The 144,179-nt window shown below is 43.7% G+C and overlaps 2 protein-coding genes across 2 annotated transcripts; both read left to right on the forward strand.

Annotated features, from left to right (window-relative positions):
• Nucleotides 1-370: 370 nt before the first annotated feature.
• Nucleotides 371-37,393, forward strand: CLRN1 (clarin 1). Its single transcript, XM_032301461.1, has 3 exons — nt 371-623; nt 24,257-24,436; nt 37,128-37,393. The coding sequence occupies exons 1-3, from the start codon at nt 371-373 to the stop codon at nt 37,391-37,393; spliced, it is 699 nt and encodes a 232-aa protein (XP_032157352.1).
• Nucleotides 37,394-60,169: 22,776 nt separating this feature from the next.
• MINDY4B (MINDY family member 4B) lies at nt 60,170-96,067 on the forward strand. The gene is made up of 12 exons (XM_032343778.1): nt 60,170-60,276; nt 60,492-60,519; nt 62,145-62,312; nt 70,103-70,222; nt 70,970-71,061; nt 73,809-73,974; nt 74,746-74,811; nt 79,945-80,015; nt 81,811-81,883; nt 82,493-82,654; nt 93,449-93,629; nt 95,925-96,067. Exons 1-12 carry the CDS (start codon nt 60,170-60,172, stop codon nt 96,065-96,067), a joined length of 1,377 nt encoding a protein of 458 aa, XP_032199669.1.
• Nucleotides 96,068-144,179: the final 48,112 nt, after the last annotated feature.

The following is a 144,179-nucleotide window of genomic DNA, read 5'->3' on the forward strand; positions in this document are numbered from 1 at the left end:
GGAGAAGGGGGAGGCATTTATCAAATTACCGGAGGACTCCATCTGTTATCTTAGACCTTTGTTACCAAGTGACACAAGAGGAGATACTTAAAGGCAGTGTGAAAGAGTTTTATTTTACAGATTCTTAGTCCAAAGATTTCAAATTTGAGAGAAGCAACAGCAGGAAAGGAGAGAAGTCAAGAAGGTATGATGAAGAAGCTTCCATCCTGGCATTCTGCTGACAAGAACCACCGTGGAGGGTGAAGGTTCCTGATCGGCCGGGATCTGTCCGTTCAGCCACTGTAATAAATGCAGCCAAAAGGGCAGTCACTTCTCATCAGTCCCAAGGTCTCGTTTTTGAACCTCACGCTCACAAAAGCCATTTCTCATCATGCCAAACCAACAAAAGAAAGTCATTTTTTGCATGGCTGGGGTGTTAAGCTTTGTGTGTGCCCTTGGAGTGGTGACAGCCCTGGGGACACCGTTGTGGATCAAAGCCACCTTCCTCTGCAAAACAGGGGCTCTGCTCGTCAATGCCTCTGGGCAGGAGCTGGACAAGTTCATGGGCGAGATGCAGTACGGGCTTTTCCATGGAGAGGGTGTGAGGCAGTGCGGGCTGGGAGCAAGGCCCTTTCGGTTCTCACGTAAGTAACAATTGCATTTGAATTATTGAATACTTTAGGCATACTCTTTCAACTGTTGCAAGGGATTGTTTTTAAGAGCCTTGCCCTGTCTATAGCAGGCCTTTTAAAACAGATGGGAACTTTTTGGGTCTTTTCCGAGCAATTACCTCTTCTTAGTTTTTATTATTTTGTTTTTATTAATTATTTCACTCTGTTTTTTTTTTTTTTTTAAATGACAACATATAGTTAATGAGCTGCTATGGAATTAAACTTTGAGAGGATAAGCAATTAAGTTCTTAAATATTAATATCTATGCTAGAAATTTTGGTATCTTTTAAAAAGAAGAGGGGCGGCTTGGAGAAATAAAAGCTGTAAGAGAGGATGTTTGTTTTGCTCTTAAAAAAAAAAAACAAAAAGGATCAGTGTCATAGGCTCCTTAACCAATTCTAGCTACTTTTCTGCCTTGATCATGACTTTGTACCCTGTCTACCCTGTATTATCCCTGCTAAGACCTTTCTTGCCACTAATATTCTTTAAAAAAATTTTTTTTAACCAATTTGAATCACTTGGCTATAGAAATTTAAAATGATCTGCTATGCTAACTGGGAAAGAAATAGATGCCTATTTAGTATAGAAAATTTGCATCAAATTGATCTTCAAATCATGTAGAGAATATAAGACAGATTTTCCTGTTCGATTTTTGTGAGATGGAAGTGTTACCCACAGTATTATAACCTGTTTATCTTAAGAAGAGAACTTTTTAAAAATTACCATGTGAATAGGCAACTCATTAAATGAAAATTAATAAGAAGTCATTTGTTATATCTCTCACAACACACATTCAGAAATTATTATTATTTCAAAAGGGCTGGTTTGGAACAATCTTATGAAGAAACAGCCAGTAAATTACTGCATAAATCACTCTTCAGGAAAGGAGGTTACCAATTGAGGCATTTAAAATGAATTATTATTTTGCCTGGGTATTTTTTTTTTCTCTAGCATAGGTAGAAAGCTAAATTAATTGAATTTATTATTAACCTATGCAGTGTCTAATTAAATTTCAGCGCTGGCCTATTTATATTTCTGCGACATTCCTTGTATCTTCTTAGCAGTCATTGGACACCAGCGTTCACTCACATACGTTATTAGAGGATAAGAATTGTCACAGGGCTCCAAAAAATCCCCAAGAATTAGTCTTCAGCTTTTCAAAAAATTATCATCACTAGATTTGATGAAGTGAATACCAAGTCTTTTCACTGAATGGCTTTAGTTCATTAAGGTAATGGGCTGTTAGAGTTGCTTAGCTTTCCTTAGGGGGGAAAGAGAACAAAGCCAAATATCACATGATTTCCAACTGTATTAAAAAATAAAAAAGGAAGAAGATGAGTGAAATGATTTAACCATGAGTCATCGGCAGCTAAAGCATGAGTAAAGCTTCTCACTAACGAATTTCGACAAAAGCAGGGAACAGACAGTGAATTTTCTGAAGCCTTTGCATTTTGTACAATGAAACAGAGATAAACTTTACTCATACCCCAGGACGGGTTTCAAAACAATATGTTCTCTGAACACTTACTAGACACTAAGCATATTTCGTCTTACTTTTTCCTCACACAACTACATTCCTCAGTGTTTCAACATGCATTTTTATGGCTGTGTTCTCTGCTGGCCCCCCTCTGTGATGTGCTTGCTCTAGTCACCTGTCCCTCCCTTTGTTTTTGTGAGGACTCAGAATCAGTGGGGTTTAAAACCACACCATCATCTGGCCCAGAATTGCATTCATCTCCATGATCTGCCCCCAGCCTTGTAAAGAAAAGTTGACATCTGTCTGTTCTGGGATGACAACCTCTCTACAGACCCTTTCTCGGTGCTAGAGCTGTGAAAGCCTCATTAATTTCCATGAGAGCTGGCAAAGTAGATGTAAGCATCACTTTTTCTGCCTAAGCATAGAAGTATCTCTTTCAGCGGATCATGACAGAAAGTTGAGAAAACTGAACACTCCCAACAGAGTCCCTAAAAAGCATTATGCTCATTTACATAAACAGCTCTCTTGTGATAAAAGCTTCCTAACCAATGTGCCTTTATTATTTTTTTTAAAGATTTTTATTTATTTATTTGACAGACAGAGATCACAAGTAGGCAGAGAGGCAGGCAGAGAGAGAAGGAGGGGAAGCAGGCTCTCTGCTGAGCAGAGAGCCCGATGTGGGGCTCGATCCCAGGACCCTGAGATCATGACCTGAGCCGAAGGCAGAGGCTTTAACCCACTGAGCCACCCAGGTGCTCCCCAATGTGCCTTTAGAACACACTGCACCCTCTAAGTTTAAACTCCTGTTGCAAATTAGCTTCGTGGTCCATATCTTCCCGCTCACAATGCCATCAACCCACCAATGACGTTCTAACAGTGTGTTCTGTTAGAGAATAGACCCCTCTCTGTTAGAAGAGACCCCTCTGGTATTCTTCCTAAGAGAAAAGTATTGTCCCATTAATGTAAGGGAATGAGAGGCCCAACCCTGTTTTCTCAATAATGGCAAACTTTGGTTCTTGTCAGCAGAATGCCAGGATGGAAGCTTCTTCATCATACCTTCTTGACTTCTCTCCTTTCCTGCTGTTGCTTCTCTCAAATTTGAAATCTCTGAACTAAGAATCTGTAAAATAAAACTCTTTCACACTGCCTTTGAGTATCTCCTCTTGTGTCACTTGGTAACAAAGGTCTAATTCAAAAGCTCAGGATAATGATTTTCTGTTTCTTCCAGAGCCCAACTTATGATTAGGGCACTACTCCTTTCCCAGAACTTCCTCCTTTCTCATTTTCCCTTTAGAAAGTTTTTTTTTTTTTTTTTTTAAAGATTTTACTTCTTTGTTAGAGATAGAGTGAGAGAGAGAGAGTGTGCACAAGCAGAGGGAGCGGCAGGCAGAGGGAGAATCAGTTTCCCCTGTTGAGCAGGGAGCCTGATGTGGGACTCGATCCCAGGACCCTGGAATCATGACTTGAGCTGAAAGCAGACACTTAACCGACTGAGCCACCTAGGTATCCCCTTTAGAAAGTTATTAAGCAAATATTTGGATTTTAAGAAGCTTTCCAGTGTAGGAGGAATGGAAAAGGTACTCATGAAAGTATCAGTCACTTCTTGACCAGTTTTTATCATGTTGTGTTATCATCAGTTAATATGAATTTACATTTCAGTTCTGTGGGATTGCTAAATGCTTCTTTCCTTACGAAACTTTTCATTTAGATCAGTATTGGTCAACAGAAATACAATGTGGACCATAAATGCAACTCACATACAAAACTTCAAATGTTCTAGGAGCCATATTAGAAAAACGGAGTAAAGGAACAAAGTGAAATGAATTAAAAAAACAAAAAGATGTATTTATTTATTTATTTGACAGAGAGAGAGATCACAAGTAGCCACAGAGGCAGGCAGAGGGGGGTGGGAAGCAGGCCCCCCCCTGAGCAGAGAGCCCGATGTGGGGCTTGATCCCAGGACCCTGAGATCATGACCTGAGCTGAAGACAGAGGCTTAACCCACTGAGCCACTCAGGCACCCCAAGTGAAATGAATTTTAAGGATACTTTTCCTTAACCAAAGATATCAAGAATACTGTCATTTTAACATGTTTGTCAGTATAAGATAAGAGATATTTCAGGGCTTAGTCTTTGCAATCTTGTCTGTATTTACACTTACTGCCCATCTCAACCCAAACGAGCCACATTTCAAATGCTCCCTCGCCATTTCAGCGTGGCTAATAGCTATCACAATGGGACAGTGCCAATTTAGCTAAAGATTTACTCTGAATAAACTGGGCATTGACAGTGTCCCTATCCATATTCTAAATGAATTTTTGCTTGGTTCTGCTGTACAAATTTAATGTTATTTTTATGGACAATGCACGTGTAACTTTTAAAACCCAGACACATAGTGTAACATGAGGTTAAAGAACGGAGCAGAAAAATATTAGGCACTGTTGTCATGTTTGTTCCTATTAAACGTTCCCTGTTAACTACTCTATCTCTTTTAATTATAGCAAGAATCTTCCCTGCCAGCATGCACAGTTATGCTGGGAAAACTTCTGCCTCGTTTACTCTGACTCATTCTCGTCCATTTATGGGTCAGCGCTTCATTTTCCAGAGGTCACTAGCATTCATACCTAGCATACAATTTCATTCATTATAATGAAGGACAGTTTTCCTTTCAAGGAAACACAACTGGTGGGCTTAATTTTTCCTGATATGTCACCTGTAAAATTTTAATGATGCTGTTTAAACTCTAACTGTAGCCATCAAGAGAAAAACTCAAAAACAGTTTTGAGCTTAATGTGTGTGGGTGGGTTTCTGTTTTGGTGATTTGAAACACTGCAGAGCATCATGAAATATGAAACCCAAGAATCATATGGCATCAATCATTCCTAGATATGCTGATCTATTTATTGCCAAGATAGTTCAATGAGCTGATAAAAACATATGGAGGTGGATTTTTTTTTGGGGGGGGGGAAATAATATCTAACCAATTGTGTATCATGGCTTGCGAGTTCAGTCATCCTTTTAAAGCATTTTAATTGAGACCTTACGATTGAAAATTTGTTAGAAAGCTTAACAGAGAGTTAGTCTGTTTTTTTAAAAAAGCAGACTTTCTTTACCAGATGAGGTCCGGTCCATCACCCAAATTACAGAGAGGATGTTGAAACTACTGTGTCAGCAAGCAGGGGGCTCCTCCAACAGATTTTGGGACACAACCATTAGGACTCAGGGTCTCTGCCCCCACTCCCGAAAGTCGGCGCTGTACCTCCAGGGTCTCCTGCAAACGTGACTTCCCCATCTGCCCCAGGTGTTCTACCCCTCACCATTCTGCATAATCTGCTTCTCTTTTCTCACCCCTCCTGCCCATGGCAGAGCTGCCAAGGTCTTTATGTCCCCCTTCTGATAACACTGCCTGTCCCTCCTCCCTTCCTTAATGGACGGTCTGACGGGAGGGAAACCTATGGAGTTGACCCGGGAAGATGCCCTGGTAGGAGGAAAGGGGAAAGACAGTTGTACCATTTTTGCCTCACTTGTGTGGGCCCTCCTGCCTGTTAGCTCGGGATCCTCATATCGGATCTCACCCATTCAAACAGTCCAGCAAATAGAAACTTTGTTTTCCTTCCATTGGGGGGAATAAAAAAGTGATGGTGGGATTCGAAGATAGTAAGGGTTGAGAAGCACCAGTGTGAAGGGAAACTCTTCAACTTTTCTTGGCCAAATAATTGCTTCCTGCTTTGTCCTTCCCAGACCTTGATGTTCACTCCATTATTTCAAGTCACCTTGGATCATAAGTATTTGAGAATGTGTATTTCTTTGTAAGGAGATCCTCAGCCCTCGGAAGGCAGGGGGCTGGGTATTCCTCATCTCTACACTCCCACTAGTGAGTCACAAAGAGGTGCTTGAGAAATGTTTGGTAAACAGATATATGAGATGAGGCAGGTCTGTGTCACTCACTGGGGATTAGAATTGAAGCAAATCACGTTCATCTGTGTTCAGTTCTTCCATCTGTAAAATGGGAGATGAAACTGGATGGCTTCTAACATCTCTTCTAGTTCAGACACTTTATGAGCTATGTAATGAGAGGCTGGCTGTTCTAGACAAGGTCCTTCCAGCTTTAAAATGGCTTGACCAACTCTGTTGGTTGAAGTCTCTGCTGACAGATTCCAGCCACTCTCGTCAAAAGTGGTGAGTTTTGTGTGCCTTTACTCTTTGGTCTTCAAAGCTCATGATTTTTAAAGTATTTGGAAATATCTACCATTTATCAGGACCCAAAGGAATTTTGTTATCAAAGCAGATACTTCTCTTCCTCCCTGTCAAAACCTTTTACTATTTGTGTTGGAAACTGCAGGTTAAAGGAGGAGAAAAGGAAGAATGGAATGTTTTGGGATTCTATGGAGGTGGGTTAGCGGGAACAGCCATAAACACCCACATCATCTAATGGCGTTATTGAGAAAGCCAAAATGAAGGCCAAAATACAGTGAGAGGCTGACCTACTACTCCCTCCAATTTTTTTCTGAAACTTCTCTTTCATCCTTACTGGAAAAATTCCTCCTTCCTGCATTGATTTCCTGATAATGGCAAAGATTTAGGAATGAGCAGTATGTTTAATACTCTCAGAGTTTTCTTCATCCAAAAGGAGGAGACATCATCCTCAAATTCGTGAGAAATATTGGCCAAGAAAAGACATGTCTCCTTCCTCCTTAGCAACTACTTCCAGTTCCCTTACCAGGAAGAATCCCTCACAGAACCAGCCTCACCTATTAGAGTTTTGCACATGTGTGTGCATACACGCACACACATACACACTCAAGCACACACCTTGCACACATGCACATACACGTACACACATACACACTCAAGCACACACCTTCCTTTCCTTGAAATCACTCTCCACCCTAACAGCCATAAAGTCACTGACTGGGGCTCAGCTGAGACATGAAGCTTGGGGCTTCTGGAACTTAACCCTGATGTGTGTGAACTTCATCGACTGGTGGAGGACTCCAGATCGTTATTACAATTTGCTGCTGTGCTTTCTCTTCTAATCTCTGAGGTAACTCATCTTCCCAAAGGATGTTTAGACAACCTCCAAAGAAAAAATACTTATTTCAGCTGCCCATTTCCTGGGTGCCTAAATCATCTCCAGCCCTTATATGGGAGGTATGACGATGCTATACCTTTTGAACCAAAATGGAAACTGTAAACTCAGAGAGGTCACAAATTTCTCAAGGTCCCAGATCGAGTGGGTAGCCGACCTGAGACTGAAATTCAGACCCATAGGATATTGCCAGTTCTGTCTCCTTACCATATGCAAAAAGGACACAAAGAAATGAAGAAAATACAGAGTACTTTCAGTTTCACCAGCCAGTTAGACAATGTTAGTACTTCCCAACACCTGGAACTTGTATATCCATGTAAGGGTCCTTGGCCTTACGACTTGAATTCCTGCGCTGCCTCTTTATCTCACATTTTGGTGGCCCTGATGTCTAAACCCTAATCTTTGACCTTTGGAAGGTGAAGTCGTCAAGTCAAAGCCTGTTTAATAATCTAGGCTGAAAAAAATCTAGGTTGAGCTGGTCACATGCTTATGGCTAATCTTTGGGTTATGTCATCATATTACCTTGATGTTGATAATTTCTGCCGAGAGAGGAGATATCTGATTGCACATGTGGCTAGCTGATGTAAGCACACTGCCAGTGAAAACCTTCGTGGTAAGATCTTCAAAGTCAGTGGCTTGGACTGCGACATTATGTCATCGCAGCAAAGATCAAAACTGTAGGCTCCTTCATGGGGTGTCATGAACGGTTTCAGAACAGGCAGGGACGAAAAGAAAAGCAAGTTTCACTTTAAAATCTCGTGTTTTATGAGGAGCCAATGGGTTAGATTTAGAGTGTAAGTTAAAATCTCATTTAAAAAAAAATGAAAACTCATTTTTATCTCTGAATGAGATCAGGGGTTTCAAAAGTCAAAGACATTTTTTTTTTTTTTTTACACAAAACTTATTTAAATTAGATTAAACAAATTCGCCTTTGAATTCAATCGTGCACCAAACTACCCAGACTGGCTGGGAGCTGATACACTTTGATTCCAGGTATGATGGAGCTGACTAATAGCAAACTGTACCTGGCAGACTAATTTATGCAGGATTCGTATTTTGCTCCCTCTCAGCATGTTATAACTGTAGCAAAGCCATTCTCAGGAGTTATTACCCCAACATAATCATACCCTGTGGATTTGGAGCAGTTAAATGGGTTCTGTTGTCAGACACACATATGCACCGAAGCAGCTGTCGTCCCTCAGCTGCCATGGCTGAGTAAGGCTCGCTGGTGGGGCTTCCTCTGGAATGGGCTGAGGCAGGTAGACACACGTCAGCTGAGAGAAATTCAGGCAAGGTACTGAAAAATGGTCTTTTAAGTGGTTCTGTCTTACCATCAGGTCTCCTCCTCTGAAGTGCTGGGGTCATGGATTTCCTTCTCCCTGACCACGCAGCCATCAGGAGGAAGCCTGCCTCCATAACCTGGGTGTGAGATGATGGCGGATATTAGAGGAAGTGAATACCCTGAGCTTACGTCAGGGAATGGCTTTCCCTGGGTTTTCCTAACAACTGGCTGCCGATGGGCTGAGGGCAAAGTCAGATCAAGAGCATATCTGTAAGAAGAAAGAAATCCTCCCTCTTACTCCCTTTCAAGAAAATGAATCGCTGAGCACCAAGGGGCCAGATACAACTTCTCTTTTTACACATGTTTTATGTGGAGAAGGATGAGTGGAGAAGGAAGCAGGACCTCAGAAGCTACCAGATGGCTTTAATCTAGGAGGCAGTTGCTGCACCATTGTTGACATTGGCAGAGGCTGCCTTCTTTCTGGGAGCTTCACAGATGGGGTTACCTGCATCTTACATCTGGCTAGAGGAGGGTGAAAAGGGTTGGTGAAACCTATGCCATCAGGTCAGTGGTCCGTAACCCTGGCTGCGCTTTAGAATCACCTGGAGAGTTTCTAAAACTTTGGATGCTAAGTCTGCATCCCAGGCAAATAGAACTGGGATCTCTGGAGGTGGGGCCTGAGGATTGGAAGGTTTTAGGAGCTCCCTGGGAGAGTCCAGTAGTATCCAAGGCTGAGAATTACTGAGGTAGATGGTGGCCACGAAAGGTGGGAGCAGGTGAGGGGTCTGGCACTCTCCACATTAGGGAAGGGCAAGACCATCAGAAGGAGGGCAGCGAGGAGCAGCAGTACAGCACTGTTTCCGCACAGGTGGGAGGTTTGGGGATCCTTGTCTTCTCCTCCTTTAGCTGTGTATTTCCATAAAGGGTCTCACACTTTCCTTACACTCTCCTGGCCTCAGAGGGAATGAGAGATTGGATTGAGGAGTTTGAGTAAGAAACAGGATACGAGGCTCTCAGCCCTAGAGCCTTCCCCTCTTTCCAAGTCTGTCCAAAACCAGGTATAGGAACCTGCTCTCCACCTGGTCAGGATAAGGGAGCCAGCTCTGTCCCGGACCGGGAGGCTTTCAGCTGTCCAGCCCCACTTGTGACTGGGTGGGTGAGGCTGACTAATTCAACAGAACTTAGTGGAAAATCTAAGCCATGTTCTCCAGCACTTTCTCAGAAATAAAATTAACATTTTGGCCTTCACCTGCCTGTCTCCTATGGAAGGGCTCTGCTCCTTCCAAAGAGATTATCAAGGGACTCTTTAGAGGTTTGTCATCAGCCTAAAAATCATTTAAGATAAGTCATTACATAGAGAATGTCCAAGAAATAGCACAAGGGAAATAGAAATGAGGATGAAAACAATATATCAGGTGCTGAGGAAAGTGTGTGACAGGTACCAAATAAGTAATTAGCTATAAATCTAAAGTCCCTGGATTATTTATGGGAATAGTCGCCCACCTGGTTAGGGAGGGAATAAAGTAAAAAACTGAGCTTCAAGAGAGACAGTTTGCCTGAATTCCATGTATCTAGGACTCCTATGGGGAGCAGGGGGTGAGGGGAATCTTTGGTCTCAATGTACAGATAAGTACTCTAGCCACCTGTGAGCCAAAGAGCTCCCTCCCAGCCCCAGTGACTGATCTCAAGATTTGAAAATGCAGACACTCTCACAGCATTGGGTTCTTCTATCTCCCACTCCTCGTGGTGAAAACACAACTCCCCTGCCATTCTCATCATGTTAAAAAAAAAAAAATTTAAGCAGTTACTTCCAATGTACATAGAGCATCCACAGAAACGATTTCACTTGTGTCTCTTGAAAGTTCTGCAATATTGCCGTCACTACTCACATTTACACATAAAGGAGTCGAGGTATACAGAGGCTCACATGAGCAGTAAATGGCAAAACCAAATAAATTCCAAACTCCAAAACCTATGCTTTTTTTCAACCTGTCATACTGCTTTTCAGTTAACGTCTGGCTCTTTGTCTCTCTTCCCACCAGCTGCTCTGTCCTTGCTTTGGTGTTGCATGATAGTCTAACTACCTAATACTCTTGGTTAATGCCTCAATACAGGTTTAGATTGGATTGACTAAACTCCTGTTTAAGAACTGTAGGACTGTTAGACTGGAATCAGTATTGGCTGAAAAGGAGAACAAAGTTTCAGGATAAACACAACAGAGGAACCCAGCAGATAGAAATAAATTGTAAGGCAGCTGAAATGAAAGCCATACGTTAAGAGATAGCAAATAAAACATGGATTAATGGCAAGTAATAAAAGAACATACTTAGTTTGTAAAAACATGGTTCTTTATCTTATCCTTATTACTCTCCAATGATCTATTGAAAACAGCATGACTCTACATGTAAGACACAAATTCTTTGTAAGTTCGAGTACATGTGCCCTTACCTCCCATCCCCCAGTGGGGGGAAAAATCACTGGAGTCTATTTTGTGCCTAAACATTTTAGACTCTGCAGTTATGAAGGGAAAGAGAGGGTGCCGATCCACGAACAATGAAGAATCTGGCAAAAGGGTTTTTAACTAACTGACAATTTGTAAAGGCGCACAGGTACATCAGTCAAGAGGGACTACATTATGTTTTAATAACAAGGAGGTTCATGCCGCACGGGTGAATCAGCAAAGATTGATTTCTTGCTCACAATACATGTTCATCAGGGATCCGCTGGAGGCCCATTCCAGGATGCAGCCACCATCTGGAACATTGCCAGCTGTTAGAACAGAGGGCAAGAATCGTGGAGGCTCTCCCTCTGACATGGAAATCCTCTGACTTGACACAGACACATGCCACTTCCCCTTGTATACTTGACTGGGAAAGGTTGTTCCACAGCCTCATCTAACTTCAAAGGGGCAAGGACGTGCAAGGGAGCCCAGAATGGGGAAGAACCAGGATCGTAGATGGCTGAAGAGCACTAATTACTATCACCATTATGGTTTTTATTCTGAACGTTCTAACGAGGAGAATTGCTCTTTGTCAGGGCAAGGCACAGGGGAATTGGGAAAGAGATCTTAAGATTTAGAGTTCGAATTCACTCCATGGCATTGAAGAAGCCATTCTGAGCAACGGAATAGCATGAACCGAATTATGAAGAGCTTATTGTGGCCAGAGTACAGAGGACGTTAGAGAAAGGAGCAGAAAGGCAAGGCTAGGGAGGAAGTCAGGGATCAGAAGGGGAGAATTTGCTGTCCTGAGGCAGTGCACTTGATCTTGCAGGCAATGGGAAGCCTTACTAAGCAGGTATGGGACAAGGCAAGAGATGGATGGGAGGAAGACCAAAAGGGAGGTGAGGAGGCCAGTCAAGAGGCTCCCCCATCCCCTATTTGGTGGCCCAAGCCAGAACATTGCCAGAGGGTTGTAAAGGAGGGGAAGTATTTCCCAAATAAGCGGACGCCAAAAATCAACAGAGCTTAGTGACATGAGGTGAACCCCAGGTATCTGCAGGACAGAGAGCTGTAGCAATCACGGAGATCAATACAGAAGGAGAAAGTCTAGAGGGAAGATGAAATTCTTTTTGGTCATGTTTACAGAGGTCCATTTATAGGCCAGCAACAAGAAATGTCCATCAGCTGTGCAGTTTGGAAGTCATGGGAGCGGCCGGGAGTAAAGGTAGAGAAGAGGGAATCCCCAGATTAGAGGTGGTAGTGGGAGCTACACTGGAAGGAGAGGTCTCCCAGGAAAGGGAATCAAGTGAGAAGGGGAACAAGAGTGGGTTCTAGAAAACACCAACCCTTATGGGTTGAGGAGGAGGGACTGGCCAAGCAGGCTGAGAAGAGAGGGTCAGTGAGCTGTAGGGGAACCAGCAGAGGTCAAAGCAAGGGAGGAGAAACTTTCAAAGGGGATTAGAGTTCAGCAGTCCCAAACACTGCAGCAGTCAAATAAGAGAAAGTGAAAATAATCCTTTTTTTTTTTTAATTTCACAAGGTCAAGGGGAATCTTTTCTAAGGCAGTCCTGATAGAGTGGTGGGGAAGAGAAGTCCTTGAAGGAGCTGAGGAAGGAGCAGAAGGCCAGAACTCAGAGCAAGGCCGTGGTCAGGCTCCTAGAGGTACCCTATGGCCCAGGATATACACGTGCATGCCTCTCTCTCTCTCTCTCTCTCTCTCTCTGTGCGTGCGTGCGTGTGTGTGTGTGTGTGTGTGTGTCTGTCGGTATGTTCACAATGGGAGGGTCCAGAGTGTGATTCTATAGTGAGAAGATAAAGCAGTAGGGAGGAAAATGCTGAGGACAGACCAAAGAGGTAGGTAAAGGATTGAGAAGGGACCTTGTGAGGTAGAAAATGAGTCTGACAGCACTAGGAGAAGTCCAGACTGTGGATAAGAGGGAAAAAAATCCACTAAGAACAGAGGGAAGGCTGGGGAGAACCAAACCAAGCATGGCAATGGGGAACTGAAAGGTGAGGGTATTCCCTCGATGGCCCCCATTTCCTCTTTGAAATGGAAGAGTTCCATTCACTGGCTGTTTTCAGGCCTTCTGGAAGCCAGGCACACACACAGAGGGAAATGGAGATGAGGGTGTGATAGGTGCCTAAGAGTGGGGGAGGACTGGAATATCTGACAAGGGACAGAAAACGGAAAGACTGGAGAAGACTTTGCAGAATGGCTGGGGGTTGTGGTAAACCAGAGATCAGAGGCCCAAGTTGGAATGGGGGCACACAGACAAGGAACATAGCCCAAACGATTGCGGGAGGGCAAATTTTCTATGGAGAGCTCTCCTGGGACTGCATTTTCACTCCAAGCTATTTGCTTATGCCTTACTCAGCTGTGTTTTGTAATAGCAGACTGCAGGAATGAGGGTATGACAGCCTTTCTCTGTACACAGGGCTAGTTACACAATGTGGATTCGCTGCCCTCCCCACCCCCCAACCTCCTGTGACAGGTGCCTTCTATTCTGCTATTAGGAGAGTGACCTCAATGACTAGTTCTTTCTAGTTTTCTGTTTTTGATTAGATATCTTGTCAGAAATCTCTGCTTGCAGACTGCAGGGAAGAGAAATTGAGCTTTGAACCAGTAGTTTTATATGTGTTACAAAATATAACTCACCTTCTTTAGTTACACTGTATCAATATTCATACAGCATTCTTTTTTTTTTTTTTTAAGATTTTATTTATTTATTTGACAGAGAGAGATCACGAGTAGGCAGAGGCAAGCAGAGAGAGAGGGGGAAGCAGGCTCGCCACTGAGCAGAGAGCCCAATGCAGGGCTCGATCCCGTGACCTGAGCCGAAGGCAGAGGCTTAACCCACTGAGCCACCCAGGTACCCATACACATACAGCATTCTTTTAGAAAGCACTCTGATCCAAGTAACTCCGTTCCTGGAAGTTCATCCAGAAAAGTTAGTCCGGCTCATCATCCACCCCTATAATAAGAAAGAAGGAATGTGTTTGAAGATGTTCATTGCAGCATTAGGCAGAAGAAAGAAACAATGAAGACAACCTGACAGACAGCAGTGCCTTAGTTTGTTGGAAAATCCACAGTGTTATCTACATGAGTTAGAAGGCAACATGGAAAATGCTTATATTCTGAATGAGAAGTATAGAATATAACTTCAAAATTGCATTATTATTATAATATAGGAAATACATATTAAGATGGACAAAGATTTGAAACAAAAATAAAGAAAAATTTTGCTTTTATATTGGTAGGACTGTGGGTGACATTTTTATCTTAATTTCCATTTCATTGTTATAATGTTTTTCATTTATTTTTAAAAATTCCTCTACGAATAGTTGGACATTTGAACAGAAATATAATGAGGAACAAGTCCATCTTTTCCTAATCCTCCTGCCCTGCTAACAAAAAAGAGCTTTGTCGTGTTCAGGGTTGAGATGAATTCTTTTACAAATCCCAAACTTTAAACCCTGTTATTAAACAGCCATCAGTTTCCATGTAACAGGTTGACAATCCCCCAATATGCTGGATTAAAATTTTTCTTTAATAAAGAGATTTGAAATTCTATTCCAGTTACCAACCAGGTCTTTCAGCTTCTTAAAAAAAAAAAAGTTCCTATTATCCCTCTGGTGACTACTCTATTTTATCTCCATTGCCCCAGATTCTCTCCAAAAACTCTCTCAATCCAGTTTCTATTACTATCAGCAGCTTACATCAAGGTCAACAGTGACTGCTGGACTTAATGAACAAGTTCAGGTTCTTAACCAGAAATTCCCATCACACTTAAAGCTGCCAAACCCCTCTTTTTCTCCTCTAGCCTTGGGGTCACCAGATGGATCCTCTGCTCCTCTTCCTTCCCTTTTTGCCTTTATGGCACTAATTCCTTTAGTATAAACCACTGACTTCTACCAAGAAACCTTAGTCCTGCTGACAACAGCAGGCTCCGACCCCCATCCTGCTCCAAGCAAAGTGCATCCCTCCAACATGTATGTATCCCACAGCTACATCATGCATTCTCAGTGGCTGCCATAATCCCCCTCAGGGGGTGAAAATTGGTTCTTGGTGGGAGAGGAGAAAAAAAAGCTTATTCTTTAAAAAGCATCTTGTGTATAAAGCACAGATATAAATACAATGAAGAAATCAATACACAATATATCTGTGGTATTAAAATTTCATTGGGAAAGGGTGATTAGGAGAAGTGTCTAAAAGGACTCCTGGGGTGAGGAGCAATAATGAAAAAAAAAAAGAAATTGAACAATACTGATCTACATTGTACTAGGCATTCTTAGGTGCTAGGAATACAGCAGTGAATGAATCAGACCAACAAACAAGTCACGAGACAAACAGGTTAAAATATAGACTTGGTCAGGTGGTAATAATTGCTAAGGAGAAAAGGAAAAGCAAGCAAAAGGACTGGTAGAAGAGGTGACCGGGCAGGGGGTGACAACTTTAAATAAGGTGGTTAAAGAAGGCCTTCCTGACCAAGTGTCATTTACGTCAAGCTGTGGAGGTGAGGGAGCAAGTCATAAGGATACCAGGGGACCAATATTTGCAAAGGCCCTGAGGTAGAAACACTCCAGGCGTGACTGAAGTACAGTAATGAGGCCAACGGTCAGAGCACACTGCTCAAGGAAATAGGTAGCAGAGGAAGTTAGAGAACTGGCAAGGAGTCCAACCCACATAGGTCCATTGTAATGAGTTGGCTTATACTCTGAGTAAGAGTAGAACCCACTGAAATGGTTTAAGCAGGGGATTGACATAAACAAATTCATTTATTAAAGATGCCTCTGGGGGCACCTGGGTGGCTCAGTGGGTGAAAGCCTTTGCCTTCGGCTCAGTCATGATCCCAGAGTCCTGGAATTGAGCCCTGCATCGGGCTCTCTGCTCAGCAGGGAGCCTGCTTCCCTTCCTCTCTCTCTCTGCCAGCCTCTCTGCCTACTTGTGATCTCTGTCTGTCAAATAAATAAATAAAATATTAAAAAAAAAAAAGATGCCTCTGGCTGCTGGGCTGAGAGTAGACTGTAAGAAGTGGGGGTGAGGGGAGCCTGGGTGGCTCATTGGGTTAAAGCCTCTGCCTTCGTCTCAGGTCATGATCCCAGGGTTCTGGGATTGAGCCCCGCATCGGGCTCTCTGCTTCTCAGGGAGCCTGCTTCCTCCTCTTTCTCTGCCTGCCTCTCTGTCTGCTTGTGATCTCTGTCTGTCAAATAAATAAAATCTAAAAAAAAAAAAAAAAAAAAAAGAAGTGGGGGTGAAAGCCGAGAGACCAGCCAGGACGCCCTTGCTGTCATGTGAGTAACAGATGATGATGGCTCAGACTGCGATGGAACAGTGGAGATGGAGAAGTGTTTGGATTCTGAAGGGTGTGCCAACAGGTTTTCCTGATGGATTCAACAGGAAACGAGAGAGTAAGAATCAAGGATGGTGCCGAGGAAGAATAGAGCTGCCAGCAACTGAGGCGAAGAAGGCTGAAGGCAGCAAGTGTGAGGAAGGGAAGACTATGGGTGCCGTTTGGGACACAATGAGATGCCTATTGAATACCCCAGTCAAGATGTTCAGGAGGAAGTTGAGGGCTTACAAGTGTGGGACTGAAGGCGAAATCCAGGCTGGAGATACTGCTTTGTTAAGTGTTTCTAGTAAAAGCCATGCTACCGGATAGGACCCAAAGAAGTGAGTGAAGAGCGAGAGGAGGTACAAGAACGGAGTCATGTCCTAGAGAATGCCAAAGGGGAGGATGAACCAACAAAGCAGATCAAGATAGCAGCCAGTGAGGTAGCAGAAGCCGGAGACTGTCCTGTGGGGGAACCCGGCGAAGGAAGCATTTCCAGGGAAGAGGCAGTGAGCCATTGTGCCAAATGGAGGAGCTCAGGTAAGATGGGGACAAAGACTGACTGTTGGGTTTGGCCGCCTGAAGCTCTTCGGTGCCTTGGGAAAGGTAGTTATCGGAGCAAGTGGGTTCAAGAAAGTGGGGAGAGGGAGGAGACACTGAGAATACAGCCAGCTCCTGGAGGGGTTTTGCTCTAAGGGAAAATGGAAAAAAAAGAAGTAATAGCGGGAGGGCTTAAGTGAGATTTACTTTTTTAAAGATTTTATGTATCTATTTATATTTAGAGAGAGAACCCTGGTGAACTGGAGGAAGAACAGAGGGAGAGGGACAAATAGACTTTGTGCTGAGCAGAGAGCCGGAGGGAGGGCTCGATCTCATCACTCTGAGATCGTGACATGAGCCAAAATCAAGAATTGGAGGTTGAACCCCCTGAGCCACCCAGGTGCCCTGATATTTTTTTTTAAGATGAGAAAATGACAGCATGTTATTTGTGTGCTGATGAGACTGATGCAAAGAAAGGGGGGAATGGACGTGGCAGAGAGAACCCCTCAGCAGTGTCTCTGAGGAGATGAGAAGGGACAGCCATGAACAACAGTGGAGCTGGCCACCGAAGGGGCACACCACAGAGAATTTTACTGAGCACCTACACTGTGCTAAGTACTCCAGTATGCTGAGGTCATGGAGTCCTCACACATTTGAGAGAAAGGTAGAATTCCCTTTTCAGAAAAGGAAATGCAGGTTTAGGGAGTTCACCAACTTCGAAAAGGAGCTGAAGTGTGAATCTCCTCTGATCTCAAAAGCCTGGCCCCTTCCCAGGCTTCCCCAAGGAGCACCTTCATTCTACAGAGAGAAACAGGGACCCTTTGACTGGCTCCAGGTCACACGGTGGACTAGAACCCAGCGCCGGGCTCCTGGCCCCATACTCCCTTTCTTCTCTCTTACGGAGCCCGTCCTCCTTCATGCCAAATGGTCACCTGGGCTGAGGCTCTTATTCATGTCCAGAAGGGCCTCCTCAGTTCAGACCTTAGCCTCCCCCTCTTTTTTGGCTTTAGTCAGATTTATAGAGGTATAATTACATGCAATAAAATTCACCTTTTTTTTGAGTGTACAGTCTACACATTTTGACTAATACATAAAGGCATGTAAATACCACCACAGTCAAGATATAGAACACTTCCATCACCCTCAAAATTTCCCCTTTGTCCCTTTTGTGATCCATCTCCTCCCTCACTGCCAACATGGGACAAAAACTGATGTTTTCTGTCATTTTGTCCTTTCCAGAATGCCATATGTACAGAATCCTACAACATGCAACCTTTTGAGTGTAGTTCATTTCAGTTAGCATAATGCGTTTCAGATCCATTCAAGTTACTGTATGTACCAATGCTCTGTTCCTTTTGATTACTGAAAAGTATGTTATCTTATGGATGGGCCAAAGCTTGTTTATACATTCACCAGTTGATGGATATTTAAGATGTCTCTAATTTTTGGCAAATACGAATAAAGCCACTGTAAACATTTGTGGACATATGTTTTTAATTCTCCTAGGTAAATATCTAGAAATGGAGTTGCTGGGTCACATGTTAAGTCTTTTTAAAGTACTGAAAGTTAAGTTTTAAGGTTAAGTTTTTTAAAGCACTGAAAGAATTGAATATCTATGTGCAAAAGTAAAAACTAACCTTGGCCATAGACAAAAAAATAACTCAAAATAGATCACAGACTGTAATGTGATCCTAAAACTAAAAAATGTCTAGAAGAAAAACGGGCAAATATTATTTGTGACCTTGCATGAGGCAAAGACTTCTTAGATTTGACATCTAAAACATGATACATAAAAGAAAAACAATTGATAAACTAGAATTCATAAAAATAAGAACTGCTTTTCAAAAGGCACTGATAAGAGAATGAACAGACAAGCCACATACTTGGAGAAAATGTTTGTGAATTACTTATCTGATACAGAGCTCATATCCAGCATGCATAAAGAATTCTCAGAACTCAATAATAATAAGAAACAATCCAATAAAAAATGCACAAAGATATCAACACTCTTCACCAAAAAAGATATATAGAAAGCAAATAAACTCACAAAATGATGCTCACTATCATTAGTCATTTGGAAAATGCCAAGCAAAATTAAAATGAGGTAAACTACACACCTATTTAAATGATTACAATTTTAAAAAGCTGCCAAGTGCAAGAATGCAGAAAGATTGGGACTCATACACGGTTGGTGGGAGGATGAAATAGCACAGTCACTCTGGAAAACAATTGCCAGTTTCTTACAAGCTACACGTGCCGGAGCTGGGGGTGGGGTGAGGGGGCAGGTGGGTGGCAAAGGGAAACCAGAAGTTTCTGGAACAGTGAAATTGTTCTATTTATTGATTGAGGTGGTGATTGCATAACTGAGTGTCAGAATTCACAGAAATAGCCACTAAAAAGAGAGAGTTTTTTTCTTACTGTGTTTATTTTACTTTAATCTTAAAAATGGGAGGAGGAAGAGGAGTAAAAGGCAAAGGCAGCAATCCCCTGTGTGATTAGGCAATTTAACTTCTCTGGGCTTCAGGGCTTCTTTTTTTAATCTATACATTGACGATAAAATAGTCCCTTCTTTATATTGTCATAAGAATTAAAAAATTCAAATCTCTCATTTATGTTTCAATTTATGTTGTAAAAATATAAAGACTTTAGTTTCTCATTTATGTAATATAGGTAAAGACCTGGAACCTAGCAAATACTATATAATTTTTGGCTGTTATTTTCAGTCCTATTATATTTCTCAGGTATTGCTCTTTGAGGAAGTTTGGTGATGAAAGAGCAGAGAAAAGAAAGGCACTCGGGCTGGGGTGGTCTGAGGACGGGGAGAGTGAGATACATGGACTCATGCACAGAGCGGACGAAATCCGTGAGAAGAGAACGAAAGACAAGGAGTCATTCCGAACGCACTGGACCAATCCTGTCCTACGAACATGGCATCGGCAGGCAGCTGATGTCCCCTTCACTTGTCAACAGCTAATTAAGTAATTTCTGGAGGCCAGAAGTGACTTGCTGGATTTAATGACAGTCCTGCCACAGCTCAAAATGTTCAAATCCTTTCCCTGTGTTATAATCCCACACCTAAAAGAACAGAAAGACCAAACCAACCTACATCTCGATACACCATATCCAATACGATGAAAGTGACACTTCCCTGTATTTATATGAACGGTCTGTTCTCAGCTTCAGCCAAGCAAAAGTCACAGGAACGTTGGTTGGAAAATGGAAGGGTTGTTACCAGAGTTCTGGCTGGTCATGACAGACTCAGAGCATTTTCACCAAAAACAGAAACCCCGAGAAAGCGTAAGTAACTGTATATCTCACAAGGATTAGTGTCCTGCTGGGTCACTTTCTCAACACAGTGGAAATTGTAAGAGACTTCCTAAGAATTAGAATGCTCCATGTGACAATTTGTTTTAGCTCCTAGCTTTTCTTTCTAGGAGGCAAATCTGTGCAACTTCTTTCTGTCTTTGTTTCGCTGGTCACCAGCCTTGATTTTCAGACGGGCTCCCCCTAGCTACCCTATCAGGGACGCAGAGGTTGCCACTTTTAACAGGTGGGGAGATAGACCATGCGGGGTTTTTTGATAACTGCTAGTAGAAACCAAATCGACAGTTGATGGAGCTAAGAATAGCAAGTTGGATCCATGGTACATCTCAGCAGCTGGGAGCTCAGGTGGGCAGAGCATCATGGAACAAGACTAGCTGCTTCACTCTGTGCCCCCAGAACCCTGGGGGGTGGGGGAGGGGACAGCAGAGACTTACCACCCTAGAGTATGAACATCCACATTGCCACTCTGCCATTCCTCCCAGTAGCTGAGGAATTTCCTTATTTTACCTCTCAACCTACCCATCCACATCATTTCTAATTGATAAGGACTTTAAAAAGTACAACCACAAAAAAGAAATAAATAAAAATCTAAAGTACAACCACAATACCATTAACATAACTGACGAAATCAGTAATAGTTATGTAATACCATCGAATACCCAGTCCATGTTCAATTTTCTCTGGTTATCTCAAAAATGACTTTCATAAAGCATCTGTTCAAATCACAAACAGTATCCATACATTGCATCTAGTATTAAGTCTCTGAAGCCTCCTTTAATCTAGAAGGCACAGGAGTTTTCAGTCTTCATTTATCCATTTATTATTATTGTTTTTTAGGTATTTATGTATTCATTGACTAGAGATTGCTTAAGATAGAGAAAAAATAAAAAAGACAGAGAAAAAATAAAAATAGAGAAAGATACAGATAGAGATAAAGATAGAGAAAAATAAGATAGAGCTAGAGATAAAATCTCTATAGAGAAAAAAAAAAGATAGAGATAGAGAAAAAATAAAAACCTAAAGGTACATAATGAAATACCTTCAGTCTCCTTCTCCAGAAGCACTGTTATAAGTTTTGTGTGTAGCCTTCTAGAAATCTCTGCCTGGATAAGCATGCTTGTCCCTGAGGCTGCTCTAGCATGCTGGTTTAGAGAATGGACAGGAGTTCAAATCTCCGCCACTTATTAAGTACAAATCTTGGGTGTGTGAGCCCCAGTTTTTCCTGTTAGTAGGTGAGTTGTTGAGAGAATAAAATCAGGTGAGTACTTATTATTTGTTATTACATACATTCCCCTTCGGCTTGTCCCTGAATGCATATTTCTATTTGTTTGGGTGTTTGTTTGTTTGTTTCCACCTAACATATTTTGATGATCATTCCATACCTGTTCTTATAGATTCATGTCATTGTTTGGAACATTTTCTTCCCTTGGCTTCTTTGCTATCCCATCCATGGACTTGTTCCTAACTCACAAGCTCTCTTTCTCAGGCTTCTGGGCCGGTTTCTCTTCTCTCCTGTGCAAGTCAGTGTGGCGGAGCCTCAGGGTCCTCTCCTCTAGTTACAGTTTCTCCACAGGTGATAGCCATTCCTCTGGCTTTACATACCAGGATGAGGTCCCGGAGGCCCTTAGGTCATGAAATTTAAGGAGACATTTACTCCTGGGCTTGTGCTAGAGGGGGTTGACCCCAGAGAGTGACTGTCCCTTTAAATTTCATGCCCTAGGCACCTTGCTTGCCTCACCCTGGTAACACTTCCCTAAAGACCTCCACCTTCTCCCTGGCCTCTGGATACATAAATCCTATTTGGAACCTCTATTTGCATATCTTAGGTGAAACTTAAACTAAAATATCTAAAACAGGGGCACCTGGGTGGCTCAGTTGGTCAAGCAACTGCCTTTCGGCTCAGGTCATGATCCCAGAGGCCTAGGACTGAGTCCCGCACAGGGCTCCCTGCTCAAAGGGGAGTGTGCTTCCCCCTCTGACCTCTCCCCTCATGCTCTCTCTCTCACATTCTCTTTCTCCGAAATAAGTAAATAAAAAAAAAATTTTTTTTTAATCTTAAAAAAAGAAATCTGAAACAGAACCTCACTTCCCACTCCCATGCCCAGACTCACACCTTCCACTTGTCTGTGTCAGTATAACACCACCACTTATTTGGTTGTTTATCCTTGATTCCCTTCTTTCAACAGGTCCTATCTTCTATCTCCAAGATAGATTCCAAATCTGATAACTGCCCACCACCTCTACTGCTGCACCTTAGGTCCACCCCCGTCTCTTGCCACTGTGAACACCCCGTTCCTCTGGGTCTCCCTGGGTTCCTCTGGGTCTCCCTGCTTCCACAGCTGCCCTCCTCCCTGGCCCCCTCCCCCTTTATTCCTGCTAATCAGCGGCCAGAGTGATCTTTTCACATCACGAAGGAGACTGTGTCCCTCTTACTTGAAACTCCCGTGCAGCTTCCCGGTGAATTTAGAATGAAAAGCCAACTCCTTACCGAGGTCAGCTGACCAGTACCCAGTGGGTGCAGCAGTCTGATTCCAGTCTCCCAACGGCACTTCCCTTCCTCTCACTCACCAGCCTCATCTGAGTGCTGCTGCCGCAGCGGGGTTCCTTTCCGCAGGAATGCTCTTCCCCAGGTATTTGGGTATTTATACAGCGGCTTCCTTCCTGGCATTCAGGTACCAGCTCAGGTGTTAACTGCTGACCACCCTTATCCACTCACTCAATCACTCAAAATTCCATTGCCCTGTTTCATTTCTGCATAGCGGCAGCATTTTGTGACAGTGTCTTAGCGTTACCATTGCATTATAACCCCCCAAAGGTCAGGGGCTTGAAAGAAAAAGGTCTACATTCACCTGCCTAGGTCTTGTTTGGGCTGCAGTTAAATAGCAGCTGGGGTTGAAGTCGCCCAGAGGCTTTCCCGGGCTGGACGTCCAAGACTCTTCCCTCCCATGTCTGCTGCTACTCTGGGTGGCCTTTCTCTCCAGCAGAGTAACTTGGACTTCCTGAATGACCGCTCAAGCCATCAAGAGAAAAGACGTAGGAACCGCTGATCTTCTCAGAGGCTAGCCTGGGACTGGCATGCTGTAGTTCTAGGGCCATATTCAGTTGGACAAAACAGTCACAAATCAGCCCAGGTTCAAGGGGATTGAGGAATAAATTCCTCTAAAGGGGAAGCGCCATGTGTGTAGAAGGAAATAATTGATGGTGGCCATCTTTGTAGATAAGCTATGAAATTTGCCTGTTTAATTCTTGTCTGTTTACTCCCATTAGGTTATAATCTCCACGAGACAACAGGGACCTTGTCTCTCTTGTTTTATGGCTCTATTTCCAGCACCTAGAACAATGCCTGGCACATACTAGGTGCTCAGTAAATAAGTTAAGAAGCACTTGATAAATGTTTGGGAAACTAAACTTCCCCAGATTGGTCTTGCCAGATTTATTGATGCTAAGAATACTGATGCCTCACCAGATAAGAGAGACCCTACATTTATAAAGTATTTCATTTCCTCTGCAAACAAGAAAAACTTGTCCTGAACACAAAATCTAGAAATAGATTTGGCATGTTTTCTAAATGGAAAATATTTCTTGTATCACCAGAAATTATTTTCCCACAGCTTGTGCGACATCAAAATATTGAAGTTCACTGAAAATACCTCATTTTTTCATCTTGGTGTGGACTAGAAACAATTTTTTTCTTTTTTGGAGCAAAGGAAACAGAAATGCTTCCTGATGTTCAAACTCCCCCAGATATCCTCAAACTGAAAATGTCATTTCAAGACAGATTTAAAAAAAAAAAAAAGCTACTGTGAAATGTTATTAAAAGTTTGGTCATCAATATGTACAGTTTTTGGTTATAAAGACACCACTTGTTTAGTTAAGTAATTACATATGACCCAGGGCAGAAAAAATTCCCCCAAATCTCCTCCTTGTTGGTCTTTACTGGTGAGTTCTATAAAATAATCCTGTGTTTAAACCTTTTTCTAAATTCCTTGTAAATTAATAAGTGAGAATGAATTCATCTGAAGGATTTTAGTGATTTTTGAAGTTAAAAAGAAGGATTTGATTTTTGAAATTGCATTTGCAGACTACCTCTAATGAAATTTCTTCTAACCTTTGTTTTATCTTTAGTTTTCCCAGATTTGATCCAAGCCATCCCTGTGAGCATCCACGTCAATGTCATCCTCTTCTCCACGATCCTGGTCGTTCTGACCATGGTAGGAACAGCCTTCTTCATGTACAATGCTTTTGGCAAGCCCTTTGAAACCCTGCATGGTCCACTAGGGTTGTATCTTTTGAGCTTCATTTCAGGTGAGTACAAAATTCTTTTTTTTTTTTTTTTAAGATTTTATTTATTTATTTGACAGAGAGAGATCACAAGTAGGCAGAGAGGGAGGCAGAGAGAGAGGGGGAAGCAGGCTTCCTGCCAAGCATAGAGCTCGATGTGGGGCTCAATCCCAGGACCCTGAGATCATGACCTGAGCTGAAGGCAGAGGCTTAACCCACTGAATCACCCAGGTGCCCCTGAGTACAAAATTCCACTTCTGCTTCAAAGCACTTCTATTCTGACACACAGAAAAATGTGCCTTCCAAGGTGTCAAAAGACAGGTCTACCTAAATGTGAAGTGACTGTACATAGACGCAGATGTCCATTGTAGCATTCTATCTGATCGCCAAAATGGAGAGAAGCATGATTATCCAACAATAGGGAATTCTAGATCTGCATCATGATATTTTATATGCATAAATGCTGGCATTAAATTGTATCTTTGAAGATGTCATCAAAAGGATGCATGCTTGTATCAAAAAATTAAGTGACTAAAACAGTGTATATGATTTTATCAATATAAATAAAATCATAAGATTTTATGAACTGAATTTGATTATGTGTAAGTAGAGACAGCGTATATAAATATTTGGATTGTACATATTCTCTTTCTAGCCTCCATATAGATACGCACACACAAACACACACACAGAGTCCCATTCTGTTCATAGTAATTACCACTGAGTAGTGAAATTATAGGTGATTTTCACTTTTTCTTATGCTTTTTAGTATTTCCGAATGTTCAGTAACATGCATTTATTTATTTATAATCAGGAAAATAAGTAAAAGTCACCCACAAAAAGTAAAGACCAGTGTTCCGCCCACATGAGTTGTCCTATTCAGGCCCACAGGTATTTTGTGTAGCCTAATGATAGGTGTAGCTGAGAAAAAATAAACTCTGAGCTCAGAAACCAGTTCATCAGTAAACACATCCCACTCAAAAACTAAGGCTGATGGAAAAGAATAGAAACCCCGGATATTGCCACAGGGTGCTTAGGATATATTTACCAGGAGAAGAGAAACACGAGAAAATCAAGACTATACCTGTAACTTGCATGTAGCCATTCTTCTATCGGAGGTCTCTAATTTCATCCCATTTTAAACTTGCAAAAAGACTTAGTACTTTGTCATATTCCCAGGAAGCATCGGCCTTTCTCTTAAGGATTTCATGAGGAGATGAGAGAGATTACAAATCACACCAGCAAACAGCAGATTGAAAAGTCCTATTAGTCTGTTTCCTTCTCCTCTGACATTGCATTTTGGCTGCCCCCGGGTGCCAGGCCCTGCTGTGTCTGGCCCCTGCTCCCTCCGCCTAGCACAGATCAATGCCAGCCACAAGCTTGCATGTCTCCCTCTCCAGAAAACAGAGTCCTGGGTCAACAGGGGCTCCCTCAGCTCATAGGGCAGTCCGGCCTTCATCCATTTGGACTTGGGCACACTTCTTGGCTTCTTCCCTTATCCACTTCTTGCCCATCTAGTAATTCACTTCACCAAAGCGGTTCTCTCTCGAGTGGGGTTTCTGCTACCATTCTCTCTCACGTCTCTCACCAGCGGATAGCACAGTTTTCAATCGTGCAGAAATGGGGACCCCAGGAGGGCAGACTAAGTCTTTTTCTTCTGTGTATCTCCAGCGAGAGCATCCACCATGAGGCTCTACGTGCAGTAAACAATTCAGTATATGTTGGCGGATCTGAAAAAGCAAACCCAGAAGGAGATGTCGGGTGGGCACTTAGTACAGGTTAGAGAAGTCAGAATTTCAATGGGCTGCGGGGAGCAGAGCCGGCCCACAGGGCTGGTAGGACAGGAGCCGGGGCGGGGTGGATGAACTCTGTAAAGGAAGGCTGAGGGCTTCGGAATTAGGGCAGAGGAGCAAGAGCACGGGTACAGGGGGTGGACAGACAGACCAAGAGAGCGATTCAGTACCGTGGATGGGTCCAGGTGAGAAGCGGATGCTGGCATTACCTCCTGCTCCCTCAACATACCAAACCAAACCGGTAGATCTGGGGGAGTGTGCTATTTTAGTGAAGGCCATTAAATCAATCAGAGGCCAGCCAGAAAACAGGGAATACGCACGATTTTGATCACGGGAATACAATGATCAGCAGTGGTTCTCAAAGTGGGGTTCCCCAGACTGGCAGCATTTGCCGCACCTGGAAACTTGATAGAAAAGCAAATTCTCCGGTCCCTCCCCAGACCTGCTACTGGCATCAAACACTTGGGGTGGGGGGGAGCAATGCGTTCAACAAGTCTTTAGGTGATTCCGAAGCAAGCTCAGGTGCGAGAACCAGGGCTGTCAGGAACTGATGAAACAGGTGTTAGACGACTGGCGACACGGAATGGAGACCCTAAGGTAACTCGGAGACTGTCATCTCAGAAAGCAGCTGCCGTTCCCAGGGTTTATGGAACTCAGGGAAGAGTTTGGAGTTACCAGAACTTAGCTGCTTGAGAGAGGCTGGGGCGCTGGGTGTCAGACCTTTGAGGAGATGACGCTGTCGAGTGACACCAGAGGTGGCTCTGGGGGAGTAGGAAGGGTTTGGAAAGCCTCCCTGCCCCCCACACCACCAGTGCTGTATCCTGCTTCCCCCACATTCCCCACTGCCCCCCCAGTGCTGTACTGACAGAACAGAACGGGAAGCAGCTGACAAGGCAGAACCAGAGTCAGGGCAGTCTTGACCCAGCATCACAAAGCAGAGGGAAAAAAGCGCGGTTCGAAGGCGAAATACAACAGCTTATTAACTGGCACAACCATCTCGCACTCCAGCTTCTGAATGAAATTCAGAAGAGCAGCCCATTTGGAAGACAAATTATTTGACAGTTCTAACGGACGACCGAACTAACGGTATTTGAAAGGCAAGATGACTCAGAGAATGCAGAATCTAATCCAAGTCCCAGATCTTATCTCGGCCCTTGGCCAAATCTAATGCAACGAAAACCTGAGCACGGAAATATATGCGGGAACACACAGACCCTGTGCTTACATTATATCTTATTTATCTTTGAACTTGTTGCAAAAGCAGGTCCTCAATAAAGGTTTGTGGATGAGGGAAAGAAGAGAAGAGGAGTAAGGAAAAGAAGGAGCTAGCTCTAGGTCTGTCTTGCAGAAGAAAAAAGCCTACTGTTTGCACCCTATCTGCTTTTTCACGACCAAATCCTTATTTTTTAAGCGCCAAAAATCCCAGTAACTTTTTAAGAACTGTGCAGGACAGCAAAGCATGTTTAAGGGTAAAAAAGACTGATGGTTGGTGACCTTTGGGGTAAGCAGATCACTCTTGAATCACAGACTACCTCCTCTGGTTCGGTCCACATACAATAACCAGAAGGTCCTGGCATTTTGGAAATGTTTATCTCAAGTTGTAACATTCATGGAGATCCCAGCTCTATATCCTAACTGTGGACGGATGGGGACTTACAGCCTCATCCCAAACCTTGTAACTCTGAGCCAACAGATTTACGCCCAAAGAAAGCAGAGCCTGTATGAGGAAGTCCTTTTGTTCCCACATGAGTCACACTCCACTGGAGACCCCCTTACAGGCCTACAGTGGGGGAAGGGGGAGGGGCAGTTCTCTTCCACCAAGTGTCCTCCCCCGTTTCGCTGTCCAGGTGGCCTTCCTCACAATCCGCAGGGAAAACCCCTTCTACCTTAGACCTCTATTCTCTTCTTCTCTCACGCACCCCTGGGTTCCCCAAGATTCCCCCTTTCTTTGTGCTGATATCATTCGGGTCTACTGCCCACCCCCTTGGTGATGGGGACCTAAGGTTTGACATCCTGAGGCAAGAAGATGGGGGAGAAGGAAAAGGAAGGTGTCTTCCTTCCACAAGCCCGGAGTAACAGTGCTCTGAGCATCCTTTTCTGTGTTCCCCTGTGCATGCCAGATCCCGGAGACAAAGAGGGAAAAGGAATACACCTGTGGATAAGGCCACCATAGGTTTCATTCGCCACAACTGGCTTGAGCTATGGCCTGATAATCTGTTGCCTTCCTGGACCAGATGTTGGGGCCACTTCTCACAGCTTCCAAATTCGGTCCATCACATTCCTCAGCCTTCTTTGTGCTGCATTTCTGTCCACTGTCATTGTTCACGAGACACACGCAACCCAATCCATTTGCTCTTTCTCATCTTGTCGATTATTAACTAGATTTGAGAAATCTTTCCCCAAGTTAGGATTTCAGTAATACTGTTATGGTCCCCCTTACTTCATTTTGGGCAGTGATTCTCTTTCTGGCCTATACACTAAAATCCTTTGAAAAACTTGCTAAAAATGCTGACACCAGGCCCTGTGCTACGTTAATTAAATTGGAGTCTCTGGGGGTGGAGTCTCGGTATAGGTGTTCTTTTTTTTTTTTTTTTAAGATTTTACTTATTTATTTACTTATTTGACTGGTGGTGGGAGAGCAGGAACAAAAGCAGGAGGAGTAGGAGAGGGAAAGCAGGCTTCCCACTGAGCAGGGAGCCCAGTGTGGGACTAAATCCCAGGACTCTGGGATCATGACCTAAGCCGAAGGCAGACGCTTAACCACCTGAGCCACCCAGGTGAACCTACAGGTGTTTTTGTAAGCTCTCTTGGTAATTCTAATGTGTGACAGTGTTGAGAACCGCGGATTGAGATGCATACATTTCCCTTATTCAACAAACCCTGACTGACAGCCCGCTATGTGCCCACCATGATCATAGGCACCAGTGCTAAATGCTATTACCCATCAGGCACACAGTCCTTCCTGCATGGAATCAGTCTGGTGGGAGAAGCAAACAAAAGCATACCTAAAAAAAAAAACAAAACCAAAACAAAACAAAAAACATACCTAAGTAATTAATGAAGACAATCATTCCAATAAGGGTGATAAACGTTAGAATAGAGAATGAAGGGAAAGGGGAGATGGGGGCTTTGATGCAGTGGTCACCAAGTAGTTCCAAGGATACAAAGGAGCTGAGGACCCCCAGAGACTTACCCAAGGAGAGGAGAAAGCACAAGTGAACAGTCTAGGGAAAGAGGTCAGCTTGCCATAGGAACTGAAAGAAAGCCCATGTGCCTGGAGTAGGTAATGTGGGAGAAATGGCCAAGAACAAAAAAATCATTTGCAAGACCTGTTGATGCCAGTTAATGTCAGACTCAGACCTCAAAAGCCATGGTAAATCTTTTAGAATTGATTCTAATTGCACTGAGAAGCTTGTGAAAGATTTTAAGAAGACGTCGGAGAGCTGATTTACCTTTTAAGAAATGTCTGGCGAAAGACTAGGCTATTGCCTTGGACATGGAGAGCGATGAATGGATTCTAAAAACATTTTGAGAGTAAATCCAAAACGTTTTGCAGGTGGCTTAAGCAAGTAGACAGTGGTGGCATTAACTAAGATGAATAAGACAAGGGGAGGAACAGACTTGGAGTTTGGGGCAAGGAAGAGCTGGGAGGAGGAGCTTGGCACTGAAAATCAATGTTCTATTTGTGGTATGTCAAGTTTAAGATCCTAAGAAGTATCCGAGTAGAGATGGCGAGTAGCCAGTGGGATATATGAGTCTGGAGCTCGGAGAAGAGGTCTAGACAAAAGACATAAATTTAGGAGTTGTCAGGATATAGATATTATTTAAAGCAATGGAAATGGATGAGATCATCTACATGAGAGAGAATGTAGATAGAGAAAAACTGCGTGAGACCAATCCCTAAAGAACACTGATGAAGAGGAAGGAAGAGGGGTCAGCAAAGGCACTGACTAGGTGTGTCCAGAAAGGAGGAAGGAAAACCAAGAGGCCATGTTGTTCCTGAGGCTATCAGACTGGGATATTTCAAGAGTATGGCTGAATGGTGAGCTTTTTGAAAGCATAAAAGGGAGAGGTAATGAGAAGGGAAAGCAGAATGGGTCAAACAGGGGGAAAACACTTCCCCCAAGGTTTATAATACAACAGGAGAGAGAGAGATGTACACAAATTAAGAAGGTAGAGAAAGAGAGGGCCCTGGAGAAGAAGCAGCTGAGCACAGAAGATCCTTCGTTTCACATCAGAGCTCTGACGTATGAATATCTGCCTTTCTATATTCCATTCTATTCCATTATTTCTATATTCCATTCAGAAGTTTCCCAATTGATGGCGAGGTCCCAGATCTGCCAGGAAAAGGGAGCAGGCTAGGTAGAGGACTTGCCATGGATCAATCACAGAACATCCTAGATAGTTCAGTAAATACTCCCTGAAAATGATATGAAAGGTATTGACTCGAGCCTTTTAGAGGTGATAAAAACCTCCCAAATGCTGACTTAATGCAAATTGTATTTACTGTGTCTTCCCTTAAATAGAGCGTCATGTTATGAGTTATACCAAGCAAGATGAACAAATACAACGACTGCTTTCCTTTAAAAGGGGGACTTTTCTGGGGCACCTGGGTGGTGCAGTCAGTTAAGCAACTGCTCTTGATTTCGGTTCAGATCATGATCTCAGGGTCACGAGATCGAGCCGTCTGTTAGGCTCCACGCTCAGCGCAAAGTCTGCCTAAGATTCTCTCTCCATCTCCCTCTGCTCTTCCCCCTGCTCTTTCTCTCTCTCTCCAATAAATAAATAAATCTTTAAAAAATAAATAAATAAAAGGGGAATGTTCCTAATATGGGCCTAATTCTTATTATTCTAGCTGTGGCATAGAACATAAATAAACACAGTCACACATGAAACACATGAGAAAATAAAGAGCAGGACAGAAATAGAAGAAGGCTTGCATTATATATCAGCTTTAGTACACCTAGTATCCCAGCCTTTGTACTAGGTCTAGGGCATATTATTCTGCAACCGGTGGTCACTGGCTACCTGGTCTTGACTTCCATCCTTACCAAGGAGCACCTACCCAAAGTCCAAGAAGCAGATACAGGGATGTCCAGGTATCGGAGCCACTGAACCTGAGGAAGGACAGGATTGGTGGTAGGAGACGTCAGCAATAAAAACAGACTGCTAGTATCTCAGCATAGACTTTAGAAAGGCGGCCACAGAAGGAGAGAAGTAATACTAGCCGGCCTGTGATGGCAAAGGACTAGAGCTCCTGTTCGGAGGTGCAGGGGGCAGCAGGATAACAAGAGGACAGTGCTCCGGGTTACTCATGTTGAGGGAGCCAGAAAAGAGCCATCCAACTCCACATCCAACATGTGCCCCGTACCGGGCCATGACCCGGGGAGGGGAGATGCTCAATCTTGTTCCATCACAATAGCAAACAGGCTCCTATCCTATTCAGAACATGCACACGTGTCTTCCTTTCTGTTTGATCTAGAACGAAAGCCAAGACTTCCAAACTCCCCCTGTTGGTCCCCCCAACTCCCCTCTGCCCACCACAGCCCCACACACGACTCACCTCTCACTCCTCTCTGCCCGGCTCCCTGCCTCTCTCTCGGCCCAGACCCCCTGGGGCCTCTGCACAGGCTGTTCCCTCACCCCAAAAGGCTATTCCCCTCAGTTAGCTACTTTCTCAGTCCCTGACTTCGTTTAAGAGGCCTAAAATATCACCCTGTCCCTGAGGCCTCCCCTGCCCACCCCCTTATTCTCCTTGAAGCAGACCATGCTCTGATAAGCACTAGCGTGCCCTTGCTGGCCTCGTTGTGTGTTGCCACTTTTCCACTGTCCTCACCACTAGCAGTGCCCCGCGGACAGGGATTTTTGTGGGGGCATCCGGGGCTCTACCCCAGTGCCTGCAGCGATGCACTAGGCATGAAATAAGTATTTGTTTGATAAATGACTAAAGCAGAATCAGCTCTGTGCCTTTCCTGGCAACCAAGGGTAGTCTTTTCTGAAAGGCAATTCAGGTTCGAGAAAGACTGCTGTTTTTAGGTCATTTCTTCTCCACACCAATCCCACTCTCACCAATGTGACATTTGTAAAACGTGAGTCGGAGGTGGGCTCTTTCACTCCCCAGGAGAACGCGAAGAGAGGACCCGGCTCTTCGGAAACGTGTGACCAGATTGCTCCCCATCACGACCTCAAAATCTACTCTTAGGTATTTGCTTGCTTTCCTTGTCCCTCTGCCCCTCTTCTAGATGGCAGCCATTGGTCTCCATACCACTGGCAGCCAGAACTCCTTTTATTTGTGGAAGAAATTATTGCTGGAGACCTCACCTTTGCTGGCTGGCTCTCTACCGAGATTGCATGATTTCACAGAAAATTAGCACCTACACCTGCAAAGCTGTGGCTTTCCCGCCCCCATTTATCATCTTTCAAGACTCCTTAAAGAAGGAAATTATCAATTTATCATTCTGTGGAGGAAATGGAATGCCTCTAATATTTGTCATCTATAAGAGAGTTTAAAGATGACGTGCTAGCTTTCTGGAAAGGTTGGCCATTACTTTAAATGGAACTGAAATTCTAATTTATTATTTCCCAAAATACAATCTTGGTGATAATAGGAGAATGTATGAAAGCTCTTTTTTTTTTTTTTTTTTTTTAACCCTGAGCACATATTGTCACTGAAACCCCAGGTCCCCTGGTCCCCCACAGATCCTGGCAGGACGTTCCGACCCCTAAAGGCATAGTCAGCTTCAGGGTCAGCCATGGATGAAGAGGCAGCTTTCCCGTTGGCTGTGCCCTTTGCTCTGTATATCGCAAGGGCTGGAGGAGAGAGGCATCCAATTCTGCAGTCCCCGACAGCTGCCAGAGGACGGTCATGAGTGTGCAGTGTCTAGCACATTACAAATGTTTGTTAATTGACTGGTAATTCATTGTGTGACAGCCGTATAACTCAGCTATCCTTTTCAGTCAGGGATTAACTCAGTAATCAGTCATTAAAGGGGGAAAAATATTACAGTTCCAGCCAGATGGCAGGGCAATCAAACACATAAAGGAAAATGGCTGGTCTTTCAGTGAGAGGCAAGGCAGCAAAACCTGGGTCCTGTGCCTGGTTATGTTCCAAATTCTAGCTGGAGCAAGTTTTGGCAGGCTTTCCTACATCTCGTGTGCTCTAACCTTTCTGATAAGCAGGAGTGATGTTGGTCAGACGAACGAGGGAGGCATCAGTCCCAGTGACCCCCCGCTGAGTTTGGACTCCTCAGATGCCTGGATGACCGGGAGAAGGAAGCAGGAAGCATGCAGACCTTATCCGAACGTTTGAGAGGCCTTGAGCAAAAGTGTTAATGACAGCCCACCTACCCCATGTCCAAACATTTTAAAGTTATAAGCAAATAAACTATTCAGTGAGACATGTTTTATCCTCCTGCTTTGACAAACATCTCTCCATAAGGGCCTGGAAGGCCAGATTCACATTTAGAATTTTGGACCTCAATGTAGTGATGGAGGACAACGGGCCGCTGTCTGTCACCTCCCTCCTCTTGCTTGGTTCCACTGCACTACCCTGTAATGGGCCTCAGGATACCCTGAGTATCCAAACAGTGCCCTCGGAATAGCTGTTCCTTGGGCATCCTCAGGCCTCGGGGCTCTGCATCATCAGCCACAAAATCTGTCCAAGGAAGATGAGATGCTCATGCAGTCCTGGGAATGTGCTCAAAGCTGTTTGGGGAGGGAATTCCCAGGTCCCGAGGGTATGGTCTAGAACATGGGTCAAAGGCAGAAGACGGGCTCATCCCATTGACTTCAAGGATTCCTCTCCTTATGAGAAAGGATCTTTCTAGAAGAAAGAGAGCGAGTAATACCCTCCAATTGTGGGAGCCAAGGCAGGGGCCCCCTTGCTGGGAACTGAAGGGCATATTAGACAAGTGCCAAGCCCTATTTCCAGCATCACTCCCATCCCCTCCATGAGAAGTGTGTAGTAGCCAGGCCACAAAGAGAAGATAAACTTCATGAGTATTCTTTGGTCCATAAATTGTAGTTATTCTTGGTCCCACATGTCTTTTAGAGCCATGGACAGAGGGAAGCAAAAATACCCTGATGTCACGGTGAGTCGTTTCCCTTTGCTTCTCTTCAGAGTCATGAGGGGGGCAGAAACTCAAGCTAGGTAGCTCTGCTCCACCTTTGAAATGACAAGGGTGACCTCATGGTCCACTCCAGAATCCAGTGCAGAATCCTGGACCATCCTCTCAACTACTGGACCATGCACTCTGTTCTGGGAGCTCGCACGCTTGGGCGATTTGCCGTGGAGAAAGGCCGTGAGTCTGAAGATACCCCACGCAACCTTTACTTTAGGAATTTGAAATACAGTCTCACTATGATGCTGTCTCCTTAACAAAGTAGTACCTTTAAAATATTTAACAACTTGAAAAGGAAACTGAGCTTGAATTTTCCTTTCAAGCACTAAGGAAATACAGTGTTTCGCTTCTGTCTGAAATTCACCATCTCCTCAGACAAAGAAGGTTCTTCCAGTAAAAGCAATGGCATTTTCTCCACAATTTTCAAATAAAAGATAAAGAGAAAACAGCATTGCAGCCTTTTTGTTGGATCTAACAAGAAAGGAATAATACGGTTTTGCCAGGGGAGAACTCTGGTTTTAAGTTCAGAATACAAAAATAGGCTGACCAATTTTACAAAGGAATATTCTCGACTGCTGCTCTAAGGCTGGTGAGAAGTGAAGTTTCAAGAAATCGAGATCATTTGATTATTCAGGGGGTATATATGGTGATCAAGCTGATGGGCCAGTCCTCTGTGAAATTCTAAAATAGAAAAAATGTGATTTCTCTTTCTCTGCTCATCCCACCCCTCACCCTTTACCCTCATACGATCCATTCTCTTCCTCAACCCCAACCCAAACCTGGCCTTTGGGAAAAGAATGGAGGACATCATTTGCATTATAGCTCCTCATGTCCAGACAACTCTCCCCACATAGTCCAGCCTCCCTTCACTCAGCTGACTTTTCCTGTAGCTGCTTCCAAAGAACCTTCCATGATGCTGCCCACCCTCTCAGTAACAGCCATCTATCCCTCCCCAGCTCTTACACTCAGTGCAACGGGTTTGTAATTGTCTTACCCTGTCCGACTATACTCTCTGTTAGAGGAGAAATCATATGTGTTTTCTTTAATGCTGAAATCTCCACCACTGTCCCGGTGCTTGGCACATAACAAGTCAAATAGAATAAATGAATGAGTGAATTAATGAATGGGAACTCAAGCCACTATGTTGCTGCTCCCAGAGTGTTTGAATTAACTGTAATTGAAGAGCGAGGAGCACTTACCCCTCCTAAAGGAGTCATAAACCTAATGGGAGAGTGTTTGGAGGAACAAGGCACAGTGATGCATTCTTTTGGGTGGCCTATCTGGTATAGTCAGGTTTCTTTGGTGTGTGGTGGGGCAAGGTAAGGGAATATGGTAAGAACTTGCAAGATGAGAGGAAAACCTAAAATTCATAGGAAGAGCTACTATTAGTAAACATTTATATGTGTCAATTTTAATGACAAATGCTAATTGGGCACCACATTTATTATCCACATTTGATACATGAGAAAATGGAGACTTGGAGATTCAAATTGTCTAATTTCACAGAATAAGAGGAAGAATCAGGGTCTGAATCCAAACTGGTTTGACCTAAGTCAGAAGGGCATCTCAGCAAGTCTCATATTAAGTGAAACCCCAAGGTGCTGGCGTGGGAAGCAGGACTAGCCATGGAAGTCCCTGGCATCCTGGGCTACCCACTGTGCTCCTAATCTGGTCGCCTGCTTCTGCCCCCTGTGCCATCTGCCCATCTGGGGGTCTCCCATTCTGCATCCTCAGTGGGAGAGGACCTATCAGAATTTCCAGGCAGCACTCAGTATGAAGAGCCCCTCCCTGAAGAGAGCTCACCCCAGACTTCAGCTGCACCAGTTAAGATTAGATTAGGCTACCAATGAGTGGTAAGTGAGGCAGAAATAACAACAGTGGACTAAACAAAATAGGGAATTATTTTTCTTTCACATAAAAACCTAGAATTTGAAGTCCACGGTTGGTCTGAAAGCTCCAGGTGTCTGGGATCCAGACTCTGCCTTTCTTGTTTTTCTATAGCATATGGCTTGCATTTCTGAGGCCACCTGCTCCAAAATACTGCTGGAGCTCCAGCCATTGCACCCATATTTCAGCTACCGGAGGGAGGAGGGGGAAAAGAAAGAGCTGATACACGCAGACTTCAAGGAAACATTCTCGCTCCTACAACCCACCTCTCCTCAACCAAAAATGTAGCCTTTATTCAAGGCAGCCACATGCCCAGGTAAAAATCCTGAGTTCTGTTAGGAACATGGAGAACAAATACGGTTTGCCTCAATACCTTATCTACGGCTCCTTTTGCCCAGAGACTCCTGTGTGCAGCTATGGCCAGGTGGGAGCTGGTGAAGAGAGGAAGGCAAGCTGCCCTTCTGAAGGAAGCCCTAGGCTCTTTCACGACAGGGCTGTATGACTGACATTTGTTCTCTGTGGCCTGTGAAGTATAGATAAATTTGTTCTCTTGAAGCCACATCACGGCAGTGGCTGTTTTGTAGCCTCATTCCACCACTGTGCTCTTAAGGTCCCCAGCAATGCAGTCTTTCTCATCATCAGAAAAGAACATCTCCCAGCCTTGGTGAGATCAGCTAGGCTCTCCCCTTCCCCCTCCCACCAAGTCTTCATGCAGAGACATAACTCGGGCCCTACCACCCACCAGTTGGAGAATCAGGCTCATGATTACCAATTTGAAATGATGCATTTTTTGCAGAAGAATGCAAATGAGGATGATGGTAAAGGCTTTCTTTAGTTTGCACACTGACCCCCTTCCCTGTCCCTTACAATCAGGAAATATTTGTGCCAACACGTTGTTTGTTCCTTCTGTTGCAGGATCCTGTGGCTGTCTTGTCATGATACTGTTTGCCTCTGAAGTGAAAATCCACCACCTCTCAGAAAAAATAGCAAATTATAAAGAGGGGACTTATGCCTACAAAACGCAAAGTGAAAAATACACCACTTCGTTCTGGGTTGTTTTCATTTGCTTTTTTGTTCACTTTTTGAATGGGCTCCTAATACGACTTGCTGGATTTCAGTTTCCTTTTGCAAAATCCAAAGGCACAGAGACAACTAATGTAGCTGCAGATCTAATGTACTGAAAGGCAAATTCTTCTGTAATCTTCCAAGTAAGGGAGGAGACTGGTTTTGGTCACTTGGAAATGGTTAATTTTGTCCATCTTTTTAGATGCACCAATTAAAGCACCCAAACCCTCCACGGCAGTGTTTACAAGTAATATACTAAGGGTACAGCCTGGAAAGGAAGGGGAGAAAAAGGAAGGTTGTTTTACCTGGTGGGAACTGGGTTCTTTTTTTTTTTTTTTTTTTAAGATTGTATTTATTTATTTATTTGGGAGAGAGAAAGAGAAAGCATGAGCGGCTGCTTGTAAGTGCAGGGAAGGGGGAGGGACAATGGAAGAGAGAATCTCAAACAGATTCCCCGCTACTGAGGACCCTGAGATCAGGACCTGAGCCGGTACTCAACTGACTGAGCCACCCAGGTGAACTGGGTTCTTTAGGCAATTGACTAAAATGGACCATTGTTACCCTCTGCATATCAAATGCAAAATGCCTGCTCCATCGGGGAGGAATCAAAAGGCATGAGGAATATATTTTTATACAAACAAATACTATTTCTGATATATCCACACATTTGTTGCCAGAGATACCAGGAAACAGAGCTGGAATCACTTTCCTAAAATGACAGTGCATTAAACGAGCATTGATAAAAAGTACCAACATACTTTTTTAAAGTTTGTTCAAAGCACAATCTTATTATCCATTCCTGTTGGTCAAAATTGGCAGAACTCTAAAGGGAAAAAAAAAAAAAGGAAACACAGTACTTTCGACAGACATAATTGCTGGGACCATGAAGGAATCATGAAAAATGATTCTTGCTAGTAAACAATACAAAATGACTCATTGGGGCCGTTGTTTCTAACTTTAGTGTCTTTAAGCACTAATTTCCAATTATGAAAATTGCATTACATTCTGGGATCATGATGGTATCATTGGTAACATTGCATCTTAGTTTTTGATCTGTCACAAAGCATGACCCAAGTCCGTTTTCATTTTCCTGAATTATCCATGAAATTCATCTGCAGCTGACCAAAGCCCACAACTGAGCCTGAAACAGACTCTCGTTCTATCCCCCAGAGAGCGACAGAAGACACCACCAGTCCCCTCACCACAGCCACTGTGTACTTAGGCCCTATTCGAGAGGTCCTGAAAGTGCTCATTAAAAACAAAAAACAAAAAACAAAAAAAACACTATTCCCCTTTTGGAACAATTTATTAGAAACAAACGACTATTTGTATCCCTGGTGAGTAAATTGCTCTGATGGTGATCTGTGCCCACAGGCTGACATCAGAACACAAAGTTAGTTTCCAGATGCCTGTCCCTATGCCTTCATTCAGGAAATATACCTGGAGAAGTTTTTAAAAATATTTATTTATTTATTTATTTTTAGCGGGGGAAGGGGCCAGACAGAATCTCAAGCAGACTCTGTCTGTACTCAGTGCAGAGCCTGATGTAGGGCTCGATCTCTAGAGCCTGAGATCTTGACCTGAGCTGAAAGCAGGAGTTAGATGCATAACCGACTGAGCTATGCAGGCGCCCCATACCTGGAGAGTTTCTAGAAGACCCATAGGTCAGTCTAGTGATGAAGGGGATGATTATTTTAGCGCAGGCCAGTGGAGCCGTGCTGGAAGGCTTCATGCAACAGTTAAACACAGAAACATTGGGGCTGGGAGCAGGCAGGAAGGCACAAGGACCTTCCCCGAAGTGGGTAATTGGCCTGAGATCCCGGAAGGCCAGGTCCCCGCATTCTCATTTGACCTCCCTCTCTTCTCAAAGGTTTGAAAAACTTCTAACACCAAGCTTTCTTCTTTAGGAAACAAGTCCCTGGTTGTTCTCTGTTCTGCACAAGAAGAAAACTCGGAGCAGCGGCTGAAAATCTAATGAGAACCTAATAGGCAAACTAACAATAGTCCCTGGGCGGGAAGTAGAGGCAGGGCTGCCGATCCCTGAAATTGTGCCACACACAGAAATAAAACAGGATACAATCTGGGTCCTCAGAAGAGTGCACTCACGTTGTCTCCCTCTCTTGTCTCAGATGAAATGTGTGGTCACAGTGGCCTGCGTAACCTTTAGAAGAGCGAGCTGGACAGGACTTCTTTTGTGGTTCTGTGAGGATCAAAGACGCCAGGGAATGATGCTCATTATGCGGTGTCCGACCTCTTTCCCCAGGTGGCAGCCAGCAGGCTCACATTCTCTCGGGGACGCGGGGCCCCCTGCTGGCTTCGGGGCTGCAAACACAGCTCCGAGGCTAGGCCAGTTGGGGCTCCTTCCCACGTGTGTGCAGACACCCCCACTCAGAGAGTAGCAGCACTTATCACACTGGGGGAAAGGATGGTAAGGGGCTAGGAAATCCCAAGTCCTTCAGAGTACACCCTGCACTGACCAGGCAAGACATGTGCATTGCCGTGGGGGGAAGCTTCCAGATTATGTGCAGACAGGTGGGGCTGCAAGGAGGAGGAGGGCCCCTCACCTCTGTGCACTTTGCAGTCCACCAGACGCCTTTCAGGGCAGCGGCTCTAAGTCACTTTGCAAGCATTCAAGGCTGATCAGTTCATTATACAATCTTAGGGCACCTCTCTCCCCTCTCTCTGCCCATTTTTTGGGACAGGCTGGGTGGGATGAGGAGCTTCCCTCTCCCAACCCTGGTAGAGGGAGGCTGGGTTTGCCTTGGTAGCCATGGGGTATACCAGCTTCAAGGCAAGCATGACTCACCATTAAGGTGGACATTGGTTGAGACCATTTACTGATGGAAACCTGACCAAGAGGAAAGGGAGAGACTCTGAGGGGTAGAGGGAACAGGGAGCTTTAACCTCTCACTCAGTTGTTCTCAACCTCTTCCCTTCCAGTTAAATCCAGTACAGGTAAAAACATGGTTGTTCTAGAAATGTTTCTTCAAGACCAGCCCCAAGCCATCTGCCCTGTTTTTCTAAGTGATTGCTGTTCCTGATCCCTTCTCTTTAGAGATTTAGAGCCCGCACTGTCCGGGTGCTCGGTGTTTGATCTGGGGGCACTCCAGTTTGGAACCCTTTTCAATGTGACAGTCATTCCTGGTTCAGGGCTGTTGGGTTGTTCAGCAGATAAGCCCTCTCCTCTAAGGAACAAGGGACAAAGCCATGTAGGTCAGTTTAGAGAAACAGGCACCTGCTCCTTCAAACTAGAGAGAGAAAGCCTGGGCAGGCATGGCGCCCTGACTTTTGGGATGAAATTCCCCCTCAGGAAACACCTTGAGATAAAATGCTCATAAAAATGCTGCTGTAAATTTAATAAATTTATACTCTGATTTATAGACATTATGACCCTTCCCTCCCCCAACATGCCACTTCCCCTGAGAGAACCAGATACACCTCCAGTGACTCACTCATAGCTGCTGGGCCTATTAAGAAAGTCTGAATGAGTCTGAGGCTGTGTGGGGGATGCCCCAAGTCCGAAATCTCCAGCGTGTTTCCTGCAGGGCCTAAAGGACAGCATCAGACAATGATTGTAGAGACGCTGCGGGAATAACTGTGTTGTTGTGAAAACCAGCCAACAATTAAAAGGCAAGTGTCTTAAAGGATTATGTTTCTTTGTTAGAATCTTGATGTGAGGGGTTTGGATCTGCTCTCAGAGTAAACAGAATGGTAGATGTGACCTCCCCTGAGGGCCATGAATCTAATCCTGGAGGAAAGGAAGACCTGGGGGCTCCCACTAGCTTCTGCCCCCTCTGTCCTCCATTTGGCTTGGTCAGCCGGTGCTTGAAGTGCTGGCCTGGGCCCCTCAAGTAGTTTGAGCGCACGCCCTACAGAAACATGCAGTCAGGGTGCTCACCGCAGCTCCCTCTGCACCTGCTTCTCCCTGGGTTCCCATTTGCCAGGGGCTGTACCTCAGCAAAAAAGCTTATGGTATCTAATACCCAGGTATGGATTCCAGGATGCCACAGCTCACCGATTTGCACTTACATTACTATCCTTACAGTTAGCCAAGTATAATGAAGGATGGTGTGTGTTGCACATCCCAGGCCAGAAACCCCAAGAGAAGCTGGTGCGTGCACTTGTTTCCTGCCCCAGAGTGGCTCTCTTCGTCCCACTTCTCTGTGTGTCCCTGTCCTCCAGGAAGCTGTGGCTGGTGGCCACATTATCCACCATCCACTGAAATGCAGACCAGAGAGTGAACCCTCTGCCTAAATCTCTAAAGAGGAAATGAACACTTTGCTTATGCTGATAACCTGATATAGGATTCTTTTCTAATGACAATTAATAAACCCTTTTTCATCTAGTCAAAACCATTTTATCTTGCATCTACAATGGATCTAGCCATCTATAAGGCACTGGGGATTGTGGGGAGGAAATGTAAAAAGAATGAGAAAAAAACATGTGAAAAGATCTTTTGTTGAGGTCAGAGAAGAATAACCTTCAAGACTCTCCACCCTTATTTTATTTTTAAGGCTTTAATTTATTATTAAAGACAGAGTTTTTAAGTGTGCCAGTAAAAAACTCAAGCTAATCCAGGGACATTCCTTGACTACATTAATCACCAAAATATCAACAACTATCCTAGAGTTTCAATTTTCACAAAATGGTAAAGAACTGTCTATCTAATTGAAGAATGCCAAATAAAATTCTTCAATGTGCCTAAAAGAATGGGGAAGGCAGTTCCACCTCCATGAAGGTTAGTCAGGCAGCCATTTTCCCCTCCACACTACCACTTCCCCTCATTCTCTTCTTCCTGAGGGGTCAGGGTACTTGGAAGAGGGATATTTTTCTACAGTCTGGGTCAGACAAAGCCTTAGTGAAGTCTCGGGGCCCAGAAGAGTGTCCCTCCTACAGGTCTGTTGGTGGGGGACCTGCTCCCCGTTGTCATCTTGGGCTTCACCTGGACGGCAATAAGGATGACAACTGCCCACAATTCAGTTTCCCCGATGCTCTCTGGTGCTGGAAGAAGATGGTACTTGCTCCAGCACACATTCTAGGTTTAACCTAGCAGTACCTCCTCTGCCCCTCTCACCCATCCCCAACCCTAGGAATTTTCTAGCCAGTCTGAAGGCAAAAGCAAACATATTCCACAGGAATGTCTCAGACTCCGTTTCACACCTACACTAGTGACTATGGAATCAAACATCAATTTTTAAGTTCACCAGTCATCCCCTTTTCCCAAAGCTTATGCATTGGACTGGGCAGAGGATTCTGGAGCACAGGTGAAGAAATGAAGTGAGCACAGGGGAGCAGAAAAACACGGTGGAGAGAAACAATGAACTATCCCTCCACACACATCAGCATAAACTGGAAGCTCTTTGCTCCAGATATGTCTTTTTTTATTAGCACACTTCACAGCTGACCCCCCCCCCATATACTTGCTATTTCCTTTCTCAAATACATAAATATAAAATATATTTATGCCATACCACGAATCCTCTCTTCTTTACATCAAAGGAGAGAAAACTTTCCTATTTTCCTTAGTATCTTAATCAGGGAGCATTTAATATGAGAAACAAAAACCCACTTAAAACACCTTAAGCAAGAGAGTGAGAGCCCCTCAGGGCCCACTCCCTCAAGCAGAAGTCCACCTGCGCTCCCCACAGGGGAAGTGCGAGAGGGAGGGGTCACAGCTGCCGGGAGCCTGCGCGTGTACGCATGCGTGTGCTGTGTCGGGGGCGTTCTAGCGGGAGAGTACGTGAATTTGGCAGGTACCCCAAAACTACCCACCATGGTTGGTTATGTGATTTTGCATCCTCCGTAGTAATCTTTACTCCTTGGAGTCTTTTCGTCTTGTTTCTTGCTTTACGCCTGACCATCAATCCTAACCCATTTTACTGTGTTCCAAAATCAGAGAGAGGACCCTGAAAGAAAGGCATGGAGACGCAGTTTAACTTTTTTCTGTATCTCATTCGCAGACATCCCAGTCGACTGAACAGCAGTTCCTTAAAAAAAAAAAAAAAAAAAAAAAAAAGGAAAGAAAGAAAGAAAAAAATAAAAAAAAGCACTTGTGATTTTTACTGACTAGGCAAAGCAGTTTCATTTCTAGATTTATTCATGCTACTCCAACATGACCAACTGTTTGCCTCCTTCCTCTGGTCTCCCCTCACTTCACAGACGCCTATGGCCAAGCCTCCACGTACAGAAGGAGCTGGGGTGCAAAGCAGTCTGTGCCGAGATTGTTCTGATTATGTTTACCAACACACATTTCTCGGCAAGAAGCTAACGTCAAGCCTTCTTATCTCCCTCCTGCCTTGCTTCCAGCTATTCTGTGAATCACATTAAAGTTCTTTATCTCGTGAAACACATGCGAGATCGATGGCCACACCTTTCCCGTGTGTTTAATATCCACTGAACAAAGCTGCAGGGACTGACTTACCATGGGCATCCTGGCCCCTAGCTCTGCCTGGAGATGCAGTCGGAACTCATAAAGACAGCTGCCCAATGCAAGGTGACAGCTCTGCAGTCTCATCCGTGTGGCGTTTCGCTTGTTAAAGTAGTTCTGTAGCTCAGCCACAGAGTAGCCCGTTTTTTGGAAGATTCTTAGAGAAATGTCCTTCTGGTCTGAATACTAGAATTCATTGTGCCTCTGCCAATGAGCGGTGGCTTTTTATTTGTTTCAGTGGTACCATCAGCCACCATAGGTTTGTCACTAGAAAGCCGGAAGCCACATTTGTGGCTCACTTGTTGCTGTGTCTAGCATTTCAAGCATGGATGCTCTAGCCTCGTAACTAGCCTTATTTCTGTTGGGTTTTGGGTTTCAATGATTTTTAAATTTTCTAAAGTTATTTACTTACCTCTTCTACTTCCATTTCAAGCTTGGTGAATTGTATACTACTTTAGAAGTTGCAAGGTGCCACACAAATTTTACAAATCCAAGACTATCCATCATCCTAGGACTATGAGGCCATTAAGGAGAGACATAAATAAAATATAAACTCATCCCAGGGGCAGCTAGTGGCTCAGTTGGATGAGTGACCAACTCTTGATTTTTGGCTCAGGTCATGATCTGAGGGTCATAAGATCAAGCCTCTGGTCAGGCTTTGCCCTGGGTGTGGAGCCTGCTTGGGATTTCTCTCTCCTTTTCCCTCTGCCCTTCCCCCCACCCACTGGCACACATTTATGTGCAGACACTCTCTCCTCTCTCTCTCTCTCTCCAAAATAAATAAATAAATAAATAAATAAAAATATATATGTATATAAAACCCCATCTTCAACATGCTTTCACTTTAAATCAGTTCTGTGTTGTCCCCTGCTGAATCCCTGGCCCTTAGAACAACAACCCCTGACATGTTTTAAACACTTGATAAATATTTGTTGAATGACTATGGTCAATTTTCAACCCTTCTTTTTGTTCCAGAAAAAGCTGACTGCCTCTTCTTCTTCCTTTTTTTTTTTTTTTTTTTTTTTTAAGATTTATTTATTTATTTGAGGGAGAGGGAGAGAGAGAGTCTCGAGCAGATTCCACACTCAGCACAGAGCTCGATGCAGGGCTCTGTCTCATGACCCTGAGATCATGACCTGAGTGGAAACCAAGAGTTCAAAGCTTAATTGACTGTGCCACCCAGGAACCCCAAGCTGACTGCTTTTAATCTTTGTTGGAGTCCCTAAACTGAGTCCACTCCCCACCGTCTTGCACGTACCCCTTCTGGGTTTCCATCTAACCATAAATCTACCAGGACCCACAAGCCTTCATTTTGAAGGGAGTGATGTTTTTGAGACATGAGGTCTATTCGACTGCCACGTCTTCCCAATCTTTTGCCAGCAACTGCCCACAACACACGAGAGAAGATGTTGTCTATTCTAAGGAATGAGTCAGATGATTTATGAGATAATGATTAAACTTTAGCCATAGATCCTATTGGAAAGAGAAGCACAGGACATAGTCCCTGTTCTTAGAACTTAAATCAGTTTTCAAAAATCACAGATACAATGGTGCTGCTTAGATACAGATCATTTTCTCCAGAAGTGAATTCAAGTTGAGCCAGCTTGTTGAGGGTGGAGAGAAACTTGGTTTAAGCCCAAACTCCTGCTCTCACCAGTCCCGTGAGACTGGATCCCACCTAACTTTTCCTGACCTTTGTGTGCTTATCTGAAACTAATTTAAGGGTCTGCAGACTTCCCAGTAGATGAACATAAATATAATCACACTGGATTTCATTTCCAAATTTTGATGGCTCTTAATAGCCCCCGGCCAAATAAAGAACCAAGGCATTGCTTTCCGCCCTGTCTCCCACAGCCCTCCTATTTCATTCTGGGAGTGTCTAAGTTCTGTTTCCTCAGGAACAAGTCTGTCCACACCAAGGCAGCTCACAGCCTCCTCGCCTCCCAGGCCTCAGTGAGGAGATTATTTTGCCAAAGCAAAGGGATTGTTCCGTGAAGGCTACCCGGCCACCCTAAGGATCCAGAATGCACTGAGGTCTGTGACGGAGTCGGGGTGGGGATGGAGAAGAGCCCCTCCTCCACTCTGTTGCCCATGTTGTCATCTGCTTTCCCAACCAGCCTTGTTTGCGTCTGGGATGTCACCTATCTTCCAAGAAATCGCAAACCCAGACCCACACGCTGAGCATGACACAAGTGCTTGCCGTCTCTCCTGTCACAAGACCCTTTTCTCTCCTCTCCAGATACCCAGCTACAAAATTATCTTCTCCAACCCAAAAGGAGAAGCCTCATGGTGTATCAGCTCCTGTCAATGTCATATCAATGCATCCAGAAGGATCCCTAACTCACATTCTGTAGAGTCACAATTCAGTCCACGGCTGGATTACTCATGACATGAATGAGGATCTCTAGGATCCCTCACGGCTAAAACAGCCAACGACTTGAAGGAATCCAGCTCTTCTTGAGGGCACAGAACTGCCAGGACGGGCGACACCTCCTTGCAAGCATAGACTTCAGTGGCATGAGGGTGACAGAGCATCCTAGGGCTGGCCGTAGCCCAGTGGTCCCACATCGTGGGCATTTGGGAGTCTTCTGTGTGAGGTTCCTCCATGCAGACCAGAAAGACAAGAAGGTGGACAGTCAGTATTTAAGGCCATCAGTATCCCTTGCTCATCTGATCTTTGAGGTTTCTTCTCCCCCTTGTTTTTCTTCTCCTTCATATTAGTACTACTTTCCATTTTTCTTAAAAAGGCTCCCTAGGGAAATTGAGAGATTCTGGGGAGGGCACCTCCAAATCTACCCCTTGCTCAGAAAGGTTAAAGTTGTGTCTTTAGCACCTTGTGAACTGTAACTGTTCCAGAGTCCAAGTCAAATTAATCACTGCCTTTAGCTGAGGATTCTTCCAGCCGCTGAAGGGAGGGAGGATTGCACTGGTTTAACAAGCTGAGGTAACAGCCCGAGAAGGCATGTACAGTGCTGATTAGATCTATCTGGCGGCGGCAGGGTGGAGAGTGCTGGGAGTCCATGGGAGGTCAGCTGCCTAGAGGTGACATGGAGGAAGCAAGCACAGACTCCAGGGAACGGCCGTGTGGGCTGGCAGTCCCACCATTTCTGACGAGAAATGGTACAGTTGGACTTACACTACCGAAGGGTAGTATAAGTACCTACTAAGGCCTGTGGAGGAGGGATTGAAACAGAGACTGGTCAACCAAGAACATTTACAGAAACTCATCCAGGAGAAGAGAGGCTGCCTCAGGCAGTGGAGGGATGCAGAAATGTTTATGAGGCAAAGTAAATTGGGGTTCAGTGATTGGTCACATGTGAGGAGTGAGGTTGTCTTTGCCGTACTCAAGAGTTGATCTCAGTCTCTTTCCCTTACTGCAATAACTTGAATAAAATCTCTCCTGTCATTTTTAACAAGTGTCTGATGAAAGGGTGTTCCATTGTACCACCGGTGAGCCACCCAAATGTCAGGAGGTGGGTGAGGATCGGATCGAAAGGACGGAACGCAAGACTGGAGCCTCAGAGGCAGGGCCCACAGGTCAGAGAGGCCCTCTGGGAGTAGCCACAACAGGAGGTCTAGATGCTTGAGAGGGGCTTCAGAGGGAAGCAGAAATCTCCCAGGAAACACATGAGGAGGCAGGTCTTCCAAAACCAGGTAGCTAAGCCTGCCTCTGGTGATCACGCAGTGCGGCGTGAAAGTGTGCCCGTATGGGGACACACTCATGTGCTTGAGCACACAAGCAATCCCAGCAGCCACCTGTGCAGTCCAATCTCAAGTAGAGGAAAGATCTGCCCTTTTTCCAGGAAGTCCACCTCACTCTTTCCTGATACATCAAATCCCTTTACTGGAGAAAAGTATGTTTTTTAATGTAATTACAATTAAGGATAACGTGGTCACTGGAGGGGAGGTAGATATCCAAAAACTCACATGTTTTCAGTGTCGATGATTGCCGTTGGAGTCTTTTCTAATGGCTAATTTTGATGGTAAAAAGCATGGCAGCAGGAAGAAACCGTAATGTACCTTTCAAAAGGGCACAGATTTATTTTTTTTTTAAAGATTTTATTTATTTATTTGTCATAGAGAGAGAAGCGAGAGCAAGCACAGGCAGACAGAGTGGCAGGCAGAGGCAGAGGGAGAAGCAGGGTCCCCGCCAAGCAAGGAGCCCGATGTGGGACTTGATCCCAGGACGCTGGGATCATGACCTGAGCCGAAGGCAGCCGCTTAACCAACTGAGCCACCCAGGCGTCCCAAAAGGGCACAGATTTTTAAGATGAGGGCACGAAGTGTTAAATTTTGCCAAATTTCGCTAAAATTTAATTGCTTAGCTCAAGGTTCTTGTCAGAGAAACTCCTCTAACAAATATCAGCCAAGAAAATGTATTGAAGAAATAAGGTATATCACAGAATACAAAGACTTGATGACTTCCAGGACTCAGAGAAGACTCTAGGACCCCACAGATTTAAAAAGTACCTGCAGACCTTTGCCACTAAGAGGACTCCATCATGATCAGCTGACCCTTGAGGCCAAAGTCATGTTTCCAAAAACAAATGATCAAGCCAATTTGGGACAAGATTCTAGGTTGGAATCATCCAGTTATGACTGGGATGTGGTCCCGTGCAGACAGTCGGCTCCTAGGGGCTTCCTCTGCGAGGTTAGCATGATCACATTCAGGAACAGTACAGAGCGCCAGGGTTCCCTCCACACATTACTTAATAGTAATGTGGCTTTTTCTTTCAAAAGCCCTGTCACTTCCTTCTGACTCTTCACATCCTCACTTATCACATAAGGTAGGCTAAGCAAGGGCTCTTTCCTTTGAGGCAGTGATGCTTTCTTCCATGTGAAGATGAGCCGTATAAAGCTTAGCTGACCTGCCCCAGGTTACATACAGGCTAAATGAAGGCAGAAGGACTACAAACCCATGCATCTTGAACTACAAAACCAAATATGTGATGGCGGGTGTGGGTGTAGGAGGGGCCAGGTGACTGCATGGACAGGAATGCAGGCACAATAGGTGAGTGGGTGTCTGGATCAGAACCACCAGACCTGAAGGAATGTGGTCACATGGGTTCCCACACCAAGCTGTTTACAAGAAGGTAAGGAAAAGGGGAGGAGGGGTCAGAATACTGATGGAGGAGAGGGAAAGCAAAAAAAAATAAACTCAGATAAAGAGGGAGACTCCTAGAGTTTGTGTACAAACATAATGTAAACATAAATATATACATCCTCGTGTCTCAACAGTTACTCTCTCCTTACTGTGTACTTAAAATATTCCCAAGACAATGAATGGTTGCCCAGCTAAGGATTACACTTCTAACCTCTCTTCCAATTAGTAGCCACACAATTCTGACCTGTGGAAGAGAAGCAGAAGTGACATGTGCAAATTCTGTGTCATGCCCTTAAACATGTCCTTTAGCTTCTTTTCCCCTCTCCTGCACTCTGGAATGCAGAGTTAATGGCAGGAAGTGAGGCAGCCATGCTGGACTATGAGATGAAAGCCAAGCATGAGGATGGCAGGGCCACAAAATTGAGATGTCTGTGTCCTAAAGCCCTGATGCCAGATGATTAAAAAGCCACTATACTAATCACTGGAAACCCAGATATATTTTCAAGTCCAAGCAATAGTTTTATGACAGTTATAGTGAAGAAATAATAAATTTCCATGTATCATGCACAGTATCATAGTAGGCACCCAACAAATGGTAAATGTTTCCATGATTGATGCACATGCTAAAAACTAAAAAAAAAAGTTGACTTGACTGGAGAATTAGGGATAATTTTTATGTCTTCTTTATTTATCTACTTTAAACTTTCAAATGATGTTTAATCAATAAAAATTTTATTAATAAAATGTATTCTATCAATTGAAATTTTTAAATGCTAGGAACTTTTAACACAACCATTTTTCCCCAAGGAATTTCTTTTTCTCATAGGAAAACTTGTTTCTAAGTATTTCTATTATAAACACATCTACAATGGCTGTAATTATACACTTTTGGCAGTTGTGTGAAATTTTTCATGGACCAAATTCCTTTTAAGTACAAATTTTTAATCACTGGTTATGAACATGAAGTATTTTCAACTTTCATTATGGAAAGCTTCAAATATGTCTATGATTAGAGAAAGTAATATAAGATACCCTTCTGAACCTATTACACATTTTCAGCTACCACGTCCTGACCAATTTTTTTTTTTTTAATCTATACATCACCCACTTTCAACCCTCCCCAACTGGTTTATTTTGAGGCAAATTTCAGACATCACATCACTTCATTTTAGTATGGACCTCAAAATAAGGACTTAAAAAAAAACCAAAAAACACGATCACTGTACCATTATGACACCTAAAAAATGATCAATAATTCTTAATGATTATCAAACATACAGTGCTTAAATTTCCCTAATTATCTCATACTTTTTTTTTTTTGCAGGATCCAAATAAATTCTATGGATTGCAATCAGTCAATGTCTTTAATGTATCCGTTACAAGGACTTTGATGGAAAAGCCCAGTGACCTTCTAGTTTGTTGAAGCCACTACTATTCGGATTCTCTGTTACAGCTGGGACATCCTAACACTCCATCTCTTTACTAGGTCTGCAGATCCTCCATCTGGAACCACTACCTGTCCCCAATCTGAGGGCAAACCTGTGGCTCATGACCCTGGTCCCCATGCCTAAGCTGACCCAGCATGCGGACAGGACCAGAGTCTAGCACCCCATCTCATCTTGGGCCCAGACATGTCTGTTTTTTTCAGGCCACCTGAGGGTAGCAAGTAGGACTCATGGAAAGTACCAGATTTCCTGTAAGAACAGCTCAGGCGTGGTTCACCTGAAGCCTGGAATTTCTTTCCAGGTGGGAGGGAGTTGTGCAAAGAATCAGTCAATTTGTAAAAGGAGTTACAGGGACCTATGAGACAATCTAGCTCAGGGATCAGCAAACTTTTTCTGTAAAGAGCCAGATAGTAATTCTTTTAGGCTTTGCAGGCCTTAACAGCCTCTGTTGCAACCATTCCACTCTGCTAGAGTGTGAAAGCAATCACAGGGGACAAGTAAACCAATGAGTGCAGCTGTGCTCTGATAAAACTTTATTTGTGGATGTAAATTTGAAAATCATGATTTTCATGACATACTATTATATATTATTGCATGTTACATCTTATAACTATACATTGTTTATAGTATACTATGATGTAGTATGATAGTCTGTGTCCTGAAATATTATTATTCTTTTCATTTGTTTTCAACCATTGAAAAATGTGAAAACCATTCTCAGCTTACAAGCCATACCGAAACAGACAGCAGACCAGATTTGTTGGCCTATGGGCCATAATCCGCCAACCCCAGATCCAGCCAACTTTCTCATATCTTTTACTGAGAATTAAACTTAAGACCAGAGAAATGAATTAATTTGCCCTAAGTCACACAGCATGCTGATGACAGAGGCCAAATCAGAATCCAAGCCTTCATCTCTCAAAATGCCCAAAAGAGTTGAATAATTTGCAAGAACAGTCTACTTAAGAACCATTGGAAAAGGCCAAAGACAGAGAGCCTGAGCTTATATTCAATGCCATATGGATACGTAATGACAACAGAAAGCCTGACTGCAGGGCCGTCTCCTAGTAACCACAGCTTCTCTGATGAAAGATTGCTCTGACTTGTTATTTATAACTTATTTCCCAATAGGGAGGGTGAGTGATTTGTTTATATTTAGTTACAAGGGCCAAGGAAATCCTGATCTACCATCTTCGGATAGACACAAACCTTATAGCCACAGCTGCCAGGAGATGGGTGAAAGCAAAGAAAACTGCAATGCACAGTGTTGTCCCCGTTACCAACAACAAGGGTCACATATAGCAATTACTGACTGCCTGACACAAATAACAGATGGTGTGAGGGGAAACGGGGAGGGAAGGGAAGCATTCCTATTTATACTCTACGGAGGCAGTCATTATGAAAAACCTTTCTGCACCTTGTTCATTACTTGGAGCATCTGTTAATTTTGCCTGGATTTTGATGTTGTTAGCATTACTTTGCTTCTGGTTCCTAGAATTACATTCCTGAGAATGAATTCTGCTGTCTCTGAAGGGGCTTTCTTGGTTCCATAGAAAACTGAGTAATCTGAAGTCCAATGAGAGGGTACAAAGTATTACAAAACCACAAACAGCCTGTAAATGAAGAAGGCTCATGGGCCTGAGTCAAGAGATTCCAGGTGGAGTTAGGTAGAATGGACAAATGAGGCCCAGATCAGGGAAGGTAAGCACTGAAGGGGTTATCGGGCAATTATATAGTGTGGTCCAATGTCTTATTTTACCTTCTCAGCCCCAGAGAGTGTGAGTGACTTGCATATGATCACACAGCAGATTCAGTGAACTCATATCTCATTCCTCACTGCCCCATGACCTTTCTGACACATGAGCAGCCTCTAAAACAAGATAAAAAATATTTCAGGGCAGGCAGATGTAAAACACCAACAAGATAAATCAATACAGAACCTCTACTTCCCTCTGTCCACAAATATCAAGAGACAATTATGTGTCATTCCACAATCAGAGGCAAGAAATGAAAAGCTCTATTCGTTAAAGAATGAGGAAGACAAGCCCTAAAACAATAACTCATCTCATCTGTGTGATGTTTTTCAGTTAACAGAGCGGTCTCATCCCCCTGAGTTTTGTAACAACCCTAATCAGGTGGTCAGAAGTACCAAAATTGGCAGCAATTGTCCCTAAAAGTAGCTAAAAGTCATTGAACACTTGCTATGTGGCACTGTTTTAAATGCTTCTTAGGTATTAAGGAATCCTCATAGTGAATCAATAAGATGGTTAATATTATTATGCCCATTTTACAAAAGTAGAAACTGAGGCACATAGGTGAAATGACTGACCCAAGATAACTGCCAGCATGTACCTGTGGTGGATATACCCCAGGGTGATTCCCCCACCCCCGACAAATATAATGTCCTCCCCTTGAGTGTTGGTGGGACCTGTGACTTGCTTATCAACAGAATATGGGATTTTAAAAAGCCATTACATAATGATATAGGAGTCAATTCTCCAAGAAGACATGACAGTTCTTAATGTGTAAGCACCTAACAACAGAGTGTCAAACTATACAAAGGAAAAACTAATAGAACTGCAAGGAGAAATAGATGAATCCACTATCATAGTTGGAAACTTCAACACCTCGCTCTCGGAAATGGAAAGATCTAGCAGGCATAAAAATCAGTGAGTACATAGTTGAACTCAACAACACCATCAATTAACTGGATATAATTAACCTATATAGACTGCTTCATCCAATATGGAACACTCACCAAGATAGACCACATTCTGGGCAATAAAACACACCTGGCCAGTTAACTGGTTGACCTCTTACAGTTGTTTTAAAACTTAACAAATTTAGAAGAATAAAAATTATATAATGTCTGTTCGCAGACTACAATAGAATTAAACTAGAAACCAGTATCAGAAAGATAACTGGAAAATCCCCAAATACGTAGAGATTAAACAGCTTTAAATAACATATGGATCAAAGAAAAAAATCTCAAGAGAAGTAAAAAATATTTTGAGCAAAATGAAAATGAAACACAACCTACCAAAACCTGTGGATGCGGCAAAAGCAATGTTTGGAGGGAAATCTATAGCTTTGAATGTATATATTAGAAAAGAAGAAAGATCCAAAATCAGTAGTCTAAGTTTCCACTTTAGGAAATTTAGGAAGAGCAAATTAAATCCAAAGTAAGGAGAAGAAAATAAATAAAAATTAGAGCAACTGAAAATAGGAAACCAATAGGAAAAAACAATAAATGAAACCAAAAGCTGGTTCTTTGAAAAGATCAATGCAAGCACTAAGTCTCTATCCTTAGGGCACCTGGGTGGCACAGTCAGTTAAACATGGTTAGACTCTTGGTTTTGGTTCAGGTTGTGGCCTCAGGGTCTGGAGATCAAGCCCTGCTCATCTCAGGCTTTGAACTCAGCATAGTCTGCTTAAGACTCCCTTCCATGGCGTCTAGGTCGCTTAGTCACTTAGTTGGTTAAGTGCCTACCTTTGGCCCAGGTCATGGTCCCAGAGTCCTGGGATCAAGCCTGGAATCAGGCTCCCTGCTCAGTGGAGAGCCTACTTCTCCCTCTCCCACTCGCCCTGCTTGTGCTCTCTCTCTGTGTCAAATAAGTAAATTAAATCTTAGGGGGAAAAAAAAAAAGACTCTTCCTCACTCTCCCTCTGCCCCTAGCCACCCCCTCGCTAAAATAAATAAATGAATCTTAAAAAAAAAAACAAACAAACAAAAAAAACAGTACGCGTTTAGCCAGGCAAAGAAAGAGAGCGGACACAATGGCTAATATCAGAAATAAAAGAGAGGACATTACCACAGATTCCACGGACATTAAGAGGATGATAAAGGAAAACTATGAACAACCCTATGCTCACAAATTTGATAACCTAGATGAAATGGACCAATTCCTTGAAAGATACAATCTGCCAAAACCCACAAGAAGAAAGAGACAATCTAAAAAGCCAACAGAATATGGCAAAGGTGAGGGGATATCGCTCCCATGATTATGCTACCTTATCCAGCGAAGGTGAAGGGCTTTTTCAGGTGTAATCAATGTCCCTAATCAGTTTGGACTTTGAGCTAATCAAAAGGGAGATTATTCCGGGTGGGCCTAACCTGATCAAGTGAATTGTTAATAAGGGAGCTGGGGCTTTCCCCACGATGAGAAGGACTAGAAGCTGCAGAAACCTTTTCTGTTAGTCTTGAAGACACTAGTCCTATAATTGCAAGGAAGAGGATTCTACCAACAACTATGTGAGCTCGGGAGAGGACCCTGAACCTTGAGGGGAGCTGAAGGGCTGGCTAACACCTTGACTGCAGTTTTGTGAGACCCTGAGGAGAGAACCTACTTAAAGCCATGGCTGGGCTCCTGATGCATAGAAACTCTGAAAGAGTACAAAGGGACGTTGCTTTAATCTGCTAAATCTGTCCTAATCTGTTTGTCAGTAATAGATAACTGATAGAGTAAAGGAGTAAAAACTCCTGCCCAAGTAACCTGACTTATGCTTAAAAAGCTGGGTGCCCAGTTGTTTTTGACACTAAGTGAGAAGTTCCCCTGGGCCCTACCCCCACCATCCTGTTCTCCGATTCTCCGACTAGGTGAACTAGTCGTCCCACAATTAATTCAGTTCTGGCACTAACTATCTAGAGTTAGAATCCATGGGTTGAAGGGCTCAGTTCCACAAGACTGTTTCCACTTCAGACTCCAGTCACAAGTATCAGATCATTCTGACCAACTGGCTAGAATCGAGGCTTCTCACACCCCCCTCGTTGGATCAGTAATTTGCTAGAACAACTCACAGGACTCAGGAAGCACTTTCCTTATATCAACTAGTTTATTATAAAGAATATAAAAGAATATCTAGGTGAAGAGGTACATGGGTGGGGGGGTCCAGAAGGTCTCAAGTGCAGGAATCTCTGTCCTCAGTGGAGTTGGGATGTGTCACCCTCCTGACCTCCAGATGGTTAGGGGCTTTATGGAGGTTTCATTACACAGGTATGATTGATCAAATCATTGGCTATTGGTGATCAATTGCTCTCTGGCCCATATCTCCTTCCTGTAGGTGAGGGGCTGGCGCTGAAAGTCACCGAGGTCCCATCACTCTTTGTCACTCCGGAAATTCCAAGGATTTTTAAGAGCTCTGTTCCAGTGTGGAGGCCGAGAAAAAATCAAGGCCATCCCACCTCAGGTTTAGCCTTAGCATAAGTACAGCCATCTTAGCTCCGCAGCCACCTCAGACCCCTGTCTTCACCCAAGGGCTGAACTTTCCCCCACCCTGCTTTAGTAAACCCCACCCTGCTTTGTTCCAGAGACACCCCCAACCCTGCTTTGGTTCCAGGAAACCCCACCCTGCTTTAGTAACGGGAACCCATAAACACCCCTGCCTTAACTAAGCTTGGGTTCCAAGTCCCTACTCCGCTGTGTCGGGTATACTTGGGCCCATGCTTAAGCTTGTCAAATAAACCCTCATGTGATTGCATTGGTGTTGGCTCCTTGGTGGTCTCTCAGACACGAAAACTCGGGCATAACACCAGTAACCAGGGACAACAACCAAATATGTATTTCCCATTATACCACACTGGCCTTTAAGGTCTTCCAGATGAGGACTGGGCCCAACATGAGTGACTAAGTGACAAACCAAAGCCCACGTGGACTGAGGGACTGGTTGAGACCAACATCTGCATTTTCTCACTTTAGGACTTGGACTTCTGGATCCATGAGGCTCATGATGTGACTCTCAAAATACATAAAGCCATGAAAAGATAAAATGTTTTACAGGAGAGTTTTTAACATACAGGAGGCAAGAAAACATTGGTTAAAGATTAGGAATTTTCACATAAGTCATATTCATTATGATTTTATGAATTAAGCCAAAGAGCCACAGCAAATGAAGTTCAGAGAGACTAACTTTTCCAAGGTTACCAAGTCACTGGGAAGGCCCTGGCATTTGACACTGGGCCTAACACCCTCTTTCTCCTCCTCATCTCATCACCCGAGAACAAAAAGAGAAGATATCAGCCATCTTCTAGTTTCCAGGGGATTGGCAGAATTCTTTCAGTAAGGAATGTCATCAGGAAATTTCCATCTCCACAGAAAGTATATCTAAAGAAAATGAATGATAATCAAAGCACAAAGGATTTAACTTAATCCTAAGGAAGAGCTCTCCAAGGGTAAGGTTAATTAAACACTAACGAGATTCTGTTTTTAAAAAAAAGTCAGAAGTTTCTAAAATTTTACTTCTGAATATCTATTTATGAAGCATCATCATAAGAGAACAGCAACGAGAAAGGTTGGGGATCATTTTGCAAGCTAGTCAAAATGCTTGTAAGCCCAAGGTTTTCAAATTTGACTCTAATGCTGATTGAGTAAAGGATTGTAAAGATCAGTCATAGCTTTCTGGGAAACTACAGCAAATGTTAACCACATTGCATTTTTATATACTAATTTCCAAGTTTGGAATAGATCCTAGCTTTTCTCATGAAATCGCTGGCATTATTTTTCAAATTTATCAACAAAGAAAGCAAAAGGATTAAGACACAGGTTTCTGCACTTAGTACACTTCCTTCGTGGGTGAATGATTTCAGACCCTCTACCATCACCCACTGCCCCCACTACATGGCCATAAAATCTTCCCCCTCCCTCACTGTCCCTGTTCTGTTCTTGCTCTTGCCTTGAGCTGCTGCAGACCTACTACTGCCCAAGACTCCATAATCAGCCCCAATCCTTTGCCTCAGCAGGGACGGCCTGGGAGCAAGAGCTTTAGGCGACTTCACATGCTATGAGGTAGGAGCAAGAGCCTAAGAATGTAAAAAAGGAAAATCCCCAATTCCACATATTTCTCCTGCCCTGTTCTTCCGACCTGGCCCAGGATCCCCCATGCCATCTTTCCTTTCTATCCCACTTCTTACACTCAGGCCTCCTGCTCTGAGTCTTGACAAAATGGCCTAAAAGGCGACATGGTTTCCTCTGGATATGGCTGAATCACATTCTGGACTCTTGGTATATTCCAAAGGCCAGGCCTTTCCATCTATAGAGCCCTTATCAATATCCAACCGAAAAGGGAGAGAATGGTAAGGAAATAAAGGCAGTGCTTTATTTAAAAGAGCGAACCATGAATTCCAATTAGAGAGTGAAAGGAGTAAGAGGGCTGCTGTTGGCTGCTCACCAACAGTGAAGAAAGTTTGAAATATGTATCAGAAATCTTTGAAATGACCATATCGTTGGATTCAGGCATTCCACTTCAGGGGATCAAACAACGGGAAGATAAGTCTGGTCTAAACAAGTGGAGTGGCATACTGTTCTCAGAGATTAGAAGTCTTCATATGGTAAAAATACGAAAGTATCCCCACTTCACAGATGAATAAACTGAGGCACAGAGAGGTTAAATAACTTGTCCAAAAGCCATACAGTTCCAAGAGATGAAGCCACGCTTCAAAACTGAGCCGTCTGGGCCCAAAGGCCACCTTGTTACCCAGTCGGCTTTCCTGCCTATGTCTTGGGCACCCATAGCCCGCTGAGCCTGTGTACACAGCATTTTCCTCTCTCTGTGTGTCTGTTTCCACCACTAGAGAGAGCAGGAACCTCATCTTACTCACCATGGCTCTTCCAAGTGCCTCGGATACAGGAAATACTCAAAATGTGTTTATTAAACCCAACAGAACAGTTTACTGGTTAAGTTGTCTGTTCACTGGGATTTATGCTTCTACCTTTATAGAATTGTTTCAAAAGAAGGACAGAGACACAAATAACAAAAACAAACAAACAAAAAAACCGCAGATTTAATGATTCTTAAGGAAAGGGCTTTCTTATGATCTCATTGATATGTGACATTTAAGAAACAAGGCAGAGACTCATAGGGGAAGAGAGGAAAAAATGAAACAAGATGAAAGAAGAGAAGGAGACAAACCATAAGAGACTCTGAATCATAGGAAACAACCTGAGGGTTGCTGGCGGGGAGGGGGTGGAGGAAGCGGGTAACTGGGTGATGGACTTTGGGGAAGACGTGTAGTAATGAGCACTGGGTATTATATAAAGCTGATGAATCACAGACCTGTACCCCTGAAACCCAATAATACATTATATGTTAATTAATTGAATTTAAATTTAAGCAAAAAAGATAAAGAAAAAGGTTTTCTTAGCTCTTCTCCTTTCTTGGTTTGGAGTTGTTAAACAATTTAAATGGCAGATGCAGAACTTATTTTTTAACATGACTTTCTAAATAGCAAAATCCAAGACATTTCTCATCATTATATTATTTAAGAGCAAGGATCACATAATTTTTTTTCCTATACTGGGAGTGCCCAGTAGATATTAAATACTATAAAATTATAAAAGGGGACAATAAGGCTTTAAAAAAGAGGATTTATGGTTAAAGAAGGAAGATAAGAAAGGAATTATTTGTGCCCGTTACGTTTACAATAAAAATATGATCCGATGGAGGTTTGTGAATATGTGAAGCTTGTGAATATGAAATGGTTTTATAACCACCAGAAGTTCATTTAAGAAACTGAAGGTAGAGAAATCCAAAGCAAAACCATGGACACCTAAATCGACCTGTGGTCTATCTAGTGACTTGCTGTGTTTCAGGGTCTCTGCCGTATTACATAAAACCAATCCCCTCAGTCCCAACCACACTAGTCATAGTAAATCCAGGTCGCCTCTTTGCCTTGACTTCTCAGCATTCTCAGAATTTTACAGAACTCTTGATCAGAAATGTTCAAAGAGAAAAATGACCTCTTTAGGGTCAATTCTGATATTCAACCAAATCCGAAGAGATAAGAAAACTTTTACTGGTAGTCAGTATTTGTTTTTGTTAAATACTATTGTATTACTCAAGGCTTTCCACAGAGAGAGAGAGAGAGAGAGATCTTTACTGTAAGGAACTGACTTATGTGATTGTGAAGAAGAACAAGTCTGAAATGTGCAGAGCACTTCCCTTGCAGGGAGACTCAGAGAAGAGTGAACACTGTACTCTTGAATATGAAGACCGACTAGAGGCAGAGTCCTTCTTCCTTGGGAGACTTGAGTCTCTTTCCTTAAGGCCATCAGGATTTGTTGAGGTCCAACCACATTTTGGAGTATAACCCACTTTCCTTAAAACCTACCATTTAAATGTTAATCACATCCAAAAAACCAAAAAACAAAAAACCCTTCCCAGCAACATTGGGATTGGTGTTTGACCAAAAACCGGTTTCTGGAACCTCACAAGAAGACACATAAAATTAACCATTACAGCAATGAATATTCTTTATTATGCCAGCTATTGTGGCTACATTTCCTTCAGCCAATAGGACATGACATAATTTGGGGCCTCTCCCTGAAACAAAATCAAATCAGTCCTTCAAATTGTGTGCAAGATTTCTGTGTACTAAACTCTGTGTCAGACATCTGTTGGCCAGTGTCTTCCTTGGCCTCCATATGATCCAACAGTAGTTGACACAGTTTTTAGATATCAACAGGATGGTGTTTACCCCTGCCCCTGCCCCCTTTTGGCTAAGTCTTTCTGTACCACAAACATTTCCACAGAGGCATGACAGCTTAAAGTACTATCACATTCCACCGGGATGGTATCCTTCGTCAATTAAATTATCTCAATTGTTCTGATACAGAGAAGTAATTGCAATCCTTTGTTTATAAATCTGCATCTTGGATTAAACATTCATGATATCTATACAGGGAACAATAATACACAAAGTATTCCACCTCTGATGAAAGTTGAGTCATGATCTGATAGCAGGGGCTTACATTGAGCCCAGAGCAGCGACGGTGTGGTGTGGTGTCCTCTCCTTGGTCACAAGTCGGGGCGGCCCTCCAGCTGGCCCAGCCCACAGAGCCAGCGTCTCGCTTCCCCACCACCCGACCTCTCTCTCCCAACCTAACAACTCCCTTCTTAATTTTCCCATCTTCCCCAAAGGACTATGCAAGTCTTGGACCAGGAGCAATGCTCCTGGGAGCTGGATTTGGAAGAGATAACCAGGAAAATTTCATTTCTTGACAAATGGCGGCAAATCTTTAGTTGTCACAGGTATGATGTGCTTGTTTTCTCGTTTCTCTAGAACCAGAGGGATTTCAGGTGTTTTATGCTCACTACATGAGAAGTCCCCATTATAGGCTGACATTTAAGATGCTTTAGGAATAACCATTTGTGGAGAGAGTCTTTGCTAGCAAGATTGGGTTTGAGGGGGTTTGAGGGTTGGATAGAGTAAGTCATTTACTTGATGTTTTCTCTTTCATTTATAGGTTGGGAACCAATAACACAACTCTTCAGGTAATTACTTTTCTCGAAGCCGATGTGTTTTCTTCTAGTTTCTTCTTCCAACAATCACATTAATGGCATAATCTGCATTTATTCTATGCACATAATGTTACTGAGGCACCCAGCATTTAACGTGTGAACACATAAAACTAGAAAGCTCGTTGAAATCTTGTCTTGTACTTTCCTTTTTCATAAAAATCTCTTCCTACTTTTAAGTACTTTTCATCATTAAGAGCGCCATATGGTTATTATTTTAGAAAAAAGTAATATTAGAATCTAAGGTTCTTACACTTGTGAAATAACACTAGATTCTGACATCCAAGTGTTTCAGTGTTGCTGAAGAAAAGTAATTTTGAAAGTCGCTATCATCTTTATTCAGCTTTTGAAAAACTGTTTTCCTTCATCATTTTCAAATAAGGCAAAGGTGACTGAATTCAGGTGTTACTAGGTATTTTAAAATCTGTTATACGATAGAAGATGAAAGATTTTTTTTATCTCCTGTAACCTGGAAAGGTTACAAGGTAACGAACTTGGTATTTCAGATATTAATTCAATCTCTGAACAAACACAGCGCACAATAGGAAGGGGATTTTCCTGGCACCAATATATGATATGATCAAACAACTGAATTATTAATATTTTAACTGTAACGCTAAAGCAACTACCTCCAAGTAACCTGTCATCAGAAGCCTTATTTGTGCTAAAACTTTCGTAACCCTAGTCTAAATTAGAATCAGGGAGATAATGCTTCCATTTTAGTCCTGGAAGTATTAAGTGGAAATAGCTACCATTTGGGTGACTAGAATATTCAAAAGATAAAACAATCTTTGAAAGGAAAAATAAATAAATAAATGTCAAGTTACGCTTTATACAAGGAGAGGGAAACCCATCACTACAAATGCAAAGATTTTCCATTTGATTTACAGAATGTGTCATATCCCAACAGCCGTCTGCAATTTGGATGCTGTGTTTCTGAGATAAGAAAGCATCTTAGCCTCTAGGAATCCAGAAAAGAAGGCCGTTTCCTTCATGTTTCAGCTACCGATAGGGCAGATTTGTTTCACAACATTATTGAAAGTAGACCTGATGCTAACATATTTAAACGCCACAAGAATCAGTCAAGAAAAGCTAAAAATATTTTCTTTCCCTTAAAGGTAGGAGATGGATTTTTTAAAGAAAAAAAAAATTATAACTCACTTATTAGGGAGCAGGAATCCAAGAGAATTAAAAGGAGGTAATCTAACCTTATTAGTGGTAAGTGAACAACATGGGGAGGACCTTCCAGTATAGACTGGAAGGATTCATTGTTTATAAATTGTTGTCTTCTCAAAACAAGAGACAGTGACATTTACATTCTTCTCTAAACATAATTTCAAGTCAATGTCTTGATAGCATTAATTATGTTTCCATAGTTACATTTAACCTCTCCCAGTCACGTAGAACTTACGAGAAACCCCTTTGACACAGACAGAAGGGTTTTTCTGCCTCTTTTACTGCTATTTATCACTATTTTCTGATGTCTGTAAAAGGGAGACAGTATTTTCTGAACACCGCTATTTCAGAGAGAAAGAGAGAAGAGGGGAAAAGTACATCACCAGCTCTGTTTGGTTTGTTTTTGGTGGTGGTATTTTACACAGAATCACGAAGGCATCCACCCACCTGCTGATGAAACTGAAGCTGAAACGGCAATACCTCAGCCCAAAGGACAAGGATATTGGCCATCAAGTAGCCTTTGTTCTATTCCCAAACTCCCTATCATCTCTTCAAAATCAGGCGGCTTTCCCATCTCCCTAGCAATGGCCACGGTAAGTATAGCTTGTCAATTAAACATGAAAGGAAACGTAATCTTCTCCAAACAACAAGGCTGGGGAATCTTATCTGCTGTCATGGGAGAGTATTATCGAAGATAAGACTACAGACGGTGGTTATTGGTAAAAGGAGACTATAATTAAAATGACTTATTTATGCTATTTTTCAAGGACGTCGGTGATGTTACAATCTTTCCCTCCCAAACTCAGAGAGTGTCTCTATTCACTTCCTTGGTCTGCCAATTAACTTTGAGGGAGTGAGGGAGTTAAGTTCAAATAAATCATTATATAAGGTAAGATAGGGCAGGTGACGAGTGCTGCCAACAACTGCGCAGGAAGCCGAGTCGCTGGGTGAGGCAGGCTCTGTCCTCGCTGGCAGGGTCAGGGAGAGGTGGGGCACCTGGGCCGGGCCTGGTCCTCTTTCTCTCTGAAATAGCGGTGTTCAAGGAGCTGATCTCAGGAAATGTTTTCTGGGGCTGCCAACGAGCCGGCAGATGTGAAAAAAACCTGACACTGAGGTTATTCAAGTGGATCTGGAAGCTCCTGGTCCCGGGGACCATTTGCTCAATTCCACACTTGATGGGTGGAGGCAGAGGGCTGAGGCAGAGACCCAGCTAACAGGTGAACTAGCAGTATCTCATTGGATCAAACAGGCCAGGGCTGGAGTCTACACCTTGGCAATGGTCCGAAGGCCCAACTGTCAAGGTCAAAGAGGCATGATTGGGAACTGGGGAGGTAAGCCCTGGGTCAAGCCAGGGGGAAAGGAACAGCTAGAGTGAGGGATCCCTTCGACTGGATTGCCTCCAAGATAGTTCTCTCAACCATAGTGAGACTCAGGACAATTTCTTCTCCGGACCTTCACCCTGACCCTTGAACTTGCATGCTGTATCCTAAAGCCTCGGGCAGAGACTTTTCCTACAGGCCCTAAAAAAAAAGAACTGGAAGAAGCACTTCTTCCTGAGGACATCCTGCCCTATACCTGAGCAAGCTGCAGAAAGCACCCAGGATGATGAGCCTGGTCACCTGGTTACCTGGGCAAAAACTAGTAACACTTGTTGGTTGTAGGAGGCCTGCCATGTACATACAGTTCCACAGCCCGTGCACTGCACACAGGGTCCCAGCTGAGAGGGATGAATGGGGCTTGGAACCTCTGCTGGGCAAACCACACAGTCTCCACCTGCTTTTTGAGTTGGCCCTGACTGCAGTATTTCCAACCCTGGATACAGCCTTTCCTTATGGTCCTCAGATACGATATCATCACGTGTAAGGACCAAGCCCCCACAGTCCTTTTCATCATGCATACCCTCACTGGCTTCACGGAGCAACTCTCTTTCCTGTCATAGTTACAGTACAAACGGACTGGGAGGCCCACCGTTCTTTCTCATTATCAAAAACCTTTCTGCCTTAATCCACCTTCCCTCTGCTGTTCGAAGACCAGATGTCACAGGAAGATAGATCAGCCAGGCCCTCATGAGATGCTGCACCTGCTTATGGACCTCACAGCCCCAGATGGTGCCTTAGCTCGTGTCTTACGTATCTAGTGAGTGGCTCGCCTTTCAGGGAATGAAGACAGGCAATGAACGTGGGATCCTGTCCAAATCTCCAGTGTTAGTGATCGTTTGGCTTATGCTGTGCCATAGAACCAGAAGTTAGAGCACCTAACTGTATTTTACCAGAAAAGATAATGTTTTTGACAAACCATCTTTAATTAGAATGTCTTCCTGGCTCTGTAATGAATTTCTATGGGGACCATCATTTTTGAATTTACAAGCATCTGGAAATTAGACTACCTTTTCTATGAAAAAAGAGAAAGACCAGGGATCTATATCAGTATTGGCCCGTATATGCTTACAGAAATTCCAGAAGCCTTCAAAGAATGTAACAGTGGAGGGAAAGAGTGGGGCAGGAGACGCAGGTGGGAGGGAATCTTCTCTCAGTGTACCTTTTTGTACACTCTGAATTTGGAACCATGTGAACGTGTAATCTATTTTTAAAAACACACATAGAAATTTTAAAAACGGAAAAAAAAAAAGGATTCGCAGATGTTTCCAAAGTCTTCTAGTCTCTCTTTATATTGTGGAAGCAAGAGAGGCTGAGTCTGAATTCCCCCACTTATCTACCAAACACAAACATGGTGTGATTGCACACCTCCCCCATGACTTTTCCAAGGCAATACTCCCGCTTTCGGAAAAGCCTGGGGGACAAAAGAATCAGACCACTCTAGCCTGAACCGGAGTTGATGGAGTGTTAAGGAGGTCCCAGAAGTGGAGATAATTGATTTTTCTCTTGAAAAAAAAATTTTTTTTGGACGTATTCCCATTATGTGGGCCAGATGATAGTGTGTCCTTTAAATAGCAATAGCATTAATTAAACACACCCTGGGATTTTGAGATGCTGAGTCTTGGGATTCTGAATACGTGTGTTCTAGGGAGGTGGTTTGGAAGCTTGACCAATTCTAATCGACGTTTCGGCGGTGCAGCCTCCTGGCAAATTATCAGAGCTATTGAATCCTAATACTCACTGGAGAGTGCCTTTTGTTGTCATTCTCTCTCTTTTCCCTTCCCTGTTTGGGGTGGGGGTGCCTGGGACTTCCTGACTTTAGCACACACTCTTTGCTGGGAATCTGCTAAGAAAGGAGTGGAGGTGAACCTTCTCTCTCCCCAGCTCTCCTGTTTCTCACCTTTTGTTGACCCATTTCCAACACGACAGCTTTCTTCCTTCCCCCAACCAAACACCTCACAGTGCATGAGGTGTAATGACTGATGGCCAAGGCAGCCGGCCCAGGTAGGATTACAGAGAACATGAGCATCCTTCCTTGTGCTCTCCTGCCAGCACCTCCCTGCCCCTCCCCCCAACACTGCTTCGCTCCAGGGCACTTTCCCATCCTCCTCCACAACCAGGCCCTTCTCCAGAACCCAGCCTGGGAGACGTTCTTGTAGCCTCTTTTGTCAGCAGCCAATAAACCAACCCCTGCTGTGTTTGCAATACCACCCAGCACAATCATATTAAAAATGTAACACTGGGAGATCAACATATTCTGGTGGAGACCCAGACAAATGAAGCTTCCATGGAGGATAACAGGCAAGGGGGTGGCTTTTTGGAAGTGAGAAGCACAGCCTGGTACCCCAGCATAAAGTCTGGTCAATAGATGAAACTCAGGGGATGTTTGCTTGATTAATTCACTGCTCTGGACAATTTCCCACAGAGGCATCTCAGTATGGGGCAGCGATTATCAACTGTGTGCCCCTCAGGTGCCCTCTCTACCCTTCTCCACCCTGCTTTCTGCCAAAACTGACCTGGAGGAACTCCATCAACAGGGCTCCCTCCTCCTCTGGCTTCCTACTTAGTTTGACCAATGGGAGCCCCCTGGAGGGAGCCTGAAGGGAGGAAAGGGAGAGAGAAACCAGGCACTGTGTAGCCCGCTGACTCCCTCTTCTCTTGTGGCAGTTCTCGCCCCGGGACTTTCTCCTTCCTGGTTCAGGTCACTCTCCCCAGCCCCCAACACTCTTCAGGTCTAGGGCAGATAGTGCTGCTCGTGGTAGGACACTGCGTTAGTTACTGTGCTTTCCCCACACGCAGCCCACATCTTTGTAGACAGTTCCTGTCTTCAACTTTCCTCAAGTTAATTACCCTGACTTAAGCATGCCATCTGTTCCCTGCTGGGATTCTTACTGGTACAAGTCGGAAGGCTTGCACTGGGGTCCCGGAGTTGCCATTTACAAAATACCTGACCTTGGGCACATACATAGCGGCTGTGTACCCCAAACTTTTTAATTGTAGAATGGAAGAGCCAAATTAGATTTAAAAAAAAAAAATTCAGCAAATGCTTATTGTGAACCTGTTATGTACCAGCCTCTGCACCAGATGCTGAGGGGTCCATGTTGGACGTGATCAAGCCAAGAGTCTACTCTACCACTCTGTTTGACAGGCTAGGAGAAAGATGTTTCTTAGGACTCACTAATTCTAAAATCTCTGATTCCATGATGAGCTGGTAGTTTCTAAGGCAAGAACAGATTTAGAAAAGAAGCTTCAAAAAGAGTTATTTTAACTCACGTTGGGGGCAGAGGCCAGTGTGGACATGCTCCCATCTGCATGGTCAAGGTTGCCGCAGGGAAAATCTAAGCCCAGGGACCAGAATCAAGGCAGTCAAGGCAAGGAAATTAAATGTATTGGGAAGAATGATCAGGACCTCTGTGTTTTTCTGCGTGTGTGTATGTGTGAACGTGTATACGTGTGTGAGTATGTATGTGTGAGTGTGTGTGTGAGTGTGCGAGATAATGATCCTCATCATTATCCTGATCACAGCAGTCAGGAGAGAAAGGTACTCATTACAAATCCTTGAAAACTCACAAAGTGAAAAGAGAGAAACTGTAAACCGTGCTTGATTGTGTTAAATAGTAACGATCACTAGAGTCATTTATTAGGACTGTTTGCCATTTGTGTCTACTTACCAGGCACACAATGACATAAGCCTGTCATTGAATACACCAGGTTAATCTTGTGATAAGTTAGATTTGCTATGAAGGGAAATGTTATAGAGGTAAGATGAGTCACCTTTACTGTGACGAGGGCCAGTGGGTCTGGCCTGAGCGGCCCACGGCTCCTCTGTTCGAGGCCTGCCCGAGTTGTATCTGGACAGGCACACTCGCCACGCTGGAAGTCGTACCCAGCAACAGAAACAGGGTTTGGTTTGGTTTAGTTTGCAGAGTTTTAGTAATTGAATTTGAGTTCTAAGCCTTCTTAGTGCCAACAGTCTTCATCTCCCACATTTATCCACGGCTTCCCCTCTCCTCCTCCTGCCAGGCTCGGCTCTTTTCTCATCTGTGAGGGAACTTTCTTCCCTACAGCGTCCCGGTGGAGACAGGCTGTGTGTTCACAGAGAGAGTAACACCCTGCATTTACTCAGCACTCACGGTGGTTCCTAAAGCCTTTGTCCATACTTCTTCCTTTTCAATAATAGTCATAATGTGAATTGAGCAAGGATTATCTGCATTTCAGGATAAGCAAAGAAAATCTTAGCAAGGATGGGCAGTCTGTCCAAGTGCACATGGTCAGTGAGCGGCGGAAATGGGCTCTCAAGCCTGGAGTTGGGAGGGCTCAGTCTTTCTTCTGTCTGGGATGCCCTGATGTCAGGGAAGAACTTGGATTCATTTTCAGTCCTCTCCTGGGGATGTCCTGGGTGGTGGCCCATTGACCATGGGGCACACTGAGTCTGTGTTTTCCAAGAGCAGCCTCTATGCAATTTGGCTCCTTCTCCTTGATTTGCTGTTGCCCTGAGACACCAGGGCAATAGCACTTTTCTTCAAGTGCACTCCTGGGCCCTTGCTCACCCCAAAATGCACCTGCCTCTGCTTCTTTGTAGAGATGGTCTTTTCTTTTGATGGTGGGAGCAGTGACAGCCAGGAAATAAACTCCAGCTCCAGAACCAGATCATGGTCCAACAAGGGAAAAACCATTCCTCTCCTGCATCCGGCCTCTTAGAAACCATCGGGCTCTGGACCTAATGGTTGCCTGTTCTTTTTGTCCACACTCTTCAGCTGGCTGTGAATGTGTGAATGTGATACTCAAGGCTTCCAGGATCCACCCTGTGGTACTTTCCAGTCTCAACTTGCATAGACTTCCTGCCCCATGGTTCTGGAACACACACATATGTGCATACACATGCACACTTCACAACGTCTCCTCTCCCTGGATGTTCTGGGTACTCTACGTGTGTGTGTGAGTGTGTGTGTGTGTATGCGTGTGTATTTGCCGAGCTTCTCCACCTAGCCTCCCCTCCATTATAGGCAATAGGCCACTGTGTGGTCTGTACTAAAGTGTGCGATATGTGCCTCTGCTGGAGCATGAGTGCTTTTAAGGATGTGTCATTAAGTAGCACATTAAATAGACTGAGTCACCTTGTGGGAAAATTAGCTCCTTCTTCACTCTGGGAGACCCCGGAGAAAGACTCTGTAAGGGGTACACATGTTGACACCTCTTTAACACTTCCAACTTCCTTTTTTAATTAAAAAGAATGTGAGGTCAGGCATTTCATAGGCAATGGTTTCTAGCCTAAGTCAATAACATTGTTTTTTTTCCATTATTTTTTTCTATATGGCAAATGATTTTGATTCCCAGTTAAAGATGTGATATGAAGTGTCCTTATTCAATAGATATTTTTCAAGGTATAAAAGAGTAGGTCAGGCTAATTAAAGATATCAATTTAATAATGATTGTCAACCAAAAAGAAGAGCAATCATAGGATGATACCCACTCAAAGCCGGGAAGGCAGAGTAGTGATGTTGGAATGGACTCAAAGCCCAGCTGTTTCTACCAGCTGGGAGACTTAGTCAAATACTTCTCGGTGAAAGGGGGAATAATAAGAGTACTTACCTCAAAGAATTAAACAAACATAATGAACATAAAGCACTCAGGCCAGTGCCTGGTGCATAGAAAATGCTCAATAAATGCTAGATGCCATTTGCTGGCCCAGTTCAAATACTACCTCTTCCAGGAAGCCTTCTTGAGTGCTCCTGTCAGAAGTTCTCCTTCTTCTGTTCTCTCAAGCTACTTTGTACCTACAGAACTTTACACATTCTATCTTGTATATAGTTGTGGGATATTGGACTTTTTACATATCTATATCCCACATAGGACCAATCACATGCTAAATAACTAACATGGCCCAGATTATGAATGCATTCCCTTTTTTTTCATGTGTTTGGCTTATAAAAGCTTATTTTTTTCTGGAAAGCTCTAGAAGACCCTCTCCAATCTCAACATGCTATAGAGTGTCCAGGAAAACCTTAAAGATTTTGGGGCACAAGAACAAAGAATGCTTGCTTAGTATCATTTATTTATTTATTTATTTATTTTAAAGATTTTATTTATTTGTCAGAGAGAGAGAGAGCGAGAGCGAGCACAGGCAGACAGAGCGGCAGGCAGAGTCAGAGGGAGAAGCAGGCTCCCTGCGGGGCAAGGAGCCCGATGTGGGACTCGATCCCAGGACGCTGGGATCATGACCTGAGCGGAAGGCACCTGCTTCACCGAGCCACCCAGGCATCCCGCTTAGTATCATTTAAATCAATATTGCACTCAGGCTAGAAACACGGAGTCCTGTCTGTTTCTTGTTTCTAGAGCACCCGAGCCACCCAGGCATCCCGCTTAGTATCATTTAAATCAATATTGCACTCAGGCTAGAAACACGGAGTCCTGTCTGTTTCTTGTTTCTAGAGCAATTGAGAAAGACTCCAAGATGGGAGAGGTAGGGGCTGCAGAGTCAAGGCTATAGATAGGGACAAGAGGCACAGAGGCAGAGCAGCAGCCCATGGTGGACTGCAAGTCATGAAGGAGAGATGGCTGGCAATGGAGGGTGAGACAGACGGGGACAACAAGGTACAAAGTTGACACACTGAACCTTCAGGATGAAAGAGTCTAGGGGTGCCTGGGTGGCTCAGTCAGTTAAGTGGCCCCATAATCTCAGGGTCCTGGGATTGAGCCCCACATTGCACTCCCCGCCCAGCAGGGAGTCTGCTTTTCCCTCTCCCTCGGCTCCTCTCCCACTGTTCTCTCTCTCTCAAGTAAATAAATAAACTCTTTAAAAAAAAAATAGTCTAAGGGAACCTGGTGTGACCCTTTTGCACAAGACTGTACAGTTAAGACAGGGAATAAGATAAAACGTAAACCAGCATGTAGGAAAGGGACAGGCCTACCTCCACAGGTTTACCACCTTACTTAAGGCTGTTTGATAAGCAATGTGTCTAAGAAGAATTATCTTTGTTTGAATCCTTTATTTCCCCTCTCCTCAGAAGTTACGGCAGACCATCTTTGGAAATGCCATGCAAGTCTTCAGCTATGACTGGAAAAAGGCCTATTTCCGTTTCCATGATCCTTTTTCTGACCTGGCTTTTGCTTTGGAAGTAGGAAAGGTAATAATAGGCAAAAATTTTTAAATATTCTAATTCCATATTCCCTATCCATATGTCCTTCTATTCTCATCCATAAGAATATATGTTTTCATTATAATCATTTGTAGAAGCGTGTTTCATATAATTTAAAATTTAACCTTAAATGATAAGAGGCTGTTTAAAATTATAGCTCAGTGTCAGGATATAGCAAAGTCTCAACCTCCTTCCCTCCATGCCTCGCCCCGATACACCCTGCCCTCCCCAATTCTAGTTTTCCTGGCTCTTCTCTCCAAGTTCTATGTATCCCTGAGGATGTGAAGGCAGGAGATCCAGGAGCTCTTTCCTGGCTTGTTTAAAATCTCAGTAATTCATGTCCTCAATTACCAGTCACACAGAATTTCAAGGACTAGCCAAAAATTCCTGACATCCTCCAAGTATAAAAGCTGGATAGGAAGCGGGAGCATGGCAGAGGTAGGGTGGAGGAGGACCCACGTTCCCAGGTGCCAGTCTACAGGGTTCCACAAAGAAGGTGGTTGTTGCAGATTCTGGTCCAGCCATGGCATTTGACCAGAGCCCGCGTACATAGTACGGTGTCCCTTCGCTCAGCTGAGGGATGCTATATACCAGGAGGAAAAGGGCTGCAAGGAATAGATGGCATCCATTTCCAAGAGTTCTCCTTTGTCATGTTGGTCCCATGGGGTTCCAGCACAATTGTAAAGCCCTGCTCCCAACCCTCACATGCCTCACTATTCATCTTCCCCGTTTCAGGGAGGTGCCCGAAGCATTCAGATGGCTGTACAAGGATCCATCATCAAACACTTGTTGTTTACCGGGAAGGAAAAAGACTGTAACCTTCACAGGTAAGGGGCCTAGAACCACTTGAGAGAATTAACCATCTCATGAGAACCTTTGTGTGCCAAATAGTCACTAGGGAAAATTCCCTGGGTGGCCTCAGGAAGGGAACTTATCTCACGAAACCAAAATGGCTCTGGTTCTCCCAGAGGGACTGGATTTGGTGGCTAGGGAGGACTCTCCTGGAGCCACTCTCAATGGCTGCCAGGATAATGCTGACAGTTCTTATGCTCCGTGGCAGATCCTCTTGTCAAGTAAAGCGGTGCACCTGGTCTCAGGTGGGCTTACTTGACAATATTTGATGTGGGAAACCCCAAACTAACAATTTCAAGGAGGAACAAAAGGGCTGCTTTCTTAAAAACCCTGATAAATGAAGGATTAATTCTCCTATTTCACCAGGCTGGCAAAGTACAGTTTTTGGTAGTTGCCTATTTAAGAAAATCAGTTCAAATGGTTTTACTTAGAAGTCAACAAACCTCATCATGTGCAAAGCTCTATGCTTGATATTAGAAAAAATATAAATAAGTAAAAGGTATATATCCACCCTCAGCAGGATAAGTTATCCCTCAAAACAGGAACTAAATGTATAATTTTTCTAAGATCATGAAATGCAGTTTCCTGACAGAGCAAGAGGTGGAAATTCTTTATACAAGTGATTTGTGAAGGGAATGTCCTGTTGGAAAGGAAAAAAGTTCTTTTACCCTTCTAGCTTCTTTGGCTGGTCTAATAATTAACCTGACATTAGAGAGATTAACAGGATAAAAACAAAAAGAAGTTTAATAATATGTATATATCCTGTATACCTAGGAGAAACCCAAGAAAATTGAGTAACCAAAGGCATCACCTTAAATACCAAAGGCATAGCCAAAGGCATCGCCTTAAATACCATCTTTAGTGAAAGACCAAAGAAAGTGTTGGGGGTGGGGATTCTGTTATGAGAGGTTACCAGGAAAAGCACAGTAAACAAGGGTAAAATTGTTTTGTAGATTTACATCTGTGCATTCTCTACTGATAGGAGTTTCTAAAGATTTAGAGCCATCCCCCTCCTCCAGTGAGGGAAACACCCTTAAAAATGGAGGTTTCCCTTAAAATGTCTTTTACAAAAAGCTAGCTTCTGAGTTTCAGAACTTCCCTTGAGTCTGTAGTTTGTTTTTGTTTTTAAATAACCAGTTGAAAATAATCAGTATGCCAAAGAGGCAAATGTTGGAGTGGCAAGAATCGCTCCCCTTTGGCCCTCAGGAGCTGCAGGAGGGAAGCAGGAAAGGGAAGAAGCAGAAGAATGTGGTCTGCAGCGATATCCAGCCTCAGTCTGATCCCATGTGAGCTCTGCAACCTCAGCTGCCCCATCTTCAAAGAAGGAAGTGGGGCCTTTGTGCTTCCCACCTGGCCATTGGCTTTGACCCATGCCTCGAAAGGCAGGCCAAACTCGTAATCACTCCCGGCAAGGTGACTCAAGCTCTTCAGAGAAAGTTGAAAAGTAGGAGCCATGAGTAGCAGTCCCTCAAAGCAGCTGGGGAAGTTGTCTACCAACTAAGTAAAAGGGACCTCAAGGAATCTAGATGAAACACAACACACTTGCTACACACATAAAGCACTTAGCACAGGACCTGGTGTGCAGAAAATATTAACTATGTGGTAACGAGGAACCGTCTCATAGACCTGCCCCGCGAAGACTTCCTGAACCTTCTTGCTCAGAAGTCCTGTCTCCTTCTCCTGCACGGTCAAAGCACTTTGTTTTATTCTCATCCACTTCCTCAGACTAGAGTTTTGGAGTATGAAACTCCTTGGAACTCGATTCTGTATCATCACAGGGCTAGAAGAATGATAGATACCATGGTTGAGTTCATTCGTGAACCCCTATCTGTGTGTTTCTCTAACAGTTGTCTGTGTTAAACATTTAGAAAGCCAGCCTAGTAAAGGTCTACCACATAAAGACTGGCTCCCATTTCCCCGGGAAATGCTGACAGCCTGGGATAGCTCCCTAGACTATCGTGGTGAAGAGCAGGGAGTATGAGCAAGGCCGCCTGATTTCAGGTCACTGCTCTACCACTTTAAGGGTGAAAGACCAAGGGCCAATCATTCAACCTCTTTTTCTTTCTTCTCCTCTAAAATGCAAGGAACAGTAGTAACTACTTCACAAGGTTGAAGTGTGGATGAAATGAGGTGACATGTGTGAAACCCTTAGAATAATGCTGGGGGGAGTGAGTGGCAGGTGAGCCTAAGCTACAAGTCAGTGAGGGTGACATAAGGTGAGTCTCCAGTGAGTCGTGGGCAGGACAGATAAGAATAGCCCATTAAAGGTGCATCAGGGCACGCAAAGGCACGGAGGTGGAATGTAGGAAGTATGTTCAGGGTACTGGTCCTGTGGGACAGGGGGTTTGCAAAATAACGCTGGGGAAGTAACACTGCAAGGATTGTTTAGGGTCACCCTTGCAAAGGGACCGTTATTGGGGTTAGAAGTTTGGCTCAGTCTCTGCTGGAGTTCAGGGGAGGGGACATCGGTGGGGACTGAAGTGGGGTGATGACTCACAGGGCAGCACTGGCTAAGATCATGAAGAGAAATACTATGTGAGGATGCCAGTTCCCGTGATAGAGTAAAAACAGGTCCTCCGTAACATTCTCACGGGGTAGGTTGAGGAAGGAACCAAACAGACCCACCTGGGGTTCAGAAGGGGACTTCAAGGTGGAGACACCTCACATTAGTCTTGGTGACTGTTCATGCTCCTGTTTTCCCACCCAAATTCCTGTGCTGTAGTTTATGTGCAGTAAGCAAACGGGAGCAGGACCAGGGCCTGGCTATAGCACTGGCTGGCATCCTGTGGATGACGGGAGCTGCTGAGAAGGCCACCGTCTGTCTTGTCACCGAGGACACTTATGTCCTCTCGACTCCTGACTACTCGGGAGATGATTTCACAGAGCGGGTAAGTGCACCCCCGCCCTTTCTGCCAAATAAAGGGCTAGTGAAGCCTAAGAGGGTACTGGATTCAACATGGAAATGAAGACGAGGTCTCATCCATGCTCCTCGAAGAGTCCAATGTGGTCAAAGGCATCTTCCAAAGGAGGTAGGGACCAAGGAAGGGGTGTAAGTGATTCAGGCAGCCTTAGGAGAGAATCCTGCTGTGAATTTTTCCTTCCAGAATTCACCACGATCAAAAATATCCCATGCCTGGGGCACTCTGGTGGCTCAGTGATTTAAAGCCTCTGCCTTTGGCTTAGGTCACGATCTGACGGTCCTGGGATTGAGCCCCGCACAGGCTCTCTGCTCAGCGGGGATCCTGCTTCCTCCCCTCTCTCTCTGCCTGCCTCTCAGCCTACTTACGATCTCTGTCAAATAAATAAATAAAATCTTAAAAAAAAAAAAAAATCCCATGCCTGAAATTATAGACGGCATTTCCGTAACCACTATCTTAAACTTTGCTGAGTTCTACCTATGAGGAAAAAAATATGTTTATGGTCTTATGGCTCAAGATATCATATTGGTTTAAAACTTAGGAATGGAAAAGTAAGGCCAGGCCATCCACTCTCACTATGTCTGTTTTACATGGCCTTGTATCAGATAATATGGCTAGTTTTAGCCGTGTGACTCTGCAATGAAACAAAAAGCTCCCTTGAGGAAATAACAGTAAGTTGACATCGTATGGATGTAGCTTTCATCTTCCTTTTCATTTTTATCTTCTATTCCTGATTTATAGCTCCAGCTGTTTGAACTTTCAGAGAAAGAAGCCACTGAGAGATTCATCTATGATCATTTACAATGTGTAAGTGCTTAAGTGTTGAGATAATTCCTTTATGTTGAACTGATCTTACAGGAATCTTCTTTCTTTTCCAAAGTGTATTTCTAATGATGCTTATTAAGAAAACCAGGTCATTTTGAAAGCTAAGAAAGGGCTGAATGAGAGAAAGAGAAGCCCGCCTCTCCCTCCCACAGCCTAAAAAGAGGCCAGCTCACACACAGGCCACTCACAATTGCCTCTTTGTCCCTGACTAATCAAACCCAGAGAATAATACTATAGAGGGCATATGCCAAGATTTCTTTTGTGGAAAGAGAATATGTCAAAGCAGTCTTGCCTCATCTAATGGATAAAACATAAAAACGTTCAACAACTAAGGCCCTAGTCTAAGGTACCAAAATGACCATTCACAGTGACTCCAAGGAAAGGACTTCTGGTCTGAGAGACGTGGCCCCGTTTCAACTGTTCTACTAGCACCTTCCACACAGTGTCCTTCTGGTGGCCATGGCTCTTGCCCACTTCCCAGAATGGGACAGTGCTAATCTAAGGTGCTCTTTTAAGATTCCTTTGCAGGGAAAGGAATGAATGCTGCATATCTAAAGAATCAGAACCCTAAGGGGTAAAAGAGGACAGTTAGCAGGGTTACCATGAAGCCATGCAAGTATGGATTATACAGAAGGGGGAAATGTGTTCCATGAAACTCATCGCTCTGTTCCTTCCGAAGGCAATAAAGGCAGAAAGCTCCAGCATGAGTTCTCAGCCACACATTGGCCCTATGATCTTTTTATTTTTTAAAGATTTTTTTTTTTTTTTTTTTTTTGACAGACAGAAATCACAGGTAGGCAGAGAGGCAGGCAGAGAGAGAGGAAAGGAAGCAGGCTCCTTGCTGAGCAGAGAGCCCGATGTGGGGCTCCATCCCCGGACCCCGGGATCATGACCTGAGCCGAAGGCAGAGGCTTTAACCCACTGAGCCACCCAGGTGCCCCTGGCCCTACGATCTTGATTAGACTGGTTACCTGAGGCCTACCTCCCCCGCCATCTCATAGGTCTGTGTGGCCGGCAGAAGAACGTCCCCCTCCCCCACCCTGCACAAAGATGTCCATACCCTACCCCTTGGAACCTTCAGAGAAAAGGGGGATTAAGGTGGCTAATCAGATGACTTAATTTTTTCATTTTTTAAAATTTATGTTATCTAAGTGTAGGTGACATTCCACGTTATATTAGCTTCAGGTGCACAACACTGTGATTCAACAACTCCGGGCCATGATCCAATGCTTTAAAATAGGATGGGTTCTCTGGATTACCCAGGTGGGCCCGAGGTAATCACAAAGGCCCTGAAATACGGAAGAAGACAGACTCAGAAGTCCAAGGGTGTGATGAGAGAGCAGCGTCACCTGCCCTTGCTGCCTTTGAAGCTGCAAATGGGGGATGGGGGCACAGGGCCACCAGAAGCTGTAAGAGACACGGAAACAGATTCTCTCCCTGAGCCCCTAGCAGGCCTGCTGACATCTCGATTTTGGCTCAGTTAGACCCATTTTGGACTGTTGACCTCCAGAACTGTAAGACAGTAAGTTTGTATTATATTTTATTAAGTGTTTAATTTTAATTCTAGCCTAGTTAACATACAGTGTTATTGGAGTTTCAAAAATTTGTATTATTTAAACTACTAAATTTACTAAATTTAAACTACTAAATTTATTGTGGCAGCCTCAATATAAAAACTAAGAAACCCACATGATAGATGATAGATTTTTAATATCTGACATGGAATATTAAGTTAGAAGCCGGCTTAGGGACTCTGTTGTGGGCAGGAGAGGTTTGACGGGGTGACTCAGAGAGAGAGGACCATGTAAGAAAGGAGCCTTCCAGCAAAGAGAGGCAAGCCCTTTCCTCTTTGTCTTCTGTGTGCTGCACTCAGGCCTGGGGTAGTCTGATTCACTTGGAAGGGCCCCCACATCCGCAAGGGCTTCCTCAGTGCAGCCAGAGTGGAGAATCAGAGGGTCGGAGCTGTGCACACTAAAGACTGAGAGTCAAGCTGGGATCAGCAATACGGACCCAAAGCAGGGGCAGACCGCGTGGCATGAGTGAGTATGGCACAGCAGGGCTTCCCGGGTCAGACAGACCCGTGCTGACTGTCACCACAGCCTCCCTGGGGCAGCGTTGGCTTCATGCCTGATGCTTCTTTCAAGGGCATCCCCAACCAGGGACTGCCCATTACAATGAACCCCGACCCTAGACCATTACCAAAGCCCATTCAAGATGCACCAGTCCCATGTCCCATTTTTGCGTCCCACCTTGAGACAGAAATCTCAAGATGGAGCTCTGAGAGCTATGTGTGGATAGCAAGACCTATCTGACTTTCATTCCCCTGAAATTCAAGACCTGAATTTCATCCCCCAAGAAGATATGGGCAAGTCTTAACCCCCTGTGCTTGTGGAGGTGATCTTATTTGGAAAGGAGGTCTTTGCAAATCAAGTGACGAAGGAGGCATGTTGAATTAGGCTCAGCTCTACTCCAGGGACTGGTATCATTTTTTTTTTTTCCTTTTTTAAGATTTTATTTATTTGACACAGAGAGAGAGAAATCTCAAGTAGGCAGAGAGGCAGGCAGTTGGGGGGCGGGGGGAGGAAGCAGGCTCCCTGCCAAGCAGAAAGCCTGACGTGGGGCTGGATCCCAGGACCCTGGGATCATGACCTGAGCTGAAGGCAGAGGCTTTAACCCACTGAGCCACCCAGGTGTCCCAAGGTATCTTTAGAAGAAGAAAAGGGCAATGTGGACACAGACGCAGACATGCAGGGAGAGCACCATGGGATAAAGCAGGCGGACAGACGGGAGTGATGCAGCCGACAAGTCATCACATTCCACCAGAAACTCCAAGATGCCAGGAAGGATCCTTCCCTATGGCCCTCAGCGAGAGCGTGGCCGTGCTCTGACACCTTGATTTCAGATGTCCAGCTTCCGTAACTGTGCCAGAACAAATTCCTATTATTTTAAGCCCTTCAGATTTCTGGCAATTTGTTACAGCAGTCCTAGGAAATGAATATACCCATCATATGCGATTGGCAGCAGTAGCCCACACCGTGTTGTATTTTTAAAAATTTGACTTAGCAACTGTCAAAAACAATCGGGAAATTCCACATAAAAAAACAGATTTTTTAGCTTTTCCCCCCAAATCAGAAAATCTGGCTGCATTAGCCCTATCTTCTAGCATGTCCTCAAATTAGCTGACATGGGGGCCTGACTCCCCTGGACAAGTTGTGAGAAACTTGTTGATGCCACTTGCCAGGTCAAAGGACTTTGCAGATGTGATTAAGTTGAAGACTTTTTTTTTTTAAAGATTTTATTTATTTATTTGACAGAGATCACAAGTAGGCAGAGAGGCAGGCAGAGAGAGGGGGGCGGGGAAGCAGGCTCCCCGCCGAGCAGAGATGCGGGACTCGATCCCAGGACTCCGGGACCATGACCCAAGCTGAAGGCAGAGGCCCCAACCCAGTGAGGCACCCAGGTGCCCCTAAGTTGAAGATCTTAAAATAGGGGGATTATCCTGAATTTTCCTGGTGGGCCCAATTAATAAGAAGAGGCTTATAGGGAAAGTAGATGTCAGGAGAAAGAAATAGGTGTGAGGGGAGAAGCAGAGAGAGAAGAGGGATACCATCTTTGGTCACAATGTGGGATCATGAGCCATGGATAAGGACAGCTTCTAGAAACTGGAAAAAGGGGGGCGCCTGGGTGGCTCAGTTGCTTAAGCCTCTGCCTTCAGCATAGGTTGTGAGCCTGGAGTCCTTGAATTGGGCCTGGCGTCACTCGCTGCTTACCGGGGAATCTCCTTCTCCCTCTCAGGTTCTCTTTCTCTCTCTCTCAAATAGATAAATAAAAATCTAAAAAAAAGGAGAAGAAGAAGAAGAAGCTGGAAAAGGAAGTGAACAGCATGGCCCATAAAGCCTGCAGAAGAAACACAGGCTGGCCAGCAGTTTGCATCAAACTCAAGAAGTGACACTCATGTTGAACTTTCCAGACTATGAGACCATAAGACAATGAATTTGGGTTGTTTTGCGTCACCAAGTCTGTGGTGATTTGTTACGGCAGTAATAGGAAGTAATAGGAAACTGATAGGCCAGCATCCCGGTTTGCCTCAGGGCCCACCTTCCCCCATTTCTCTCACACTCTGCAGGACACCCATTTGGGTTCCTGTCTGGCTCCTATGGCACTGGAATTTGTTTCGCCTGAGGGTCCTGCCTCTGCCAGTTCACAGAGCGTGAAGGGGACAAATTAATCCATAAAAGGGAAAGCACCTGCATTTTAGTGGAAGCCTTCCTGATACAGTGCCTTTAAAGGAGAGATTTTAACCCTGGGAACCTTGAAAGGCAGCCAAGGCGCTAGTTTTCAGCAGGCAGAGAATTGACATAAAGCTAAGGCCTACTACCTGAATGTGGCTTGGGCAATTTGGATTTGATCCTGGAGATCACGGGGCACCTTTGGAAACTCGTGAGCAGAAAAAATAACCTGGGCCAGAGAAGAGACAGGGGAGGAGTGCCTTAAAGAGGGACGGATACTAATTTTGCTTGGTTCTTGCATGTTCCAAGCACGAAGGCGGATACTGTGCAAGATGCCATTTAACTTTTGCAACAAATCTGTACTTTATCTGCAATTGTAGATGAGGAGAGTGAAACTCAAGCATGTCAGTAACTGGGAGTGAGAGTAGAACTGTTTTGAACCTAGATCTGTGTAACTCCAGATCTAGGAGTTACAGATCTATTTCTATAAAGCATCTCTGCTCCCCTGAGGCAACGAGGAGGGAGGGATGCCCCCACCAGGGAGAGGCTGGGACGGGCGCCAGCCAAGAGCACACAGAAGGCCTGGGCTAAGGATGGACACCGGAAACATGGAGAGGAAGTATACACTACACCTGAGCCAGAATTCAAAGACAGCCACGTGACAGATACGGAGGAAAGAAAAAGAGGTCAAAAAGCAAGAGAACAACAGTGCCTGAAATGCGGCAGGATGCGTTTGAGAGTAAAGACGACCCAGGGAAACTGTCCTATTAGCAGCTTTTCTAGCTTCTTGGGTATAAATCCTTGAATACATGACTAGAGATAGACATAGGTGCATTGCTTTTAGCCAAACATGCTTTTTTTTTTTCTTTTTGTCCCCCCCAAACAGTTCAAAGGGGAAGGAAGCCATGGTGTCATCTTGTTTCTTTATAGCCTCATCTTCTCCAGAACATTTGAAAGGTAAATTCAATGAATATCTGCACAGGCACTTCCTATTGCTCTGCGATCACGGAAGGGGTGTCCTCTCGCATTGGAAAATATTTTTATGCCCTGTTGGAAACATGAGTACAGTTTTTTTCTAGTCGATGCTCTTCTGTTGCTTCACCCTTTTCTATAGTCGGTTTGGCCATAATAGCGAGTGAGTAGATATCATCAGGAAGGTTTGATTCTGCTTTTCCAGGACAGTGGTGGCTTCCTTCTTCTGGTGGTCATAAAGACGGACAGATAACTCCAAAACATATTTGCATAATTGTCATGATAAAACTGTTTTATGATTTATAGACACAAGAAAATTCACAGATATTTATTTTGTCTCTGTGATATGCAAAGCCCTGTTCTTGGCACCATGGGAAATAACAAATAAAAGAGATGGCCTGACCTGCAGGATCGGCTCTGGGAAAAACAGGACGTATATACACAGAGATACTGAGCGTGGCACAGGTGGTAATTCATGTACCAAATGAGGCGTAAAGACAAGGAGTCGTAGGGGTTTCTAGAGGAGGAAGGGTCCCCAGCTGACAGACTTCTTAGAAGAAGTGGACTTCCTTCCGGGCTCTGAAAGGAAGGTAACCTCTTGAGAGTCAAAGAGAGATAGAGAGCCTCCTGGGAGGAAGAGTTACAAGCCTGAAAGCAGCATTCCGAACACTTGCCTTTTGCACAATGTCATCATATTTTTGTGGTCTGTATTATTATTTGCTTAACAGCTTACTTTAAATCATATATTTAGATATTAACTTCTTCCTAAACATCCATATCCTTTTATTTATTTATTTATTTATTTTTTTGACACAGAGAGAGAGATCACAAGGAGACACAGAGGCAGGCAGAGGGGGGTGGGGTGGGGGGGGGAAGCAGGCTCCCTGCTGAGCAGAGAGCCCAATGCAGGGCTCCATCCCAGGATCCTGAGATCATGACCTGAACCGAAGGTAGAGGCTTAACCCACTGAGCCACCCAGGCCCCCCCATATCCTTTTAATCATGTATTTGCTGTACAAAAGAAAAATGTATTAAGCACATTACTATATATATTTTTTCATATATATATATTTTTTTCATTTATTTTTTAAATCACGCCACACTTTGGGTAATGCTGCCCTGAATTATATCTGATGTCACCAAGGCACCCATGGTGCTTGACTGAAGTTTTCAGTTCCATTCACAGAAGCATATGACCTCCAGTCCTGTGAATAGGTTCCTTCAAGAACACATGACAGCTCACACGCCAGTACTCAGCACCTCTCCCGAGAGACCTGGAGCCCCATTCCACCCTGGCTTCACACGGTCCAGGGTAGGACCGCCACCCCTGCTCCCCGGTGATACAGTCAGGAAATGGGCTTCACCCCCAAACTGGTATTTTTCACTTGAACAGTCTGTTCAACTCAGTCTTGGGCCAGCACCCTCTGGAGTGGTCATGTGTCACTGTCCTAAGCCAAGCGTGCCTTGTCACTCAGAGCAAACAGTTTCTCCTGCGTCCAGCACACACACGTATGAATCTGTCACTTCAGCCTTCTCCCTTACCCCTCATCAGCAGCTTCCCCCAGCAGCATCCCTAGCTTTTCCCTATCACCTCTGCAGCCTCCATCCCAGAGGCTTTTCTAGTGAGCGACGAGAAGGTGCGAGGTACACGGGAGGGACAGTGACCAGGCAAACTCACTCAACCGCTGCTCTGTGCTGGGAGGTGGAGGAAGGAGAGGCTGCAGGTTGCTGCTGCAGTCGTTGTCTCTGACCGAAGGCTGATGGCGTCTTGCATTCTGCAGGCTTCAGAAGGACCTGGATGCTTCCACCACTCATCTGCTACAACCAAGTGCTGGGAGTTTCCTGTGCAGGCAGGTAGGTTGGGAGGCTTTGCCTTTCTATTGTAGAATCTGAAATAGGCTTCTTCCCCCCCACCCCCAATTAAGCATATTCTCTCCTGAAGTGATGAGTAATCGAGTTATCGTTGAAAGACTAAGAAGATGCTCCCCTGACTTTGTTACCAGAGTCTACCTTCCAATTTCCACCATGGTCTTCCCAGTTTACCTCTGAGAGCCCCACATCCCTGAGATTCTACAGACCTGTTAGAAAATACCTTGACAAAGCCCACCAGGAATCCCTAGTAATGGAAAGAAAAGTACTGTAACAACAGCTTCATGTACTGCTTCTTAAATCACAACTAGGGAAAGCAGAGTCCAAAAGTAATGGAAAGGGAAGGAGAGCAAAGAGATCTGAGTGGGGCACGTGAGGTTCTCTGGGGTATGGCTGAAGGAACAAAGTCACTCGAGTTCTGCTTAAACCCTACCAAATGTCCGTGACCTGCTTTTCCTTAATTAGATATTATGTCATTTCATTCTTTTAAGGAAAACTGGTAAAATTTTTTAGTGATTATTAAAAGAAAAAAGAAATTCAGTCCTTCTGTCGTCGCTACCTAAAATGTAAACATTTGCGAACTATATCATCTAGGCAGTTTTGAACATGATTCTGACCGGAAGAGCCAGCCCAAATGTCTTCAATGGCTATCAGAGGGGAGAGTCGCAGGAAATATTACATGGAGTCCTGACCCGAAGTGAGGTCGGGTATTTGCGGTGGTGTAAGGATGTCTCAGAGGATGATAGACTTTCTCAGGTGAGTGTGTTTGGGTTCTCAAGTACACGACCAGAGTGTCAATGTTTGGGTATTTTTTTCAGTCTCTATATGAAGGCAATGAAAATCTGGGCTAACATTTTCCTTTACTATATTCCTGCCTACCTCCCACCCACCACATACACACATACAAACAGAGAGACTTTCAGAGTTTCCATGTAAATATCCAAGTCTACTGTGCTTGCTTCATATTTTATCGTATGCATTTTTATCGAGAGTCCAGGTAATATAAGTAACAGGCAAATAACTTTTTTGGAAAAAAGTATGTGAAATATACAGATGAAAGGCAAACCTCCTCCATCCCCGCCCAGCTACAGGCCTCCTTCTCAGAAATCAATATTCTCAGCAGCCCATGGGTGTCTTCCCAAATCTTTGTTTATGCAAATAAATACATATTTTCTATCCCTTGCTTAAAGTTTAAAAAAAAAAAAAAATCACTGGGGAAGAAAGCCTTCTGCCCCACTCCCTCTTAAATTCTTCTCAAAAAGATTTCCAGCCCAGGAGATTTACAACCTGTAACAAGCAGAAAGTAGAATGTGCCATTGAAAAAAGTAATCAGAGAATTAAGTAAGATGTGATTCCGCAGAAACAAACAGGAGAGAGGGTGAGAAAGCAAACTGACCCACCCCAAACTGCAAATCTAAGATGCTTCTGTGATATTTTCACAAAGATCTCCATCCTAAAACCCAGGGAAGGCAAGGTGGGTTCCGTGAAAAGCCATGCTTCTCTGGAGTGGCCAGGAAATTAGCTGGGATGTAATTCAATAGGAACTACCCCTCCCCCCAAGCCCTTCACCTGCCCCCCCAACCCCCCACCTCTCCCAGCCACCAGCACCAAAAGAGAGCCTTGCTGCTCAGTGCCTGTTCTGTCCTTCACCCTCCCAGTTCAGCTCAAAATCCTTTTCGTTGCACGAGACTTCAGGCTTTAAAAGATCCCTTTACACCCAGAGCTTCACTTGTCTCCCCTCCTGCTGCTGGCTTCAGCCGCGATGCCTTATTCATGAAAACCGCATCCTGTTATACCTGCAAACCATGTAGCTGAGGGCACAGAGAAGTAGAGCTTGACCACAGCAGAATTAAGTACATTTTGCATACAAGCATATTCAGAGTTTGCTTATTATTCCTTGACTTTGGAATCCAGGCCCCTCACAGAAAAAACAAGAAGCAATAGAGAAGCTACCAGCTAAAAAAATGAACCCATTCCCATCACCCAGAAGGGTCAATCCTTGCAGCAATGCTTCCTTTTCTTTTTCTTTCGTATATAAATATATCCTACGTTTACTCTATGGAAACCCGATTTCTATCATTTAACACAGATATCTGTATGTGCCAACGAATGTACGTCCTTCGTCACATTCAAAGGATGCCAAGAGTTCCACGGCACAGGTGGGAAAGACCATACTGGGAATATACCCGGGACAGAGAAGGGATTTGTTACTGCTATAAAATTCCCAATCACTTGGTTTTAGATAATCTGGGAACTCATCTTAGGATTTGATAGATCTAGAATAAACAGGAAAACTAAGCCACAAAGAAGAGAACTCTAGACTTCACTTTACCTATTTCTCTCTCTCTTTTTTTTTTTCAACCACACACGGTCACTTGGCAGTCACGGTCAAGCACTCCTCACCTCTCCCAGCCCAGTAACAGGCCAAGACTTAGTTTGGAGAAAAATGGCCGGACACGGGAGGGGCAAGTTTCAAGGAGCAGGGGTCACAAAGGCAACAGTTGTAATTTGACTCCTTTGTCTATGATTATTACAAAGCTCTTTCACACGATTTCACTCTATTCTCATTATAAACTACTGAGATTTAAAGCAGCGTTTCTCGAATTTCAGTCATCGGCACAGGTAATTCACGGCTTTGTCACAGCTCCACACCTGCTGCACGCTCTGCTATTATTTGATTATTATTTTTCTTTAAATCAACTCACTTTAAAAATTTGAATATAACCATTTCTGCAGCAGTAATACAAGCCACAGACTCGACATGCTCATTATTTTTTCCCCCCTAATGCTTCAAAGAAGTAAATATACAGATTTTGTTTAAAGCTTACCCCTGGGCTACTGGCTTCCTGCCACAGGCCACCAAATGGCACTTGCGCCCTGCTTTGGAAACCCAGAAAATAAGTGAGGGGGTACCTACCGTAACATGCAGGGAGCGGCCCTGACCTGAAAACCTGGAGGTTCTGCCCTGCTGCCCCTCATGGGGTGTGACTTGGGCCGGGCACTCACCCTCTCTACAGTGGTTTCCTCAGGCTCGTGTCCTGTTCTGCAACACGCGACAGATGTGAAGAGCAAACTAGATCATGAATGCCAAAGCTTGTTGGAAAGCAGAGTGACCTGGACACATATAAGCTTATAATGGATGATAAAGGCCATGTTCATTGATCTTCTCCTAATTGTGAGGCTCTGTGTCCAGATACAAAGATGAGTCACACATGGGCCAGTACTTGCACACACACTGACCGTCCGGGGAAGGCTCTAGGCAGTAAATGATGGAGAACAGCGCTCTGTACTGGCTGCGCACTGAAATCACCTGGAGAGTTTGGTTTTCTAATCATTTTATATTTTAGAGCAGTTTTTTTCCTCAATAGAATTAAGTGTAAGGTACAGAGATTTCCCATAGATTCCCTGCCCCCACACATGCATAGCCTCCCCCATTATCAACATCCCCCGCCGGAATTGACATGTTTGTCACGTTGGTGAGCCTATGGTGACACATCGTGATTATCCAACATCCACAGTTTACATTACCATCTCGGTGTTGTGTACCGTATGGATTCAGACAAATGTGTAATGACATGTGTCCACCATTACAGCATGATACAGAGTAGTTGCACTGGCCTAAAATCCTCCATGCTCTCCTCATCCCTCTCTCCCCCCATCCGAAGCAACAACTCATTTTTCTACCATCATCTATGGTTCTACCTTTTCCAGAATGTCACATGGTGTAACGATAGAGTACGTAGCCTTTTCAGACTGGCTTCTTTCACTTAGTAATATATAAGTTCAAGGTTCTTCACTGTCTTTTCACAGCTCAATTGCTCATTTCTTTAGAGTGCTGAATAATATTTCATTACCTAAGTAATACTCCATAGATGTACCAAGGTGTATTTTTCCATTCACCTACAAAAGACATCTGTGTGCAGGTTTTTATGTGGACGTAGGGTTTTACCATTTTTAGACAGATACCAGGGATCATGACTGCTGGATATATGACAAAAGCGTTCAGGGTTTTTTTGGTTTTGTTTTGTTTTTTAATTTTCTTTCTTTCTTTCTTTTTAAGATTTTATTTATTTATCTGACACAGAGAGAGAGATCACAAGTAGGCAGAGAGGCAGGTGGGGGCAGCGAGGGTGGAAGCAGGCTCCCTGCTGAGCAGAGAGCCCGATACAGGGCTCAAACCCAGGACCCTGAGATCATGACCTGAGCCAAAGGTAGAGGCTTAACCCACTGAGCCACCCAGGCACCCCGAGTGTTTAGTTTCATAAGAAACCGCCCAGCTGTCTTCCATGGTGGCTGTTCATTCTTGCCTTCCCACCAGCACCGAGTGAGGCTTCTTCACTGCACATCTTCACCACCATTTGGTGTTGTCAGTGTTCTGGATTTTGGCCATTCTCAGAGGGGTATCATGGTATCTCATTGCTGTTTTCATTCTCATTTCCTGGATAATATGGGATGTGGAACATCTTTGCATATGCTCAATTGCAATCTGTATATTTCGTTTTACGAGAGGTCTGTTTAAAGTCATTGGCCCACTTTGAGAGCTTTTAAAACTACCAATGCCCAGGTTATCCCCCAGAACACCATCAGCTTCATGTGTGAAGGACCAGAGTGGGCACACAGGGCCCCACACTCAGAAGACCCTGCCCTCAGTTTAATGCTCTCTTGTCATCCCTTTAAATTCTTACTAATTTTTGAATGAGGGTCTCCATGTTTTCATTTTGCACTGGACTACAATTGCATAGCCAGTCCTAGCCAATGACCCTATTGCATTTGGTCTAGAGAGTATCTGAGCATTAGGATTTTAAAGCCCACAAGAGATTCTTATGGGCAGCCAGGTTTAGAAACTTCTGTTCTAGATCAGGACTGCTCAACCTCAGCGCGACTGACATTTCAGACTGGAGAATGTGCTTGTAGTGGGAGCTCTCCTGTGCATTGTGAAGTGTCTGGCAGAATTCCTGGCCCCCACGCCCTAGATGCCTCTAGCTCCGCCCCTCAATGTGTCAACCAACAATGTCTTCAGACCCTACCAAACATTCTCTGGGGGGACAGAATTGCCTTGGCCAAGCTAATGCTTTAAAGGAAGGGCAAAAACTCTCCTTAGACCTAACTGATTAAATCCACATATGCAGAATTGGAAAACTAGCTATTGAAACTAACATCACAGGAACGACTATTTTCTTTCAAGCGGTGACAGCCTTCTGCTCCTGTAAACACCTGCAAGGCTTTAGGGACCAGTCTCCAGCCTTATCTTAAATTAAAATTAAGTAGGTGTCTGCTAAAGAGCTACTAAGTGGCTCTGAGAAAAGGGACCATGTCAAAGGAGATGCCACAGAAAGGGAGAGAGAGAGAGCGAGAGACTGAGAGAAAGAGAGTGCATGCCTCAAAGAGTCAAGAATTCACAGAGATCCAGCACTACCATTTTCTCCGGAGCACATTTCTTTCTACACAAGTCAGCTCAGCCCAGTAGAGCTGCTAAATCATGCTTCACAGAAAATTACCTGCAGAGCCCAAAGTACCCTCCAGTAATAAAGCGGATGTTTGTCAGGACCTTAAAGTAAGCCAAAAGGCCAAGGCATGAGGTAACAAGTAAGAGCTTTCCTACTGAGAAAGTGATTAATGTGGCAAAATGGACCAGACAACAGGACCAATGTGTAAATGCTCGCTCATAAATCGGAAGTAGGGCACAGCATGGAAACTGCTCGCGTTCACTTTAAAATCTACATAGAAGTCATATCTACAATGCTCCTGTCCTTTCAGAAAGGGACTCATGTGACTTTTCAGCCTTCCTTCTTGGACGCTGTGTTCCCTCTCCAGGGAGACTCCTATGAGTCCTGCCCTCAGTGAAAATTGCCTGCAATTGTACACTAATGGCTTAAAACCCCGAGGATGTTTATTATGTTGTCTCTGTCATGCACTTGGAGTTTGGTTTCAGAACAAATGTATTAAAGAGCAAATGCTGGCTGGTGGCTAGTTTTCTTACTTGAACTGCTGAGCTATATGAATATAATAGACCCGCTTTATGAATAAATAGACATATATACATGTATACATATAAAGCTTTATTGGAAGGGGCTTTTTTATTCTTTCTCTATCTGCTCATTATTTGGGGATAAAAAGCAATCCATTACTCATCTATATTACTCAAATAATCATATCTATAATTGTGTTTTTTATATATATAATTTTAGATATATTTTTCACTATTCCTGGAGATGGTGATTAAGGAAGTCTATATGAAGCTTATTTGTTCATTGTAGTGCTAACAGCCTCTTGTACAGAGCACACCCTGTGTGCTAGGCTTTCTCTGAGCCATTCATTCTCAAGGATTCCTTATTTCATCTAATCCCTGCTTCCACTCAAAGGTGGAAGTGTTAGTTTCAGTCCAGTGTCTGTGGTTTGACCATTGATTTTAGACCTGAGAAAACCCAGACAGAGCAAGGTGTGGGTACTTGCCCTTGGTCCCCAGTAAGGTGTCAGAGTCAGGGTTAGGATGCCTGCTCCACCCACATCAGAACCCAGGCTCTGTCCACCGGGCCGTGCTGTCTGTCATTACCATCTTTCTTGTCTTCTAGTAAAGTCATCAATACAAAATGCCAGTTTTGGGATTATACTCTATCATGAATGCTTTTATAATCTATCATATCTACATATAGATATAGATTTGTATCATGTCATCTATAATCTGTTGTAAGTACACTGATGTTAGATTCTAACATACACTTATTTATTTATTTATTTTTAAAGATTCTATTTATTTATTTGAGAGAGCGAGCGAACAAGCATGAGTGGGGCTGACGGGGAAGGCAGAGGGAGAAGGAGAAGCAGGTTCCTCACTGAACAAGGAGCCCAATGTGGGACTCGATCCCAGGACCCTGGGATCATGACCTGTGCCGAATGCAGATGCTGAAACCACTCAGCCACTCAGGCACCCCTCTAATATTTATTTATTTATTTATTTATTTATTTATTTATTTAAAAGATTTTATTTATTTATTTGATAGAGAGAGATCACAAATAGGCAGAGAGGCAGGCAGAGAGAGAGAGAGAGGAGGAAGCAGGCTCCCTGCCGAGCAGAGAGCCTGATGCGGGACTCGATCCCAGGACCCTGAGATCATGACCTGAGCCGAAGACAGCGGCTTAACCCACTGAGCCACCCAGGCGCCCCTCTAATATTTATTTTTTAAAAAGATTTATTTATTTTTATTTGAGAGAGAGAGAGAGAACACTTGTGTGGGTAGGGGAGGGGCAGAAGGAAGGAGAATCCTCCATCAGATTCCCCACCAAACTCAGAGCCCAAAGCGGGACTTGATCCCAACACCCTGAGATCGTGACCCAGGCCAGAATCAAGAGTTGGATGCTCAAGCAACTGCAGGCACCCTAGACTCTAACATTTAGATGGTGGCAATACCATGGTTAGGTTTTGGAAAGCATGACTCCAGAAGCTAGAAATTTATACATTGACTTCTGGTGAAAACCCTTGTGAGTTGGAGGTGACTATGAATAACACGTACTTGGGGCACACCCTCTGAAATGTATCTGCCCCCCTTCACCTGCTGGTTTGTTAGACCGTGTCTGTCAGGTATACTACCGAAGGACACACTTGGTAGTACTGAGAGGCGCTAACAGAAGATGCACGTGACTTCAATGTATCTGAAGCCTCATATTTCAGAGTATTCTATCGTAGAACTGAAATACCTTACATAGCAGAAGTCTGCTCAGAAAGACCTAGATGGGGTTCCAGAACAGTGCTCTCTGTATCACTGGATCGAAGACCCCCATGGTCAAACCCCTTCCTTTTTGCTCTGAGCAGGGTAACTCCTCCGCCCAGGACTCCTGAATGTGCCAAACGGGTACTTAGGGGCTGTATGGATATATAGCGGCTCCTGCCTGGGGTGAGGCTGCAAATTGGAAGATTACATGTATCCACTGATAATAAAATCGAATATAAGAAAGGTTTCAGAATTCAAAAAAAAACCCAACATGCTAAAAGATCCTGCTGTCCAGGTGAAATCCATCTTATGATGCTACATCTGTCTTCCTAAAGTAAATCTCTTCTTACTCTGGGATAAAATTGCAGAGACTGCAAAAACACACGTCTTTCAATCGCAATGTCACAGCCCAGTGGGTGAGATTTAAAAAAAAAAAAAAAATGGAGTTCTCATTAGATACCACGGCAAGCCCCCCAGAGCCCACCAGACTGACAGTTCCCGCGGAACACAGCCAGCTACCCACAAGCTGAGGCACTATTTTGAAGCCTCCCGTCACTTTTCTATTTGAAGGTACAGGTTTGAGTGTGAGGTTCCAATACCTAAGTGAGAACATAAAGCAGTTTGAGTCTAACACCATCTGGAAAGCCTTAGGAGGTTCACATTATCTTCACACCTGCCATGGAGAAGAAAAATCAACTCTGATTTTTAGAAGGGACTGAAGTCATTTAGGTCTTGCTGAAACGACTCCCCCGGCAGCCCTGGCAGAGCACACCACCATCCCGGCCACACCCTCTTCCCTCTTTAAATTCCCTTGCAAGAGACTAGTAGGAAGAAATCCAACCAGAAAAGTACCCTGTGAAGCTCCGCCCACGGCGCTCCAGCCGGCAACCCCTGCCCCCCCTCCCCCAGTTGCTTAGGTAGCACCTGGGCCAACAAGACAACATACCTGCAAACTCGTCCAGGGGAGTTACAGCCACTCTGTGCTCCAGGTGCAGAGAGGAGAGCCAGACCCTCCACAGTCACGCATTCGAATTGTCACCAGGAATCAGGGAAGAAAGCACAAATCTCCAACACCTTTCTTCCACTCCCATTACCAAACTGGGCCCTTGGGACTTGCAATATTAAGCTCATTATGCAAACATTCTAAGAGCCATTGTTCTAGATGGCCAAAAAAAAAAAAAAAAAAAAAAGAATTACATGGATTCAATCCTTGCCCTGTGGTGTTTAGAATTTGTCCATCCTTCGTCCTGTACTTATAGTTTTACACTGGCTGTATCCTCTAAGGATACATGTCATGAGAGGCTTGATTGCTGCATGGAACACTGGCCTTATTACACAATGAGTGAACTTAAGGAGAAAGGTATTTTATTTATAGCACTACTGTATCACCAGTTAATTTCCTTCTTTACCATGGCAACACAAGGCGACACACACAAATTCTGCATTGGCGGAATTTCACCAATAAAACATATTTAGAATGTGGCTTTTGGGGGTGGAGGTTAGCTGATGCACTGTCTACCCAAAAGCGATACAAAGTCTTCACTAGAAGTTCCAGTCAAATACATGATGGGGTCTACTAGGAAAAGAAGGGGAGATAACGTTTGGTGGCATTTAAGTGGGAGGGGCTTCATTTTATTTTTTTCGGGCTCACTTTAAACCAGGTGTGTTCTCAGCTATAATCTTACGGCTTGCCTCTTAGAGTTAATAGCCAAACTACCCTGGCAGTCAGGAATGCCGTTTTCTTTTCTACTAGAATCTCTGAAGGCAGGCGAGGCTCTGCCTGCCCAGTGTGCAGTTTCTGTATGGTTACTTTGGGTGTGGGAGATTGTTGTATTATAACTGCTACATCTTCCTCCTACTCTAATAAAATCTTGAGTAGCTTTGGGTTCAGAAGAGGAAACTACTGCATTGTTGCCGAAAGTAACAACAGTGTGGTGTCAGCACCTCCTAGAGAATTACCCAAGTGCCTGCTGAATTTTGCCTACATTATAAAAACTCCGAGAAACAATATCTTACATGTCTGTGTTCTATTACATCCACCCAGATGTAATTTACAGGGAACTTCATTGGTGGGAAATCAGCCCAAATTCAATTCTTTTGGGTTGCAAAAGAAGTGACATTTTCTTGCAAACGGCCCTAAATTTCCTCATTAGCTTATTTAAGTTTTCAAACTTTAATAATTCCATGTCCTGCAGATCTTATTTTGGTTACATCTAACCTGAGTACACAAGGTGCCGAAGCAAAAAGGCATAAAAAAGAAAGTGCTTGTTTTATAACTAATGAATGGTTACAATGTTATTTGGAACTTGTGGGTGGATTCTTGGAATGTAAACACATTCGTTGGCTTCCATGGCACGTCCTCTGTGTTTTATTTCCAACGTAGCTGGTGGGCGACTTGCCCATTTGGTATGTGAGATGCTCATATTATACTCAGTGCAGAGGGGCTAGTTCTCGTGTGAGTAGATAAGCAAATCCTGCAACCATTATGAACATGTCCAAATTAAGGCGCTAGGCTTGGACTGCTTTTTTAAACTACTAACTAAAACAGAGTTTATGTCTTTCAAATACAGCGATATGTTTTTCCTATGGTAGCTGAAAAGCGAAAATCTTAAAGACAAAAGCATTTCCGAGTCACCCCCTCACCCACAACTGAAGAATTTAAAGCAAAACGAAGAGATTTGAATAGAACTATTGAGAAATCCAAATGTCAAGTTATTAGCCTTTAATACGTGGGTTTATGAAATGTGATAATTTTTCAAAGCTGGATTTTCCATAAAACAGAATTTGTTCCTGAACATACAGGACAACTCTAAAAAGGACTGAACGGAGAAAAGAAGCAGAATTGGACCCTTCGGCTACAGGCAGACACGCCAAGGCTGAGGGTCCAACAGCTCTCCCTGGTATCACGTGAAAATGTTGTTGTTGTTGTTGCCTGTGTAGTTCATAATTATGTCTTCACATAGAAAAAAGTAGTTTTTAACATTAACAAGTTTTGAAGACAACCTTTTAAGAAATATGTGCTTTCTTGTCTCTTTAAACAAAATGGTCGCTATCACACATGGAAATGCACTTTAATATCAGGTTCTCGGGGCTACAGAAGGTGCCTCTCAGAGTGGTACTCTTGTCCGTCTAATTCACTAGCTATGAGAATCCAAGGCTGAGTGGATAGTTGCCTGCAAAAGCTAGATAAACTAGTTAAAGGTGCAAATTTAATATTATTATTGTAATGCTAACCTAGGATGCTCAGCTCTTGGTACATCTTCACATCTGATGTGCGTGTTAACATGAAGGTATGCGTGTCTATGTATGAATGTTATATGTATGTCTGTGTTTTCCCCTCACTTCCTGGAAGCTCTTTCCTCCATTCAAAATATTCTCCATGTCTATATTCTAAATATTCTCTAAATATTCTAAATGGCATTTCCAGAAGTCTGACCACCTGCTGAATGAAGTACTGTCCTATCTTGGGCACATGAGTAAATATACCAGTCAATAATGAAGACAAGTTGAAGTTCTCTTATTCCAGCCCTAAACTTATGTCTTAGTTGATCTATTATTCTTTACTTAACTTCCAAGCCCAACTTCAGACGTGGGGTGCCTCCATGTCCCCCATGGGGCCGTGCCCACTCTGCAGCATCCCGGTGACACCACAGCACTCATGCATGTAAACTCGCTCACCACAAAGCCTTCGCTTCAGATCTCACGGCACGCAGAGTGCCCCGCACACTTGCACCTGCAACGAGAAGCCTCTGAGCTGCTTTTTGATTACGATGACGAATCAGCATCTGCCTTGATGCAGCCAAATCTGTATGTTCATCTACATTTCCCCCTTCCCTTCCAGGTGGGCAGCATGCTGAAGACCCCCAAATTACCTATTTGGCTGTGCAACATCAATGGAAACCCCGGTGTTCTTTTCAGCACAAACAAGCAGCTCTTATCAGACTGGAGAGTGGAGCGTCGCTTTGATCTGTACCTGTACGGTGGCCGGCCCTCCCAGAAGAAGCCCGTGCATCTCACAGTAGGTGAGCATTTCAGACTCCAAGTGCTGAGCCTCTTAGGGCGCTCAGAAAGACGCGGTGCCGGTGTTTTGCCGCTGTGTGGGTGTCCACGCTCGCCTTGCAGGAAGACGCTTGGGCTTGAGTTCTGAAATGAAACCCACATACCAGTCCCATGGGTCTAAACCCAAGGAGGGCACCCGGGGCAGTCTGCAGCTGCCCTAAATAAGAGTGGCGGGTTTAGATGTAGCACAGGGGAACAAACAACTTCTAGGTGGGAGAAACAACAAAAGAGAATGAATCCCATCCGCAAAAAAACCCTCTCCAGGACTTTTTCCTTGGGAGCACGGGGCTCGTAATGCCTGAGGGGAAGCACTGGAAGAATGGATGGACCGGGGCAGAGGGTGTTCCAATCGGTCAGTTCCATCCTACAACTGATCAGATGATCATCCAGTGACATAACTCAGCAAACTGAGAGTGCATTTCTCTTCAGATATTTGAGGGCCTGCTAAGGGCCAGGCACTGAGCTAGACGCTGCGAAAGCCATAATAACAAGGCATAGTCCCAGCAAAATGTAAGAGGTTCTGGTCCACTGGGAGAAGCAGACAGCCATACAGGTCATTTTATTTCAGTTACGACCATATTCATTTAAACCCATAAGGAAAAAAGGCTAAACTTCAACTGTCTCTAAACTTGGAATGTCTTTAAGCACTGGCCTTTTGGACAAGGGAATAAACACGATGAGACCAGGCATCTGTCGTGGGTATCTTGGTCCTACTGGTGCAGGCTCGATGTTTGACTTGGCCTTTAGCATCACAGGCCTGGTGTTCAACAACTTTTCATGATAATGACTGAATCTGGAAAATTATCTTAATGACTGTTTTATCTGTGCAAGTCCTAATTCTTCTTTAATTATGGAAGATAGATATTAGCCCATTTAATTTAGGAGGACATTGACAATATGTTCCTTAAAATATTGTTCCTACTTTACTCTCTTCTTTGAGGAAAGCATCATTTTAAAAAATATTTTATTTATTTATTTATTATTTATTTGAGATAGAGAAAGAGAGCTTGCATGCACATGCTCAAGCATGGGGGGAGGAGCAGAGGGAGAAGGAGAGAGAGAATCCCAAGAGACTCCGAACTTAACACAGAGCCCCATGTGGAGTTCGATCCCGAGACCCTGATATCATGGCCTCAGCCAAAACTGAGTTGGATGGTTAATGAACTGAGCCACCCAGGTGCCCCAGAAAGCATGTTTGTATTAACTCACAGGCATTGCAAGAATTCTATTCTGGGCACTGTACTGGAAGCTGTACACATAATCCCAGTAAATTCTCCCAGCAATCATATGAGGTAGATACTATGATATCTATTTTCACAAAGAAGACACTGAGGTAGCCAATAAACAGTTGCTAATTGAATAAATGAGGCTGAGAGATGTTAAGTACATTCTCAAATGGCATACGAGACAAAGGTGGTTCTCTCTCTCTCTCTCTCTCTCTTTTTAAAAAGATTTTATTTATTTGAAAGAGACAGAGAGAGAACACAAGCAAGATGAGGGGCAGAGGTAAAAGCAGATGCCCCCTGAGTAGGGAGCCCAATGCGGGGTTTGATCCCACGACTCCAGGATCATGATCTGAGCTGAAGGCAGATGCTTAACCAACTGAGTCACCCAGGTACCCTAAGACAAAGCTGGTTCTTGAACCCTGTTCTTGAGCACTTCACTAAACTACCTCACCCTTCACACAAAAATGTAAATGTACTCTTAGATGCATTGAGAAGTGATGAGCTCTCCTTCCTCCTGGCTTTCCTGATAACTTCCTTAGCCTACGCTTGGCTCTATGTGTTACATCATGGTGCTGGAATGTGCATCACATGATATACCAATATTCATGTTTCAAAAAATACACATGCTACCACAGACTTGTTCTGTATAGGGCATTTCTATATACCACCTACTGGAATCCCCCTCTGCTTAACCAATTCTAGGAACACAGTTCACTGAGCCCAATTCCTGCCCACCCATCGTGTTTTTCTTCCTTCCTGGCTTCCTCTGGAATGGTGTATACAGGCAAGGGCCTAAATGCTGGCCGTTTGGAGTGCCTGGGCGGCTCAGTTAGGCGTCTGACTTTGACTCAGGTTCTGATACCAGGGTCCTGAGATAAAGCCCCAGGTAGGCTCCCTGCGCAGCAGGGAGCCTGTTTCTCCCTCTCCCTCTGCCCCTCCCCCAGCTCTCTCTCGCTCATTCTCTCTCTCTCTCTCTCTCAAACAAATAAATAAAATATTTTTTTAAAAAAATGCTGGTTGTTCCTCACTCAGATACTCACTCCCATCACTGGGAAAGGAACCAACATGAAGATGAACATGTACCAGGAAGACGGTTTTCTCCAGTGGAGATGGCAATCAGAACCAAGTGGAGAGAAGCCACCATCAACTGGCATGGAACCGTTCCCTTCCTCTAAAGAGAGAGCCAGGATGTGCAGCGATTTCTGAAGTTGAGTTGCTTGGCACAAAGCCTCATATGGGGGTAGACTCTTTACTTCTACATTCCTCATTCATGAACCCCAATGAAAAACTCCACTTTTTTCTTTTTGCACCCCCCCCTCCTTTATTTTGGTCTTTGCGTAGCCCTCTGCTGCTGTTATCGGTGCTGCTGAAGAAACATAAGCCCTTCCAGCAGGGGCCGCAAAGTGTATCCCTTCCTTTTATTCAATAGAGCAAAAGAAGTGTCTTTCTTTTTTGAAGTGTCTTTCTTGACTGTTATTTTCGATCAGTCTTTTCTTGGTGTGATTCTCCCTGAGGATGATGGACGCAGGCAGCTAGCTTTCATTTGGGGATGAAGTCATCAGTGATGCATCATCAGATTTTTAGTTATGGCAAGAACTCAAGCTTTCTCAAAGACTTCCCGGTATGGAGAGCATTCTTTTCCAAGGTTACATTTCACATGTCCGCATTAGCAGGTTCTGGTCATTAAAATAGTAAATGGGCTTCTTTGGGCTTGGGGCAGGGACTATTCCTGGTAGCGTGGCAGCGAAAGTCATTGGCTTATGGGTTCAAGTCAAGGTGAGCACATAGGAGGAGACATTCCTTCTACCAGTGCTATGTTTGTTTCTTGTCTTTATAAGCTGAATATAAATACATAGACAAACAGATAAACTGAGAAAGAAGTTTTATTCCTAGGTAAAATAAAATTATATATAAAAATAGATTCTCTTCTTACGTCATTGTTTAAAGGGAAACAATCCTTTTTAGAATGTAAATCTTTCCCAGTCCTATTGAATGCCTACACTTTTTCTGAAGAAATACACAGAGTAAGACACCTATTCTTTCTTTTAAAAGTACATGGAAACCATTTAGACCTTTTTCCAAACCCACTCCACTGGTCTGCCAACTCTCAGACTTAGGTCTCTGTATTCACAAGCCAAAGGTTAGATTGCGAAGAACACCTTTTCCAAGCCCATTGCCCAAATTAATTTGTGAAATGCATTTTCATTTGGCTCAAAGAATAATGTTTTAACTTAAGGAGCATGGAGAAAATGAAACTTCAAGGTGAATAATAAACTATGTCAAAAAAGAAAGCCAAGTTGGCTTGGATTGCTGATTACGGTATCTTTATTACTTTGATGTTCTGATGAGGGATGTGAAAGCCATTGGATAAATACGCAGATCCTCCTGGACCCTTGTTTTATTTGGTATTAGTTTTAGCAATATGGTGCTTTTCCTGAGGTGCAGGCCTGGTTTTTGTTTTATGGATACCGAGTCATTTCTAACCAAATGTGCCTGTTGAAGTGGACCGCTGGTAAGTGTAGGGACAATGACAGACAACAGCACGTGCTTCAGGGAGGACGTTCCCAGCCACGATTAAGAGATTTCATTCAAAATGTCTCAAACAATAAGGACGTGCTTTTCCAACAAGAATGGTCCAACAAGGGATCCATGACTCTCTTAGGTCAATCGTGATTCATTTCCTGGGGCTGAGAGCAGGACACTTGTTACCAGAACAAAATTGGGGCTCTGCAGAAGGAAGAAGGTTGAGATGACTGTTGTGTCGACAACTGGTCTGTCATCCTGACAAAAGGCATTTTTAATTGGCCTCATTTCTGAGTCTATTTTTGGTCCCTACCCTATTTTTCCTTTGAATTTCTAATTTATTTATAATTTGTGTTACTTTGCCATATTTTATGTGTTGTGTAACTTGTCTTAAATTACTCCTGGAACAAATCTATAAATAAGTAAAATAATAGAGGAAAGATTAAGAACCTATGTTTTATATATAAAGGTATAATAATTTTGATATATATAAAAGTATTAATCACTTTTCATGTCAATGTTGGAAAATGAGTTTTTATTTTGTCTTATTAGCAGGGCAGCCAGTAATTTTTTTTGAAAGGTGGAAACATGTTATTTAAAAGCTAAAAATGTCCTGGGATATCAGATCACCTTTGAACTTTCTGTGTTTTGAGAAAAATGACTTCAATTGTCCTGTCAGCTGCTGCTTCTTTTTCTTCTTCTTCTTCTTTTTAATTTTAGGTATATTTATTTATTTTAAAGAGAGAGGGAGAAAGAGCACAAGGTGGGGGCCAGAGGGAGAGAGAGAGCCTCTCAAGTAGACACCCTGCTGAGCTTGGAACCCAGCGCAGGGCTGGATCTCACAACCCTGAGATCATAGCCTGAGCCAAAACCAAACTTAACCGACTGCACCACCCAGGTGCGCCATGTCCTGTCAGCTTCTTAATTAGTCCGGAAAAAGTTATTTGCTTGAATACAGAAGTGGGTAATTTTTCTGAATAGTTATGTAAACTAACTGTATCCATAGTGGGACAATGTCCTTGAGGAGATGGTAAATACTTTGTTCTCCTCAGTATTGACTAGGACTCTATGTCCCTCAAAATTATTGTCTGTTCCTAGAGAAGACGCGCGAGTGACTTTTGTGAGTACATGTTCACCACAGTGGCAAGACAAGGTGGGAGCTGGCCGGGGGCGGGCAGCTGAGAGTCCCTTCCCCCACACTGACAGGGTTTGGCATTGGGTTCACCAGCTATGTGCAACCTGCAGTCATACCCGGACCTGATTTTATTTACAAATAAGTAACACAAACTGTTGACTGTTGTAATTGCCTTTTCAGGGCCTTGGAGACACAACCATTCGTTCATTCACTCAGGGAACTTTTCTAATGTTCCCTATGTGCCAGGCGCTCTGCTGGGTGCTGGAGAAATATGGTGAGCACAGTCAGCCGTGGGCCCTCCTCTCTCACAGAGCTTAGGCTCTTCTGAGGAGATGGCATTAATCGGAGCACCACTTTAATGAATATAAACTTGAAAACTGAGATAAGTGGTCAGAGGGAAGGGATTTCTGATGCACAGTATCTTAGAATAAAGGCCTGGAAGTCCAGGAAAAGGTTTCTCTGCAAACAGATGGTTAAGCTGAGGTAGGAAGCTAAGTAGAAAAACCAGGAGGGTCATGGAGGGATGAGCAGGGGCAGAGCCCTGCAGTGACAGTGCTTAGGGACCAGAGAAGCCAGTGGGGCTGAGGTGCAGGGGGCAAGGTGGAGAGTGGCTGGGAAGCAGCTTGTGGTGGGGGGAGGGAAGGACTGACCACAGGACAACCTTGGAAGGTTTTAAGTGACCTGGTAAGATTTGCATTTTGAAAAAAAATGCCTCGGTGTGGATAATGGGCTATAGAGAGCCTGGAGGGGATGTAGAGACAAGTTAGAAGACTATAGCTGTGGTACAGGGAAGAGATGGCCAGAAAAAACAGTGGCAATAAAAGCAGACCAAAGTGGGCCACTGGGGAGCTACCTATCGGTAAAACAGACAAGACCAAGACATTGGCTAGGGAGGGAAGACTCAAGGGTAGGGGGAGGGAGGACTCAAGCATGACTTCCAAGTTTCTGATTTGAAAACAGGTGGAAGTTTGGGCCTCCAGAGAATTTGGAATCACTAAAAGAATGGCAGATGTGGAAAGGAGGAAATCCCAGATTCAGTCTTGGATGGAATATTCACATGAAGAGGAGGAACAATGGACTAGAAAGGGGGACCTGGCACTCAGAGGAGAGGCTTGGACCAGAGAACTACATCTGGGAGTCTTGATGGGAAGGAGCATGAGGGTCTGGAATAAATGTGCCTAAAGAAGAGTAGGAAACAAGAAGAGGGCTGGGGCTCCAACTGAGCCCTGAGGAATTCCAGGGTCAGCAGTCAAGTCAGGTGTGATGAGCCTGGAAAAGAGGCAGAGAAGGAGCAGACAGGTACAAGAGGCATCCAGCTGGTGATACCTAAATAAAAGGTATTTTCAATCAATGACTCTTGATATTAAAGTCAACCAGAGGGGATCAAGTCTGAATAAATCCGGACAGTTATTTTTAGGATAGCAGTTCAACTTTAATTCTGTAGAATGTAATCATACCCAATCTCCTTCCCAGAAGGACTTAGAATGGCTGACAACTGGTGAGTCTCTTGGAGAACTTTGTGTCTTCTTTCTGTTACTGAAGCTCATGAGAAAACTTCTCACTACTGTCCACAAGGTGGTGCTATGAGAGGGACTTTTTTTAATCCCATGATCAAATCTAATTATCAAGTGAATGTGGGTGATTCAGTCACACACACAAAAACCTAGTAAATAATTATAAAATTGATGTAAGGGTTATTCAATCTTTGTGATACTTGGAACTGGTATCTCTAAGCATGGTGAGTGGAAGTATTCTAACCTAGGAGTCTTCCTTTCTCTCCTGCTCCATTGGGGGCAGCAAGAACTATAAATGTTAACTTCAAAATAGCCCCACATGCACCACCCACTTCCTGGCGTGGGCACCCCCTGGCTCTCTGCTGGACTATTACAATAGCCACCCAAGTGTTCCCCTTACTTCTCTCTTATGCCCTTCCGGTCCTTTTTCAACACAGCAACCAGTCCTCTTTCTAATACTGGAATCTGACCATATTATAACAATTCATATTGCTATGTTATGAATTCATTTTCATGTAATGAGAACAAAATACCAAAATCTTAACATGATCTACAAGAGCCTGTTGGATTCAGCTCCTGGTTCATCTCATGCCACTTTCTTTCTCATCACCGTACTCCACCTAAGCCACACTCACCCCCACTTCAGGGGCGTTGCCTCTACTGTTCCCTCTGCCCACAACAATCTTCACTTTTGCTCTTCAGAGCTCTGCTGGAAACCACTTCTTCAGAGGTTCCTTCTCTGATGTCACCCTCCTTCCAATAGCTCCCCTAGTTCATTTCTCTTAGCATCCTACTCTTTATACCATTTGCCACGATTTACAATGACGTGCTTATTTATAAGCTTATATGTTAAATGCCCAGCTGCCCCTAGACCAGTGGTTCTTAAGCTTTTTGGTCTCAGTACACTTCTATGCTTTTATAAATTATCAGTGACCCCCGCAAAGAGCTTCTGTTTATCTGAGTAGTATCAATTAATACTTGTCTTATTAGAAATAAAAACTAAAAGTTATCTAAATATTAATTCATTTAAGATAGCAGTGGTGAAACTTATCACATATTAACCCAAGACAGTATTTTATGAAAAACAACTATATTTTCCAAAGAAAAAAAATAATGAAAAGGGTGTCATTATTTTACATTTCTGTAAATCTGTCTAATGGCCAACTTAATAGAAGATAGTTATATTCTCACATTTGTCTCTGCATTTAATTTGTTGTGATATGTTTTTAGATTAAAATGCATGAAGAAAATCTGTCTCTATATAGATATATAACAGGAAAAGGAAGGAGAAATGTAACAGCTTGTGGCTATTCTTCTTTGATACTACACCAAAACTCTACAAGTGGTCATGTTTTAAACATTAGGTACAGTGTAGAAACTGGATTCATATCAATGAATTCTTCAAATGCTGTTACATCAAAATCCATTCATTTATATTGTACCATAAGTGGATATTTCCCATGTATTTGTCATTTGGAAAATATTGGTTTGTAGGGGCACCCAAGTGGCTCAGTCAGTTGTGCCTCCGACTCTTGATTTCAGGTCATGATCTCAAGATCATAAGACTGAGCCCGACCTTGAGCTCCATGTTCAACAGGGAGTCTACTTGGGATTCTGTCTCTCCACCTGCATGAGCATTCACTTGCTCACTCTCTCTCTCTCAAATAAATAAATATATCGTTTTTAAAAAGATAAAGTACTGGTTTGTTGAATTGCATATATCCTTAAATAATATTATATAATACAAATCCAAAAATCACATTAGTTACTAATGAAATACTTGTACATGAAAAAACACTGATGGAGCTCACAAACATAATGATGAAGGAAAAAAAAAAACCAAACAGGAAATAGCCCGTTCTATAAGGATCCATTTATATATAGTTCAAAAACAGATAAAACTGATCTGTGGTGATAAAGGTCAGGAGAGTACGTACCTTTGGGGGGCAGTGACTAAAGAGCAGTAAGGAGTTTAGTGGGGAAGTAATAAATGTTATTTCTAAGTCTGGGTGCTGGCTACACAGTTGCATTCATTTGCAAAATTTTTTCAAAAATATGCACTTAAAATTAGGCTCTTTTCTGTATATGTTATAGTTAATAAAAAGATTTTTCCAAAGAAGATATTTGAGGATAGACATATAGATCAATGGAATGGAGTTATGAACCTAGAAATGAACCCTAAATTTTATAGTGTTGATTTTTTACAAAGAGGCCAAGACAATTCAATGGGGGAAAGAATGGTCTTTTCAACAAACACTGGGACAGCTTGTTATCGACATGGAATAAATGCTTTTGGACCCCAACCGTACACCATATGCAAAAATTTAACTCAAAGTGGGCCATAGATTTAAGTGTAAAGACTAAAAATATACCACTTTAGAAGAAAGCATAGGAAGAAATCCTTGTGATTTTGTTTTAGGTAGTGATATCTTAGATGCAATACCAAAAACATAAGCAACAAAAGACAAGATTGATAAATTGGACTTTCTCATTAAAACTTTTGTACTCCAAAGGACAACCATCATGGAAAGGCAATCCATAGACTGGGAGAAAATATTTACAAATCATGTGTCTGATAAGAGTCTTGTATCCAGAATATATAAAGAACTTGCATAATTCACTAATAAGACAGCCCAGTTTTAAACACACAAGTGATTTGAATAGACATTTTTCTAAAGAAGATCTACAAATGACTTAATAGGCACACAAAATGATTTTCAACATTATTAGCTATTAGAGTAATGAGATACCACTTTACACTCACTGGGATGGTTATAATAAAAAAGACAAGTGTTGCTGAGTATACTAAGAAGTTAGAACACTCATTCCTGGTGGAAATATAAAATAGTGCAGCCACATTAGAAAACAGTTTGGCAGTTCCTCAAAATGTTAAATACAAAGTTACCCTATTACCTAGCAATTCGATTTCCAGGTATGTAACTCCAGAAAAACAAAAACATATGTCCACATAAAAAATTTGCACACATCTACTTATGTCAGCATGATTTATAATAGTCAAAAAAGTAGAAACAACTCAAAGGTCCATCACCTGATAAATGAATAAACAAAAAATCATATATTGCTACAATGGAATATTACTCAGCCATAAAAACGAACAGACAACTATATCATAGTTGACTATTACATAGGTGAATTTCAAAAGATTATGCTAAGGGAAAGAAGTTAGTCACAAAAGACCACTTATTGTATGCTTCCATTTATATAAAGTGACCAGAACAGTCAAATCTATAGAGGCATAAAGTAGATTAATGGTTGCCTAAGGTGGGGGGTAGGGGAAGGAGGAGAAGTGTGCAGGTGGGGAGTGGGGGTGGGCAGTGGCTGCTAACGGGTACTAGGTTCCTTTGGGGGGATGAAGAAGTGTTCTAAAATGAGATTATGGTGATGGTTACACACTCTCTACATATAATAAAGAACATTTAAACAGGTAAACTTTATGGAATATAAATTATATATCATTATGGTTATTATAAAAAATAGCTATTTATAAGGGGTACCAAAACCATTCCTGTGAAAGGGACCATAGTAAAATAATAAGGATCTGACAGGTCTGCAGAGACAAAACATCTCTGCCTCTAACCAGCATGTTTTGAGAGGCGTAACTGTTTCTGGGGTTGGGAAGTGGTAAAGGTTTCCTCACCATCCCCCACCCCCAAAATAACCATCACAGCTCCCTACAAAGACACTGGCATTTGATTTGTTTCATACCCTGAACTCAGTCTCTTCCCCAACCCAATTAAGTCCTTTGACCTTGAATTATCTTTTCTTTTGCATGTGATTAAAACCCCACAAGAGGGAGACAGCTGGCCCCTTCCTCTCCCTCGGGGGCTCCCAGGGACACCCAAGTTCACCGCACTGTAGGAGTTAATCAGACTTGACCAGGCAGAAAGACAGGGGAGCCCTAATGGGCAAAACAAAAGTGGCAGGTGAGCAACCTGCCTGGCTGCTACTTAAAAGTAAGACAGATGCACTAACTAAGCAATTTAAAACCACGGGGCGAGGGTGGGGGTGGGGGGAAGAGGTGTGCAGATGAGCTGGCAAAGTGAACCCAACCCTCACCGTGACTGGACATAGCTGCCGTCGGTTCATGCAGGCAATGCCAAGCTCACGACGAGGTGTGTGCGCACGTGTACACAGAGTCCCAAATCTGGTTCAGAATAACATCATCCATAAGAGACTCCAGAACCCGAATTTAATAAATTTAATCAAAATGCAGAACATTGTTACCTGCACAAGGCTGTAATCACGGCTCAAAGTTAGTTACAGCTGCCTGAAGCTACCGGCATGTAAAATGAAAAGTCAATTTGAAATTTCGTCCACAGAATGAGATTTGTTATTTTGAAACAGGCATGGTACAGCACAGAAAACACTTTGCTCCTTATCATGGTCTGGGTCACTTTGCCCTGCACACTCAGGTTGAGGCTGCGAGCATATGGAAAAAAATGAAATCGTTATCCAAGAATTTAACCAATCCCAGGACGTCAAGTATGATGGATCTCCTTGTTCTGCCCTCAGCATGGTACCCCTTTCCAGGACCCACCAAGGAAATGTACGTTCCAACCAACAGGCCACATCTGGGTTGTTTTTTTCCTAGCTTCTTCTCCCCAGAAATCATCAGAGAGCTTCTGGACAGTTTTGTTTACATAGAGTCTGTTACTAAGCAAACAACTCTTAAAATCATAAAATCCAGTCCCTTCCATTTTGCTCTGCGTCTTTTCACAAACTTGCCTGTGAGTCATCTTTTGGCCTGAGAGAAATAGATTTAATCAGTCCTTCGGTGTCGATGGAAAGGTATCTTTTGGTTATCTACTCAAACAGCTCCCATTTTTTATGAGAAAGGATAGAGAACAAAGCAGGGGTGATGCTGATGGGCGTGGGGAGGGGGGAAGAAGGGAGGGAGAACCACAATAAGAGGGAGGACAGAAGGACCCTCCAGGGTACCTCAGGACAGACTGATAAGGGGCAAGCTTCCCAGAGAAGACAGAAAACAGTACAGCCTAGTAACTGTACACATTTTATAGTAAAGCTGTAACAGATACCCGTTCAGTCAGAATAGCTGACTCCTTGTGTTAAATCTGGCTTGTCGTTTTGTTTCAGAAGGAAATGGTATTCCTGCTCCAAGCTTCAGTTTTCTCATTTTTTTTTTTTTAAGATTTTATTTATCCATTTGACACACAGAGAGAGAGATCACAAGCAGGCAAAGAGGGAGGGGGAAGCAGGCTCCCCGCTGAGCAGAGAGCCTGACTCGGGGCTCGATCCCAGGACCCTTAGATCATGACCCAAGCCGAAGGCAAAGGCTCAACACACTGAGCCACCCAGGCACCCCTCAGTTTTCTCATTTTGAAATAACTACAACCCACAAACTACTTCCAAAAGTATTAGGAAGACAGGAATTCCATGAACAACTTTAGGCTCCTTCAGACTGTAGTGAAACAAGGAATGAAAAAAAATGACTCAAACTTTAGTGAACTTTAATAGGTAAGAACTGGGGATATATTTTTAAACACAATGTGTCTACAACATTTTAAGGATGTAGTACTAAGGAATATAGGTAATGTTTCCTTAATCTTCAAATCATATTCCTAGTTGTTCAAAATAGTTGTTGTTGGGGCACGTGATTGGCTCAACTGGTTAAGCGTTTGCCTTCGGCGGCTCAGATCATGATCTCAGGGTCCTGGGATCGAGTCCCATATCGGGCTCCCTGCTCCTCAAGGAGTCTGCATCTCCCTCCCCCACCACCCCTCTACCCCTTCTTGTGTTCTGTTTCCCTCTCTCTCAAATAAATAAAATCTTCAGAAAAAATTCCAGGGACACCTGGGTGGCTCAGTTGGTTGGACGACTGCCTTCGGCTCAGGTCATGATCCTGGAGTCCCGGGATCGAGTTCCGCATCGGACTCCCAGCTCCATGGGGAGTCTGCTTCTCCCTCTGACCTTCTCCTCACTCATGCTCTCTTTCACTGTCTCTCTCTCAAGTAAATAAATAAATAAAATATTTTTTAAAAAAAATTCCATAGGGCAGAATTATTTAAGATTTTATCTTATTTTGGGGTGCCTGAGTGGCTCAGTGGGTTAAAGCCTCTGCCTTCGGCTCAGGTCATGATCCCAGGGTCCTGGGATCAAGCCCCGCATCGTGCTCTCTGCTCAGCGGGGAGCCTGCTTCCTCCTCTCTCTCTGCCTGCCTCTCTGTCTACTTGTGATCTCTGAGTGTCAAATAAATAAGTAAAATCTTTAAAAAAAAAAAAAAAGATTTTATCTTATTTTTTTTTTAAGTAATCTCTACACCAAGCATGGGGCTCAAACTCACAACCCCGAGATCGAGAGTCACATGTCTCACTGACTGAGTCAGCCAGGCACCCCCAGAAAACAGAATTTAATGCAAGATGGCAGGGAGGTTCAGACTTATACAAGGCCACTATCCACATTGACTGAAGCAGTCTTTCCCCCAGTGCTCCCTCCTGAACCTGAACATTCTGTCACCCGCCCACCCCACCTTCCCCTGAGCCCTACAGCATCCTGGGAACCTCTCATTCCTTTCAGCAACCTGGCACAAGGCAGCACCCGCTGTGACCTTTCTCCTCGGTCAAACCCCAAGAGCCCTCTGCTACCACAGAAGAGGTTCACAGGCAGAAGTCTCACCCTCCCACCACCAGCTATCACACATGCTTCTTTGGTATTTGATTTAAATCCCCACTTGGGAATAGCTTCAGTGTCTAATATTGTACTGGAAATGCTGTTTACATAGCAAGAGAGAGAAACACATGACAAATTTCTAGACTGACCCACCTCCGTCACTTGATGTTTTAGGTCATAATCAAAATAATCTTTTAAAAATTGCATTTAAATAGTGTTGTAGCAGCTATTGGTGTGGATTGAAGTTGGATTTAGTAGGTGTTTTCCAGGTGAGGAAAGAGCTTCAGAGAAGGTAAGCAAGCTGTTCGAAGTCTTATGGTGATTAAATTGCAAGGCCACGGCTCGAAGCTGGGGCTTCTGATTTTGTCTGGGGCTCTTCCCCTCTTTGTTCCACTGACACCTGTGTACGCTGCCTTAATGGGAGAGAGGAGGCTTGGTTGGGGAGAGGAAGGGAGGTCAAATGCTTTTTCTAAGGGACCTCGGGCCCAGGAGACTGGCCATGCTCCCGGACCTCCGAGTTGGGAGTCTTGAGGGGCAAGGGAGGAGGTGACATCAAAGCTGAGCGCTGCTCTGACATCTCTGGAAACCCAGACCGTGCCCTTCCGGAGTCTGTGGCAGGGTATCGGAGTTTCGCAGCCTTTCTGTGAGACTCAGGACATCTCTGCTTCCTCATGAATGCTATCCCCGCAGGCCATTGGTCCTTGTTTGTGCCACATTCATTCACTCATTCACTCCCTCCCTCCCTCATTCATTCAGTCCCTCATTCATTCACTCACTCACTCATTCATCGTCTGCCCTTCTTCCCTAGGATGTAAACTCCACGAGCATGGGAATTTTTGTCTCTTTTGTTCACTGATAAATCTCAGCACTTAATACAGTGCCTGGCATATTGTAAGCTCAGAATAAAAATATGTTGAATAAAAACACAGAACCTACCAGCCGTCCCCTATTTTGACTAAATTATATCTCACCAGCACACATGTTGAAGGCCATAGGCAAAAAAATCCCCAGAAGACAAAAGAAACGTGATGGGAAGAAGCTACCCTAGAAGGGGGCGCTCTCTGTGCCAGGGGCTGGGGGTCTGGGGGGGCAGACTGTAGCTTAGCACTAATGGTCATTTTTCAAAATAACCACTGAAAAGTGGGGACCCGCTGATTATAGTATAACTTAACATTTCTCTGTTTGTTTGTTTGTTTTTCCAATCCCTAGATACTCTTTTGAGGCAAAACTCGCAAGTTTGATATTAAAACAAATGTATATAATAATTTACAAGTTGAGATCCCTAAAGGAAACTGATGTCACTGGATACTGATTACAATCTCTGGCCCTAGTGCTTAACAAGAGGCCTTTCATTGAAATATCACACAGCTTTAAACAACATATGAATCCTGAGTCTTCACGGTCTAGGGATGGAGTCCAGAGCTGCCTACACAGCAGACTTGGCTTCTCAATGTCCCATTTTCCCCAGCAGTTGTAAAGGAAGGTGGGAAGGAAGGAGAGAAGGACAAAGGGAGGGAGACAGGACAGAGGTCACGGCGCTGGTTAGCAAGGAGGTGCTTTAAGTGTGGGCATGACGTGTTTTAACCTAGTAACTAAAGACACAAAAAATAAACCTGATTCTTTAAGGGATTTGATAAGTACAGAAAACCTGGGTACCTGGAGCTTTATTTTCATCATGTTTAGAGATTATACTGTCTGGTTTAGTCCCCGTTTTTAAGTATATAATAGAGTGTACTTTATTTATTTACTTACTTGGAAAATGCCTCCAGCAGTTCTCTCGTAGCAGAAACAAGAGGTGTCCTCAGAGCAGACGTCTGTCTTGCTGGTCACTGGAAGCAGTGGAGTCCTGGAGGTAGCTGCACTCCCAAGGGCAGAGGGAGCTGATGGTGGGCATCTGGTCTCAGCTCCAAGGCCAGTGGCATCACTGAGTAGGTTGAAATTGACCATCTTAAGAGTATTTACATCACACAAACTGGCAAACAAAAAAATTGGCAAAAAAAATTTTTTTTCAGAGATCCAGTGGTTTAACATTTGTCAATGTGTCACTGCTTGAGAGGTCCTTAGGTCCTTTTAATAATAGAAACACAGGGTGGTGACCCTCCATGGTCCTAAAGAAAGGGTGTAACTGCTCTCTATCCTCTGCAGAGCTTAATGAAGGCTCCCCCACCCCTGTAAGACCAGAGGGCTGTGCGGACACAAAGATCATATTTATAAAGTGTCCAAACTCCTCTGGGTGAGAAGGAACTGTGATGCCCCACCTTGCTTATTGAAATTCAAGTTAGGGGCATTGGTTAGGAGAATCATGGTGTGATCCCAAGCAAGCCCCAGTATTGGCAGAAGCTGACAAAGGGCACGATATAAAATTACCTTGAGGGAAGGGGCTAGTTGAGATTTGGTCCAGACTCAACACAAAGGCCTTGAGGGTTTGGTGGGAGACCATAGATTCTCCAACTGTGGTATTCCTCAGCTGTTTCATGCTTTGAAAACCCATGACTGTGAACTTGAAGCTAACATGTGAATCACCTCCACAACACTTTCAAGAGCACCCGAGTCTTCTGTCCCAGAGCACAGAATTGGCTGGTGTTCGAGAACAAGACTGTCACGCATTGAGTGACAGAGGAACGTCACAGTTTTGGTGCTACTGACGCCTGGCATCTGCAAGCAGGATTAAACCACTCTATCCAAGGAAGTTCTTGAAGCTTTTCAACAAAAAGTGGTGGTTGGTGGGGGTGGGGGGGCGCTCCGATAGGACAGAATTCAAGAGGAAGAGACCCGGCTTCATGCTAATGAGGCAGTATGGGTACTCGGGCAATCACATGGTAAGCAGAGAACATTTTATATGTATATACAGAGGGAAATATATTCAAGTAGGAAGAATGATTATTATGAGATTGCTGACAATTATGAGATATGACAATTATTGCTGATGATTTTCTTCTTTACACTTGACTTTCTACAGTTACGGAAGAAAAGTGAAACCTAAGCTCACATATTTCGTTACTGTATCAAAAACATTCATGTTCCCCCTATGGCAAGAAGTTGCTCCCAGACCCATAAGGTTGCCTTTTTAGGATTAATGAGGGAATCACCCTCTGGTTTAGACCATTCCAGGATCCACTCCACTCAAAACACAAGGGAGAATGGCAACACTGGGGCTCAGCTGGGGGCTGACAGTAGGGCTTAGAAAGGTAATGGGCTGTCACCAGCCCCAGCAGGACAGAGAAGAGAAGTACAGTTACAGCCAAGATCCAGACTCCTAGACCCAGGCAACACCATGAAGGTCACCTATCCCATCTGCTGCCAGCAAGTGCCTGGCCCTGTATTAAGTGAGGGGAGACTGTGGCTATCTTTTATCCTTTTTCTTAAATTTCTTTCATGTCATGTTCTTGTATTTAAAAAAAAAAAAAAGGCAAAAGCAAGATTGGCCAATAGGTAATAGGATTTCCTCTGAGTGTCATTTAAAGTGGCAGCTCTAGAGTCAAGATGAGACTTTTGTGTTGCTTTCCTCTGCTGAATCTCTGAGGGAAAGTTTTTTGTGGGTCTGAGGTGGGGAAGGGGGATCGTTCTCCTAAGATCAACTTGACTCAAAAGAAACGTCTCCAGCTCCCTTAGGACCCCGGGGTGCCTGACATCTGCCCCTCCCCCTCCTGACCTGTCTCCCCCATGCTGATGACAAGCTCCTCCGTGACAGAGGCAAGGGCAGGAACCACTCAACCACAGACTTTAATAACTTTCTCTCTACATGCTAACATGGGATCAATGAGATCTAAATTGAAATGTGTGGTTGAATGGCTTTCTGAAAATGTCCCGAGCCTCCAAGTCTTTGCAGGAGTTAAAATCTCCTTCAGGGAAAGGAGGAAAGCACTTGTGTGGCTGGCTCCTAAGCACCTTACCCTTTTCACAGATAACAAAGAAGGGAATGGGTTTATGTCGTTGACGGAATGGGAAATAGAACATAGAGGAACAAGGCGTTCTCCAGAAAGCACAGTCTGAAAAGCAAAGGCTTCTGTATTCCTCCTTCATTAAGGGGGGCAAGTTGGTGGGGCAGGAGTGAGGGATGAGGGGTGGGGGTAAAGTAAGGAAGGAGGGAGAGCCACGTGAGGATGCAAGCCGTGGAGTGCATCTGACTGCTCAACCTCACTCCAACGACCCTCCGTGAGGTCATTTAAAGTGCACCTCAGGTTCATTCACCTGGGAGAGAAATGTAGAAAAATTACCCATCACTTCTCAGCTCAGGTTGAAGACCCTGCACTTTCGGCTGTGCGAGTGTGGGCACCAAGTGGGCTTCCACAACTTCCCATGTCTCAACGTTAACAAGGAAGTCCCCAAACAGAAGGCAAGAGGTCTGAGGTGCAGGCGTGAGGCTGGGTGCTGTCATACGGCAAATGTGTGAAGTGGACGGGAGTCCACGCAGAGCGGGCCACCGCTGCAGCCGCTGGACCCGGAGACATGGGCTTGCCTTGAGCTGGCTAACTCCTACGTGTGTTTTAAGAATCACATCAGATCCTCCTTCTCCTCCAGGAAGCCCTTCTCTGACAGGCCTCTCCTCCATCACTCTGCCAAACTGATTCACTTAATAATACATACACTGACAGATTATCCTAGCCAGGAAATGCTTCATTTAAAGGTTTTAGATTCTCAAAAATAAAGGACTATTAAGTAAACTAAAAATTCAACAATCCACATGTTGATTTAACTCAACACAGCATAAATACATACCTAAGATACAATGGTTTTAAAATTCTTGTTCACCATGGCAGAAACTGATAGTTATTCCCAGATATCCGTTCCCCTTCTTTTCTGGGAACATAGCAAGACTAATAGTTTTTACTACTGGCCTCCCAGAATACATTTCTCAGGCTCGCTGGCAGCAAGGGATCACCATGTTTCACTCAGTTCTGACCAATGGAATGTGAGCAGAAGAGAGTAGTAAAAATGCCAGGTTGGGTCCTTAAAAGGAAAGAGGGAGTGATCCCCTTATTCTTTTCTTTCTTTGCACTGGTTTGAAAGAGGACGAACCTGGTGGTGGAGGTTCACCTAGGCCTGCATGGATACTGTGAGCAGCTCCTTTGGGATGGGAGAAGAAAAAGATAGAAGGAGCCTGGGACCCTTCACCCTGGTACCACGATCCCAGTCCTGAAAGCTTACATCCAGACTCTTCTGTGAGAAAGATGCCCATATCATGTTTTCATTGCCTACAAGAAAAAATTGTATTGACTGTCTTACCATGTACTTAGGATTGCCTAAGTTTGAGGAGCTCAGAGTAGGGATATGGAAATAAGAGATGTCATCCCAATTTAAAGGAGGTGTTAGCCTAGTGAGAAGGGAGGCTATAAAAAACATTACACACACACACGCACACACACACACGCACAGTGTGACAAGAGCTGCAGGTGTTGTGGGAGGTCACGTACAGGGCTTCCTGAAAGAGGTGGTTTCCGTAAGGACTTCTAAATAACATAAAGGAGATGACAAGCTCTGAGGAAGGAAGGGAACAGCACAAACAGAGACAGCAAGGCCAGAGAGAGCTTGGTGCTGTCCAGGAAGATGGCAGTGGGTCCGAGCACTTAGGGGGATGGGGTCTGTGGTGAGTTCAAATTCTACTGTAGCACCTATTAGCTACATGACCTTAGGTGAATTACTGAACCTCTGTGTGTCTGCCTCCTGGAGCCGCCATCAGGGTTAAATGAGATAACTCATGTAAAAATCCTTAGCGCAATGTTTGACTCATGGTGTGGAACAGGCCCAGCAAACAGTAGCTTAAAAAAAAAAAAGAAAAATGTACTTTGGTATGACTGGAACCCAGAGGACAAAATGAAGAACGGTCAGAGAGGAGGCTAGAGGGGTAGTTTGTGACCAGACCATTAAAGCATCTGGATTTCATCCTGTATCCAAGGGTTTTTAAGTAGGAGGCTGGGCTGGTCAGATAGCTTTCTGCCTTTGAGGCTCAATTTGACGGCAGAGTGACACATAGGTCAGAACAGGTCAGGCCTTCCTTCTAAGTGAATCTCAACTTTGCACAAAGGAAAGCATTATTCCCCACAGTGCACCCCCTAGACAAACATTTTTATGAACTGTAGATGGTGAAAACGGGCAGCCTGAGTTGTAAAGACAGATTACCCACCCAGTAATGACAATTCACAACCCGGTCTGAAGGGGGCTCACTGCCTTGTCTCTGCTTAAAAGGAAAGCTTATTATTGCTTTAGCCATTGTTATTCTGTAACAGCCTAAATTTCCACCACCTGTCTTGCTAAGAAACATATCCATGGTCAGACGACCAAGAATATCATTTTCCACCTGAACGGGATTAAGCCATTACAGAAGGCTCCCTCATGTTCAAGGGTAAATTCACAGAAGCTCTTCCTAAGATGAAACCTGACTTACTTAGGAGTCTGATTTTTCCATGCAAGCAAATGAGAAAGATACTCAGGACTTGCGCATTGTTTACATCCTTCGGAAGACCCAAGTGGATTGAGCAGAGCCCCGGGAGCAGAGAGCTCCTGTTGGGGGAATTCCCTGAACTGTCTCTACCCAGTGTTGGGTTACCCAGACCCTGTTGTGTCATAATTTTCCTCTCTTCAGAAATGGTGAATACTAATAAAATCATGACTCTTCCTTAGAGAAAGCATACCAGATAAGGATCTGTACACTTTCCTGTAACATATCTGCATATCTGTGCTAGGGGAGAAGAAAGAACACATGCAAATCCTGGCTGGAAGGTGGGGGGAGTGGTTTCTTCCCTAGATGAAATCCCCATGAATCAAGATTTAATAGGCTTTCCCATGGGTAGGGAGTACCAGCAAACTCACCAAAATCCTGAAAGCTTCCCAGGGAAGGCCCTAAATACCACTTCCATTTTCTAGAAGGGGAATAAGGTAAGTCTTGGGGAACCTCGGCTCCACAGGCCACCCTCTGGTCTTTGGACGATGCATTTCCTACATAGTGTAAATCAGTGATCAGGCCCTAAAGAAGGCGGCAATGATGTGAAATACACAGGTTGATGTGAAATACACGGGGAGGCACACACAGCCTGGGAATCCTCAGCCTCTGGAAGGGCACATTCATCCTTTGTAGGTTCACTCCTGTTCTCCCAGCCCCCTCATATCTGAAACTCTCGCTTTTTTCTACAAGAATTCACAGTTAGTCTCTGAATGACTAGAGACTAGGTCTTGTCTCCCCATTAGCAGGGGCAGTCTCCTGTTGTGTCGCATGCATGGCTAACGTCCCATTATGGCTGCTCCATTACTTGGCTTTAATTATTCTAAATTAGTGTTTTCCCATGGCACACCAAGAAGGGAGGAGCAAAACCTCTTCTCACTCTTCGCGTGTCTCATCTATTCCTCACCCTCCAAACATTCCAGACACAGGTGGCACAGCTACCCAGGACTCTAATTGCCTTTGACAAAACAAAGCATTGGCAGTGTGACCTTTCATAGGTGGCGAACAAAGAAAATGACACAAATTCGGTTGCTTCCAACATCCCTTTGTCACAGGCTTACCAAACCCTTCAATGATTTCTGCATTTGAAAGCAGAAATTGTTCATTCACCAATTGGGGGAAGCTTCAAGATTATTGTTATAGTTCTTCAATGTCAGCTACTAGAACAGGAAAGTGCCCAGAATATGCATATGGAGATTCATCCCTCTTCCAAGTTATCTCAGAGGAGTTCGTGATTTATTATACGTTGCCACTGTATTGAAGTTAATTATGTACATGTATTATTTCTTCTACTAGACTGGAAAGGCTGGGAGGGCAGAGATAACATCTATTGCTTCTTTACTTTCAGAAACAAGCTGAAAAATATAATCATGCATACAGAAATTCACACACACATAGCCCACACACAAGTGCACAAACACATGTGCACTATGTACCTCAAGGCCCAGCACAGTGCCTTTCCTATTACATTCTTCAACTATTAAAAACAAACAAAAATGAGCTCAAAGACTTAATGACAAAAGCAAGATGTCAGATTGCCAATGCTGGTTGTTCCTAATATCATCAAACACGGATACATGGAGATCTACGCATCAAAACGAGATCGTTAGAAAACACCAAAGTGTTAACAACACTTCTTCTGAGTGGTAGAATTTTTTTGTTTTCATTCACAAAATGTCCAAGGTGTTGTGTTGTGTTTTGTGGGTTTGTGTGTGTGTATGTGTGTAAAGAATACCTTTTATTTTTGTAATCAGAAAAATTTCATTTTAAAAATATTTCTGTTACAAACGTCATATATGTAAAGTGTTAACTGGATCCGTGTATGATTTTCAAGATGCAGAAGGCGTGTAGGTCTGCAGCACAGGCATATGAGCTTAAAGGAGAAAGAAGAATCAGATGAAAATACATTCCATTCCGTGGCTCCCTGAGACTCCAAATTTTGCTGCTTTCTTAACATGACCAGATAGACTATATGAGGAAGCCCTCCCTTCACCAACTCCTACAATCAACAGAAAGTTACAAAAGCCCCAAACTGCAGAGGATTCTGGGTTCCTACTGACAGAAGCCTAGCATCCTGATACTGGTCATGTGATGAGACGGGAAGATAAATCTAAAGTAAGGACCCCCAGGGGCCAGAGCCGATGGATCCTCTGTTGATTACAGAAAACCACCTAGCAGCTGAGCTGCATGAAGGCCCCCTTCCCTGCCAGGCTCCAGGCTTTGGCGAGCCTGGGGCTAGACAGAAGGCCCCCTGCTGCCCTCTGGCCCCTTGGTACAGGGCACAAAGTGCCACCCCAGCCAGAGATCACCGTGGCAGCGGCCAAAGACGCAGGACATCTATCTGGAAATGCGAGAGCCCACGCCAAGCTGTAGGTGAGCAGTCTTCATCCGAGTGTGCAAGCCTTTGCAGGGAAACAAAGACTTGTCCAGAGGCACAGAGCAGGCACATATCGGTTTAAGGCCCCTGATTTCCAGGCCCTGGACTGGCTTATCTACTCTGCGAACACCTATCCACCAAGGAAAGGGGGCTGCGTTCACAGTTCTCTCCCACGCTACACCTCGCCCAACCCACATAGAGTGGTTGTGTTGCCCCGGGGTATAAAAACCCTGGAAGATTGATATCAAAGGGATGTCTTTTTAATGAATTGGATAGGAACCTATAACCCATCCCATCTCTCTCTGTTTTGTACATCATTCTAGTAAAGGTGATGCTTATCCTGAAATAAACCGGGCTGGTGCTGGGTGCTCTAAATTCAGAACAGAGAAAGCCAGCGGAGCAAGGATTCTGTTCAATGTAACTGTAATTTTCAAGTTGAGCTGGGTATTTTGGCTTGTGTTAAGATGCTACAAATTAAAATACAGGTATCCCCCACTTTTCCAAAAGCTCGAACTACACAGCTTCACTTTTATGGAAGGTCCCCATTAGTACCTGTGTTCGCTAAAAAGAAATTTGAAGAGGATTTTCACTTCTACGATAAAAGGCAGTAAGCTAAAAATCATGTTCAGTGTTTGTTCAGTCGAAGCAGTCTCAGTAGCAGTGTGCACCCCAGGCAGCGGGAGTGGCCCCATCAAGCTCCTTCCTGGGACCTACACTCGGCATCTCAGCATCAAGCCACCATAGCTCTGAACTGCATCTCTGGACATCTGTGTTTTATCTCAATTGATTTTGTGCATCCATCAGCAAGGTGTCTCCTAAGCTATTAGAAAAGCCCGAGCACTTATTTTGGGGGTTTGGGTATGCTCAAAAATTTTTTCACATAAATTAATGGTAATCAGTCTTCAACTCATGCCATTTCAGCTTAGGAAAGGCTTCACTGGAATGCTCTACTTTCCGATGGGGGTGGGGGGAATCTATATCTGGTAAAGTGGATGGGAGATAATAATTTTTACTTAACAAGCCTCTGTCTTTTTTAAGTTTGATTTTATGTTTATTTTGAGAGAGAGAGTGGGGGGTGGCAGGTAGAGGAGAGAATCTCAAGCAGACCCCCCCACTGAGCGCAGAGCCTGACATGGGACTCAACCTCAGAACCCTGAGATCAAGACCTGCACTGAAATCAGAAGTCCCACGCTTAAACAACTGAGCCACCCAGGCACCTGAACTTGTTTTAATTTTAAAATATTTAAATTCTTATTATGGAAATTCCCAAACAGATTCAAAAATAGAGAGCACAGCATAACAAACCCTCAGGCACCCATCACCCAGCTTCAACAATAACCAGCATCTTGCCAAACTTTTCTCACCTGTTTCCCTGCACTCAGTACACAGAGGCATGCACACGCACTTTTTTGTTAGTGTGGGAGAAATATTGTGAAACAAATACCATACCTTATATATCATCTTACCTATAATGATTTCTGTACACAGCTCAACAGATACATCTTTCTATGCCTTTCTATAAATAGACTCATAATGTCATTATCTCACCAACAAAAGTAGGGATTCCTTCATCTCTAGTATATATCCAGGTCATATTTAAATTTTCCTAATTGTCTCAAAAATATCTTTTTTTCCTACTTGGTTTGTTGGAATTGGCATCCAAACAAAATCCACAAAGTGTATTTGCATTAAATCTCATCTAACCTATGACAATTTCCCTTTCCTGTTTTTTCCCCTGTCATTTACTTATTGAAAGAAAGGCACCATTCATCCTATGGAATTTCTTTCATATTTATAGCTACATTGTGTTCCCTCGTGAGCATGTGCCAGAGTTAATCAACCAGTCCCTACATTTGTTGACGTGCATTCTTACCATTTACACTTGTAGTTTAACGCTGCAATGAAGGATCTTTGTGTGTTTGTGTGTGTGCGTAATTTCTTATTTTTGCCAGTGAATCTTTAAAATGGATTTCTAGAAGGAGGAGAACAAGGATAGTAGGTAACGGTATATGGAATATCACCAGATCTTGTCAAATCCCCTCCATAGGGGTTGTAACCACTTCACATTCCCCGCAGCAATGAAAAAGAATTTGTTTCCCCAGAGACCTGTCAGCAGAGCTGTCCAACATTTGATTTTTTGCAGTTTTACCTCTCAGGAGAGCGGTTATTATTATTTTTTTTTCTTGTCTCTCTGCTTTGTTTTTAGCTATGTATCTCAAGGGGTGACCACTCTCCCACATCAGTAGCACTTGGCATGTGTATCCTCTTAATTCATCATAGCCGCTGTGAAGCTGGCATCCCTCTCTCTTCCCTGAACCCCAGTTCTGAATCTCAGGACCCCTTCTCATCACCTGCTGAGCCCCAGGACCCAGCCTCTCCCCTCTCCAAGATTTTCACATCCCTCAGGTTTTACTTGTATCTCCATTTTTGTTTTGAATGAAGCAAAAAACTTTTTTTCTTAAGATTATAGGCAATTTGCAATTCTTTTTCTGTGGACTCTTTGTATCTCTTGTCCTTCCCCCCACCCCTCTTTTAAACGAGCCTATTTTCAAGGAATGAATCATCTCAGGGAGAATTTCATGAAAGCAAAGCAAAGAGATCATCAATTGGAACTTCTGGATGCTAAAAATAACTTTTCCTCATGTATTTAAACACAAGCAAATATTTTCTGCTATTCTCAATACTCATCCCTAGAACATGTCATTAGCGGGAAAGAAAAGCAACTGTGAGCAGCCAAAGTGGTGAGGTTTAGTGGTGCTTATTCTTTTTAATATATCAAGAATATTTTCTAGCTTAGTCAGGTTTTGAAGACCCACTGGAATTAACCTTTAGATAACATTTTCTTCTCTTTTTTTTAAGATTGATTGATTTTAGAAAGAGCGTGCAGGGGGGGCGGGCGGAGGGAGAGAAAGCCTTAAGCAGACTCTGTGCCAAGGATGGAGTCCCATGTGGGGCTCGATCTCACCACCCTGGGATCAGACCTGAGCTGAAACCAAGAGTTGAAGGCCTAACCAACTGTGCCACCCAGGCACTCCAAGATAACAATATACACTGAATCTAAGAAAATGTTAACAGTCCAGTTAAAACGTATTTTATTATATACCATGAAATGTTTAATTGGCGTAAAATTTCATTTCTTTCTCTCTCTTTTTTTTTTTAAAGATTTATTTATTTCAGAGAGAAATAAATGCAGTAGGGAGGGGTAGAGGGTAGAGGAGGAGGGAGAGAGAAACCCAAGCAGACTCCGTGCTCAGCATTGAGCTACTTGGGGTCGGGGGGCCTCACCCCATGACCCTGAGATCAGAACTGAGCTGAAACCAAGAGTTGGATATTTAACTGACTGCTCTTCCCATAGGTACCTACCCATTAATCTAATCTACCCATTAGATTTTTGTAACTGGGCATGAGCTATCCTTCCTACCTTTCACGTACCAGTTGTCTTTAGCAAATTCCTTGGTTAGTCATGGTTCCTTGCCAAGTGGGGTGGGTAAGTCAGTTCTATCAGGTCCTGGTGATTTAAACAATAACCTCCCTGCTTTCATTATTTAGCGCACAAGTTATTGCTCAGCGGTTGTCATAATACTTCTCAAAATACGCCGAGTTCAACGAATGGAATGCCGTTGCTCTCGCAAGACTCCTTCCTCTCCCATCCACTTATATACGTGAATGAATGTTCTCACTTCTTATACTGATAAAAATAAAACTGGGAAATAATTGATGATAAACCTTGTCTCATTCTAGAACTAAACAATATTCATCCAGATACATGAATTAATTTTTAAAATCATATTGTTTATTTCTAAGACAAGTTTAATTTTTCTTTAGTACATGTTTATCAAAATTTATAATACATTTATATTATTTTGATTATTTTATTAGCTCCACACTAAAAAATGACTGTAATGATAACCCAATCTAAATAATGATTTTTAACATTTAGGGCCTTAAGGTAATAAGAAATAAAATGAATCATAAAACTTTTATCTACATACATAAATTTGTTGCAGAAAATACAACAGAGCAATCAATATAAGACTTTAAAGCATAAAAATACGTTAGAATAAAAATTTGTAGGGTAAGTGGAATGGAAATACAAGTTCAAGGAGAAAAAGTAAAGAAATAAAATGTCTTGCTTTAAATATTACAGAAGAGCTTCTATAGGAAAGAGAAGCTTGTTCGTGTGTTTTTAAAATAAAGATACTGAGGGGGCACCTGGATGGCTCAGTCATTAGGCGGTTGCCTTCAGCTCAAGCATGATCCCAGGGTCCTGGGATCAAGACCCGCATTGGGCTCCCTGCTCAGCAGGAAGCCTGCTTCTCCCTCTCCCACTCCCTCTGTTTGTATTCTCTCTCTTGCTGTCTCTTTTTCTGTTAAATAAAATAAGGAGACTGAGGAGACGCCTGAGTCGCTCAGTATGTTAAGCATCTGACCCTTGACCCTTGATTTCAGCTCAGTTCACTACCTCAGGGTTGCAAGATCGAGCCTTGCATTGGGCTCCATGCTGTGCATAGAGCCTGCTTAAGATTTTCTCTACCTAGGGGCGCCTGGGTGGCTGAGTGGGTTAAGCATCTGCTTTCAGCTCAGGACATGATCTAAGTGTCCTGGGATTGAGCCCCACATTGGGCTCTCTGCTCAGCAGGGAGCCTGCTCCCCCGCCCCCTCTGCCTGCCTCTCTGCCTACTTGTGATCTGTCAAATAAATAGATAAAATCTTAAAAAAAAAAGAAAAAGAAAAAGAAAAAGATTTTTCTCTCTCTTCTTTTCCTTCTCCCTTCCTTCTCTTCCTAAAAAAATAAAAACAAAATAAGGATAGTGGGCATCAAATCATTGTAGTATTTAGATTCCATTGGAGAGATTTAGAACATCAATATATCACTTTTAATTACAATTAATAATTACTACACACTCCAAATTCTACCCTTTGCTATTATGTAAATCTATTAATGAAAAATTTTAGATGTCAGCTTCCAAGTGTTCAATGGGTACAGATTTTTAAAGAAGTTTGCTTGGGTGTATCTAAGCAAAAAATAACAATAATATTGGTGAACACTTTCTGAGCCATTATTATTTACCAGACACTAGACTAAGCTTTCTCCTTTAATAGTCTGGTGGCAACTGTATGAAATAAGTATAATTATTCTCATTTTATAGAAGAGGAAACTAAGGCAAGAGAGGTATTGTGTCTTCTGTATTGTGCTTTAAAATAGTAGAACATACCGTGTGCTATAAATATGTGTGTTACTTTAGGCTGCACCCTTGTGACCGTCATGTCCTAATCAGGAATATACACGCCAGGGGTGGTTTGCTGGCATTTAATCAAAAGGCCCCGCTCCAGAGGGGGCTACTATAAGCTTCTCAGCTATTTTTATCTCTCACCAGCACTTGAAGTTTTTTCATTAGCATAATGGACGATAGCATGAGTTTCCACTAGTAAATTTAACAGTTTGCTCAACATGTATGGATAACTAAAATAAAGAATCTACTCGCGTGAGTGGCCAGCAAGAACCTTAACCCTCATCAACGACCCCTACAGCTGATCAAGTCCTGCCCCCACCTACTGATTCCAGGGAGGTCCTGGGTGCCTGACTCCCATCAAAAAGGTTCACAGAATCCTGCCTCTAGACCAGAGCTCCATTGGTCTCAGATGCAATTCAGATCCCTCGCTTAGGAGGGATCAAGAGCTGGGATTCCATCAAGCTTGCTGAGCAGGGAGTGTATGTGATGCACCCCGACTTGCTAGAGAACACCTACATGGAGCAACAAGTCAGCTCGAGACCTCTTTTCCTGGCAACTCAGCAGTGACGTTGCAGTGGTTCATGTCACATGGTCCCCGCCACCCCAAATATCGAAGAGGATCCCACGTCTACCAAGAGTAGTTTGTGCTTTGCCCACCTGGGTTTGGTATATTGATGTGAAAAGGTGAAGTGATGCTCGTGCACCTCATAATGTCAAACTAGGATTGGAAGCTGGGGTTGCCAGCCCCTAAAACCCGTCCTCCTCACAAGGCTGCTCTGGGGCCTCCTGAGGCATTCATTCACTCCACGGGAGACAAGAATGAGAGTCGCGGGGGGGTAATAGGGAGTCCGGGAGTTAGCTGGGTGATCATCTTCAAATGCCTCCTTGTAGGCAAGTGTGAGGTCCTGCTGGGGTGCCCTTCAGAAAGAACGGGCGTTTAAGAAGTGTTCATTGATCACCATTAAATTGGGAATCCTTTTCTCCATTTCTGCCAGAAGTGGGCCCAATCTCTGCAGCCACGTTGACAACCACACAGACCTGTGGGAAATGTGGGTCTGGAGGGTGGACCCTGCGGATGCCACGAACCTGAGTCAAGCATAGATGGTTGCTATGACTTAGTCTTCTTACCATTCTTCATTCCCTCACTGGAGTCCCAGCCCTGACGTGAAGAAACCTAACCGGGGTGCAGAGGATCATGATCTTGCTAGTCACACAAACACGAAATGGTTGTGGAGTTTTCATCTCTGAACCCCAAATGCCAAGTGTTAACTTTTCTTTCCCCACTGGGTACCATGATATTCTGGGCAGAGCTGACTTTCTGGTTTTCTGAAGTTACTAAAAAGCCCAGGCAGCTAATACCTCCCCATCTTACATTTGAGGTCAAGCTCTTCCCTTCCAAATAACTCACCAGGCTGTGGCGCCAGGGGTTGGTGTGGGGAGACAGGTGGCCTGTGCTCGCTCCTGCTCCCCCACAGACATCCCTGATGGGAGATGCACATTCTTACTCACTTCATCGGATCCCTTAACTCCCACCTCAGGGCAGCCCAGCCCCTGACAACTCTGCACAGAGAGTCTCTTGCTTCTCAGGTCCCTCTTCCCTGGTGGGCAGCTCTCTGGACCCCCTGGGAACTCTCACATCCTCCTCTAACCACCCCCCACCCCCACCATCCCTCTCTAATTCTCTTTTGCCCTTCTTGGGTAGGCAGAGGGCAGTTCAACACGTCCAGTGCCAAAGTCGACGTCTAATCAAGGACCTTCGACAGTATGGGCTGAATAATGGCTGCCTAGATGTCCACGTCCTATTTCATGGAACCTGTGAATATGTTACTGTACATGGTGAAAGAGACTTGGCAGATGTTAAATTAAGGATCTTGAGGTAGAGTTTATCCTGGATGATTCAGGTAAACCAATGTAATCACACTGGTTCTAATGAGAAAGTCAAAGTTAGGAAAAGGCCTTCTGAAGATGGAACCAAGGTAGAAGAAATGTAGCCCTGCCTATGCCTTGACTTAACTCAGTGAGATTGGCTCAGACTTCCAGAGCCATACAAGAATATCCTTGTGTTGTTTTAATCTACTAAATATATAGTAATTTATTAGAGAAATATAAAAGAACTAATACAATGACCATCCCCCTTTCCTGAAGGATCCACATGTTTATGAGAGACGCCTTTGGGATAGCCACAACCACTCCCACACACAAAGTGAGGGTTCCAACAGCTTGGAACACTTGGCTTTCTCCACCATGCCCCCTCTCCTAATTCCTGCCAACTGTCCGTGGCCAATGTGGACGGAGAGGAGCAGTGTGGTGATGGCTAGGGTCAGCCAGTGACTGACCCTAATTTTTACTGGTTCCTTGGCATCTTTCTGTGCAGAATGTGGGGAATATAGGGTTCCTAGGTCTTCAGCTTCAGCCCTGGCCACCAGTCAAAGACAAGACATCACTAAGACAAAGAAAAGTCCTGCACCGTACCTTGTTACTTTGGGGGTCTGATCCTGAGGCAGTGGGAGGCCATAGCATTCTTCTCTGAGAAATCTGGTGTTCTAGGGGACTAGATCCCATTCCCCTCATTCTTGTATCCTGGTATCTTTTGTAGGAATTTAGAACCCTTGTTTATGAGAAAATATTGAAAGGTCGGTTACAGTGTAACATGCTAAGCCATTCCTTTGTGCTCAGATTCTAAAGGATCAACAATAAAGCCTGGTTTCCTTTCATGCTTCTGGTACCTTGCTTCACCTCACATCCAGCCCACAGCAATTAAATCCAGAAATTAAAATCCAGATCACTCAAAGCTATGCAGTGCTTGAGCTCAATGAGTTTCATCCTGCCACTAAAGAGCTTTGCTAGGTCTTCTCCTTCACCCTTGCCCCCTTCTGACTGGTCTATCACTTAGGGTGAATCAGACTACAGGTAATAATAAAATTGCCAAACAGTGGCTTCTCTCCATTGAGGTACATCCACCACTCTGGTCTGAATGTCTCTTCTCAAATTCATATGTTGAATTCCTAGTGCCCAGTATGACAGTATGAGGTGGTAGAGTCTTTAGGGTGCATTGGTGGAGCCCTCATGAATGGGATTAGTGCCCATATAAAAGAAGCTAAGAGACTTCCATTCCCCCTTCTACCATGTGGGGATACAAGGAGAAGCCTGTGATCTGGAAGGGGCCCTCCCCTGCTCATGGCAGCACCCTGATCTCGGTGCTGAAGATGGAGCACCGATCTTCGCCTCCTGAACTGTGAGAAATAAATGTCTGCGTTTATCAGCTACTCGGTCTGTGATACCCTGTGGTCGCAGCCTGAACGAACCATTACATCCACATAATGGAAGATTACATCTCTGATAAATGGAATAAGGACGCTAAATGATGAAATGGAAACATCTCTGGGACATAATGTTAGGTGAGAAGCCAGCCGTACATAGTGTTGCCATTTGTGTAGGAAAGTGGAAATGCACATTTTTGCTAATATTTGCCTTAAAAACTCTGAAAGACTCCCAAAGCAGTGTTTATAGTTGCCTGTCAAAGAAGAGGGGAGGATGAGGACAGTATGGTTACGGACAGGATGAGGATGAGACTTCTCAATGTGTAATCTTAGATTATTTACATTTTGAACCTGATGAACATGCTATCAATTTTTCTTTTCTTTTAAAACATTTGGTTATTAGGGTGTTCCTATTTGGAGGATCTATGTGAAGGGTATATGGGAATTTTTTTGTACTATTTTTTGCAACTTTTTTTGTAAGTAAAATTATTTCAAAAGGAAGAGTTTTAAAATCTTAGAGATAGTGCTAGAAGAGTAACAAAAAGACCTAAAAACGAACTTGAATAGGATCCATGCAGTTGCCAACAGAGGAAACAGTCTGAAAGAGAAGGGTATGGGGGGGGTGCGGTGGATAGGACGGGGTGGTAGAAAGTCAAGTGATGAGAGCGAACCAAGGAAGGGCTAATTAAGAAGAAAAGCTGGCACTCTAGACTCCTTCCCAAGGGTTGCATTGCCATCTTCCTGGATGTTTACAAAGACTCCACTCCTACAGGTGAATGAGTGGTTCCTGACAGCCGCCCAGGACAACCTCCCTTCAAGCTTCGCTTTCCTGCTAGATGCTTTTCCTCTCTCTCTCTGCCCCCAAACTGGGTGCAGGGGCACTGGCTGAGAAGGAAAGGCTGGAGTGTTTGCGGCAGGATTTGATTTGTACCTTTTGGCTGGAAGCTCATCATATAGACTGCAGCAGCTGGCAGGATTCACATACTTCCCACGCAGGAAGGTCACGCAGATTAAATCCTCTCCTTGTAGGTCAACAAAAACAAAGGCGTCTACTGCAGGACATGTGTTTACCAACCTGGGTTCCTGGACACCAGAGGCCTGGGAGTCTGGCTACAGCTGTGCCTGGGAGAAGCCCCTCAGGGAAGCTTATTGAGGGAAGCCTGAGAACAGCTCCCCCAAGGTAGGGCTGATCCCAACATTCCCACAACTTCGGCGTGCACAGAGATTGCTGTACCCCAGGTCCCACCCTAAGAGAGTCTAAGGGAGTCCCCAGAAGTGTGACTGTGAACACAGTGCCAGCATCCAGACAGAAGGAACCAAAAGTACAAAACGTGTTCCCTGTCCTGACACCATGTATTCCTCTTTCTTTAGCTCTCACACTCAAAGTGATCACCTTGTTTTAGTTTGGGGTTGTTTTTTCCAAAGTAAACTTGTTAAGGTTATATTTCTTTTCTTCTTTAATGATGGAGTGGCAAAGGTGGAAATCATAGGCAGGATCTTTAGAGACTATGTAAGTTCTATACCAAGTAGTAATCATTCACATTTGTAATATAATGCTATTTTGCACCACTGTTAAACACTAAGTGCTCTGCATAGTTAAGCTTATTTAATCATAACAACCATTTAAAATGCTTTTCTCCCCAAAGCAGACGGAAAAGATGAGGTTTAAAGTGTTTAAATCATTGACCAATGCCACTCAGTCACGTATGTCATCAAATCTAAGATGCCACTATTATTTAAGTACTGATAAGAAAGAAAAAGAATGCTACCAATTAAACTATGACGTGCCCTCAATTACAAGACACTTCCTGAGTCAGAGAGGTTGTGTGGAGGAGGACAGGACTCCAGATTCTGCATGCAGGAGTGAGGGGTTAGAGTCATTATTGAATTGCTTCCTCAGAACAATCCTGAAGAAAGCAGAGATAATTATCTCCATTTTCAGATGAAGAAATAGGTTCAGAGTAGGAAAGCAACTTACCCAAAGTCACACAGCTTATAACTCAAAGAGAACGGCTCACTCCTACTTTAGGATTTCCTTTGCTATATCACACAGCTTCCATATACCCCCAAGAAATGCCCTATTAGTTAATTATCAATGGAATTTTCTGAACAAGGATAGAGGATGTGCAGGAGAAGATCTCTTATGTTTACAACCCTGGCCACATTATCTTGCCAGCTGCTTTGGTTGTGAGTGAAATGCTGCCCTTTATTCAATTTAATTCAAGCAACAATTATGGAGCACACGCCATGTGCCAGTGGTCACTCTGCCAGGCAGGAGATTGGGGCTGCTTTAGGTTGCAAGCCTTACTATGAAAACTTTCAAACATAGAGAAACACTGAAAGAATCATACAGTGAACTCTCATATACCCTCCATCTACGTTGCACAATTTTTACCCTTTCACCATATTTGCTCTTTCTAATGTAGATTTTGTAAACTAAGTGAGCTAGTGAGTGTAAGTTGCACCCAGCGTGATACCTCACCTTAAATATTTCAACATGCATCTTCTAAGGGCAAAGATGTTTTTCTACATAACCGTAGTACCCTCATACTTGTGATGGTGAGTTTTATGTGTCAGCTTGGCTAGGCTACAGTCCCCAGGTAATTTTATCAGATGTGGACCAGGGTGTCGTTGTGAAGATAATTTACAGCTATGACTAAAATCCATAGTCAGTTGAGATCCTAGCTAATCTGGTAGGCTCAGTTCAGTCAGTTGAAAGGCCTCAGGAACAGAGCTAGGGCTTTCTTGAAAGAAGGCTTTCCATCTGCAGATAGCTTCTCCCCACACCCACGGGTTCCAGCCTACCCCTCCCAATGGCCTGCGGTACAGATTCTAGACTTGTGTTTGTCTGTCCGGGCTACTAAAACAAAAAGACCATAAAATGGGTGGCTTAGACAAAAGACATTTATTTCTCACCATTCCCAAAGCTGGGAATTCTGGAATCAAAGCCCCAGTGGATTTGGTGAGTTGTGAGAGCCCACTTTCTGGTTCATAGATAGCCACCATCTTGCTGCATCCTGGCATGGCAGAGAAATAAGGGGCCTTCTCTGGATACTCTGCTCCCATTCACAAGAGTGTTACCATCATGACCTCATCACCTCCCAAAGGCCTCACCTCCAAATACCATCACCTTAGGGGGTTCAACATACAAATCTTGAAGGAGACAAACACTTGGTCTAGAGCATTTGCCTCACTGGCCCCTCACCATCACATAAGCCAATTCCGCGCAACAAATGTCTTCAGACGTGTCCCTAGTCTTCTGTCTCTCTGGTCAACCCTGAATAATAAACTATCCAAGAAAATTAACATTATGCCATAGCTGTAACCTTTGTTAATTATTCTTAACCAGAGGTCACAGGTTGTGGTTCAAGGGTCAGGGAAGAGCTTGAAATGCTAGGCAGCATTTGTAATGTTCATACATTTTGGGAACTTCTCTGGGGAAAGTCTTCCATTAAATTCCTTTAAAAGAGCATCAGTCCCTAAATGACTACAAGCCACTGCATTAAACACATCTTTCTAGATTTATAAATCCGGCAACAGAGACAACAGAAGGAATGGAAGCGGGCTGGCTTTACATAAGGCTGGAGTAAGTCCCTGAGAGAGAAGTTGGATTGTGGTGGCAAGCAGCCAGCAAACCTGTGGTGCTTCTCAAGTTTCATTCTCTTTAGTTCACCATGGCCCAAGGTATTTACAGTGTGTTTCAAACTCTTTAAAAACAAAGGGAATCCCTATAAGGTTCACCGTTAGTGGGGACACGCACAGAGCATCGGAGACCCAGCTATCCTCAGGCAGGCAGATCTGAAGACCAAGAGGTACAGTGAGGTTTTGCATTTAATTTTGATCACCTCATTTTTAAAATAAATATTTGGCACAAAAAGCTGAATAGTAAGCTCGTCCTTTGGCCAACATTCCTTCTTCTTCCGACAACAAAGCAAAAGATAGCAAACATGTCAGTTATCAAGGGGGAGCAAGAGGGGACAGCTGTTGACTGACTGAGTGGGAGGGTGCCAGTGAATGTCAGTCCAGATTACACAGAACAGACGAAAACCTTTTCAAAGTGTTTTCAACAAAAGTAGCATATTCGCAAGGAAGAATGTGTCCCCCCTGCTTTTAGTTTTCCATCCCTGTAAGAAATCAGTTTCTCACGTACAGGCATTCCTGCTATTTACCAAGTCTAACTTGCCAGCGGCCATATTACCTTCTTGTCACATACCAGGTAGCCACTGCCCATGACAAGGCAGAAAAGCATAAAACAGAATCACCTGGAAAGGTGCTTCTTTCTGAGCAGGGAGGAGGTAAGTGTCTCAGCCTCTGCTGGCTCCTTCACCCACAAGCTAAATGGGCCCAGGTCCTGGGCCAACCCATATCTGAGTAGGACATGGCCAGGAGCTCCAGGTACACTGTCCTGTGGGGCCTGGAGTTGGTCACAGGGCTGTCAGGCAGATGTCCGATATTGCTGGAATGTGCCCTGGGCCAGGGTATAAATACCAGCTGTTTCCTTGCCCCAGGAGCTGGCCAGTTCCTAGCCCCAGTTTTTTCCTTTTGTTTCTGTACTCATAATTGGTTCCCACCTGGACTGCAATCTTCTTCTAAACACCTAAGTTAACTCCACATAAAGGGAGAGAAGGATGCTTGCTCCGAGAAGGAAACTCCATTCCAGAATTTGACATGCATTTCTACCAATCTTCACTATTGCAGCTGGAGAGGAATTAGTGTTTCCTGGATTCTCCGATCAAAGTCTGAATGAGGCTGATGGAGAACACGTTAAGACTGTCAGAAAAGACAAGACTATCAGAAGGGGGCACCTGGGTGGCTCAGTGGGTTAAAGCCTCTGCCTTCGGCTCAGGTCATGGTCCCAGGGTCCTGGAATGGAACCCCACATCGGGTTCTCTGCTCAGCGGGGAGCCTGCTTCCAACTCTCGCTCTCTGCTTGCCTCTCTGCCTATTTGTGATTTCAGTCTGTCAAATAAATAAATAAAAATCTTAAAAAAAAAAAAAACCTGTCAGAAGGAATTCAAGTATTATTCAGGGTCAAGATGCCTTAGGGCTACCCCTTCCTGCTTGCCACCGAGTAAGCCAAGACAGTTGAAACTTGACAATTAAAAATTCTAAAAAGTAGTAAATAAGAGAAATGTAAAAGATAGTTAAAAATCTTTAAAAAAAAAACTACAATAAAACAGAGGGGGAAAACTGACGTAAAACAATGAGAGAAAGAGACAAAATAAATATAAGCTAAGGAAATGTCAGAGTGAGCTAAAAGAATTTCCTATAAAATAAAAAATGTATAAGGGAGGAAATGTAAATTTTTCCCTCCATCATCCTAGTTTCTCTGGCTAGACCCTTAAAATAAGTCTGACAAAAGACCGATTAACAAGAGAAAAAGAGAAGTGTATGAATCTGCCTCGTACATACACAGGGGAGTACTCAGCATTGAATAACTCAAAACAGTGATTAGAAATTGAGCTTATGTAACATCTTATAAAAACAAAGAAAAATAAATTTTTAAGGAGGTAAGAAGACAAAGGAAAAGTTTGAGTTTCTAGGGTGGCACATGCAGGAAGGTAAGGGCATAAGAGAGCAAATGGAAGATAAGGCTGCTTAGTAAGGTTGCTATGTAGGTTCGTCTGGTGTGGTTTCTAGGCAAATGGTGCAGGGCAGAGAGCTTTTCTTGTATCTGTTTCTTCTCAATTGCCTTCAGCTCAAAATAATTCTTATGCATATTTTTGGGTGGCATATTCTCGTACCCTTAAAAAGCAAGCCATGACTATTAAGACACAAATAGAACAAAAAGTCTCAAATACATAAAAGATTAACACCATAAAACGAATGGTAACCTGCATAAAATTGGGCCTCCATATCCCAGCCTTACGGCAGAATAGCATGGAGTTGCATCCGGGAGAAAACCAGGTTTACTTCTAGGTGGAATGAGAGAAAAGTGGAAGTCACGGCCATAGGTCTTGTGAAGATGCAAGGAAAGAGGAGTTCTAGTGCACGGGACAGCAGGATCGGTATCTGAAAGCCCTCTTTTGATGCATCTCCCTGCCAAAAAGCCCACCTCAAAGCAGCAGTTAGGACTACCATCACTGTCCTTCTCCACTAGGTTCCCACAACACCAAGCCTGCTCTTCTGTTTGCACCTTCTCTGAGGTACCCTTCTTTCCAAAACCATACAGCTTGATAAGTCACCACCCTGCCATGTGGCTCCTGATACTTTTTCTCAAAGGAAGAAATACTCCACCAATCTGGAATTGTAGTGAATTACAATCCCTTTATAAAATGTAAATGAAAAAAAATGTAAATGATACCACAGAACTATAAAGTATTTTTTTTTAAAGATTTTATTTATTTTTGAGAAAGAGAGAGAGCAAGCACGACTGTGGGATGGGCAGAGGGAGAGGGAGAAGCAGACTCCCCACTAAGCAGGGAGCCAGATGCAGGACTCTATCCCAGGACCCTGAGATCATGACCTGATGTGAAGGCAGATGCTTAACCAACTGAGCCACCCAGGCGCCCCAAAACTGTAAAGTATTTTAGTAGCAAAATTAACCCTAAAGAATATTTCAAATTGAGATGACAGAGCAGTAGAGGTTCATGTGTGAACGCTAACAGTCTAGATCCTGGTACCTCTGGCTGGCTACCAAGAGGCTGTGCCAAGCCCAGGCTTAGGGAAATGTGGAGACAGACAAGTGAGGGAGGTCTGAGAGTTGTAATTAGTCATTATCTCAATACAAACTGACAAGGCAAAGCAACTACTTAAAAAGGAAAAAAAAAAAAAAAAGTCTTTCTAGTTACACTAATATGCCAAATTGGGTCCATCCCCTGTGCCAGTTCCAATCAGCCAGTCATGGCTGCCTGGAGTGCAGTGTTGGACATCGTGAGACCACATGTGGACTCTGCAAGGAGTGCCACGATCGATTAGCATTGCCAGCTCTGGGTGGAGGAGTGGGGAGAGGCACCGGGCAGGCAATATACATGGCTGGCCCTGGGCCCGAGAGCCAGTTCTCAGGAGGAAAGCTGTTCTTACCAGATATAGTCAGGTTTAGAATTATCAACTGAGAGGTCTGCAGGAGCCAGTCAGGTACCACAAGAGAAAAAGTGGGCAGGAGGGGCCCTGGATGTCTCCATATGGACAATACATGGCTAGTGTTCTAGGCAGCAAGTAATAGGGAAACCCAACTCACCTGGACCAAATACTACTGAACTATTGTTTCACCTAACAAGACTTTGGGAGGCAGGGTGAGCCCAGTGTGCTGCAGTGAAGTGTCTAACACTACTTCCCACTCTTCTGTTGGCTCTACCCTCTTCTCTGCATGCCCATCTCGGGCCACCTCAGCCCTGCTGCAGGCTACTGGTTTAGAAACCCAGGCTTAACCAACCCATCAACCTGGCAATCCCTGGGCTGGTCTGGGGTGGGCATGTGATCTGACTGGCCTAACCAGACTGTGGGAGGTAACTTATTTTATGCCTGAGGGACAGGTTTTCTTTTCTTTTCTTTTCAAGTCCTTTCAGCTTGAGGGCTCCTTTTTTTTCTTTCTTTCTTTCTTTCTTTCTTTTCCTTCTTTCTTTCTTTTCTTTCTTTCTTCCTTTTTTAAAGATTTTCTTTATTCATAAGAGACAGATTGGGGAGGGGCGGCAGAAGGAGAAATAGATTCTCTGGGGAGCAGGGAGCCCAATGTGGGACTTGATCCCAGGACCCTGGGATCATGACCTGAGCTGAAGGCAAATGCTTAACTGACTGAGCCACCCAGGTGCCCTAGGACAGGTTTTCTTTTCTGTCCTACAGATATAAACAAGGAAGCTTATTGCCCAGTGCTGCTGATTATCTTTTTGCCACCATGGAAGAAAGTCAGCATGAAGACCCTTCCACATGAAGGTGGGACAAGTCAAGAGAATGGTGGGAAATAGAGTCAGAACAGAGTCAGAACCCTCACAGTAGCCCATGCGGTTCACCACACCACTTCAAATCTGACATGGGTCTGAAGATGTTTGGCAGAGCTGCATTTCTTCTAGAGGAGAATCTGATTCCTTTCCCAGTGTCTAGAGACTTCCTGCGTTCCTAAGCTCGTGGCCCCTTCCTCCGTCTCCAAGTCTAGCCATGTTGCATTTCTCTGACCACTCTTTCATAGTCCCATCTCCTTCTGACTACTGCCAGGAAAGTGTTTCTGCTTTTAAAGACTCATGTGATGGGATTGGGCCTACTCCCATAAAGGATAATCTCCCCATCTCAAAGTCTTAACTGAATCACATCTACAAAGTCCCCTTTGCCACTTTGGATAATACAGTCCCATGTTCCAGGGATTTGATAGGGACTGCTTTAGGAAGACATGATTCTGTCTCCCATAATGCCTCATTATTTCTTCAAGCTCAGATTCACACTTTGTGATTGTATATTTCCAAACTGTTGATAGAGGTCAAGAACATCGGGGAAAAAAATTATTTCTTAGGAATTAAAAAAAAAAAAATTAAGTGGCTACGGCAATGTGTTCCATTTGATGGGTGACAATCTGCTCCTGGATTAAATGATGAACTATTTCAAAAGAGATCACAGGTTAACTTTAACCAAAAGAAGCCTGAGCAAAGTCCAAATTAAACTGTGTAGGTTCCATGAAGTCTTTGGAGAGCTTGCAGTATGAAAGGGAGGTCACAGGTGAGATTATATTTCTTATAACCCCAAGGACACAATCACTTTTATGTCAGGCTGGAAATGAAATAAAGTGCCGGCTTCTGAAAAATTGTCAGATCAAGGAGAACATCTTGACTGGACAATGAGAAAATATATAACTCTTCAGACACCTCCTCAATCCTTGCAACTCTGGGAATTGCCATTCATCGCTAACCTAGTCATGAAAATTAACTTATCCAGTCAAAAGGAAAGTGTCTGCCTGAGAACAGAACATCAGAGGATCCAGCTACAAAGAAAAGCTCTCATTCTCTTAGCTTGGCTACTCAATAGAGAAGGGAGGGGAGGGGCAAAAACATCAAACAGAAGCAATAATGAGTTTTGCCAGTTATATTTTTTTTTTACTGGCAACCTGGGCGGGGGATTGAACAGAGAGAACCTGGGCTCAGCAGACCCAGACTGTAGCTCCTGTTTGGCCATTAGCCAGTTGTTAAGACTTTGGTCAATGACCTTAACTCGGTAGAGACCATGATTTCTTATCTAATTTTTTATAAAAGTATTTACATGAGGGGTGCCTGGGTGGCTCAGTCATTAAGCATCTGCCTTCAGCTCAGTTCATGATCCCAGGGTCCTAGGATCAAGCCCCACATTGAGTTCCCTGCTCGGCGGGAAGCCTGCTTCTCTCTCTCCTACTCACTCTGCTTGTGTTCCCTCTCTTGCTGTGTCTCTCTCTGTCAAATAAATAAAATATTTAAAAAAATATATTCATATGAATCTTATTTTTTAAATTCATTGATATATAATGCATAATATTCCCACCTAATGCACGCACACACACACACACACACACACACACACATAACCCAAAGCTCAAAAGCTTAGTAGACACCCTCCTATATCTTTCATCCTGCTGTGTATGTTTATTCCTATATAGAGAGTTTGACTTTTTGCTCTCACAAAAACTGCACCAGACTATATTCAAGACTCCACAGTTTCCTTTTTTCATTAAATTCATCATGGATAGCCTCTAGAACAATTCATATAGATCTATTTCATTTATTTACACTCACTTAAATTGAAAAATTATGAACATACCAAAACACTTATACCAAAGTATACCCCATATAGGTGATATCTCAAGTAGGTTTTGTTTTGCCACTAAAGAGTAAGCAACAAGCATCCTTGATTGTTTATTTTTATGTTCTTAGACTTCCATCTCTGAAGAATATATTCCGAACATGAGATTTGAGGCAAAAATATGTATTTTTCTTTTTAATTTTTATTTATTTATTTGACAGAGAGAGAGCGAGATAACAAGTAGGCAGAGAGGCAGGCAGAGGCGGGGGGTTGGGGGGAGCAGGCTCCCTGCTGAGCAGAGAGCCCTGATGGCGGGGCTCAATCTTAGTCTATTTCAAAAAGGCCTAACCCACTGAGCCACTCAGGTGCCCAAAATATGTATTTTCTATTTTAATAGAACTTGTTATAATATCATCCCCTAAATAGTAATAGTTTACATTCTCACTACAATGTGCGAAGAGGCTTGTGTTTCCACTCCCCACCAGCATGTATGTTCTTAGCCTTTTTAATTTTTGCCACCTAATGAGGAAAAAGTGGGTATCTCATGCTAATTTGCATTTCTTGGTGCTTGGTAAGGTGATTCATCTCTTCAGTAAACTTTAGTTAATAGATCTAACTTTTACTCTGTACAAACAATATACTCATGACAAAAATGGAGATACTGGTGAAGTCTCTAGAACATGACCTGTAACTTATCAGGAACTCCATCTTAGCCAGAAACCAATCAGTACCTGAAATTAATCCATGGTTTGGCCATTATGCAATAACATCTCAACCACATTTTAAGGAAGACTTTCAAAAGTTCCAGAGACATCAACACTACAAACAATGACCACCCCCTCACAGGCAAGAGAGATGAATGTCAAGTTCAACATAAACTTGTTGATACTTAGGCATTGCCCAGCCTGGAACAGAGGTGATGTTTGCAGTGACTGCCTGAAGCAGTGGGTTGAGAAGCATTCTGGGGCTGATCAGGGCTCAGTAGAAAAGAGAGTGAGTAGTTATGTCTGTCACAGGCACAAGAACCTGGAGGGGCAATATCCCAGGAGGGGAACCCTGTTATTGTCCCCAGGTAGGAAGAGAGTGAGACTGGCACTGGGGACTCAAAGTTCCTTCGATCTGGGTAGGAGGAGAGATATCACCCTTACCACCCAGCCGCTCCTCCCTCCTCCTCACTGAGGCTAGAGAAATCAGATTAATCCTACCCGTTTTCCTCTCCCCACCCACCACCCTCCCAAGAAGGTCCCTTTTTCATTTTATCCATAATTCACCTGAATAAAGATGTTGTGGGAAACAGAACCTTGAGATTTGCTACACCCTAAGTCGGTTGGGAATGGCCAGACATGGCTGGTCAGAGAGAAATATAACAGCATTTGAAAATCTGCAGACAAGAGAAATTGTAGGCAAAATGACAGATTTGTGGTTCTCTTCAGAGAATTAGCTTTCAAGACAGAAAAACAAAACAAACAAAAAGTCTTAGTGCTAAAGCTTGGAATGGCTACATTTCAGTTCGATCCAGGAATGGTGGACCCCTCTCTCTGAAAATGCAAGCTGGCCAGAGGCTTCCCCCTCACTCCTCCTTTCTCCCCAGATTCTGCCTCTTTTATCAGGACATCACCTGACCCCTAGTGGTCACACTGCCTCCAGCTGCCCACCTAATGCACACACAGCTGAGCTTCCTTTATTGGATGGCTTGTCAAAATCCTAATCCGGGACAGGTAAACAACATTTCCTTTGAAACACCCACGTCTGTGAGCTGTGAAAGCAATGGGTCTTCGCCTTTAAGAGGGTCTTTAGTAAACTCAGAGAAACTACCAGAGAGGTCTAAACATCAAAGAACACAAGCAGCCCTTTGTGTGTGACAGTGCTACATGGCATTTCTCCTGAATTGATTTTCTCCCATAACTGTAAACTCAGGTTCCAAACCCTTAAGGTCTGTCTTTTTCAAAAGGCGTAAATAATTGCATTCAAGATAAGGAATTGTTCACGTGTCCAGACATCCCTCCAAACCCACCTTGCTCCCGGTTCTTTGTTAAATAAGAGTGCCTAGAAACCAGAATGTTTTCATAGTCCTACAAAGCTTATGTGTGTTGTGGCTGATGCTGCCTAAATTAGTTTTACTGGTGAGGGAAAGCCATGGATATTTGTGAGATCATGAAATATTTTAGATCCTCGTCTATTTCAAGAAGTATTTGACAGAGGTCATAAGTGAGTTGAAAAATCGAGGCAAACCGTTTCCACTGAACCTCACCTAAGACTATTCCAGAGTCTACCTCCCAACTCCACCCTGCTCTGGTCAGATCTGACCCAGAATTGGGTGGGCTGAGGCTCCAGAAGAGTATCAGAAGCCACCACTGAAGAAACCTACGGTTGGCAGGTTTTTACACACACACACACACACACACACACACACACACAGAGTCTCAAGTCCCAGATTGCTTTCAGAAGTAGAAAAGATTTGAACAGACGTCTGACCAAAGAAAATATACCCCACACAAAGGGTTGCTTATGTTCTTTGATGTTTAGAACTCTCTGGCAAATAAGTGTTTGAAAAGGTCACCTGTCATTAGAGAATTGTAATACAACAGATCAATTAATTAGGGGGAACATACAAACTTCCCATGACAAAGAATTCCAAATAATTTATGTCGACACTTGTTGATTGAAGAGGTAGAGCACAGTCTCCCGCTCCTTAAGTGTGAGCTGCCTGCAGTGAATTCCTTCCCAAGAATGTGGCATGGAAAGTGATAGACACTGCCTAAAGCAGGTGATTAAGGTGAGCGTCAGCAGTGACAAATTGATAGCATGTGTCCTTGATAAGATATGATGAGTATGGCACTTTTCCTCTGTGATCTTACTCCCCAAAACTCATAAACCCAGGCTCATCATGAGAAAACCTTCAGACAAATCCCAGTTGAGTGTCATTCTACAAAATACCTGACCTCCTCAAATTTGTCAAAGTCATCAAAAATGAGGAAAGTTTGAGAGACTGTCGCAGCCAAGAGGAGCCCAAGGAGGCACAACAACTCATTGCCATGGGGTATCCTGGGTAGAATCCTGGACCAGAAAAAGGACATTAGATAAAAACCAAGAAGATCTAAATAAAAGACGGACTTCAGTTATTATGTGTTAATAGTGACGAGAGTTGCATATTCATACAAGCTATTAATAGCAGGGAAACTGGTTTGGGGGTATATGGGAACTCCATTCCATCTTTGCAATTTTTCTTTAAATCCTAAAGTAGTCTATAATAAAAAGTTTATTTTAAAAAAAGTAAGATGAGCATTGCCTCCTGGTTTGCCCACAACTTACCCAGTTTCAGTCCCAAAGTTCTGATATCCCTGGAACCGCTCAGTCACGGCAAAATAAGATGGTTAGTCTCCCCATGTTGCTCCAGTCCCCTCCACAACACAGATTCCTCTGAGGCACTAAGATGGCATCAATAAGCTACCCTAGAGTTCCCTTTCTGAGGTTTTTGGTTATCTGTGGCCTGCTTTCTTTTAAGCCTGGAACACTTATAATTTCCCAAAACTGACCTAAAAAAACCAGCAAGACACAGTAAGGATTTTACTTCAGTGGAAATCTCCCTGGTGAGAAAAGACCACTTTCTCAGACCCAGTCAAGGTAACACCTCAACATTTCCGAAGTTAAACCTTCTGGGGTTTGACAAATCATGAGTAATTCATAGAAACACAGGTTACAGCAGCTCTGATGGGTTCTCACAGTATGAGAGCTGTATGACTTACGTGATTTCAGCAATGAGTCACCTATACACCCAGAACAAGTCAGGTCTATTATTTGACATACTGTGAGAAACTGAGGCATGGTATGGCCAGAGGGCTGGCCTGGGGAGCAGCTCAGCCGGTCAACTGTCTAGGACATATCTGTAGTGCTAAATATCACAAAGGCATGAAAATGTCATTGGAAATATAGCCAGGTAGAAAAAAGACAGAATCTAGAGTTCTTCCTAGGGAGGTCACAGGACGTGGTCGGAAGAAATTACAAATGCTACTCGGCTCTAAATCTTTCCTAGATAGACCAAAACAAAACTACATGTCAGAGGACAATCACCCCTGGTGTGTTGGTGGCTTGTCTAATAGCTGCCTCCTTGGACCCATACACGAATGGATTTAGGAACTACCTTTTTTGAACCTAAGCCATCTGTAAATAAAGAAGTGTCTGCAGTTTGATAAGCTACCAGGTTGGGAAGCTGTAGAGGCCCCCCACTTTCCCCTATCCTCAAAATCCACCCCCACCTCCCTACCCCCAGCCAAGCAGGCATCAAAATTCCACAAGTGACTTGTGAGCTGCGTCCTCAGGAACAGCGGGTCCAGTTGACCCGAGGCCTTCCATTGTACTCAGAGGACATGCAGGCTGGGGACTACTGGGTTCTTCTCTGCAATTCCTGCACACAGAACTTGATCCTTCCTCCAAATTAACTTGGAACAAATTGCAAACATGTATAGGTTTTAAGGGTAGGCAAATGATTAACCCACCAAGGTACCCACTAGTTTGATCCAGCCTGGGGTAGGGAGGACATGAAATTGAGGGCACAGGCCAAGGCTTTGAGGACTCTGGGTTTAAATCCTGCTTGGGGAACTTACAAAGCATGTGACTACGGGCAGAATTTTGACTTCTAGATCCCTAATCTCTCACCTGCGGAACAGGTATAATTTCCTTTATTTATTTATTTATTTATTTAACAGAGAGAGAGAGAGAGAGAACACAAGCAAGGGGAGTGAGAGGGGGAGAAACAGGCCTCCCACTGAGCAGGGAGCCTGATGCGGGACTCGATCCCAGGACCCTGGGATCATGACCTGAGCCGAAGGCCGACGCTTAATGACTGAGCCACCCAGGTGCCCCAGAACAGGTATAATTTCATCCATCAGATTTTGCATGGTGTTTGTAACATACCTGGAGTGGTATAGCTTGTCATGAGGTCTGCCTTCCCTCCACAGTTGGCAGAACTCACGGAGACTGTCCCCATAGTCCTCACATCTGTGTAAGAGGCCCCCTGCCCATGGCATCCCGGTACTATCTGTTGATAGCCTCTCCTTGCTCTCAGAGGAAGGAAGCCACCAGAAGACAGCTCCCTCTGCCTCCTGACTCTGCAGCTGGTCCTTGCCTTCCCTCCTCCTAGATAAGGCCCAGCTTTGGACAAGGGTGGTGGAGCCCTCAGCTGTGACCTTGGAGACTGGGCTCTACCACTGATGCCCTCTCACTTGAACAGTGAGCCCGCCCCTTTCTCCTCAGCTCTCAGGCTTGCTCAAGTGTCTCATGTGTTTTCTTTTTGAAAAAAGATTCTTCCTCAGCCTCTCTCTAGGTTCTGCTCTTAACACGTCTTCCCATCTAGCCAAGTTTCTCCTAAGCCATGTCTGTCCCAACACCTCCAGCTTCTCAAGGGCAGCAGCCTGGCTTCCTTCCGGTCACTTCCTTGTAGGTTTTCTCCAAGCTCATGCGCTCACTTACCTCTTAGCCTCAGACACAAGTATCACTCCCTTCCCTGGGCTCCTGGGGCACAAGGGATGAGGGATCGGGTCTCCTCTGCCTCTGACTAGTGCTTTCTCAGCATTTGGGCCCTAGTGCTCCTCTCTCCTCCGGCCACACAGTGTGGATGACCCCATCCTCTCATAGCCCCAATGATTCTGTGTGCTGAGGACTTCCAACCCTTAACTTTAGGTCCTCTCTGCAGACCCCTGTGTCTGACTGCCTATGGATATCTTCATTTAAAAAGAGTTAATGGAAAGGGAGGGAAATAATGAACTTGGCTTTTTTTTTTTTTAAGATTTTATTTATTTATTTGACTGAGGAGGGGGAAACACAAGCAGGGGCAGAAGGAGAAGCAGGCTCCCCACAGAGCAAGGAGCCCAACTTTGGGCTCAATCCCAGGATCCTGGGATCATGACCCCAGCCGAAGACAGACGCTTAATGGCTGTGCCCACCCCCCCACCTGGTGCCCCTGAACTGATCTGATGTATTAGTCTGCTTCCACAGAAGAGGTGGCTTCAACAATGCAAATTTAGTGTCTTATGGCATTGGAGGCTGGAAGTTCAACATCAAGGTGTCACCAAGATAAATATGTGTATCTCTTTCTGGGTCCAGATTTCCTCTTCTTACAAGGATACCAGTCAAACTTGATTAGGGCCCACCCTAAAAGACTTGTTTTAATGTAATCACCTCTTTAAAGGTTCTATTTCCAAATACAGTTTTATTCTGAGTTACTAGCGGTTAGTACTTCCATATGTGAATCTGGGGAGAATGAACTCAGCCCAAAACAGGCATCATTTGGTATGTCAGTTTGAGATGTGTGTGAGTCCAAAAGGCTCTTCCACACCAACATGTCCGCCATCACCCCCATCCTTATGTCCTCAGGCCTCAACTTTTGTCTCTGGTGCCTTCCCAAGACATGGTGCTCACGTGGCTCACAACCTCCCGTGGCCCAGCCATCATAGCCACACCTCTGAAACCTACTCACTTCTCCCTACCCTCTCTGCAACAAACTAGGTCCAAGTCATCATCCTCTCTCATCTGGATTATCACAAGGGACCCTTAATTGTTCTCTCTGCCCCTTGTCTTGCCCACCTCAAATCCATCCTCCATGTGGCAGTGAGAATAAACTTTCTCCAATGCAATTCTGGTCATGCTAAAATCCTGCTTAAACTTTCCAGCGGGTCCCACTGTCCTCAGAATGAAGTCCACATTCTTCAGTATGGCCGACAAGAGCCAACCTGATCTAAGCCCTATTTCTCTGAATTTTTCTCAGTTCTTCAAATGTACCGCTCTCCTCTGTCTGGGGCCTTTGCACATATTCTTTGTATTCTTTGCTATTCCTGGGACCCCCTCTAGTCTCCCCTAGCAAACTCCTACTAGCTCATTAGTTTTTAGTTTAAACATCACTTCATCCAGTAATTCCTCCCTGATCTTCCTCTCTAAGGGGGTTGATGCCTTTCTTTATACTGCCCTGTATGACCAATTGGGTGTCTCCTCCACCAGAGCTTATAGAAAGGGAAACAGGTCTACACTGCTGTTCCCCCAATGCCCAGCACTGTGTCTAAAATGTAATAGAAGATAAATAAATACTGAAGGAAGAAATAAATGAATGCAAAAAAAGAATATGGCAAAAGTAATGTACTCAGTAAGAGAACACCTGGGTCCTTTTCTCAACTCTGCTACTAATCAGCTACGTCAGAGTAGGTCAAAATAAAAATGAGTTCGGGTCAGATATCTCTCAAAGTCTCTCCTGATTCTAAACAACTATAATTCTTCATTTCTGATTCCAGATAGAATATAATGTGCTGCATATCCAAGAAAGAGACCTTTGCCTGCTATTGATTCAGACAGAATGCCAATAGCTTGATGGAAATATAAGAGGCCCAGGAAAGGCCAGCAGAAGACAGAAGTAATAAAAAAGACCGCTCACTGACACTAAAAGTCTTCTAAATCAAGATGATTACATAAATTGTTCTTGACAAGAAGCCAAAGAGAAAACAGAGACAACGAATTCAATGACTTTTGGCCTCCCCTTCCATTTCTGTGTTTCTCTTCCTGTGTCTGTCCCTATACAAACTCAGAGACTCTCATTCTTAATGTGTGTAGGGGCTGATGGGTCTCTTAGATTGAGATGATTATGATCAAAACCCCAATATTTCTCTTCTCTTGGCCTTAGCTATTTCCACCAAGGAAAACACAATCTAAACAGTAAAAGCTCCTTCTCAGTTTGCAGGAAGCAGGAATAGGGAAGAGGCTGGTGAACAAGATTAATTGAGAAGTCACGGGACACCTGGGTGGCTCAGTGGGTTAAGCCTCTGCCTTCAACTCATGGTCTCAGGGTTCTGTGATCAAGCCCTGCATCGGGCACTCTGCTCAGCAGGGAGCCTGCTTCTCTCCCTCTGCCTGCCTCTTTGCCTACTTGTGATCTCTCTGTCAAATAAATAAATAAAATCTTAAAAAAGAAGATTAATTGAGAAGTCACATCTAGAAGATCTTCAGTCAGTCATGCAAATAGTGGGTCCATGTGCTTCAGACCTGAAGAAAACATGGTAGCCACTTTTATTTCTATATCTCTTATTTATTTATATAAATTTGTATATTTATATAAATTAATATTTATATAAATTATATTATTTATATAAATTATTATCTTATATATTTATTTCTTTCTCTTATTTTATTTTTCCTGTTCCATTTGGTGTAGAAGCAACATTTTCTACCTTACACTTGGTGCCTCTACCACCAAAGAATAAATCCGACTAGGGCAGAAATATGTTCAAAACAGAGGAAAACTTAAGAGGTCTGTCACTATATGTGCATCACAGAGAAAGCTGCTTTAGCTACAGAGTCACAAAAACTATGTGGGAGATAAAATGAACACAACATGGAGGAATTCCACTCAACACGAATGCAGTGATACAGTTTGTAATGCTTGGTGCAGAGGGCTATGGCTACAAAAAGTGAATAAGTTTGAGTTTTGTACTTGAGGAGGTCAGTCTCTCACAGGGGTTCCCAATCTTGGTTGGCTGCTGAAATCACCAGGGAGCTTTAAGAAAATACAGAGACTCTATTTTTAGGAATGTAAAATGGTACAACCACTACAGAAAACCATACAGTGGTTTCTCAAAAAATTAAAAATAAAATTATCATAAAATCCAGCAGGTTTCCATCTCTGGATATATACTCAAAGGAACTGGGTATCCCATGTTCACAGCAGCATTAGTTGCAATAGCCAAAAGGTGGAAGCAACCCAAGTGGTTGTCAACAATGAATGTATAAACAAAGTATGGCATAAAACTACAAGGGAGTATTATTTGGTCTTAAAAATGAAGGAAAGTCTGACACATGGCAAACCTTCAGGGGATGATGGAAGTGGAAAAACCTAGTCACAAAAGGACAATCGCTGCATGATTCTAACTATATAAGGTACCTGAAGTCAGATTCATCGAGGCGGAAAGCAGAATGGAGACTGCCAAGGGCTGGAGGAAGGAGGTAATGGGGAGTTACTCTTCAGTGGGTATACAGTTCCCTTTTGCAAGATGGAAAGGTTCTGTGGGTGGATGGCAGTGATGGTGGCCTGGCAACTTCAACGTGCCTTACGACACTGCATTTTATATTTAACAATGGCCAAGACAGTAAATTTTATGTTATGTGTGGTTTACCTCAATTTAAAACAAATTAAAAAATAATAATTTTTAAGAACCAGAACACGGATGCCTGGGCCCCGCCCCGGAGAGTACAGAGTACAGAGTACAGAGTATTTAATTGGAGTACAGCCTGGGCACAGGGATTTTTAAAACCTTCCGGCACATTCTAACATTCAACCTAGCTTGTGAACCACTGCTATGGACTGTAAAAAATACTGTAAAAAAACAAAAACAAACAAACCAAACTGAGAAAGAAGTAAATCTGGTGTTAGAATACCTGCTCCTTCATCGTGTAAAGTCACATGAGCGCTTTAAACTCTGCTGAGCCTCAGTTTACACTTCATGTGTAAATTTACGTGACAAACCCACCCTGTGGGGACAGTGTAAGGGTTCAGTTAAGTCAGGCTACAAGAAAGGACTTTCTGTTTTAACAAGCATAAGATATAATTAGGTGACAGAAGATAGCAGACACAAACAGAGAGCATCTTCTCTTCTGACAGACATCTAGATGCCTCTCTCTTCAACACCCAAAGAGGAATGAATCACTCCCTCCCTCCCTCAAAAATCTCTCCGAATCTTTATCTCAACACCAACCCTATGTGCAAGTGACATGCATATACGTCTGCAGCCGCCCCCACCGATCTTGGGTCCACAGAGGCGGGCTAGGATCAACTTTGCCCCTCAGGCCTCACCGTGTCTGGCACACAGTGGGCGTTCAATAAACATTTGCTAAACTGGGTTGAATTGCATTATTTAACAGCACATAAACCTGAGGCATTCAGTGCATTTCAAACAATATATCCCTGTCACCAGCAGACTCATTACTCCAAGGACAAGCTTTGTTTCCATAAATAATAAGATGCATAAGCATAAAGCAAGGGTGCTCTCCCCCCCCCAAAAAAAAACAGCGAGATGTCATGATACATACATAGGACCACAGTCCACACAAAGACCCTGCTGTTCCTGACACCCAAGCCCCTCTTCTGCTTTGGTACAAGTATTTTTGGTGCTATTATTAAAGACTTGAAGGGTTAGCCAACACCAGCCTAATAATAACATGTTTTTGAAGATGCAAAGTATTTTTCTTTTAGGAGATATTAAAGCAATGAGCTGGGTCAACGCTCCCAGCACATAAGGCCATCATTCTCTGCTGAAATGTAAGGAGAGACAAAATTCACTGTTCCTCCCTATCATTTAGCTATCTTTCTCCCTCTCGTCCTCTCTCTTTCTAAAAAGATTTTATTTATTTTGATAGAGAGAGAGAGCAGGGGGGAGGGGCAGAAGCAGAAGGAGAAAGAGAATCTTAAGCAGACTCCATGCTAAG

This window comes from Mustela erminea, chromosome 1 (genome assembly GCF_009829155.1).
Source record: "Mustela erminea isolate mMusErm1 chromosome 1, mMusErm1.Pri, whole genome shotgun sequence".
Lineage (NCBI taxonomy): Eukaryota > Metazoa > Chordata > Mammalia > Carnivora > Mustelidae > Mustela > Mustela erminea.

Coding starts and splice junctions, on each gene's coding strand:
- MINDY4B (XM_032343778.1), top strand. CDS start 60,170: ATGCAAGTCTTGGACCAGGAGCAATGCTCCTGGGAGCTGGATTTGGAA. Junction 70,223..70,969: donor TTGCTTTGGAAGTAGGAAAG/GTAATAATAGGC, acceptor TCCCCGTTTCAG/GGAGGTGCCCGAAGCATTCA. Junction 81,884..82,492: donor GGAGTTTCCTGTGCAGGCAG/GTAGGTTGGGAG, acceptor TATATCATCTAG/GCAGTTTTGAACATGATTCT.
- CLRN1 (XM_032301461.1), top strand. CDS start 371: ATGCCAAACCAACAAAAGAAAGTCATTTTTTGCATGGCTGGGGTGTTA. Junction 624..24,256: donor AAGGCCCTTTCGGTTCTCAC/GTAAGTAACAAT, acceptor TTTTATCTTTAG/TTTTCCCAGATTTGATCCAA. Junction 24,437..37,127: donor TCTTTTGAGCTTCATTTCAG/GTGAGTACAAAA, acceptor CTTCTGTTGCAG/GATCCTGTGGCTGTCTTGTC.